At 43.0% G+C, this 144179-nt stretch overlaps 2 protein-coding genes across 2 annotated transcripts; both read right to left on the reverse strand.

The window, feature by feature from the left end:
• Positions 1 to 1017: 1017 nt before the first annotated feature.
• LOC146347904 (uncharacterized) lies at positions 1018 to 22739 on the reverse strand. The gene is made up of 18 exons (XM_084851773.1): positions 22710 to 22739; positions 20635 to 20667; positions 18946 to 18990; positions 17491 to 17529; positions 17173 to 17211; positions 17017 to 17052; positions 16743 to 16787; positions 16519 to 16566; positions 16231 to 16302; positions 13943 to 13981; positions 13774 to 13812; positions 11415 to 11453; positions 10483 to 10512; positions 9100 to 9267; positions 7941 to 8000; positions 6642 to 6680; positions 5868 to 5897; positions 1018 to 3929 (listed from the first exon to the last, which is right to left on the reverse strand). The coding sequence occupies exons 1-18, from the start codon at positions 22733 to 22735 to the stop codon at positions 3896 to 3898; spliced, it is 861 nt and encodes a 286-aa protein (XP_084707899.1). The 5' UTR covers positions 22736 to 22739; the 3' UTR covers positions 1018 to 3895.
• A 3457-nt stretch (positions 22740 to 26196) lies between these two features.
• Positions 26197 to 117724, reverse strand: LOC146347905 (uncharacterized). Its single transcript, XM_084851628.1, has 47 exons — positions 117658 to 117724; positions 102566 to 102762; positions 100959 to 101095; positions 98578 to 98666; positions 96691 to 96838; positions 96085 to 96120; positions 94927 to 94968; positions 93714 to 93755; positions 89311 to 89358; positions 87713 to 87754; positions 85611 to 85646; positions 85396 to 85425; positions 84895 to 84933; positions 84675 to 84692; positions 82295 to 82327; positions 81018 to 81044; positions 79985 to 80023; positions 77564 to 77593; positions 76122 to 76157; positions 74919 to 74966; positions 73123 to 73485; positions 70981 to 71013; positions 67987 to 68037; positions 67736 to 67780; positions 64181 to 64225; positions 63840 to 63884; positions 63491 to 63535; positions 63150 to 63194; positions 62809 to 62853; positions 61770 to 61814; positions 61429 to 61473; positions 58769 to 58804; positions 58192 to 58236; positions 57611 to 57655; positions 56297 to 56341; positions 53990 to 54022; positions 51948 to 51989; positions 51784 to 51825; positions 48842 to 48883; positions 44700 to 44735; positions 42998 to 43039; positions 41779 to 41817; positions 31299 to 31331; positions 28828 to 28854; positions 26972 to 27016; positions 26499 to 26543; positions 26197 to 26325 (listed from the first exon to the last, which is right to left on the reverse strand). The coding sequence occupies exons 2-47, from the start codon at positions 102759 to 102761 to the stop codon at positions 26197 to 26199; spliced, it is 2649 nt and encodes an 882-aa protein (XP_084707754.1). The 5' UTR covers position 102762; positions 117658 to 117724.
• Positions 117725 to 144179: the final 26455 nt, after the last annotated feature.

The following is a 144179-nucleotide window of genomic DNA, read 5'->3' on the forward strand; positions in this document are numbered from 1 at the left end:
ATACAGGGTGGGTAGAACAGGCTGAAAAATTTACATTAACCTTCTAAATAATATATCTCAGAAGCATATATCCAAACCATGCTGGCTAGCAAGGTATTACTCCAGCACGTGAGCACATAACTTTATATACAATATTGCAATCCCACTAGAGAGAAGCCAGGGAGAATAACTGGATCAAGGTGCCATTTGGGCTCTAAAACACCGTTTTAGTTATTTCATATTCCTTTTCTAAATTGATATATTTTGATATATATTGATAGCTGGAAAAACAGCTATTTGGAAGTGCCATTACAAATACTACTATTACATCCCCTCTAGTAAACTTTTTGGAATTCCTGTTTCAACATATATCCAAGATGTCTAGTTTATTTTCCCGAGCAGAAACATTATAAAATTGATATGAGAGTTTTCATCTTGTGAACATCTGCCAAATCTGCTGTTTCCTGACCCTCAAGACAGAAGAGCTTCTTGTTCATGCCCTGGTTGTTTCCCGCCTGGATTACTGTAATAGTCTCTGGTGGGTCTTCCTTCTTCTTCGCACTGTCCTCTTATTCTAGTACAGAACAGCGCTGTACATGCTGTATTAGATTTGCCCTGTTATTCCCATGTTTCCCACTATAGCAGGGCATTGCATTGGTTGCCTGTCAGGGCAAGGGCACATTTTAAACTCCTTGTCTTGACTTTTTAGGCCCTGCATCTTTCCCTTCCCAGTTATTTGGTGGAGTTGGTTGTGTGGCATTAGGAGAATTTGGTTTGCAGATTCCAAACCCTTGGTGGTTCCTTGGACTAAAGTGGCAAACTCTAGGCTCCCAGCAATTTCTCATCTTGCCCCACGATTGTGAAATTTTCTCCCTTTACGTGTCTGTATGGAACCAGAGTTGGACAAATTTAAGCGAGGCTTGAAAAAGTATTTGTTCAAGTCAGAGCTGTAGGCACGGGTGTATGGAGTGAGGAACAATTGGTTTGCATTGGGTTTCAAATTGGTTGGTTGTTGTAACTGATTGGTTATAAGTAGATAAATTTTTAATTAGTAGTTTATTTAATGTGTAATTCTTGACTTTGTTTATATTATTGTGTCTTTGGGGGGTAATTGGAAGGTACTCTGGTATACAGCACAATATAAATTTGTATTAAAATTTTAAAATATGTATATAAAGGGGCTTTGCTGCTATTGTCTCAAAAATGGATAGTGAAAATACAAGAACAAATGACATACAGTACACATGGAAATTTGTATGAAACCAATAATAAATGTGTTAGAACAAATTAATGCCTATTCAAATACAATACAAAGTTTATTATATCCTAAAGTCTTTTTAAATCTGTATTTATATGTCTGTTTGAATATAAACCTGATGGATGGTCTTCTAAAATTCCAATTCTAGCATAAAGGCAGAGTTTTGCCACAAACTGTTTCCTATCATAGGTCATGCATGCCACCATAAAACAGTGATGAGAGTTCAACCTGGTAAATGTTAGTTACAGCAGAAGAACAACAAATTAATGGCAATTACTTTTGAATAAACATGCTTAGGATTTGACTATTGATGCTCCATTGAATTTCTATGGCATTTAGGCTCAACTTGGATTGTACTTTTTAGCTTCCAGTGTATCATGGCATTTTCTGCTTTATGAACATCACAATAAAGATTTTAGGATCCATTTAGGGAGCAATCTTATGGCCGCTAGACAGCGGCTAGACGGCCATAGGATATGCTGTTTTCCAGGAACCGACCTCAGAGCCCGTACTCCGAGGTCGGTTTCTGGAAAACCGACCTCCCCCCATGTCCGTGCTGCCTCCGAGGCAGCACGGAGAAGCCCCGTCCTCCACACTCGGAAAAGGAGCATGGAGCAGCTGAAAAGCGGCGGTGCTGGGGGGCATTCCGGGGCGGGGAGAATGGATCTGCGTGTACAAAACATCCTAGCACTCTCCTCTCCTGCTCGGCCCCCCCCACGGCTAGACTGCAGAAATTGGCTGTCTAGCAGAAAAAGCAGGGCAGGAGAGGTGTGGAGGGAATGATCCCCCTGTGCTTCTCCTGCCTTGCTTTGGATAGGCGGCTGCCTATCTAGATAGGATTGCACCCTTAGTGTTCTTTAGTATCTCTTGTGTTATGAGTATTTGTGTGCTATGAATTAACACTGACATTTTGCCATACTTTTATGGTCTTGACAGCCAGTGCCTAATCCTATACAAACAATGGCTCATTAAAACCAACATGCCTATACTGTTTGTAAGTATATGGGACATAACTATATTATGTACTGATCATGACCAGAATTTGGATGCCCTTGAATTTTGAAATATTTAAAAGATTTTTATGTAGACACAAAGCATGCCACGCTGCTACACAAAAGCTATTATATTAGTGGGTACATGTCAGAGGCAACAGAATGAATTTTCCCAAGAACAATATATTGTTCCCTGTTATAATGCAAAGTATTTTGGGGGTGGTTTGGTCTTGAATGGGCAGTTGAGACCCATTAGCTTTACAAAAGACCTGCTCTGGGTGGAGAGAACACTGCTAGAACTCGTTTGTTGATATGGATCAATGCAGTTGCCTGCATTTTTGGACTCCGCTTGGGGGCGTGGCTATGAATGCACCAATTTAAAATTTACCACTACACCTCTCATTTTTAGGACAGGCTGTCTCAAGACCTGCGTGCTTTCATTCCTGCAGAGGCCTCAAAAAAGGCAAGACTCTTGAGAATGGAAGAGACTGCTTTAACTAAAAACAACAGTTAAATCAGTTCTTAGGGTAGCTGGCAGCTGGTAACTTAGGAGCCAGATTCAGCTCACTGAAACTGGCTGGAGAGCAGAGGGAAGCTAAGACATAGGGGAGCCTGAACAGTCTCCTGACCTCTTTACCTGGGGGTGGTGTTATGGCCTTAAATTCAAGGGCTGTCTGTAGTACTAGCCAATGAGAGTGCTCTGCTGAAAGGATGGAAAAGGGTTGCTAGCTCTGAGCAGGGACAGAATATATTAATGTACACTCTTTGTCACTGTGGCCATTTCTCTTTGCCTGCAGAGGGTAAATGGGGCAGGAGATGATTCACATGCATACTGTGAAATTTTATTCCTGCATCCAGTACTAGCTCAGAGATGTCAGTAAAAGTCTTGAAGTTATACGGACTGATATGACTGTAGGGATGCTCCAATATCTGACATCGAAATTCATGTATTTATTTGGAATTGTATATAGTTGGTCTTTATTTCTTTATAATTATCATAGGGTCTAACACGATTGTGCTTCTTTTGATGAAAAGGGAATGCCCAGATATTGCCTTGAGGAATTTCTCTTTTGTAATCACTGCGTCCAGCTCTAGCCTGGTTACGATAAATGCACTGAGGATAATAATTCCTGATATTCTAGGTCACTGTCTGAAAATTAAAGTGTGTTGCCAAAGGTATGGATCGTTACCATTATATACAATCACTGAGGGCTCTCAGCATGTTGAGCCTTCACTAAACTGGGACCACAATCCAACACAGTTTTAAAATGTGGCTAATCCCATTGACACCAACAATCTTGAGTGGATTGCAGCCTATATCTAGATCAAAACACAGATGCTGAATTAATTACATCTCAAGAAGCAAATATAATGTCATATTTCTAGCAATTAAATACCGACTTCATATGAAACATAGCATTATAAGATAAAAGCACAGTGTACTAAAAGAAAGAGATAACTAAGTCAGTTACGTGGCATATTGTGGTGTTAACAATGTGTGTTATGGTTTATCAATCCATAAATTTGACTCAAACGTTTGGTACAGAAAATAGTATTATGTTGAAGAAGGCAATCCACTTCCTTGGAATAAAATCGTAAGTTTATATCATCCATCTAGATATGACTGAAGAAGAGACAGCAAATGCACTCAGAACACTGAAAAGTATCAGGGTAAAGATGGGCTGTTTCCCAACGGCATTCTACAAACAAAAAAGAAAAAAAAGTTTTATCACTCCAGTATTACATTTTAATGTGAGAAGGGGTGAAACAGTCTGTGTCCCCTGCCCCTGCTACACTGTTCATAATTTCATAAACTGCTTTAATTTCCTTGCCACAAATTCCAGCCATTTTTTACCTAAACTAAAAAGGCCCCAAATGCATTAACTCTTCCTCGTAGGAATGAACATGCTTCAACCCCTCGTTCATTTTAACAATTTCAAGATGGCAGCTGTGTTAGTTTACTGCAGTAAAAACAACAAAGAGTCTTGTGGCACCTTAAAGACTAACACATTTATTTTGGTTTAAACTTTCATGGACTATAATCCACAGAAACTTATGCCAGAATAAATTTGTTAATCTTTAAGGTGCCACAAGTATGGTTGTTGTTTTTGATCATATCAGTTGCCCTTTTTGGTGCCTTTTCCAGCTCTGGGATATCCTTTTTGACATAGAACAACCGTCATAGCACACGGTATTCCTAACGCAGCTAGACTATAGGTTTGTATAATGGCATTATGATATTTGATGTTTTATTTTCAATCTCTTTCCCAATAATTCCTAACAGAACATTTGTGTTTTTCACTACTGCTGCACAGTGAATTGAGGTTTTCAGCACACTATCCACTACAACCCCAACATCTCTTTTCTGGGTAGTGACAGCCAGTTCAGATCCTATCAGTGTGTTATATTTGCCCCAGTGTGTATCCCTTTGCACTTAGTTACACTGAATCTCATTTGCCATTTTGTTCCCCATTCCCCAGTTTGACGAGTTCCTTTTGGAGCTTTTTACAGTCGCTTGAATTTCCATCATCCTGAATAATTTGGTGTCACCTGCAAATTTGGCTACCTCATTTTTCACCTGGACTGAGGGAAAGTGAGGTGAGCAGGAGGAAGATGTATTCCCCTCTCCTGTCCACACTCATTTTATTGTTAAAGTTCTTCCATACCCTGCCCCCATCCATACTTTATGGGCTTCTTCACATGGAGCTTTTATCCTGCTATTGAGATTGCTTACTCACAGAAGTTTGTGGGCGCTTGTGAACCTTCATGGCATCTCCCACAACTAAATTACCTTTATTCTGTTTTTAAATAGAGCAGAGATAATGAGCTATCAAATTACAGCACTTGAGTTCCACTTGAGTTCCCTCGTGAAGAGGAGCTAGACCACAGCACCATCTAGTGGCTGTATAATGAAACATATGGAAGACTCAGATAAGGGGGAGAAGGAGGGGGAAAGGGGAGGAGGAAAAGGAAGCTTGTGTAAAGGGAGTCTGTTGTGAAAATGGAAGAAAGCCTTTACAAAAAAGTAAGTGCACATTCTGTGTCACTGATTCATTGTCAGCAGGGATGTCTGCACTGGGTGCTGTCAGTGCTATCCTGCGATCGCTTATGCAAAGCGAAGGCGTTTTTATTTTTGTCTGTGCATGCCATCATTTTTATCCGGTGTTTTCCACCTGGGTTCATCCTGACATGTGCTGTTTACCCTTCTGGCGGAGAATAGTGCAATGCTGGAAACTGCAATGCAAAACGCATGGTGGATAGCTTGTACTGCAGTGCAGAGCAACAGGAAGCAGGGGCGTGGTGTTAGAACACTCCCAAAAAACATAGTTGGCCATGTGAATGCAGCACTGCCCACCAAGAAGGAGAAGTACCTTCTTCTTTGGGCCACAGCGGTATTGTTCCAGGACGTCACCAAACCCCTAGATTTTCCCCACTTAGAAGAAAGATGGGATGAACACTTGAAATCTGTGGAAAGGCTGGCAACCAACCACAATGACCACACAACGATAAAAGCCTCATGAGGAAATGCCCAGGGTGGGAAATTCTAATATGGTTCGCAGTTTAATTTGTGGAACTGACCATTGTTATTTAGTAGGAAGAAGGATGGGTGGAGAACGCTTTGGAAATAGTTTACTTACATTGTAATGAGACTGGTGAGACTGCTGGCCCTGGGAGTGAAAAAGAAATGCAGATTATTTCAGCAACTCAGCTTCTGCACATTCATGGCAAAGCCTCACGTTGCCTGGGGCTGTTGCCATATTAAGATGGAGCATTCCCGTGGTGAGATCTAGCATTGCCTCTGGATCAAGAAGGGAACATACTGGAAACCAGCATTTTCTCATACTTGTTAAGAAATAATTTTTCCTCTAACCAGAATTCCAAAATGTGGGCCAAATCCTTGATAGGGAGGAATGTGGCAGCATTCCTACACAAAAACAGGGCGCTTAATTCCAAGTAAGCATGTACAGAACTGCAACCATGCAGTTTGCTCAACAGGACTTACTTTGAAGTAAGCATGTGCAGGATTGTAGACTTAGTATAATCATACTAATGGGAAGTAAGACCTACTGAGTTCAGTAGCATCAAGTCCTGCATAAGGGTGTCCAGTTGGCAATCTTAAGCAAACTTACTAGGAAGCAAATCCCGTTCAATTCAGTGGAACCTTCTATTGAGTAGACATATATAGGAACGGGCTGTTAAGTGTTATTTGTAAAACGACTGAACGCTAAGGTTATAAACCAGCTTTAGTGCAAATACCTTATGATTGGTACTATTAGGCTACAGACCTGTAACTATTTGCAAGCTGCTGCTGCTTTTAAATTCAGCTGGTCCCATTGACTCATATATACTTTTATAGAACTGCAGCCCATGCCAATAAGAAGATTAAATGTTAACAGAGAAAGGCTGCTTACTTTGGAACCAGATTGTCTGCTTCCTGTAAAAGATGAACCCTATAAAAAGAAGAAACCTATTATTTCTATGTCAAACTTGCACTATATCACTGGGGGGCAGGGGATCACACACTCATTTTGTTTGTTCTTGTGAGCAATGGCCACTGATTTCAATGGAGCTTACAGCACAATTCTGTTTTCATAGGGTGCTGGCCAGGCCTGTTGAGTCTCACTGTGCCCCTGCATGAACTTAGCCTGAGCCTTAGAACACACCCAACCATACTCTGGCCCGGTTTGCACAGCACAACTACCCATGGACTGTTTAATCCATGGGTAGTTGTGAATGAGCAGGAATGAGTGAGCATGATGCCTCCTGCCTGTTGCCACTGAGGTAAACAAGCTAGGGATGCTCTGTCCCTGGCTTGTTTAGCATGATGTCTGAACACAGAATTGTGGGTTGGTGGGGGAGGAACAACGCAGACTTGTAACCCAAGACCAAACCTTGGGTTACAAGTCTGGGTTGTTCCTCCCCCAAACAACCCACAATTCTGCATTTGGATGTCATGCTAAATATGCTCCATCCCTGGACTGTTTAGTTCAGTGGGAGCGGTCGGTCGGCTGGGAGCATGCTCACTCGCTCCCACTTGTTCACGACTATCACCTGGATAGCCAGGATGTTTGGTGTCTGTAGCTGTATATTACAGGAGATATTTAAAAGCAACTGGCAGCATATCCACCTTTAGTTATTTTCTCATTGAAAAGCCCCTGACAAGCTTCTGAGTATCGCAGGACTCCTTGGTTTTCAGTTTGAAAACAACTGAATTAAGTAACTAAAAAAATTATGCATGTGAAATGGCAGTACAAAGTATAATGTGTTACTCTTTGCATTATCATGCTGATATGTTAAAACTGTTACAGCACAGCCATATGCATATTTACTTGGAAGTAAGTCCCACTGAGTTCAGGTATGTGTAAAACAGCAGAAGGCTGGGGGAAGCTGGTGTATAAGATTACAGCCACAGGGCAATCCACTGGAGTCAACTGCACAGCAACTACGGATTGCATCAAAATTTGACAATGGTTTAAAATATTGATGAAAGTACATTAATATAAGTTTTTTTCCTTTACACTGGCTATTTAGTATGTTAAAATCTTGACTTTAAAATGTAAGCAAGCATTTTTCTTTCCTTGTGGGATTTGGGGGTGAGGAACTGGTTAACCATCAAAAAGGCTCATGGAAACCTCATTCCTGGTTATAGCAATTCATGAATCAACTAAATGTTGCAGGCCTAATAAATACATTTGATAAACAGTCCTTACCTGACCGCCATACTGACTGCCTCGTCCACCACCATACTGGCTACTTCCATAGTAGGAACCCTGTAGAATCAAAAAGGAATTGGGAAACGATAATTATTTTTAAGGTAAATGCTAATACTTTTGTGAACTGTTGTTAATGCTCTAGAGAAAATGTCTAACTTGGGGTAGGCAACCTTTTTGAGTCATGGACATTTGGCAATTTGAAAAATTGTCCTAGGCACCTCCACAAAATGGCTGCCATAGGAGGCGCAAAAGGCACAGTAAGGTGCGCAAAAGACTGAGTATAAAGCAGAGATGGGCCCCAACACACTAAACAATTCCTATGAACCCACAGTTCTCAGCACCCACAGAAGCTTATTTCACAGCAAAATGCATTAATTAAAAAGTGGGAGGGGTAGGGCACCTTGGTGAGTGCCAAGAAAGGTGTCCGGGGATGCATTGGTGCCCATGGGGACCACGTTGTCTATCCCTAATCTAACTTGTCCCCTCCTATACTAGCTGCCTTGGCTGCCACCATATTGGCTATAACCCTTTAAAGAAAACGTTGTAATTTTTTTCTCCCCGCCCATGTAAAACATACTCCATGTTATGGCCAAACTAGACATGACATTGGAGTTCTGCGACTCGAGATTCTGACATTTTTATTTTTTCTAAAAGTAGCTACAGGACCCAGGTTCAGATTGGGACTGTAGCATAGGAAGTCACAAGGGACAAAACATACAGATGCAATATATGTTTTCCTCTCTATGGCTTCTAGCAGCTTAGTGGGGATGGGATTTGCTTCAGAAAACTGGCAGAGAGGCCAGTGTTTACCCTGTCCCACACAGAAAGGTCCTGATCCAAACCATGGCTACTTTTTGACAATAGAAAAGATATCAGGAGTTCTAATCACAGAACTCCCAATCATATCTAGTTTTGGCCCTTACAGAGTCATCTATCCATATAAACATTCCTGAGAAATATGCTTAACTTCCCCATCAGCATATTTGCTTCCTTTGCTTCCACTATATTAGCTACTCTGACTGTCACTATATTGGCCACTGCCTGAATAGGAACTCTATTACTAAAACAACAGACAACCATTATTTTTATTTTTTAGTTTCATTCTAAGACTAGACAGTACATTGAAATATACGTTCTGCTGAAAAATGTTCCTTACTTGTCCACTATATTTGCTGCCTCGTCCACCACCATACTGGTTGCTGCTACCATACTGGCTGCCTTGTCCACCACCATACTGGCTGCCTTGTCCACCACCATACTGGCTGCCTTGTCCATCACCATATTGGCTGCTGCCACCATATTGGCTACTTGTTGACTGAGAGCCCTGTGAAAACACAAACCAGGTATTTTTTATGCACATACTCCTTCTTGGTCTCAAGAAGCAATTCATGCCAAATCAACAAGGCTGTTGAACAGTGGAGGCTGGTGGCTCCGATTTCAGTGGGGCTCTGAATCTGCTCTATGCTTCAGCAAGAACTGTAAAGGAGCTATCCAAGGTGCTGAACCCAATCTGCAAAATGGCTTCAGCACCTTGGATAGCTCCCTTAGAGTTCTGACTGGTCCTGGCTGAAACCCAGAGTGGATTCACAGCCCCTCTGAAATCGGAGGCACCAGCCTCCACTGCTGTTGAAGGGGATTCCTTACTTGTCTACCACCATACTGGCTGTCTTGTCCACCATAAGGGGAACGCTGTTAAGAAAAAATGTTTCTGTAATCTTTTTTCTAGTCAGAAGGACAACTACATAGAAATAATAATTGGAGATGAAGTGAATATTCAAAGGTCTTTAAAAAGAAATGTTCCAGACTCAATGGCTTGAATGTGAGCAGAGAGGAGAAAAGAAAGGAAAAGAAAAGAAAAGAAAAGGAGTGATTATAACATCCTCAGGATGGAACATGGTCAAACAGTCACACTTTTCCAATTCCCCTGTGACTACAAACTGTGCACCACTGGTGGGCGCAACTGGAGGTATGATGTGAGGATTGAAATGAGGTCCTCACAGGTCACATTGCTCCTTTACGCCAGGAACAATGCTCCTTATTGATCCTCCATTTTTCCACTCCCCTCAGGGGTGGGCAACTTATGGCCCTCCAGATGTTTTGGCTAACAACTCCCATCAGCCCTAACCAGCAGAGCCAATGGTCAGGGATGATGGGCATTCTAGGCCCAAACATCTGGAGGGCCCCAAGTTGCCCATCCCTGCTCTACTTCCTTTCAATATGGCTGTGGTGTTAAGGGGCAGTCCCATATGCCAAAACACTGATGCCTCCTATAGTATATAAGACACAGCAACTTATAACATCCTGTGGGACAGAGCTTCAGCTTTATTGGCCATTATTTTAGTGCCCAGCAACACCAGGCTACCTTCAAGCATTTAATAACAAGCATGATGCTCCAAGACGTTAGGTGGCGGATCACAAAACATAGCCTTTGCTACACCATTGTTGCAGGGAACAGCTATTTCAGAAGGAGGCACATTCATAAACCCAAATGGATCATACATCCACAAACAAATTAATAGAGCAGGCAATATGTACTTACAGAAACCCCGCCTGGGCAAAAACATCCACTCTGTCAAGGAAACAGAAACATGTTATACTTCCTTATTAAAAGGAGATCTGTCATCTTACGGGAATGCCATTTTTAGGGAAGAATTTTGTTCGGATGAAGATTCATGAGCACTTCCTTATGGATTAAGAATTATGAAATGTCCTGCATTTTGGGGACCTAAATATTCAGTTCTTGATTTTTCAAAATGCATTTCCCCAACTTTGCTGTCCCCTTCCCTTCCTCCATTTTTTAAATAAATATTTTGTATTTTAGATTGCAAGCCCATCTGGGTAGGCTTGCTACAGAACAAACATGCTCTGTACAGTACCTAGCTTTATATGGCAATACAATTATTAAGTTTATATTTTTTCTTCCAGAAAGGGCTATATGTAACTAACAAACATGGTAGGGAGACAATGCTTCCCTGTCCACCAAAATATGATGAGCTCTAAATGTACAAAACAAACAGGGATTAATTAATAATTAGATTTGCATACTGCCCAACTGGCAAATGCCTTCAGGGTGGTTTCCAATCATAAAACCAAACAACAACAACAACAAAATAACCAACCAACCAACCAAAAAAAATGCAACAATAAAGGTATCAAAATAATACAATATAAACATTAAAAACATTAAAATATTAAAAACATTACAGTAGTAAAAACATTAAGGAACTGCCAGTAAAATGTAATAATCAGAGCAACAGATTAAATAGTAAATGTCTGCTGGAAGCAGAAGTTCTTAACCTGGCATCTAACAGTGAAGATGCCAGAGGGATCTCCCAGAGAAAGGCATTCCTCAGATATTGTGGGGCGGGCACTACAGAGAAGGTTCTTTAGATTGTAAATCACAACTCCATGAGGGTTCACTAATAACATTTAGTAATTACAATATCAACAGTGTGAGGAAAGAGAGCTTACAGGACCACTCTGCTGACTGCCTGAAGGGGATGTGGAGCCCTGTAATTAAAAAGTGAAACCACTGGTTATTTATATGCCCATGGGCTTTCTGATTCATACACTGTTTGAATAATAGGTTCACATTAACATGTATTCTTATGAAGTGAACAAAGACAAAATGCAAATATTTATACTGGGGTGGGGGTGTCTCCATGATCAATTTGCTGTGAGCTGCCTCCGTTTCGAGGTCATTCGGGGCAAATTACATCGTGGTCATCCTGCAGCCACTCTGAAGCCTTTCACGGAAAAAAAAGATTTCCTGAGACTAATTTAAGTCCGATTCTTTTCCTTAACTTGAGTCCTCTGCGGTATAGCTGCTGCGTGCCCCAACCCCTGCATTTACCTCGGGTATGCTAGCCCTGCCGAGGGATGTGCCTTTCACAGTGAGCCCAGTCAAGGGGTGTTTCCTGTCCCTGTGTTTCCCAGGACAAATCAGTTAGTGTCTCCTCAGAAGTAACTCCCTTTGTGGTCAATGAGGTCCCCTGAATGCGCACTTCAGAATTTACAGAAACCCCCCTCAATTGAAATAGCACATTTTAAAGCACTAATTCCTTAAAGGCTGTAAAGTGCTATCTTGAAGCTGCAATTCTCCCTTGTTTGGTTTATTGCTGTTCGGAAGTAACTAATACGCACCTTCGACCCTGTGCAGCATCGGGTTAGAAAGGGGGCTAGTTTCCTGACCCTGTGTTTCCCGTCCCTGTCTTCCCCAACACAAACATATGTGTGTCTACTCAGAAGTAACTCCTATTGGGTCAATGAGGCTTGTTCCCAAACTGCACACTCCAGAAATTACCGAGATTCCTATGCATCAAAATAATGCATTTAGGAGCCTTAATGTTGAAGCTGTGTGTCTTTGATGTTTGCTTCCTTGCTTTTTGGAAGTAATTAATTTGCAGCTTCGATCCTTTGCAGCATTGGGAGCTTCAGTGGAAAGGAGAAAGGGGATTAGAGAGGTGGCTGGTTGGAGCCATGATGTTTCAAAGTATTCAGAGGGTTAACTCTCTTAAAGGCTGTGAAGTGCTATGTTGAAGCTGCTTTTTCAGCTGTAAGGGAGTAAATAACGAGAAGCTTCGAAGCTTCGATTGTTTGCAGCATTGGGTGCTTCAGGGAGAAAGAAGGCTGCACCTGTGTATCTTTAATGTTTGCTTTGGAGTAATTAATGCGAAGCTTCAATTGTTCACAGCTTTGTCAGCTGTAAGGAAGGACAGGGGAAGCCTCTCACATTGGTTGATCAGCCCCTCCCAGTCTGATGACATTCACTCCAGTCCCCCCCACCCCACCCAGAAATAAGTTCCTGTGAAGGGATTTAGAATGGTGTGGTGCACTCATTTGTGGAGCCCTGCACAGACCAAAGCTGATTCCTTGAAAAATCCGGGTAAGCCACCATTGGCTTCTCCTTCCATTGTTATAGAGACACATCCTCAGATTGCTATTACAAAAAGTCAGGCTGGATTGAAAACAATATCCTGTAAGTATTCATGTGAATTCACCCTAAGCTTCCTCAATATTTCAGCTTTGCCCACCAACTCAAAAAAGTTGGGGGGCCCTGCCCTAATGCAGAAAAAGTGGGAAAGGTTAGGTAAAGGAACTGGCATGATTAGGGGAGAACCATGATAGCATGCATTCCAGTGACCCATTATTAAGCAGCTTCAGTTCCTGTTATGAACACAGGTTAAATGGGAAAGCTGATTAGCCTTAAGCATGGTTAATAATGCCAACATAAACCTTAATCATGGTTAAGGGAGAACAAGATTTGTTCTGAGGGTTGAAGGGAAGGAGCTCACAGTCCCATAGCCCCTATCCAGTCCCTTAACTATGTTTAACAGGAGTCCTTCCCAATTTGGTACTCTCCAGATGAGCTGGACCGCAACTCCCATCATCCCAGCCAGCATGGCCACCGAGTTCATAGAACATTGAGTTCTATAATGGAAGAAAGTCGGGATATTTATGTAATAAACAAAGAAACACTAAAAGGCTGAGAGATGCAACTCAGAAAGAGCCATAATGTTCTTTCTAATGAGTTGCTTTATCAGTGAAACAAGTGACAAATTGCTCCTCTGCTCTAAAGTAGTATAACAAATTTTATTTATTTGCTTTATTACATTTCTATACTGCCTAATAGCCAAAGCTCTCTTGGTACAAAGGTTAACATTTTGAAGACACATTGCCTGGCCACCAGATTGGCTTCCTCCTGAGAACCACTGAACACCAATACACAAACAATCTATTTCTGTGCTAACAACATCTTTACCTTCTACCTTGAAAATAGATACCTATTTGTGTGCGGTATTTTTTTCCTTTCCGCATGTTAATTTCTTACCTGTCCACTAGACTGACTGCCTCCTGAAGAGGTCGAGTTCTGTAAAAGATAAGAAATTGTTTGCTTCTGTTGCAGGTGCTTTTTACTAAACAATCTTTTAGTGGTATAAATTTATTTTGGAAATAATAAGATGTTTATGCCTTGATCCATCTTGGGAGCATATTCTTACCTGTCCACCAGACTGACTGCCTCCTGAGGAAGAGGAGTTCTGTAAAAGATTAGGTATTCATTGTTTCTGTTCCATATGGTTTAGGATATGACTCTTCTTTGGAAATAAGAAAATTCCTGTACCTCAACCCAGCTAGAGAGCATTTGTATGCAGAAGAAGGCTTCTGCACATGTGTCTCTAGCTGGATGAAGATGTGTGTGCAAACAGGTGCTGCATGCATGGTTCTTTTCCTGATCAAGCTGCTACGCATAACGCTGATCAGAAAATCGGCAATCACACCAATCAGTCTTCAGGAGAGGGACACTGACTGGATTTAGTGCACCTCCAATTCCCCCTCCTCATTGAATAACCGATCAACATGATGGCTGATAGTTCTGACAGTGCAACGCATGTCCAGGCTTGGCCCCCGTGCATGGGGCATAGCCACATTCAAAGGCGGTACTATGATATGGGCAGGAGGGTAGCAAGCCCCTCAACTGTCCCCCACATATTAGGGCATTACACTACACCTTTAAACCAGTTTGAAACCAGTTTAACAGTGACAGCCAAATAATCATGCAAACTGCAGTCTTGTGAGGATGCAGTCTTGTGAACTCCTTGTTACAGTACCTCGTTTCTTTGGGAAAAACCCTACAGTTCCAAGTGTTCCTTTGTTGGGAGCCATGATAGGTAAACGGCCTTGAAAGTGGTTTACATTCATAATGTGTACACAGAAGGTGGGTTTAAATGGCAAACTGTTATTTTTGTGGAAGACAAATTGGGAATGATATGTATTTATTTTATTTGAATAAAGATTTTCACCCCACCCTCCTAGCGTCCAGGCACTACACAAATGTCACAAACAATACTACTATTACTAGCCACAACACTTCCAGCAATCTTCTATTTCCTCAGGACTTCTGCGTCTGGCCAGGGAGGGTATATCTGGCTCCCTAGCCAAGCTCCCTTCTTCAAGCAAACAAAAAGGCTGAAGTGAGGAACAAAGGACACAGAATTATGAGCCTTCTTTGTGCAAGGTAAGACTTATCTCTAGAAAAATTGCAAGAGTGTATTTTCCACAGGACTTCTATAATAATTCTATAATTAATAGGGAAGTCTGTTCTATGGAAAATAAATGTTCTGACACAAGACATTTCCCCTCAAAATTGTGCATTACACAATGATAGGATAGCTTTAGGGATATATGGTTGTCATAAGCCCTGGTTGTCCAGGTTTTGACCAGATTTAATCTGAGCACACCACCCAGCGTCCCTTTGGGCCATTACTTGGCCTTGATTTCCAGCTTCAGATTTTCACTGTAAGTCACTAGCCCTTGTAGTTCCATAGATATGAAACAAATGTTCTATGCATAATAATAAGTTTTAACATGGATTGTTTTACTCTAATTTGTGATGATGGGTGTTTCCAAATGGAGGGCTCCTAGTGCTAGCAATCAAAAGACGTTGTGCTGCTATTTCACCTTTTCTTTCTTAATTGATTTTTTTTCTGTTAAGCAAAATAGATGGAAGAAGCAGTGGAAAAACATGGAAAGGCTACAAATTGAAGATAATGTTGCCTGGGCCTCCTGTAAAATTCCATCAATGAGGTTGTTTAATTGCACAATAAAAGCCTTGTCTGGAAGCACCTTATGTATATAACACATAATCTGTATGATGGTTTATTTACCTGTTTATATGATTGTTGTTCTTTCAGTGTCCCTGAAGAAGGTCTTCACCAAAATGCATTGGGCATTTTACTATTTTATTACATTTCATACTTTTTCAGGTTCATTTTGAGGCCTTACCTCTGTTTTGTTTGTTTGTTTGTTTTCTTGTGTTTAGCACTGCCCCCTCGTCCTTTTGGTTTGTATAACCAACAAATCTGCATAATATGCAGATTAGACTGACTAGATTTCAGGAACTAGCATTTTGTTGCTAATTTGTGGATACCAGAATGCTTTTTAACAGCTGTTAAAGTGAACAGCAAGCACATCTGATAAACAGGAAGACACAGATTTTCAAAATCTCCTATGAAGGTTTCTCTAAGGCCACATAAGATTTTTCCATCCATTAAAAGATTCTCACATATCATCTTAGATCTATATTTTAAAAATTATATTTAGGTTGTGAAAACCCATAAATAGAGGGCAGGGATCCAGTTAAAAAAGAACATTCATTTTCAATGGTAAAAATACACTACCTGAATGCTGCAATCTTATACATACTTACTTGTGAGTACGTCCCATTGAAATGAATGGGACTTATATCTGAGCAGACATGCATAGGATTGCACTGTGAAAGAGTTTTTACCTTTTCATATTGGCTGTTGCTGCCATATGATCCACCCTGTCCATATTGGCTACTGCCAACATATGATCCACCCTGTACAGAAAACAACTATTTTTAAAATGATGGTTTATTGCTGAAATACCATAAACTTTAATATAATTGCCACTTTCTATATTCAAGCCACTTTCTATGCTCAAAAGCAGAAATAAGAAGAAAAACAACACATTTTATTTTATTTTTTTATCTCTGTGTATTATATATTACCATGATATATATTACATATATACTGTTCTGTAAAATAGCTTTTACCTCGCCATATTGGCTACTGCTGCTGCTGTATGATCCACTTTGTCCACCCTGTAGAGAAAACATTTATTAATTACAAAAAGATTACCTTAATATATCTGCACAAAGCTAATTCCCATATTCTGGAATGGAAATAAACATAACAACGTATTAACTTTATTTATATACATCTCTTTATACTAAGGCATATATTACAAGATATATATTACAGTTAAAAAGGTTTTCACCTGTCCATATTGGCTGCTGCTGCCATATGATCCACTCGGTCCACCCTGTGCAGAAATCACTTGTTACTTCAAGAATTTACATAAATGAATTACATGAGTGAATGTATGAATGAATGAACTAAATTACATGAATGAATCTACTTTAAGCTACTTTCTGTATTTTAGAAGAGAATAAGTGAAACACTTATTTTTATTTTATACATCTCTATGTATATTACCTGTTACTGTGGTATAACTTACATACATATACAATATAGATTTTAATATTTGTTACCTGTCCATATCGGCTGCCACCCCCATATGTTCCACCCTGCAGAGAAAAAAGTTACTATTTCAAAAAGGTTTGTTGCTGAAATACCATATTACCTTAGTATAACTGTATTAATCTACTTTCAATACTGAAGAACAGAAATAAGCATAAAGGTTTTACCTGTCCTCCGTATTGGCTGCCACCCCCATATGCTCCACCCTGCACAGAAAAAAGTTACTATTTCAAAAAGGTTTGTTGCTGAAATACCATATTACCTTAGTATAACTGTATTAATCTACTTTCAATATTGAAAAACAGAAATAAGCATAAAGGTTTTATCTGTCCTCCGTATTGGCTGCCACCCCCATATGCTCCACCCTGCACAGAAAACAGTTACTATTTCAAAAAGGTTTGTTGCTGAAATACCATATTACCTTAGTATAACTGTATTAATCTACTTTCAGTATTGAAGAACAGAAATAAGCATAAAGGTTTTACCTGTCCTCCGTATTGGCTGCTGCCCCCATATGATTCACCCTGAACAGAAAACAGTTACTATTTCAAAAGAGCTTGTTGATGAAATACCATATTACCTTACTCAGCTTGGGACTGCAATACCTAATGAAGTGCCTCTCCTGATATGACCCTACCTATACACTACAACCAACATTTGAGGCCCTCCTCCGAGTGCCATCTCTGAGGAAGGCTTAGAGGATGGCAACAAGGGAGAGGGCCTTCTTAGTGGTAGCCTCCTGATTATGGAATACTTTCCCCACTGAGGTCCGCCCGGCTCTATTCGACCTTGTCCTAGTCTGGGGGGAGCTAAAGCCTGTGACACCGATTCTGAGTTAGAGGTGGTTGCTGTGGAGCCAGGCCCAGCCATGGGAAGCCAGACGCCTGAGAATTCAGTTCTTCCAGGCTTTCCACCTCGTTACGAGCTGGGAGGGGGTGAAACTCAGGACCCTGATATGGCTTACTTTTTACAGCTAGGAGACCTAAGTTTGACAGAAGCCTCAGCTTCTCGACCAGGGTCGTTTTTATGGGAACAGAGCAGCAGGGGGAGGACTCTGCAGGAGAGGTGGTTTCTGGGGTGTGTTCTGAGATGCATTGTTAGCTAAAGCGGGTGGAATAGAGGCGTTCGGAGAGGTGGAGCACACCCTTGCAAGCTAGGTTTCCCTGCCTGGATCAAATGTCTGACAGTGATCTTTTAACGGCTACTTCTCCGTATTTAAATGAGTCTAAGAGACAGTAGAGTTTGCTGGAAGCAACTTCGCTTTAACCTGGAAAGCTTCCTTTTCTTGTCTTGCTTCTTGAATGGAACTATAAACTTGTTTGGACTTATTCTGTATGCTCAGCCCAAGGCTATTTGGGTCTTTTGTTCAGATACCTATAAACTGATACTGGTCAAGGAACTACGTGGTAATCTGTTATCTGCTGATCTTTATTGGGACTGAAAAGGCTTAAAGGTAATTACTGAAATTACTGTAATAAAAGTGTTACGGGAGTTTGAGTCTCAGTATCAGGAAGTCAGGTTCCAATAGGCACTAACATTGTTTATCTTTCTGGTGCCATGTTAAGACTTTCCTCTACTCCATGGCATTTGATGGCATATGATGGGGCTTTTAATGTCAGTTGTTCTAATATTTTTTTGTTAATTTGTTAAGCTCCTTAAATTTTTGTATTAAATTAAATTTTTAAGATTTTATATTATGTTTTTATTATGTTGTATTTTGCGTTTTAATTTTGTGAACCACCCAGGGAGCTTTGGCTATTGGGTGGTATAGAAATTAAACAAATGAATGAACCTTAGCATAACTGCATTAAGTTACTCTCTATATTGAATAACAGAAATAAACATAAAATTTAATTTTTTTATTTTATATATCTCCATGTACATAATTTACTACGATAGTATATTTTACACACACACACACACACACTTATTTATTTTACCTGTCCATATTGGCTTCCACCACCATATGATCCACTCTGTCCACCCTGAACAGGAAACAATTATTACTTCAAAAAGAGTAGTTTCTGGCTGAAATACCATACTACCTTAGTGTATGCTTAATACAGTACAACTCCAGGCACTCTTGGCTGAGGCTGATTCTCCGGATCCATTTCAATCTGGTTTCAGGCCTGGTTTTGGCAAAGAAACGGCCTTGGTTGGCCTGATTGGTGACTTATGTTGGGGGAAGGACAGGGGGATTGAGGCTATGCAAATTCCTTTTGGATATCTATCTGGGTTGGGATTTGGGGGCACTTTGTTTTATTGATGCTTCTTTTATGTGGAGGGCCAATTTCAGTAGCAGCGCCAGACGACTTCTGCTTGACCATGTGGCATTGATGCTTTGATGTTCTGCAAGCTTGTATCTTACCTCTCTTGTTTTTAAATATCTACATGAAGCTGCTGTTTATGGTCATTTGAGGGTTTAGTATTTTGAACTAAATGATTTCAATCTGAACAGTCTTCTGAAGCAGCTCCATGTGTAACACACTCTTTTTCTTCTTTAAATCTGAGTCAGGTGAGGCACTGGAAGTGCTAAATTGGTGTCTGGGATTGGATGAGAGGAAAAACACTGAAACTCCATCTTGACAAGGCAGAAGTAGCATTGGTGGATGTGTTTGGCTACTCAGGGAATTCAGTCTGTCCTGGGTGGACATGGATTCTCCCTGAAAGATCAGAATATGGCTTGTGGATGCTGAATAAGCATAAAGCCTATCTTTGTGAGCTACCCAGGGAACTATGTTATTGGGTGGCTGATAAAAAATAATGTAAACAAACAAACAAATCAAGCTTAGTTGCTGGTGTCATATGTGGCACTGAGTGCAGTTCACCAGCTGTGGACCCTCCTGGATGGAAACAGCCTGGCTAAAGTTGTTCATACTCTGGTAACATCACATTAGATTATTGCAATGCATTACACATGGAGCTGCTTCAGAAGACTGTTCAGTCTGAAACTTCAGTTAGTTCAAAATACTGTGGTTCAGCTACTCACTGGGACCAGCCAGTGGGAACATCTCTCACTGGTTCTTAAACAACTGCATTGGTTCCTCTTCCATTTCCGAGCACAACTCAAAGTGCTGATGCTTATATATAAAACTATTAAGGCTTGGGACATGCACATCTGAAAAACTGCCTCCTTCCACATGTACCTGCTTGCACACTAAAGTGATCTTTGGCAGCACTCTTCCAGGTATCCCTGCAATTTGAAATGTGGCAGGTGGCAACTGGGAATAGGGCTTCTTTTGTTACGGAGTCCCACTTCTGGGATGTTTGCTCCAGAGAAGCTTGCCTGCTGCTCACTCTGACATCTTTCTGGTGACAGTAAAAAAAAGTTGTATTTTCCCAGGCCTTTTAAATTAACATTAAAGTGGTTTTAGGCTGCACTGTGATTCTAGGATACCATTATTTTATCTGCTGCTTTTTGTTGTTATTTTATCCATTTATACAATGGTTAGCCACCCTGGAAATAGCAATGCTGAAGGTCAGGATAGAAATTTTACAGTAAATATTTATCAACAGTAAGTTATTTTCTATACCCATGAGCTGAATAGCATTAAAACATTTCAATTATATATACTATATACTACATATAACCACAGTACATATTACATATGTATTAGAAGAGTTTTTACCTGGCCATATCGGGAGCCACCATATAATCCATCCTGTACAGAAAACAATATTACTTCAAAATAAATTGTTGATAAAATACCTTATTAATTTTACATATCTTCACCAAGTTACTTTCTTCCAGACCAGAAGTAAGCCTAAAACTGATCTTTATTTTATTTTTTGTATCTTATATTATTTATTTAAAGTGTATGTTTGCTGTTTTTCCACCTTAAAAGTATTCAAAGCAACTGACAAACCAATGATATAGCAACTCTAATTAGCACATTAACATCTAACTATAAAATAAAACAAGAGATTAAAGAAAGTCTAAAAAAACAAAAGCAAGTAGCACTCAGTAATGCAGCTGGCAACCAGTAAAACTGAACAAACAATAATGTAACCATTAATAGCATTCAAGAATAAAATCATCTTAGGGGGCAATCCTATGGCTGCTAGGCAGTGGCTAAATGGCCATAGGATATCTTGTTATCCAGGAACTGACCTCAGAGCCTGTGCTCCGAGGTCAGTTCCCAGAGAACTGACTTCGCCCGACTTCCGCACTGCCGAACAGCCCTGTCCTCCGCACTCACAAGAGGAGCACGGAGGGGCCAGAACAAGGTGTGGCTGGGGGCGTCCCAGGACGGGGCAGGCGGAAATGCCTGTACGACACATCATATGTGTTGTACAGCAGCCTCCTCCCCCGCTCCTTCCTCCCACGGCTAGACAGCTGCAATTGGCTGTCTAGCTGAAAATGCAGGGCAGGAGAAGCGCAGAGGGAACGATTCCCTCCGTGCTTCTCCTGCCCTGCTTTGGATAGGCGGTCGCCTCCGGGTTCGGAGGCGGCTGCCTATCTGGATAGGATTGCACCCTTTATGTTCTGTCTTTTAGGTTTCAAGTTAATACTTCATGGATTTGTCTGGGGAGGCTGGTCCATAAACCACTAAAAAGACCATGCTTGCCACCCAGCTAATCTCTGAAGGTAGAGGCAGCCAAATAGGAAAAGGTGCTCCTTCAAATATCCTAATCTCAAGCCATTTAGGGCTTTATAAATTAAAAGCAAAAGCTTGAATAGTGCCCAGAAATGAATCAATAGCTAGTGCAGATGTTTGTATTTTTTTTAACACTGACAAATATGTTCAGACTGATGTACCCCCATTAATAATCTTAGTGCCATATTATTTATTTATTTCCATGTTTATGTACGGCTCCACATTTAAACAGATTCCGGAGCAGTGAACAATAAATGATAAATTGATAAAAAGATAAAAGAAATAAAACACCATAATTAATTGTTATTTTTAAAAGATGTTTTAAAACATCTTTTTAAAATGTTAAAATGATAACATTTTAAAATTTAAAAATGTTAAAAATGATATCTGAATATAAGTTTCAGATATCACATTACAGTAGTTCAGCCTGAATGTTACTAAAGTTGCGTGCGCGTGCGCGCGCACGCGCACGCACACACTATCTATGGATCTATATTATTGGATCCATATTGGATCCATAGATACTTCTCTATCTGTGTATGTGTGTGTGTGTGACTATAATGTCTTACATATTCATTATGGCTTTTTATTTTTTTATTTAAAAAAACAAAAACAAAACACAACACAACAACAACATAAACACACAATACACATACACTAAAATATCTCTTAAAATTGTAAGATATCTACCTTTGGCTCCCCTTACACAACAAATGTTATTATTATTCTCTAGTTCTTATCTTAGTTGTATATCATACATTGAGATCACAGACTTTATCTCATTTCTCTCCTAATTTTAACAACAACAAAAAAAGAGCATTAACCATCTCAAAGTTCAAAATCCACATACATAGATATCATTTTTCTCTATTTCTTGTACAAATTCTATAAAAGGTTTCCAATCTAACATAAATTTAGTTGTTGATCCTCTTTTAATTATAATAGTAAGTTTTGCCATCTCTGCCAGCTCCATCATTTTCATGATCCACTCACTCACAGTTGGTATTGTTTCATTCTTCCACTTTTGTGCATACAATAACCTTGCAGCCGTTGTCATGTAGAGAAAGAGGGTTAATATCTTACATATTCATTAAAAGAGTTTTTACCTGTCCATATTGACTGCTGCCACCATATGATCCACCCTGTACAAAAAAACACTTATTACTGAAAAAAGTACTGTGGCGGAAATATCATGCTACATTAAGCTACTTTCCGTACTCAGGAGCAGAGTAAACATATTTTTTTTTCTATTTTCTATATCTCCCACTATAATTTATATTATTATTGTCTCTCCTAATATCAAATTTAGTGGCCCCAGGCCTCTCAGATCTGCAGTAAAATGGGGCCACTTGCAGAGAAGGTAGGGAGTTCTGCATCCTCAAGATACTCCCTGGGATATATCCAACATTAGTCCTACTTAGAATAGACCCAAATGAATTGGACTAAGTCAGTCTAACATTGGATACAACCCCCTGTGTTTGCAGAAAAATATTCAATTGTAAATTAACTGGGGGTGAGGGGGAACCAAAAATGGCCCCACAAGAACTTAGCATTCCCACCGGTCTCCCAGAATCATGGAACATTGATGGCAGCTGAGCATCATTTATAAAAACGAAAAGGAAATCTGTTGGATGGGGAGAGAAAGAGCTTTTCTAGGTGAGGCTTTTTAACTCGCTGCTTCTGGATTCTTTGTGGGATTAAAACTGGATCTCCACACACCTGTTTTTTGTTTGTTTTTCCTTTCCTGTCTTTTGTATGTCCCCTTACATAACCTTTACACTGGTGGATGGAGCCTGCTGGGATGCATCGGATATCAACATTATTTTCTACCTGCTTCAAATTTCCTCAGTGCAAAAGTTCCTCCACATGCAGAAATACCTGCCCTGGCTCCCTAAATGTCCCCCCCCCCTTACAATACCTATTAAAGTTTTTACCTGTGAAAAGGGGTGGCGGAGTATTTATGCAAGCTTATTCCTAGGAGATCAAATTGCATCGCCATTTGGTTTTCTGCACTATTACTTGAAGGCCTCTCTAAGTGATGCTATGGCACAGCGGAACAAAGCGGAATGTCACAACTAGTGGAGGGTGATGGTTTCATTTTACTATTCCAAAAAATACCACGTTTGCCCTGCTCTTCTTTTTTTTTTTTAATGGGGAAAATGGTTGGAAAGTACAGGAGAGACACGACAGGATGACGTCAGACTTCTCTACACCAGGGTTTTATCTTGCCCGTTTACCGGGGCTTCTGCTTATGGATTATTTGAGGGATTAAAATCGGCTCCTTTACACAGGCTTTTTTCCAAGGATTTCCTTTCTCTGCAAGTTCTATATGTTTCATTATACATCCACAAGAGGGCACCATGATAGAACGGAATTGTGCAATTACATACAGCCGTTGTCATGCTAAAAAGTGCCAGACTTACCCTGATCTTAAAATAAACCAGGATAAAGGTTAGAAAGCATGGGAAAGGCCCTGGAGGTTGATGACGTCGTGTAAGGACCTGCAAACTTCTGTGAGTGACCAATCACGAGCGCACGATAACAGCCTCGTGTAGACATGCCTGCTGTTATCTAAAGCAACCAAAAACTACTGCAAGCAAAGAATGGACAAGCTCACAATAAAAGCCTTGTCTAGAAAAGCTCAGAAAGTCAAGGTAGTCAAGGGAATAGAAAACAAGCAAAAAAGAAAAAAAAGGGCACCCTTTTCCTTTCCCACTCTCTAGAAACCTAGCTGGTAGCTATATAGTGATATGGTGTTCCAGTTCAGGATTGGTAGTGAGCCCCAAATGTGAGCCCTTTATAGTGATATATAGCGGACAGAGAGAGAAGGTTTGAGGAAGCTATAAAAGGAAAAAAGTGTCCACCCCCTGCTAACTCCTGAATCCTCCCTTCCTCTATGAGCCCCAAACAGTACTACAAGGATCCTGTTCAAGGCTGGATGGAGCCCTGGACAGAAGCATTCCTGTTAGGGACTGGGTCCCTACTTCTAGTTTATTTTACATATATACTATATATTAAAACAGATTTTTACCTGTCCATATTGGCTGCCACCCCCATATGATCCACCCTGTGCAGAAAACAGTTATTATTCCCCAAAAAAGCGGTTGTTGCTGAAATACTGTATTATTGTAATATAACTGCAAGAAGCTACTTTCTATATTTAGGAGCTGAAATACGTTTATGTTTATTTTAGTCTATAATTGACATCTCTGTGTGTACTGTATATCATCACAGAATATATTAAATATATGCTATATTATGAAAGTTTTACCTGTCCATATTGGTTGCCACCACCATATGATCCACCCTGTACAGAAAACCATTATTAATTGCAATCTTCACTAAATGACTGTCTATATTCAAGAGCAGAAAAAGGCCCAGCGTGTGTGTATCTATATCTATATCTCCTAGTATACTGTAAATTATTACAGATATATTACAGGGATCCTATATATTCAAAGACTAACTGTCCATATGGACTGCTACCATCTGATCCATTCTATCCACCTTGTACAGAAAACAATTACTAATTCAAGCAATATTACCTTCATATAGATACACTAACAATGCAAGCCTACGCATGTCTACTCAGAAATAAATCCCACTAAGTGCAATGGGATTTACTCCCAGGTAAGTGTGTATAGGATTGCAGCCTTAGCTACTTTCTATGTTCAAAGATAAAGAAGAATAAAACATATTTTTATATCTCTATGAACACTGTATATTACTATGATATATTTTACGTATATAATATATATTAAGAGTACTTACCTGTCCATATTGGTTACGGCCATATGATCCACCCTATGCAGAAAACACTTATTAACTATTGTTGTTTTTAAAAATACATGAATAAATCTGCCGTAAGCTACTTTCTATATTTAAGTGCAGAATAAGCATTAAAATGTGTCTTTTTAAATTTTCTATGTCTCTACATACTATATATTAACTATGATATATATTATCATCCTGCCCGTGTCTTAGGATCTTCCATAAAGGCCCTTCTCCAAGTACCCTCTTTAGCAGAGTTGTATTAGGAACTTACAAAAGAGAGGGCCTTTTCTGTGGTGGCACCCTGACTCTGGAGTGCTCTCCCCAAAGAATCTCAACTGCTGCTAACACAGCACTTTTTTTCTGCTGCAAGTTAGGACCATCCTATTTGTCCAGGCATTTTAGAAGAAATTTTGCTCTGTTTGTTTTTATATTTCAGTCAGTTTTAATTTTGTTTAATTGGTTGCTGTATTCTGTTATGCTTATTATTTGTTTTTAGTATATTGAATGTATTATTATCATCATCATCATCATAAATTCTATACTACCCAATAGCTGAAGCTCTCTGGCCGGCTCACAACAATTCACAGATAATTGTTGTTTGTGTGAATTGTTTTATTCACAATTTTGTTTACCACCATGGAATCCTTTCAATCAAGGACGGTTAAGCAATATTTTCAATAATAAAACAAACATAGTGGAAGTGTTTTTACCTGGCCATATTGGCTACTGCTGCCGTATGATCCATCCCATCCACCCTGTACAGAAAAGTTATTACTTGCTTCAAAAAACAATTTGTTGCTGAAAAACCACGCTGTTACACTATATCTGCAGTAAGTAAGTTTTTTTACATTCAGAAGCAGAAATAAGCCCCAAACCATTTATTTTTACTCTCTCCATATTAAAATGTTTTACCTGTCCGTATTGGCTGCCACCACTGTATGATCCACCCTGTACAGAAAACACTTGTTACTTCAAAACAATGTTTTTTTGCTGTAATACTATTTCGCCTTAATATATGTGTACTTAAGGTAATTTTATATTTAGAAACAGAAGTGTGTGTGTGTGTGTGTGTATTCGGTATATATTACTATAGTACATATTTTATTAAAAAGAATTTTCACCTGTCCATATTGGCTACTGCCGCCATATGATCCTCTCTGACCTCCCTGTGGAAAAAACACTTATGACTTTAAAACACACACAAGTAGATCTGCCCTAATCTACTTTATGTATTTAAGAACAGAATAAGCATTAAACGTATGTCTCTTTTAATTGTCTATTTCTCTGTATACAGTATAAATTACTATGTTATATACATTGAGTTGGATCCAGATTTAAATATGTGCTACTGGGCTGGTTGAAGCAAGCATCCCCATCCTCCTCCCCACTGCAGCACCTCCAGCCTACTAAAAGTATTTACAGAGAGGGTTGGGGGAACCTACTAAATGGTGTAAGCCATGGTGTAGGGGAGAGAGGGAAACCCCTGCAATCAGGCACAGGTGCCATGGATGGATGTAAAAGCACCCAACCATCTACAGAACACAGATCCTGGATCCAGCTCTCCATATGTACGATGTAATAGAAGTGATTTTACCTGTATGTATGGGCTGCTGCCACCATATAATCCACCCTGTCTCCCCTGTACAGAAAACAGTTATTACTTCAAAAAAGATTGTTGCTGAATACTTTACTACTTTAAAATCATACTAATAACTTTAAATATGTAAACAAAGAGCTTTTCTACATGAAGTATTTATTGTGTGCTCATGACTCCTTATGATTGTTTATGGGTTCTTTAGATGACATCGTGATCTTCCAGGTTCACTTCTGTTTTTTCAGAGCACTTCCCTGTTTTTTTTAGAACAGGGAAAACAGGGTATTATTTCTGAAAGCACTGTTTCTACTGATGTATTTGTGCTATTCTGCTACAGCACAGCTCCACTTAGAGGTTATGTAGCAGAAAAGCAGGAAAGGAAAAGCTCTTTGTGTAGAGCTCGGATCTCAATTCTATGACAAAACTGAAAGTAGATACAGTGATTAACAGCCTCATATAGAAAAGCTATAGTAGTAATGTATGGCTGTGAGAGCTGGACTATAAGGAAGGCTGAGCGCCGAAGAATTGATGCTTTCGAACTGTGGTGCTGGAGAAGACTCTTACGAGTCCCCTGGACTGCAAGGAGGTCAAATCAGTCCATCCTAAAGGAAATCAACCCTGAGTGCTCATTGGAAGGACAGATACTGAAGCTGAAGCTCAAATATTTTGGCCACCTAATGCGAAGAGAAAACTCTCTGGAAAAGACCCTGATGCTGGGAAAGACTGAAGGCAAAAGAAGGGGACGGCAGAGGATGAGATGGCTAGATAGCATCACCGATGCAATGAATATGATCTTGAGCACACTCCGGGAGAGAGCGTAGGACAGGAAGGCCTGGCGTGCTATGGTCCATGGGGTCATGAAGAGTCGGACATGACTGAACGACTGAACAACAACAACAACAACAACATAGAAAAGCTCTAAGATACTTTCTATATTCAGGAGCAGAGATAAGCATGGAACTTCTTTTCTGTATAGTGGTTTTGCTTCCACACTAGAGCTCTTCAACCCTGCTGAGGCATTGGTTTTAAGGCATTAATGGGGAGCAGAATTACTTAGGGCACAATCCTATGCTTATTTAGACTGAAAAAAGTCCTACAACCCATGCTGTCCGGGGAATGCTGGGAGCTGTAGGACTTTTTTCTGTCTAAGCATTCATAGGATTGTGCCCTTAATGTAGCACTATATTGACCAGCAATACCATTAGGTTTCCTTTGATCTCACCAATGAGATGATGGGAATGGTAAGAGATGATGGGAATTTTAATCCAAAACATCTGTCTGGCCACATATTCCTCACCCTTGACCTATAACAACAATCCTAAGGTTCAAACATGAATGAGATACTTGGTTCTCACATAATGACAATCCATATTATGGATTGTTGACTTGTGGGTTGTCATTATGTGCGAACCGAGAACTATGGGTTAACTATGGGTTGTTAGCCATGAACAACCCATGAAGAGAACCCATGGTGTGTTGTTGGGTTGTGAATTCTGGGTTGTTTAAACCATGGATTGTTGTTATATGCAAACCCAGAACTGTGGGTTGTTTCATCAGGCTACAGAAGTGGCAGGCAAGAGTGGTAAAAAAAAACCCAGCTGCTCTACATGCCAATACTACAGTGCCACAAAGGCATTTGGGATACAGGGAGGGAGCGGACGAAGGAGGTGGGAACAAAAAACAACCCAGGAATTGATCAAACAACCCATGGTTTGCTCGATTGTCTGGCAACCAAAGCATGGGTCAACTCTGGGTAGGGCAACAACCCATGGGTTAATTAAATGATGGGTTGTCATTATATGCAAACCAGATCACAGAACACAGCCAACACATGAATAATAAAGAATGATAGTTACTTGTGCACCAGAGCAAATACATTCTCCCTGTAAAAGCATAAAAGGTCAGTTTCATCTTTGTTGTAGAAAGTCAGATGAAATTCAATATATTTTCCATTAAACTTTATATTCTTAAAATTTTAGATTATGTGGCAAGATCTGCTTGCATTACTGTGAAAAAGTGCTGCAGAAAAACAACAACTTGAATTCCTGTTTCCTTCTAGACAGTTGCAATTAGCGAATCCCATTGCAGGGCATCAGAAATGTCAGTTGCCTTATTTCTATTTGTAGTTTTGACATTGTTCTGCCTAACCTATAGTGTTTTGGCAGTGCGGGGCAGGGGTCCCAATGTTTAGCTTCTTATCAAATCATGAAAAAATGTGTGGATTTCAATTCTGAGATAGTTTTACTGATAATTCATAGATTTAGGGATACAAATGTTTTTGTTAAACAGATGTGCCTTTAGCAGGTTCTTATACCAGAAATGATCCATGATATAGACAAAGCAGAAATCAATTCAGCTTCTGAAATTAAGTAAGTAAAACTTTTCTCCAGCGTGGAGATGGAGTAGTGGGAGAGGATTTACACACAGGATTTCTACATGTCAAGCAGCTGTTAAAAGCATATTAGCCCTACAAGAAAGAATGGTAATTCTGTATGTATGTTTGAATATATTTCACTTTTAATATGCAAGTACTTTATTATGTCATAGGACTTCATAATAATAAGAGCTTCATTTTACAGAGGGCAGCCCATTTTACAGAAGATAATTTGTGAAAAGTATCATATTGCAAATGTTTGGGAAGCCTTCAGAATAATAAATGGGCATCAACATAATTGATTTATATTAATGGTATTAAGAACAGATCCAGGTTCCTTCCATACAATAATGTTGCTGAGGCATTGCATTTCTGCAATCAGCTGGAAGTGGAATCTACAGAGCACGTAATACAGCACTATATTAGCCTACAATGCATCTCCCCATGGGCTTTCTATAATGTTTACTCAGAAGCAAGTTCCATTAGGTAAAAATTTCCTGAATGGTTATTTAGTAGTTTCCTTCCTGCAGCTTCTTCCTTTGTTGTTATTTCCTGTTCAGAGCAGCTAGCACTGCTGGTGAGTAACTGATTAATTGTTCCTTAACTGCCCTGTTATTAGTTGAATCAGTTCCTGTTCCCAACTGGGGAAGAGCTTTAATTTCTGGTTTCTTTTCATTATTTTTCTTTTATTGTGAAATCATGCTATTTTTCTACAAAAGAAAGAAAAGAAAAAAATAAAGAAAGAACATTTCTCATTATAGTCACTCTCCCTCCAGTAAGGAACAGGAACTTATTAATCACAGGGCAATTAAGGGGCAGTCCATCAATTATTCTCCAGTAATGCCAGCTGGGTGAAACACAAAGTAATTAGTGAGAGAAGTTATTACTTCTAGAGGAAGAAGCTTCTGATTAAAAGCACAATAGTCCTGAAAAGTTAGTTCAACAGTCTACAATGGCCAGGCAGCTCCCAGCAATCATATTTTACATAGAAAAAAAAATCAACACAAATTAGGTTGAAAAAAAGATAGGACAATGCAGAAAATAACAGAATGCAAGGGTCTTGCAGAGACATCTAGATTCTGCATAAAAAGTAAGTGAACAAAGGATGGCAATTCCTGCTTCTACATGAACGCTCTCACAAACGGCTCAGCGACAAAACTTCTGCAGATAATAATGAACCTTTATTGGGGGAATCAGCATTGGATAGCTGTATAATTGCAAGAGTTTTTTTTTTTTTTTTACTGAATGGCTGCAGTAACCTTGAGGCTTAATTTCCGTGTATCAATAAATTAAATCTTGAATAACTTCAGGTTCCATATGAACTTGTCAATTTCATCCACCACTTTGGCCTCTTCCGGCTCCCCTTCACTCAGGAAGCAGAAGCGGAAGACAAAATAGACATGTTATTTGACAATTACAGACTATGGCTCTGCTGAGCTAAAGGAAGTAGTGTGTGGAGAGGATGAAACTGACAAGGAATTTTACAACAGGAATACATAGTGGATAGGCAGATTTGTGGAAGACCATCAATAAAAACAATATTTAAAAAAAACGTATGACCCCATTTGCACAAATTTAAAGACCTGGGCAAAAAAACCCAGGATCCCATTTGAGCAAATCATAGGACCCCGATTAAAAAAATAACAAACACGATCCCATTTGCGCAAGCTGCTGCCAACATTAAAAAAAATCCAAAATCCACTCATTGGATTGACTCGCTACCGACAGAGTTGACACCAGGAGGGAGGAAACGGAATGAAATCTGCCAGGACAAGGCGGTAAAATCCATCGAGATTTCACCGCCCAAACAGAATTCTCATACATCCCTAATTTAATATGGGAGGCTGAGCATTTGAAAGAAGGAATAGAAACTGAAGCATCTTTGCTCCTGCTTTAATGCTTGGATAATAGAAACAGTGGAAGAAGATTCAATAAAATGGACAATTAGCTTACCTGGCTATTGGGATTTGCCATAAATGATCCATCCTATAAAGAGCAAAGGAAGTTAAAAAAAGCAATCAGCTTCTCAACATGAGCTTATTAAAAATTGGGAAGAATTTCCTCAGGAAAAGGATCCCAATCTGTACCTGTTGGAGGAACTGCTTACATGTGTGTGTTTTAATTATTCCATCTCACCAAGCATGCCGGAGCAGTTTTTAATTAGACATACTTTAAATTTAGCAACATCTAAGTGGATGTCGATATCTCATCAATTGTCAGGGTGGAAACTGAGCCGACAGAACCCCAGAGCAGTTCTGATTCTGAGGAGAATCAGCAATCCGTGGGAGAGGAGCCAGCTCATCCCTCTGTCAGGGTAGAAACTGAGCCCATAGAGCCCCAGAGCAGTTCTGATTCTGAGGAGGAACAGCAATCCGTGGGAGAGGAGGCAGCTCATCCCTCACAGGCACAGCAGCTGGCAGACATTCCTCCTGCCGGCATTCCTGAGATAGTAATCCTAGCAGTGAGAAAGTGCAGGAACGAGGCTTGCTAGATGCTCGACGCAGACGCAGAGAGCGACGAGCAATGGAGGGCGCGGAAAGGAGGCATAGCGCCCGTTTGGTGTGCAAGCAACGGCCACCTCCCATGGACCCAAGGGAGAGAGGGAGGATCTCTCCCTAGCCCATAAGTTCTGGGTCTTCAAGTAACTCTCTTTCAAATGGGGATCAACTGCCTATTTGACGCTTAGGCCACTCTGCTGTTCCTTGCTTTAGTCACTAGTGATTAGAATCTGAAAGAGTCATTAAGTTGTAAAAGGATTAAAGCTTTGAAAAGAATCCTTTTGTCTGTGTCTTGAGTTGGCTATTGGAGTCTACTGAAAGAGGCCGCCAGGGCGCTCCTGACACCCTCAGAGGCACAGCAGCTGGCAGAGATTCCTCCTGCCAGCATTCCTGAGATAGATAGTGACCCTGGCAGTGAGAAAGTGCAGGAACGAGGCTTGCTAGATGCTCGACGCAGACTCAGGGAGCGACGAGCGATGGAGGGCGTGGAAAGGAGGCATAGTGCCCGTTTGGTGCGCAAGCAACGGCTGTGTCCCGTGGACACAAGAGAAACAGGGAGGATCTCTCCCTAGCCCATAAGTTCAGGGTCTTCAAGTGATTCTCCTTCAAATGGGGACCAACTGCCTACCTGAAGCATAGGCTACTCTGCTGTTCATTGCTTAGTCGCTGGTGATTAGCATCTGAAAGAGTCATTAAGTTGTAAAAGAATTAAAGCCTTGAAAAGAATCCTTTCGTCTGTGTCTTGAGTTGGCTACTGAAGTCATAGAATCATAGAATAGTAGGGTTGGAAGGGGCCTACAAGGCCATCCAGTCCAACCCCCTGCTCAATGCAGGAATCCAAGTCAGAGCATCCCTGACAGATGGCTGTCCAGCCTCGTCTTGAACGCCTCCAGTGTGGGAGAGCCCACCACCTCCCTAGGCAATTGGTTCCATTGTCGTATTGCTCTAACAGTCAGGACGTTTTTCCTGATGTTCAGCCGGAATCTGGCTTCCTGTCACTTGAGCCCATTATTCCATGTCCTGCACTCTGGGATGATCAAGAAGAGATCCTGGCCTTCCTCTCTGTGACAACCTTTCAAGTACTTGAAGAGCACTATCATATCTCCCCTCAGCCTTCTCTTCTCAAGGCTAAACATGCCCAGTTCTTTCAGTCTCTCTTCATAGGGCTTTGTTTCCAGTCGCCTGATCTTCTTTGTTGCCCTCCTCTGAATCCTCTCCAGTTTGTCTGTATCCTTCTTCAAGTGTGGTGCCCAGAACTGGACACAGTACTCCTGTAGCAGCCATATCGGGGGTCAGACTAAGTAGCCTCATGCAGTCTCATGCTTCATGTTCTTGCTGAGCTCTTGCTCTCTGAAATATATGTTTGTAAGCTGACGAGACACAAGAATTTCTTATCTTGTCAACAAAGGCTAAGGTCATAGTGATATGTATATCATGTTCTCTGCTGTTCTCTGCTTATCATGGCTACCCTATAACCCATTTCTTGTATTATAAACAATGGTGCTAGGAGAAGATATGTTGAGAACTGCAACCCCACACGGGAGGGAAAGGAGGAGCCGTTTCATATGTGTCATAATGTCTATAAAAGCAATGTGTTAATGTGCCTCGGGGCTTTTGGCTCTTTGAAAGTGATTCCAGCCTTAAGCCCGCACGTTAAATAAAGAAAAACTCTTTTTCCTTCACTCCGTGGTCTCTCTGACTCTGAGTTCTGCAACATAAATGGTGCCGTGACTCGGATGTGGCAGGCGCTGAGACAGAGAGGTGGCAGTTGCCTGCTCTTAATCGCCGCACCGGGAGGGAGGGCTCAGTGCACGCCTCCCTTTCTTGGCGCCACCGAGTTTTTTGTCGGGTGAACGGGAGAAAGCCTGCGCCGAGCCTGCCCGAACGGCTGTGAGTGGCAAGAGAACCTTGGGAAGCGGAGGAAGGAACTTGAGCCCTGCCCATACTGCAGCTGCAATTGAGTTGAAACCCACATTGGAAGCCTTCAGGAGAAAGGCAAGTATATGGAGTAAAAAGAGGGCCCCGCCTTTAGGAGAAAGGCCACTGGGCAGAAAAAAGAGGGCCCCGCCTTATGAAAAAGGCTAGTGTTAAAGAGGGCCCTGCCTTTAGGAGAAAGGCCACTGGGCAGAAAAAAAGAGGGCCCCGCCTTATGAAGAAGGTCAGTGTTAGTATATGTATACAAAAGGTGACCCACCCGATTGGGGGTGGAGGGGGGACTTGATCACTCCCCTGAGCAGGCACTAATACTCAGCAAGGCGCTGAGGAAACTGCTTCGCTCTAGTGGAAAAGTGGGAAAGTGGGTGGCAGGGACATATGAATGAAGTGGTGAAATTGATGAGTGTGTGAGTGGCTACTGCGGTTTCTGTTGCATACCATTGACCGTCCGGGTGGCAAAGTGCGTGGTGTAAAAATTCCTCTTGTGCTTGTCAGTGAGACCCCTTACTCGCTGACCAATCCCCTTCCCTCTTTGTGTCCGTCTTCATCTTAAGTGGGAGGCTATGGGAGGTGGGGGAAGCAAGACTTCCACCCCCTTGAGATGTATGTTAAAAAAAAAAAAAGGAAAAAGATTTTTTTTTAAAGGATTCAGAATAGAGAAAGGAAACAGCAAAAAGCTCAAGGTCGAGCTGAGAGAAAAAAAAGAACAAGATCTGAGGCTGTTAATTAGAGAAATGTTGCAGGACAGCCTAGCTTTTTAATGAAGCGTGGGAGTGTGAGGCCGAAGAAGTAGTCGTTAGCCTAGTGCGCCGAGAGGGGGGGCAGGAGAATTGCCCACAATGTTCTGAGTTGTGCAACATCATCACCTCGCCTAATTGAAATAAAATCCCTAAGAAATGGAAACTGAAAATGAAGACCCAGAAGATAAAGGCGCAAAATGGAATAAAGGTGAAGAATCAGCCCCCAGGGCACAGGCTAGACCCCTCTTCGAGTAGAAAGTGTGCCATAAGACTGTCCCAAGGCAGAATAAAGTGGAAAGACCACGATGAAGATCTCTGTCAAGGTAGCCATGTTTAGCTTTGAACTGTCCTAGAATTTCATAGAGCCTGTAGACCATCAGCTATATGATTTCTGAAGAGTGTAACCGTTAAGCTTTTGCCGTGGGATTCCCTGCAATGAAGAAATCTCATTAATTTAAGTGTCCAGTGTTAGACTGCCTGAGTGTGTGTGCTGAAGAGACCGAGAAACCAGACAGCATGTTCCTGGCCAAGCCCAAATCACGCTACTACCATGCTCCTGGAAGCTGCAATAAACTGTGTAAGCTGGGAGACCCAACCTGATTGAGAAGAAAAGAAGATATTGGAGTAACTGTCTTAAAAAAAACAGTGAAATCTGTGTAGCTGGCTGGCTGACGCTGTCAGTGATGTTACAACTTTAAATTAAGACTGTTTTCCTGTTTGAGACCCCAGCGAAGAAAGCTGACCTGAGTTATTTGTTGCTCATGCCAAAGCAAAGATTTGGCTGCCCTGTACCTCATCATGTCCTGTTTTAAGCTTGGGATTTACAAATACAAACAAACTGAAAAGCTTGCCTTTGAAGTCCTGCAAATCACCCCACCGCCTCCCCGAAGAAGATTAATGGCTGCCTGAAAAATGCTATAAGGCGATGCCCATCACCCCCCAGCGTCCTGAGTTTCGGCACTTTGCTTTCGTGTACCAAGTTGAAGGGGAAGAAAAGAAAAGAGAGGGGTGTGTGTGTGTGTGATATTGTAAATCCCTGGCTAGCTTGTCTAGTGATAGATAGCCCCAAGAGCCCTCCCCCCCTTTTCACAGTGCTGTGAGGCTTTTCAAAAACTTGAACTCTCATTGCTGTAGACTGTGTGTCTGTGTTGTAGTCAGCTCAGTGCACAACAGGCTAAGTTTGATCTATGACTTTTAGATTTCCTTCTGCTAGAACTCATGCAGCATAGAGTTGCCGATGCAAAAATGGTGACCTAGAACTCTTTGCGTGTGTGAGTATGCCCATCCCTTGATTTTGATGAGCCCTGAGCATGCAGCCAGAGGAGCAGTATAATTGCTGGATCTGCTCCATCATGCCTTACCATGCAAAAAGTGTTTTCCATTCATTGTGTTAAATTGAAAAAAGTTTGTTGTGTATATTTTATGATTTCTTAGATATCGTAAAATATATGTGATATTTGCAGATTAGTATTAGTTGCAACTCCAAATAATACTAAGTGTGGTTCCCAATGGATGACAAGAGAAAAGACAAAGACAAGTAGAGAAAGACAGAGACAAGTAGAAAAGACAGAGAAATAGAGAAGGGGGGGGGAGAAAAGAAAGAGGAGGCAAAAGGCAAAGAGAAAAAACATTTATAAAGAAGAAGCATGGCCATAGTTGCCCCCAGGGTTAATTAAAAGCAGCTGATTGTGCCTAGAGCTTATTACCTGGGAATAAAGTAGCCACAATAATGTAATAGTTCTTTAAGATAAGAAAAAGTAACTAGAAGGAGAAGAAAAGCCTAACCCAAATGTGCGTCATTGGGACTAGTGTAGGGCAGAAAGGTTTAAGTAAGTGAGTTTAACTTGAAAAAAACACATGAAGAGACAAGGCTAGTGCATAGAGAGGAAAGTTTTATGTAAAAAGTTTGAAACATGATCTGCAATACAGGCAGATCAGCAAGAAAAAGAAAGCAAAAGAAAGAGAGAGAGATTTCTCTTCCCATACTAATGAGTAAAAGTGTTATCAAGCACTTTGCCTGGGAAGCGAAGTTTGTTTACAGGAAGCTGTGCCTGAGAACCAAACACTTCTAGCCCATGCTGAACATGCTTGCTAGTGTTGTGCTGCCTCATGGGTAACATGTATGGTATAAAACCCATTTAGCCCAATAGCTCGTGGTTCAGAGAAGCTGTCTGATCCAACCATTAGGTACGCCTGTGTGCTGTAAGTTACCCAATAAAGTCTCCTTGTAAGTAGACCCGACCCCCCCGCTGGAATCCCAAAACACAAGCGGGGCTAGAGCGCCTCACCCAGTATCAAACCCTGCTGTTAGAAGCCATGAAGGCAGGTATGAAGAAGTCAGTTAATATGACCAAGGTGTCTAAAGTGCTGCAAGGTGCCACCGAGGCCCCAGAGCGTACTTGGAGCATCTTTTAGATGCCTATCGCCAGTATACTCCCCTCGACCCAGAGGCCCAAGAAGACGTGGACGAAAAAATAGAAGAAGACCCAGCAGAGGCAGAGGCACAGTGTGCCCAGTGTAGACAAGATGGACATTGGTGGCATGAATGCCCAAATAAAATAAGCCAAATACACAAATGAGAAAACCAAAGGAGCCAGAATGGGCGAGAAAGAAGACAGCTTGAGAGGGGCTGTGACATTGATTTCATAATTGACACTAGAGCGGCATCAAGAGCAAGCAAACGTTAAGCCTTAAACAAGAAGTCCAAACACTGGGCAAAGTTCTTCAAGCCCAGCATCGCTTTGTCTTAGAAAATAAGCCCCAATTCCCATCACAGAAGTTTATCCTTTCCAACCAGAAGATAAAGTATGGGTTAAAAAGTGGAAAAATGACCCTTTGACTCCCAGATGGAGAGGGCCAAAAACTGTTATACTTTCCACCCCCACAGCTGTGAAAGTAGCTGGAGTTAAACCCTGGATACATTAGACACGAGTCAAGAGAGCGAGAGGGGGGAAATGGACTGTGAACAGAAATCCTGAAAATCCTTTAAAAATTATTCTGAAAAAGCAGTAAGAAGACTCAGGCTAGACCTTACTGTGGGCACCCTGGGAGACTGTCCACCCCGCGAACGGTCAGACCTGCAACTGGGGAAAATTGAAGAAGGGGACTAGACCCTACTGCAGCTAGACAGGTGAATAGCTGCCCAGCGTATGGTCAGATCCCAAAGAAGATCAAATATGCATGTTGTAGTGTTAGTGGTGTTGTATTATAGTTCCTCAATAAAGTGTGAAAAAGGGGGGTCTGCCCCTGGAGGGGGAAGTCTGTCCCAGCGATTTGCTGATAATTACTGGCTTCACCTAGCTAACATCACTGGAGTAAAGCATTTTTGTTTACCAAGAGATATACCTGCAAACAGGCTTATTAGCTCTTGCCTAATACCTGTCTGTAAGCATCCTGAAAGAATTCAAAATGAGTCTATGTTAAGCAATTTTAATATAAACTTGACTTATTCCCAAAATGCTGACTGGGGCATAGTTACGAAAATCTTACCCCCTACAGAGTTCACTCTACGTACTCCCATCGTAGCTAGAACAAATGCCACCTCATGAGCATTGTCATTATTAAATAAAGAGTTGCGTAATCTAAGAGGTGCTGTTCTAAAAAAATCGAGCTGGTATAGATTACCTCTTCCTTCTTCATCATCTGGGTTGTGAGACGTACCAAAAGCTTTGCTGTTTTAATTTAACTGATAATAGTAATGCTGTAGATGAGCAGATCAACAAGCTGTACCATATAGTGGCTGACATCAAAATAGGACAACATGATTGACTCGATTGGTTGACCTCTTGGCTTCCAGATCTCAGCTGTCTCAAAGCATTATTTGTTCTGATCTTACCAGTGGCATTAGTAAGGGTACTGTTATGCTTCTGCACTCCCTGGTTTATGTGTTGCTTAAACAATCTGTTTACTGCCTCAGCCACAAAAACAATCGCCCGCTACGCTCTAATAGCTGAACAAGATATTAAGTAAGAGGGTTGCTATAAGAGTCCTGTGTTATGCTTCGCAAAGCAGAATGTCTATTTGCGTAATGAAATGCTATAATTGTAATGAAATTATGCATTTAAGGGGGGAATGTAGCAGCCATATTGGGGGTCAGACTAAGTAGCCTCATGCAGTCTCATGCTTCATGTTCTTGCTGAGCTCTTGCTCTCTGAAATATATGTTTGTAAGCTGACGAGACACAAGAATTTCTTATCTTGTCAACAAAGGCTAAGGTCATAGTGATATGTATATCATGTTCTCTGCTGTTCTCTGCTTATCATGGCTACCCTATAACCCATTTCTTGTATTATAAACAATGGTGCTAGGAGAAGAAATGTTGAGGACTGCAACCCCACACGGAAGGGAAAGGAGGAGCCGTTTCATATGTGTCATAATGTCTATAAAAGCAATGTGTTAATGTGCCTCGGGGCTTTTGGCTCTTTGGAAGTGATTCCAGCCTTAAGCCCGCGCGTTAAATAAAGAAAAACTCTTTTTCCTTCACTCCGTGGTCTCTCTGACTCTGAGTTCTGCAACACTCCAGATGAGGCCTAACAAGTGTGGAGTAGAGGGGAACTAGTACTTCCCTGGATTTGGAAGCTATGCTTCTATTAATGCAGCCCAAAAGAGCATTTGGCTTTTTTGCAGCCACATCCCATTGTTGGCTCATATTCAGCTTGTGATCGACAACAATTCCAAGATCCTTCTCGCTTGTAGTGTTGTTGAGCCACGTATCCCCCATCTTGTAACTGTGCACTTGGTTTCTTTTTCCTAGGTGCAGAACTTGGCATTTATCCCTATTAAATGTCATTCTGTTGTTTTCTGCCCAGCGCTCCAGTCTATCCAGATCACTTTGCATTTTGTTTCTGTCTTCCAAAGTATTAGCTATCCCGCCCAATTTTGTGTCATCTGCAAATTTGATCAGCATTCCCTGCACCTCCTCTTCCAAGTCATTCATAAAAATGTTGAAGAGCACTGGGCCCAGGACTGAGCCCTGTGGTACCCCACTCGTTACCTCTCCCCAGTTTGACAAGGTCCCATTGATAAGCACTCTTTGAGTCCGATTCTGTAGCCAACTGTGGATCCACCGGATCGTTGTTTCATCTAGCCCACTTTGAGCTAGTTTGCTCATCAGGATATCATGGGGCACTTTGTCGAAAGCTTTGCTGAAGTCGAGGTATATGATGTCTACAGCATTCCCACGGTCTACAAGGGAGGTTACTTGATCAAAAAATGAGATCAGATTCATCTGGCAGGACTTGTTTTTGACAAATCCATGTTGGCTTCGAGTAATCACAGCATTGTTTTCAAGGTGCTTCCAGATTGATTGCTTTATCATCTGCTCCAGAATTTTCCCAGTGTACTGAAAGAGGCCGCTAGGGTGCTCCCGACATCAATATGAACAGTAACACTGTAATTTTTGTTTATATGATCTTCATGGAATGGTGTCATTGCAGAATCAGGGGGAAGGCTAGGCTATAATCCTTCTCTCAGCAAGAAAGCTTTTTATGGGTGTAATCCTATGGCTGCTAGACAGTGGCTAGACAGCCATAGGATTTTGCATTTTCTCTGAGCTTGGTTCCCAGAAAACCGCTTAGCCACCCCTCCCCTGCCACCTCATAGTCAGCGTGGTTTGTCCCTGGTTCTGCGCTCGTAAGAGCAGCGCAGAGTGGGGGGGAAGAGGGCATCCCGGGGGGCGGGGAGGAGACGGCAGAAGCACTGTTATGAAGCTTCCTATGCACTGTCCAGCCTCCCCCATGCCCCAATCCGAGGCACCCTGGCTAGACAGCCGAAATCAGCTGTCTAGCTACAAATGCAGGGCAGCCAGGGCGCGGAGGAGAAGATCCCCTCCACATTCCGCACACCCTGCATTGGATAGTTGGTTGCCCCCCAGTTCGGAAGTGGCAGACTATCCCCATAGGATAGTACCCACTCAAAGAGGTGATTCCCCCCACCCTCAATATACTGTTCATGGATGATGATGTCATAAGTGCTATCCTGTATGAATAATAAGATATATCCAAATTGTATATGTAGTCCTTCCTCCTGAAGGCATCTTTGCATAATTCAACAGCTGGGTTACAATCCAGAAACTTTTCTTCTGAAGTTTCTAGTCCTCATGGCTGTAGAGATCATTTTGTCATGGCAATGTGTACTATTGCATGATGATATGTAACAGAAAAAGAGAGTGTATCCTCTACCCACAAGGCATGCCCGAATTTGCATTTCATATGTCAGAAATGTCTACCAGAAAATCAAACCCCGGCTCAGCTCTCAGTCTTGTATTACTTCAGTTGTGAAGCACAGAACTAACATTTACCTTCTTCCTCCCCTGACACCATCATTCCTGGTTTACAATTGCTTCTACATTTGTGATATATTAGACCCTCTCCCATTTGTTAACCTTTTTTAAAAAAATAATAATACTCTGAGTATGTGCAGTTATCCCTTTTAAACTCACTGAAATCATAAACTCACTGAAATCATGACTATAAGAATAAATCAGAGAACGTTTCTGCTGTCCTGGTGCTAAACACATTTACTTGGGAATAAGCACTATTTTGTAGAAAAGGATATTATACATTTAAAGTAAACATAATAAAATAAGCATCTGTAACCAGCCACCCTGACAACAAAATGTTTTTAAGAATAAGAAGAAAGGCTTCTACGGTGAGTAGAGTCACCCCCAGTGGGCCCCCGCATGCCACTGACAGCCCAGGTGCCAGCACCAGGCCTGTTTGTCACTGCCCCATCATGAATCTGGGTGGTCACTCAGGGGCCCACTGGATTCTGGGGCCCTGGATTTTGGCCCAAGATCTGACCCTAGATGCACAACTGCAACTTTGCAGGGCCATTTTTCCCCCGGAGTTCAATCCTAGAGAAGAATATTTTCATTTGGACTAGATGCAGGGAGGGCACTTCTTGCTGCTTCATATAGGTTACATCTATCTTGTCCCACAGATTCAAAAAATTAAAAAGAAGCCAAAATGGGGTATGTTTTCAGCGTCTCAAATTTTTGGAGATCATGTAATTGTTTTTCTCAAGGCCTGATGTAAGGAGTTTTATGCATGATAGTAACAATCTCATTAAAAATCCTGAGCTTACATGCCCTCATTTAATTTCAACCTCTGTTCTTTATACTTTTAACAGGAATATACTCCTTGGGGAGTAAATTGCCCTCAGCTGTTTTTGTATGAACATGAGACAGCTATAGCAAATAATTACTTTTGGATAACAGTTGGCCATCTGGTCAAAATCTGGCTACAACATGACAATTCTTACCTGTACATGATAGTTCCCATTATTAGAAAGCCTTTCACCCTGTACGAGGCAAAACACAAATCATTTCATTGCAAATAGGCAACACTGAAAGAAAATAAACTTCCTTGCATTGCAGAAAGGAGCCACCTTGCGGTGGAGTAAAATAATAATACACGCTACAAATCATTTTGAATCAGATAATCTCCTCCATTTCTTTGTATTTTGCTCCCCCTGGCTAACTTTGGCAGGCGTGTGAGTTGTGTACTGAAACAAGAATATCAGTAATATCTGGGAAATTAATTGAAAAGGGTAGTATAGCCAGGATCCAGGTAACTGTGGAAGCTGTTCTGATGGCTTGCTAATGTATTTTATTCCTAGCCCACCTTTTGATTCAGAAGAATCCCCAAGGCAGCTTACATGAAATAGTAAAATACTAGCACTTTTCAATCCTAGAGATGGGCTGTTTCAATCCCAGGGATGGTCAGTCTTCAGGCTTGGTGGATCTACTTTGTTTTTACTGGAACCTCGAGATCCACCAGCTAGCAGAGGGAGGACCTAGGTGCAGCAGTTAGGCCTTAGATGAGTTTCTGAGTAATGGCAATTGAATTGTCTGTTGCCTAGTTTGTGCTCCTTGATCCTTTCCCCCAGTCCTGCAGGTTTCTTTAAGTCTTCAGTTGGACTTCTTGGACAGCAGTCTGCCACGCTGCATGGCAAACCTCTTTTGAAACAGAGAGGGATTTCAAAAGCACTTTCTGACATGGCGTAGGATTTGCTATCCAAGGGCAGGAAGGTTTTTTTTTTTTTTTAAGGCAATGGTCAGTTCCAAGCCCTTGAGCATGCCTAAAACTGCAGTTGTGGACCTTAGACTTAACATAGTTAGTTTTCTTTTGGCAGCCACCCATTCTGCAAAACAAATGGTTCTGGCCTTCTTCAGCTCTGAACCCTGCTTATGAATCCTGGGCGATGTGGGATTCTAGTTAGCCTTAATGGCCATTTATAGAGGTGCCAACTTAAGTTACCTAAAGGGAATATGCACTGCTGATCTCTTACCTGGGATTAAGAGAGCTCCCCTTCATAACTTCTTCACTTGCCCTGCAATGAGCTGTTTGTGCATCGTGCCATATCCCACAGGTTGGATTAGGACAAGTGATGTAGATGGCCTAAATTTAAGTGCCCCAATCCTAGCAGGTATTTTGCAGTAAAACAAACACTTTAAACAGAATCAAATGGATGCCCTTACCTGGCCATAGGTATTGATACTTTCTGAATTAGAGGTTTCATTCTGTAACAAAGCCAAACATTTCAGAGGGCCTAATTATTTTCTTGCATAAGCAACAGGTTAAAGAAATAATGTGAAAGAGATAGGATTTCAAAGCAATAGAGAGACTAAAGCACAATCCTATTCATGTTTAGACAGAAAAAAGGCCTTAAACTCCCAGCATGCCCCAGCCAGCTATGGCTTGCATAGGATTGCGCCCTAAAACATTTTGAGTGCCTGGTTACAGGAAAGGTGGTATTGAAGTTTTAAAAGAAATAAAAATCACATTTTGCCAGAATCTTTAATAGAATCAGTATCTGTCATTGCTGCAAGAATACAGTTGCAGAAACAGATGTTGTATGAAATGGTTATGGCAATTACACCCTGTTCCTAAAACTCCCTCTTGGTTGATGCTTTTGGTAAATGCCATCATAGTTTTGTTCTGAAAGTTTGAGCAAAAGAAAGAGGGCCCTACCAATAGGAAGGGGGAAATATTTCCAGCATGCTTGTAGACATAGGGGATGCAATTTTAGTGCCTCTTTAACTGTTGAACAGTTTCCACCCAAAACAATATTTGCAACGTACAGGAAACTTATTAAATTACAGTGGCACCTCATTGGCTTTGCTTGTTGCATTGTTCTAAGAGTTCACCACATACAGAGATACATTATATAAACAACGCATAAACAGTCCTAGATATTTTTAGGAAACTTCTGGTTTAAGCTATTCCATGTGTTTTTAAAGATGTGTGTGCGTGCGTATGTTTTTTTTTTCTTGGCCATTAAGAACTATTTGGCTGACGAAAGAAGCTCCAGTTGGTGCCAATGGAAGCATTCTTCCTGCAACAAATAGCAGCTGTGGGGTGGGGATTTTCATTGGGACCCCATCAGGAAGGAACAGGTTAAACTCCATCTCCGTGTGCAGTGGTCACACACCAGCTATTTAGAGACATGGATCTTCCAATGATGCATTTAGTGCAGGAGTGGTCAGATGTTTTTATTCATTCATTCATTCATTCATTCATTCATTCATTCATTTCATTTCTATACCGCCCAATAGCTGAAGCTCTCTGGGCGGTTCACAAAAATGTTTTGGCCTACAAATCCCATCAGCCCTATCTAGCATAGCCAATGGTGAGGGTTGATGGGAGCTGTGGCCAAAACATCTGGAGGGCCACACGTTGCCCACCCCTGATTTATTGCCATATGTAGTTTGGCCCTAGGTGGTCCTAAGTAAAGAAGACTTGGCATAAGGTTTTGGTTGAGGAAGATCTGTCTGAAATCAGACCTCCTCCTACTTTTTGTCTGGTGTGTCATAGCCTTGCATTTAGGCCTACGTACTTATGTAGCCCAAACATCAGATTCTGGCTGAACATTAGGAAAAACCTCCTGACTGTTAGAGCAATACAGCAATGGAACCAATTACCTAGGGAGGTAGTGAGCTCTCCCACACTGGAGGCATTCAAGATGAAGCTGGACAGCCATCTGTCAGGGATGCTTTGACTTGGATTCCTTCACTGAGCAGGGGGTTGGACTAGATGGTCTTATAGGACCCTTCCAACCCTACTATTCTATGATTCTATGACCATGCCTCTGCATTTTAAACACCCCTTAGTTTGGCACTATTACGACACTAGCAAGACCACAGGATCAACATTAAGAAAAATGTTCTAGGTAGTGCTTACTTTTTCACTCCGAGCCGCTCTGATTAGAGCACGGGCCTGCAGGAAAGCAAAGGAAAATTTTTATCTCTTGCTTTGATTTGAACAAACAACAAATCCCATGTAAAATGCCAAAGAGCTCTTTGGCTGATTTGCAAAGTATGACGATATGGGCCACCCAATGCTCAAAAGATAACTGCAAAGAAGGACTCCAATTCCGAGTAAGCTCTCCCTGTTGTAAAATCATGGATGCTGTCTTCTTTGTCTCTTCATGGGCACTGGAGGACAAGGCAGATTGGGGGTGGAAGCAGGTGTAGGAAGAAATCAGTAATGGGATATATCTTTTGGCTATTTTTTCTGCATAGATCAGCATGGAGCAGGGGTAGACAACGTGTGGCCCTCCAGATCTTGTTGGACTACAACTCCTATCATTGCTCACTACTGGCTATGCTGGCTGGGGTTGATAGGAGTTGAGTCCAACAACATCTGGAGAGCCACAGCTTGCCCATCCCTGGCATAGAGGATTGAAGGGGAGAAGGCTTTTTAGGGCAAGCTCTATAATCTCCTTGAGCTGATCCTTAAACAAAAATGGCTGGACGGTCCCGAAGTGAAGGTAGCACAGGGAAATTTGCACCAGCCACCTTGGACAATTGGAATGATAATCCTAAAATGAAGCTTTGTGCCTGCAGTGGAAAAGGGGAACAGAAGGAAACCCAACACACACCATTGGGTTGAAAGCAAGCCACAGCTTTAGTGAGTTTAACCCCCCGCCAGAGGGTTTGGGAGCCAAGTGTGGTAGAGCTGGTGAGGGGGAGCTCAAGCTGAGTGCTTGCTGGCAAACCAAGGAGGACGACAGCATTAGATAAAGCAGGGGAGCATAACTTTAGGGGCCAAAACCAGCCTCCCGGTGGCCCCAGTCCTCTGAGATTCTCCAAGTGGCCCCAGCCCTTTCCCCCAACCATTGATAATTTGGTTTCCTGACTTTTGGGTAATCCCCATCCCCCCATTTTAAAAGGCTGAAATGCCTCTCCTGAGGCTTAGTTCCCAGCAGTAAGAGCTTGATGAAAAAATATGCTGGTATTTTGGCTTCATTCATTTTGCCTTCGGCCCAGCCCACCACTGGAATGTGCCACCCCTCCCCGACAGCTTCTCTGAAATGGAATTTGGACCATGAGGTTCTGCACCCCTGAGACAGAGGCTCGTACAGATCAAAAACTGCTGCTCTTTGCCAACCCCAGAGAAGGGGCAGGCTGCTTTTAAAGCTCCCTAGTTGTAGGGCCAGTCCCTCATTAGATTTCACAAGGCGCCTTCCTCCGCTACAGGATGACAGATGTCCCCCTTGCCACGGACCTCTAAAACAAAGTCCCTGTCTCATGCAAAAGCACTTCTGGAACTGGCCAGTCCTGGGCCTCGCCAGCTCTCCCATCATATTAAAGGGATACCTAGGTGACTTGTTTGCCAACAGGAGCAGGCAACACACGACTTATTTTTATTTATTTATTTACTCATTTATTTGTTTGATGCATTTCGTAGCTGCCTTTCAAGACAACAGTCTTCCCAAAGCTGCTTACAATATAAAACATGCAACTACATCGATATAATAATTTCACAAAACCACAAATTAATTTAAAAACCAATTTTGAAAGAGCCAGTAACAAAAGTAGCATATATAATAAAAAACTTATAATTGAAAGCTAAAAGAAAACAAATGTGTTTTTAAAACTCTCTTAAAAACAGCAGCAGATGGAGCCAGCCACATTCTTGAGAGGGAGTTCCATAGAGTAGGGGCTACCGCTGAGAAGGCCTTATCTCTAGTGCCTGCCAACTTCACAGATCTTAATGGTGGGCTAGCGAGTATGGCCTCCCGACAATGACCTTAACACACCGGCAGGTTCATAAGGGTGTAGGGCCAGGGGTTGGCAACATGGTGCCCACAGGCACACCTACACCTGCCAAGACCTCCTAATGTGTCCTCTAGACCCATTGTGACCCCCTCCAGTCACTACCAGTGTTCCAGCTTCTCCTCCAACTTTTCTGTTTGTTCATTAGTTGTTGCAGCTGCTGTGGTTCCTGCCTGCACCGCTCACTACCCAAGGTCACTTTCCCCCATCCCACATCTGCTTTGTTGGCTCCTTTTGCTCATTGCCTTCACCAGCCGCTGCAGCTGCCCTTTCTGGCATCTGGCAAACAACATCCCATTTCCTCTTGCTTCCTAGAGAAGCGTTGGTCGCAAAGCAAGCAGAGTGCATACTTAACCTTCCCAAACTTCTAACGAGATCTTGCTAGAAGACTGGAAGGAATATGACTGGCAACTTCGTTAGTACTGTCTGATGACCAGAAAAGTGGCAGCTCTTACTATTTTACTGTTGGTTCAGCAGCGGCAGCAAATCATGGGGTGAACCCAATGAGGTGAATGGAGAACTTTTAATGGCAGTTTACAAAATATACCGGAGGGGCAGGGAGAGGATTAAAATCAATGTATGGTCAGCTTTTACTGCAGTCCAGTAAGCAGTGGTGTAGTGGAACCAGGGTTTGCAGGAATGAAGTGCCAGCACTTTTTCATTAGCAGGAATGCTGGCATCATCAGCTACCCTCCCTGAGAGTTCCGTTTCCTCTGGGCTTAGCTGTAATCCTTACAGTATGAATTTTCCCAGAAATAATATATTGTTTCCTGCTGTCATGCAAAGCATTTTCGGGTGTTTTGATCTTGAATGGTCAATTAAGTCCCATAACTTTACAAAAGACCTGCTCCTGATGGAGCGAAAACTGCTAGAATGGGTTTGTTGATATGGATTTACACAACTGCCTGCCATTTTGCACTCTCCTTGGGGCTGTGGCTATTAGGACTGTCATGATGAGTGACTGAATTTCAAAATTTACCACTACACCACTGCCAGTAAGTGGGGCAAACCCTTTTTCATTGCTGTATGTCCATGTGTGGTGTGTGTGGAGTGACTGGTTCCCGTGGAGGCTGGTGGCTACGATGTCAGTGGGGCGGTGACTCCGCTCTGGGTTTCAACACCTTGGATAGGTCCTTTAGAGTTCTGACACCTGACTGAAACCCGGAGCGGATTCACCACCCCACTGATATCGGAGCCACCAGCCTCCACTGATTGATTCTGCAGCCCTCTGCCACCCCAATTAAAAGTTATCACTGTTTTTATTGCTGCTTTCATGTGTGAGTTTATATTTGTACCCGAGTTTAATGTTTTTTGAATAAAATCTTCCAGACTTTATCAACTCAAGTGTCCTGTTTTTCTTTTTTCTGTTCCACTCACTCAGTAAACAGCCCAACTCCCCATGGTAGCCAATTTTGTGGTGGTGCCCACAGGGCTTATTCACAACAGCAAGTGTGCCCATGAGCCCGCAAAGGCTGCTTATCCCCTGGTGTAGGCGGTTTTTCAAATGACATGGACCCAAACTGTTTAAGGCTTTAAAGGCCAAAACCAGCACTTTGATTTGGGTCTGGAAATGCACCAGCAATCAGTGCAGCTGGTACAGAACTGGTGTAATATGATCCAACCTTCTAGCCTACCCCAACAAAGCCTCAATTTCTGGGTTTTAGTTACAACCAGCCAGAAGTCCAAAGGAGCTATCCAAGGTGCTGAGCTCTATCCCCAAAATGAGTCCAGCACCTTGGATAGCTCATTTACACTTCTGGCTGGTTGCAGCCAAAAACCAGAATGGAATCTCCACCCCACCAAAACTGGATCCACCAGCCGCCCCTGCTCAAATGGCTGCATTCTGCACCAGCTGATGTTTCCTTGCCACTGCTCAAAACACAATGAGGACGTTTGCAGTGATAGGCGAAAATGTATCCTCTGCTCAAAGTAGAGTCAGATAAGAAATTTGCCACGCGCAGGTAACCACCGAGGGCGCAAGGAAAAATGGCCATCATAAGCAAAGTAATTTTATGATCTGAGCCTTAACAATAGCCACAATGTGTCCCCTCAATTATAAAACAAACAATAAGCAAACAGAAGTGGGCCAATTATAAATGCAACAATTCTCGATTTAAATAACACCATAGGATTTTGTTTTGTTTTTTGCTTTTAATTTTAATGTCAATTAATTTTTAGGAAAGATGCTGGGCTCTAATAAAACAGCAGCAATATGGCAGGCATTGATGCTCAAAAGCCATGGAAAGATACATCAGCAGTGCTCACTTTTTCACTCTGGGTCCTTCTGATTAGAGCACGAGGTGGAGCCTAGGAAAAAGAAAAGTAAGGTAATTTTAGATACATGGTTATGGTTTAAAGGAAGGCTTTTCAACATTTCTATGTTCATGGAACTTTTCCACATCAGCTCGTTTGCTGAGGAACCTAGAACGTTGCAAAAGATTTTGGAGAGTGTGCAAGGCCAGGGTACACACTAGCTGCATTCGGATGAACTATCTCAGCTTAATAAACCAAGATATGAATGAGCCTCATGGCCTTTCATGCAAGTGAGGGAACAAGCCAGGAAGTCTTCTGTTAACTAATATTTCCCATTATCCCTGAAGCAGGAACCTATGGTTAACATAACGGCATCTGTACAAGCCTAGATATGACACTACAGTTTAAAATTGGCTTAATATTCTGGGTTGTTTAGATGCCATTAACCCTAGTTTCCTGGTTCAGACAGAGCACAAAAACTATAGTTTTCCTGGCTTGTTTCCCAGCTCCCATGAAAATAAGAGCAAAGGGGTTGCATGTGGGGGCACAATCCTCATTTATATCTTGGCTGATTAAGCTGAGATATGATCATCTGAACACAGCCACTGTATTCATACATGGCTTTTGTAAGGCCTGTTGGGTCTCTTCATTAGTCTGTGTGAACTAAGAGAGTCCTCTGAAACACACTCAGCACTCTTCTGTGGCTGTCCATTGCAGGGAAAATCAGTAACACTAAGAAGCTTGTCCTCCTCTATTGATCTTCTTGTTGAGGAACTCCTGGTAAGCTTCCAAAGAAGCCCAGTGTTCCCCAGAACATATTTTGAAAACCTCTCATTTAGAGATGCTGGGGCCCTTGGGGTTAGTTGATTTAACATCACAAGAAGTAATAACATCAAGGAGTTCTGGCATTTAACTATGAGTGCAACTCTGCTCTACTAAAATCAGTGACAATTTTACTACTGACTTCATTGGAATTTAGAGGGTACTCAGACAGCACTCTTTAAGTAGAAGCTACGCAGAGCCAATAACTATAGGTCACCTATTTGTTGAGACTTTGACAAATTACTTAATAACTACTTTGGACGTAATATATCTTCAAGAAGAATTCCCAACTGTTTGATTTTCATGGAACATCCTTTTTTCTTTCCTTTTTTAATCATGCAGGGGGACAACAATTTCTTATGGAGCAAATTAAGCCATCCAGCCACCATCTTAGGTTCGGGAAGCCCAGTATTGGCTTGATCTGGGACTGATTATCTATTGTGAAAATGCACTCATTTGGCTCATTATCTCAAAGGGACTTATCGTAATTATCCTTGTAGTGCCGACTGTCATGATCCAGGTCTTATTACAAGGTGATGTAATGCAGTAGCTAGAATATTGTGTTTGGATGTGGGAGACCTGGGTTCAAATGCCTATGCAGCTATGAAGCTCGTGGAGTATCTCTCTCTTCAAGCTGAACCTACCTCACAGGGTTGTTGTGAGTATTCTGCTATACAAACTGGCCCATTCATGAGTGTTCAGGTTCCATAACAAAGTTGGTGCTATCTATTAATGACATCTTCCCAGTTATGGAGCGCATATGCTCAAGCATATCATATTATACACTTGAATAATAAAAATGAAACATGCACTATCCAAGAGAGAAATGAAATATAAAAGTATGGAATAAACATGTGTTCATTTCCATTTGAGTTAAACTGTGACTGAACGTTTTGCTCAAACTTTATTAAGGTTTGGTATGGCCTCGGGCAGACAGATCTGGTTCATGGACCACCAGTTCGTCGTTCCGAAATATTCCCTTGCAGGTCAACCAGAACTTCTTGAAAGGAGGGTGGATATATAGGTACAGCAAATAAATAAACCAAATGAAAATCGTTGTAATGTCACTTTAGGAACACTCCCTGAGTGAAGAACACATGGGTTGCTGGAACTGCACAGAGCTTATAAATAGCGCAATGACACCGTAACCAAGGGGTGTTGAATCTCTGAGGGCTGAATTCCATTCCAGAGGAGCCCTCCCAGGCTGAATTCCGGTAATGGGCAGGGCCAAAGCCAAAAGGGGTGATGGCAAAATACAAAAAATACCAGCACATTCTAATTAAAGCTCTTACTGCCAGTAGCAAAGCCTTAGGATTGGCATTTCTACCTTTGGAACGGGGGGAAAACGTGCAAAAGCTGGATAAGCACCAAATGAATGTTGGCCAGGGGAAAGGAGGCATGGCCATCTGGGGAACCGCAGAAGGCCAGATTTGGACTGTGGGCCTGAGGTTCCTTATGTCTGTCGTAAACCAACAGAAGGGGGCAAATGTGTTTGACTGAAACTGGAACTCCCAAACAAGGTAAGTGAATACAAAGTGTGTTTGTTTCTTCCCTGAAATAATGGAAAACCCTTTATTGCCTTAGAGCATCTCTACAGCAGCCTAAAATCCCACATTTAAAATCAGGCTTTCTGCTTCCATTTTAAAAGCAGGGTCACAACGGACTCCCTTTACCCGTGCTTCCTTCCCCCCTCCTTTTGCTCCTTATCTGAGTCTTCTATGTGTTTCATTGATCTATCTCCTCTTATGGCAGCTTTCCCCTTTTCACGGAGAGAACTCAAGTGGAATTGAAGTGTGGTAATTTAATACCTCATTATCTCCGATCTTTTTAACAATGGAATAAAGGTCATTTAGTGCAGGAGTTGCCCTGGAGGTTGATGACATTATCTAAAGGGCCCGCAAACTTCTGTGAGTGAGCAATCTCAATAGCAGGATAAAAGCTCCGTGTGAGGAAGCCCTTAATCTAAGGGTTGGCAAAGAGTTCTGTATCCTCCTGATATAGCTACAACTTTCTACATTTTAAAGACAGCATAAGAGTGGGGGGAGCGGGGGAGGTACTGCCAATTAAAAACAACAACAACACAATGGCACTGCCACTCAGGAAGCTATGGTGGGCAGGAGTGCAGCGCTCACCTTTTTTTCCCGAATCTTTCTGATGAAAGCTTTAAATGCATCCTGTAAGGGAAAGAAACATAAACACAAGTTAACAGATCCTGAATGAATCCTCTGTGTCGCTGACTGCGTAAAGAAGCATATTTGGAGAAAATCCAACATGTGGTAAAAGAGAGAGTACTTACTTGAGCTGCTACATCCCTTTTGCCTCTACAGTTTGCTGAGCTCTGTTAAAATTAACATATGTGGAATGAAATGAAATGAAAACAGAAAGCTTTCCTATATTTTAGGCTGCACTTGAACAATTTGGAACAGTTGAAACGGAATGTAGCCAACTATCCAGGTGTTTGACATTTCCCCCCTTCCCTGCCCCTTTTTTGGCAGTGCCTAGTAGACAACAAAACGCACACACACACACAGTACAGACATTTATCAAACCTCTACTGTGCCACCACCATATGCAGTAGATGGACTGCATTTGGCTTGGTGGCTCACAAGTCTCCTTTAGGTCCATGACTGTTAATTCTGAAGGCAGTTTAAAATATGCAGTGTAGTCCGAAAGCCAATGCAACAACAACTGTATAATAATGAGCAATTTTGCAGCAGTCTTGTGGTAGTATAACCAAGAATGCTAGTTGAGATCAGCTTATTACAAGTGACTCTGGGATAACACAGACATTACTTTAAATCTGTATCTAGCAGCTATGTTTTTGTTTTTACTCTACAGTAGGCATAGGGCCCCAAATCCAGATCATAGAATCATAGAATCATAGAATAGTAGGGCTGGAAGGGGCCCACAAGGCCATCGAGTCCAACCCCCTGCTCAATGCAGGAATCCAAGTCAGAGCATCCCTGACAAATGGCTGTCCAGCCTCATCTTAAAGGCCTCCAGTGTGGGAGAGCCCACCACCTCCCTAGGTAATTGGTTCCATTGTTGTATTGCTCTTACAGTCAGGAAGTTTTTCCTGATGTTCAGCCGGAATCTGGCTTCCTGTAACTTGAGCCCATTATTTTATTTATTTATTTATTTCATTTCTATACCGCCCAATAGCCGAAGCTCTCTGGGCGGTTCACAAAAACTAAAACCAAACAACACACAATAAAACAATTTAAAATATATAGAACATTAAAACCACAATATAACAATACAACCACAATAAAACCTAGCAGCAGCACTCTGGGATGATCAAGAAGATCAACACTCTAGTGTGAGGGGGTTAGGGAGGCTTTAACACTTTCCCCCTCCATGGGCCCAATCTAGATCAGGGCCCTTGTGACTACTCTAGAATAAAAATGAGAAAAAAGATGCAGCTGCTAGATACAAGAAATGTCTGTTTTGGCCCTTGGTTACTTTTCACTTTAACAGTATTGACTACCAGGCCATATAAGAATGACCTACCCTATCTCTCTCATCCCTTTCCCTCGTTCTTTTTCTCTTTCAATTAACATCTTATACCAGGAATACTACAGAAAGATTCTGGTGTAAGAAACTCTTAAGTGGTGCAACCATATCAGTATATGAACTACTACATTCTTCACCAGCTGCAGTCTGAGCAGTCTGTAATGGTGCCTACATAAGTTGCCCAAGTCTTGAGCTGCTGCATAGTGATTGCAGAGTTCAAATCTGAGAGACAGGGCTTCTCTACAGGAGGCTAAAATCCTACACCCTTACTGGGGCTTCTGCTTCCAGATTCCTTGCAGGATTAAGACTGGCTCCTTTACACGTGTTTTCTTCTGGGGGGGGGGTCGTTCTAGGCAAGTTCTATATGTTTCATTACATAGCCACTAGATGGTGCTGTGCTATAGCTGTAATGTAGTGGGATTCCGGAAATTACTCGGAAATTTATCACGCTTCAAAGTGCAGTAAAATTTCTTATTGCATTTTCCCTGTTGAGAATAAAGCCACAATAATGGCCAGAAAGCCCAGGAGGGTCTCTGGAGGTTGATGACATCGTGTAAAGGATCCACAAAAAAATGTGAGCAACCGAGCATGAGCACACGATCAAAGCCTCATGCAGAGAAGCCTATAGTCACACATGTCTGACTAAGAGCGCAATCCTATGCATGTTTAGCCATGCTGGCCAGGGAATGTTGGGAGTTGTAGAACTTCCTTCTGTCTAAACATGCATAGGATTACAGCCTAAAAGGATCATACTATGCACAATTTCAACTAACAAGCTTATACTTCATTTGATATTTTAAAATATTATGAATGAAGAGTATTTACCAGAGCTTTTGCACCATATGTAGAGACATCACCCTGGTGGGAAGAAATGGAAAACTGTTATTATCATTATTTTGTATAGCAGAGGCAAGAGGTCTATTTGTAGTACATAGGAAACGTAAGGTGTTTTTTTTTTTCTTCCAGAAGTGACACTAAGAATGTATCAATATTACTGACTGTAATTGGTTAACATTCCATTCTGCCAAAGAACCCTAGGAACTGTACTTCTGTGAGGGGACTAGGGATCCTTAACAAAAGTTGCTTCCAGACAAAGGGCTTCTAGTGCTACTGAACAGAAGGCATTGTGTAGCAATTCCACCTTTTCCTCTTGAAGAGATTTTCCATGGCAGGAAAAAGATGGGAAAATGTGGTGGGAAAACAAAGCAGGGTTATAACAGGAAGATGACATTGTCATCAGGACCCTTGTAAAATTCCATAAACGACGCATGGCTATTGCCTCATCTGGAAGCACCTGGAGAACTCTCAGCACTTTTACCAAACAATGATTCTCAGGATTCTTTGGGGGGAAGCCATGACACTTAAACTGGTATAAAACTGCTATAAGTTTATAGTGCGTGCTTCCAGATAGAGGGCTCCTAACACTGCCTATCAAAAGACATTGTTCAGCTATTCTCTCTTTTCTTCCTTAAGATACTTTTTCTAGTAAGAAAAAAAAATGGAAGAAGTGATGGGAAAACACAGGAGGACTACAAATGGAAAACAATGCCATATGGAGCTGCCCATAAAATTTAATGAATGAGGCAGTGCGATTGCACAATAAAAGCCTCATCTGGAAGCACCCAGTGGACAGGCTCCAGGACTGTTGGTTAATCTGAAATGTGTCATTTGTGAATAGTATTAAAATATGAGAAGGTAAGAAAAGAAAAAAGAAGCCAGCTAGTTTTACATCAAATGTAATTCTATCCAATGTAGGTTTTTTAATCTGAATTATAGACATGCAAAATGCAAAGACTTTTGAAAATGCCCTTTGTCTGCCATTAAAGGTCTTATTTTCCCCTTTTTTCCATCTTGCTGAGTGAATTATGTCAGGAAAAAACTCACATGAAATCTCTGATATTTTGCTCTTTTTAGTTTTTAACAACCTTTTGCTCAAATGCATTGCAATGTACAAGATTCTTATTAGCTCTTAAAATGCTAATAGTGCAATCCTATGCATGTCCACTCAGAAGTAAGTCCCACTGAGTTCAGTGGGCTCCCTCCAAAGTAAGTGGGTATAGGATTGCAACCTAATTTAGTTGCAACACCATACTATAATGAAAATACTGTTTGAGGAATGTTATGGGGAAGAATTCAACCTAGATTACCTTAGGAAGAAGAAGTTATTTGAGCAAGGTAACACTTAAAACAGACTGTCAATACATGCAAGCTGTACTGAGGGAGGTTAGAGGGGGAAACAGGTCCATTCTACCAGCTCTGCTGAAATACTTAATTTTTTCCCGCTTCCCTCCCTATTCCTTTTTCCTTGTGTGTCATGTCTTTTTAGATTGTAAGCCTGAAGACAGGGGCTGTCTTCTTTTACTGATTATTTGTAAGCCACTCTGGGAGCCTTTTTGGCTGAAGAGTAGGATAAAAATACTCTAAATAAATAAGTAAGCTTTCACTTCTGTTTTTTGATTAATTCCAGTTTTTCGTGTCATCCAAATCTGACTAATTGTAGTTAATCTTAACTATAGTTTGTTTGGAACAACCCACCTTCAAATCATGGGTTATGAATGGCTTGTTTCAACAAACTGTAGTTAAGATTAACCACAGTTTAGGGTTCAGATGACACGCTAAACTGTGGTTAACCTCAACAAAAGCAGACGCTTTCGGTCTCACTTCCATGCCAGAAGAGGACAGAAGAAAGTGAAGCACACAAGTTCACTGGGAGGCTAGGCTCATTCTTGTCATGATAAACTATGGTTTATCATGCTGTCCCAACACAGCTGTCCTTTCTCAAGGACATTACTACTATTGGAGAAGTTGGGTTGGATCCAGATTTAGACATGTGCAACTGGGCTGGCAGAAGCAGACTTCCTCCCCCCATCCTCCCCACAGCATACCCTCCAGCCCCCTGAAAATGCAACAAGAGGGTCAGGGGACCCTGCTGAATGGGATTAGCTGTGGTGCGGGGGGAGAGATAGAATCCCCAAAACTGAGCAGAGGCACCTTCTGTAAAGCAGAGCCCTTCCATCCACAAAAGGCAGAACTTGGATCCAACCCATTATATTTTGGAAATAAGTAAAAGACTAACATCTGATGTTAATCAGCACATCACATTCCAAAGACTATTACAGAAAGACCACTTACTTGATCGCAGTCGTTGCTGCTGTAACCTCCACCAATCTGAGAACCCTGCCAAGGAAAAGAATGAAAGGAACCAAATGATTTCTTCACATGATAAGGGTTGCTTAAATATTATGGGTGAGGAGTCTGGAATGGAAGGTCAAAAGGCTAGGGCAAGTTCAGAAAAGCAAGGGCTACTTCAACTGGGAGATAGATTATAGTGTTTCAGAGAGTTGAAAGTGTTATGTTAGAATTATTGCTGCTCACAGGGTATGCACTATTTCTTTTGTCCCATAGTCATCTCTTGACAAATAGAATGAGACAAAAGAAATAAGTACATACATGTATACCATGGGAATTATTTCTTCTGTCATACCAGCCTCAACACAGTATGAGATAGTATTTCTTTATTTGTATCTATTTACTATATTTACATAAAGCCACCCAAGAACATTGTTCTTTGGGAGGCAGAGTGTGGATTACCGTAGCCAGATTATCCACCTCCAAATAGGGTCATCCCAGCTATGACCCTAAGCTGGTGCAAGATGCTTTGTGCCGTGGAAGCCACTTGAGGCGCTAATGACCAAGATGGACCCAAGAAAACCTCAAATCTACATGCTGAGTCCATCATGGGGAGCACAACCCTGTCCAGGGCAGGTTGAATCCCACTCAACCTGACCGAAGAACCAGCTCGTAACAGTGCCTCTGTCTTGTCTCGATTCCACCTCAGCCTTCAGTCCATTACAGCAGCCAGGTACCACTCTAGCACCCCCGCCCCTGACTCCGAAGAGAAGGGAAAACAGAGCTGTATGTCACCAGCATACTGATGACAGCACACTCCAAACTTCCAAATGATGTCGCTCAGCTGTTTCACGTGCATGTTAAGCAGCCCTAGGGAATAAGATGGAACCTTGCAGGACCCTGGAGCAAATATGCCACAGGTTAAGGCAGAATTTCCCCAGCACCACATTTTGGAAATAGCTGTCGAGGTATGAGCAGAACCACCACAGAGCGGTCCCACCCCATCCAACTCAGCTGCTCCAAGAGGATGCCAAGCTCCATGGAATCAAAAGCCGCCAAAGGATTAAGGAGAACCAACAGGGTTATATGAATGACAGAGGCCATCCCACAAGGCAACTGAGGCCAAAGCCAGGCCAACCCCCTGATTCAAATACATACCAGAAATCAGCCTCATCCAAGATGAGGCTGGATCTGGTCAGCCACTGCACGCTTAAGCAACTTGTCCAAAAATGTAAGTATAGGATTCCTCGGCTTATCTCTCTGCGTACTATATATTACAATGGTATCTATTACGCTATATTATAAAAAGGATTTTACCTTTCCATATTGGCTGCTGCTGCCATATGATCCACCCTGTCCACCCTGTCCAGAAAACACATATTACAAAAGTATTAATATAGGGGTGGGAAACGTTTTTTGGCCCAAGGGCTGAATTGGCTTCCAGCAAGCATGTTGCAGCCCTGTCAGCATGCCTGCGCGCACACACACACACACACACACACACCATGGGCAGCTTGCTGCCTTTCCATGCTGTGCAATGACAAAGGGAGCCTCTTTCTCACCGTGCACAGAACTGAAAGGCAGTTATCTCTGATCAATAGAGCTCCTTTTGTTGCTGTGCAGCACAGAAAGGCAATGGGCGAAGGGGAAGAGGAGCGGGGCCTGAGGAAGAAGCTGGGAGGCTGCATGAGGAGGCTCTGAGTTCTGCTGTATCCGTCCCATGGGCCTGAGGTTCCCCACGCTTGCCAATGTATCTGCACAAAGCAGCTTTCTATATTTAGGAGCAGAAATACACATCAATCAATACTCATGTTTATTTTATTTTATATAGCTCTATATATGCTATCTATTACTAAGGCATATGCTACATATGTACTATGTTTCAGAAGAGTTTTTACCTGTCCATATTGGCTGCTGCTGCCATATGATCCACTCTGCGAACCCTGTGCAGAAAACATCTATTACTTCAAACATTTACATTCATACATCTATCCTAAGCTCCTCTCTATGTTTAGGAGCAGCATAAGCATAAAGCTGGTTATTTATATATTGCTGTGTAAGATAAATATGGGAGACCAATTCCCTCCTTTCCCCCTACTGGGGTGCGAACTCAACACTGTGCCCTCTGGAGTGAGCCATGGGGGGCAGCTGCTGCCAGTATATGTGACATGTGGTCATTGTTGCTGGCACAGCCTCTGGCTGGTGGGCACTAGTTGTATTTTTAGGGAAGTTGTGGGCTGCTATTTCCCCCAGGGATGATTTAAGGCTATTTTTGTATTGTTCAAGTGTGTGTTTTTGTCCCTTTCTTCCTGGGCTGAGCACGCACTGGATACAGTGGCCATACAGCTACCATGGTGGTAGCAAATCTTCAGTCTCGGCTTAAGGTAAGTAGAAGATCAATCTGCCCATCTCTGTGTGTACTACATAATACCATGGTATATATTACATATATGGGATACTATGAAATTGTTTTACCTGTCCATATTGGCTGCTGCCGCCATATGATCCACTCTGTAGAGGAAAACATTTATTAATTACAAAAAGACTGCCTTAATGTATATGCACAAAGCTACTTTCTATATACAGGAGTAGAAAAAGCTTAACAACATATTTTTATTTCATTTCTATACGAAGAGCCATGCTGGATGAGACCAAGGGTCCATCTAGTCCAGCATTCAATTCACACAGTGGCCAACCATCTGTCAACCAGGAACCCACAAGCAGGACACAAGCGCAACAGCACCAAGACTAGTAGCCACTGATAGCCTTTTCCTCCAGGAATTTGTCTAACCTTCTTTTAAAGCCATTCAAGTCGGTGGCCATCACTACATCCTGTGGTAGCGGATTCCATAGTTGAACTATGCTCTGTGTGAAGACGTCCTTCCTTTTATCTGTCCTGAATCTCCCACCAATCAGCTTCATGGGATGACCCCAAGTTCTAGTGTTTTGAGAGAGGGAGAAAAACGTCTCCCTATCTACATTCTCCACACCATTCATGATTTTGTAGGCCTCTATCATGTCTCCTCTTACCCTCCTTTTTTCCAAGCTAAACAATCCCAGCTGTTGTAACCTCTCATAGGGGAGATGCTCCAGCCTCTTCATCATTGTAGTTGCCCCTTTCTGCACTTTTTCTAGCTCTACAATATCCTTTTTTAGATGTGGTGACCAGAAATGTACACAGTATTCTAAGTGTGGTCACACCATAGCCTTGTATGAAGGCAGTACGATATTGTCAGTTTAATTCTCAATTCCTTTTCTAATTATGCCTAACATGGAGTTCACCTTTTTTACAGCAGCTGCGCACTGAGTTGACATTTTCATCGAGCTGTCCACCACAACCTCAAGATCTCTTTCCTGGTCGGACACCGCTAGCTCAGATCCCATCAGGCTATACTTGAGGTTGAGATTTTTTTACCCAACGTGCATCACTTTACACTTGCTTATATTGAACCTCATTTGGCATTTAGATGCCCCTTCTCCCAGTCTGAGGAGATTCTTTCGGAGCTCTTTACAATCCCTTTTTGTTTTAACCACCCTAGGTAATTTGGTGTCATTGGCAAACTTGGCCACTTCACTGCCCACTCCTAATTCCAGATGATTTATGAATAGGTTGAAAAACATTGGTCCTGATACAGATCCCTGTGGGGCCCCACTATTTACTTTGCTCCATTGGGAGAATTTACCATTTATTCCTACTCTCTGCTTTCTGTTCTTTAACCAGTTACTGATCTATAAGAGGACCTCTCCTCTTATTCCATGACTGCTAAGTTTGCTCAGGAGTCTTTGGTGAGGGACTTTGTCAAAAGCGTTTTGAATGTTCAAGAAAATAAAGTCTACCGCATCACCCCTGTCTACATGCTTACTGACACTCTCAAAAAACTCTAAAAGGTTAGTGAGACAGGACTTGCCTTTGCAGAAGCCGTGCTGATTCTTTTTCAGCATGGGTTGTCCTTCTATATGTTTACTAATTCTATCTTTAATAATGCCATATGTCTATAGCATATCTTTCTATATACAGAGATATATTCTGTATCTCTGTATATACTATTACTAAGGCATATATTATGGCTTCTGTATGTTACGTATATATTATATATTAAAAGAGCTCTTCCTGTCCATATTTGCTGCTGTTGCCATATGATCCACTCTGTCCACCCTGTGCGGAAAACTGCTATTAATTACAAAAGGACTACTTTAATGTTTCTCAGGGTATGAAGCACGGTAAGGCGCCCACATCAGGCCAGGGAGCGAGAGGAGTGGCAAACTGCACCGCTCTGCTGCCATCAGGAGGGCTCACCACTGCAGCCTCTAGTGGGTATTCTGGAGAGCCCTGCCAGCTGCTCTCCTGCTGTGGGATTTGCTGTAGCAACAGAGTGCCAAGCGGAGCCCTGTAAAGCAGCCGCCTGCCCTCTTCTTCCCATGTCCTGCATGGCCGGAAGAAACTGTTGCAGAGAGCTCTCCTGGGTCTTGCGACACTTTGCATGACCTCCTGTGAGAACCCCATGGCCACTTCTTCATAGAGCTGGTGGCACAGGCAATGGCAAAGGCAAGGGGGTGTGGGACGGGGGAAGCAGGTGGCGGGGTTGCGGGGGTGGTGGTGATGCAGTGGTACATCTTCTCTCTCGCCTCAGGCAGCAAGAGACATTGTGCCAGGCCTGATGAATCTGCACAAAGTTACTTTCTATATTCAAGAGCAAAAAAAGTGTAATAACTTAGTTTTAGTTTACTTCTATACCCCTGCATATAATATTATTAAGATATATTACATATATATTATACATTAAAAGCGTTTTTACTTGTCCATATTGGCTGCTGCCGCCGTATGATCCACTCTGTACAGAAAACATGTATTAATTACAAAAGGACTGCCTTAATGTATCTGCACAAAGCTACTTTCCATATTCAGGAGTAGAAATAAGTATAAAAATGTATTTTTATTTTATTTTTATATCTCTATGTATATTATTACTAAGGCATATATTACATATATATTATACATTAAGGGTGCAATCCTATGTATGTTTCGACAGAAAAAAGGTCCTACATCTCCCAGCATTCCCCAGCCAACCATGGGAGCTGTAGGACTTTTTTTCTGTCTAAACATCCATAGGATTGCACCCTAAAAGAGATTTTACCTGTCCATATTGGCTGCTGCTGCCGTATGATCCACTCTGTCCACCCTGTAGAGGAAAACATGTATTAATTACAAAAAGACTGCCTTAATGTATCTGCACAAAGCTACTTTCCATTTTCAGGAGCAGAAATAAGCATAAAAACTTATTTTTATTTTATTTTTATATCTCTATGTATATCATTACTAAGGCATATATTTCATATATATTATATATTAAGGGTGCAATCCTATGACATCTCCCAGCACTACCCAGCCAGCCATGCTGGGTGGGGAATGCTGGGAGCTGTAGGACTTTTCTTCTGTCTAAACATCCATAGGATTGCACCCTAAAAGAGATTTTACCTTTCCATATTGGCTGCTGCTGCCGTATGATCCACTCTGTCCACCCTGTTGAGGAAAACATTTATTAATTACAAAAAGACTGCCTTAATGTATCTGCATAAAGCTACTTTCCATTTTCAGGAGCAGAAATAAGTATAAAAATGTATTTTTATTTTATTTTTATATCTCTATGTATATTATTACTAAGGCATATATTACATATATATTATACATTAAGGGTGCAATCCTATGTATGTTTCGACAGAAAAAAGGTCCTACATCTCCCAGCATTCCCCAGCCAACCATGGGAGCTGTAGGACTTTTTTTCTGTCTAAACATCCATAGGATTGCACCCTAAAAGAGATTTTACCTGTCCATATTGGCTGCTGCTGCCATATGATCCACTCTGTCCACCCTGTAGAGGAAAACTTTTATTAATTACAAAAAGACTGCCTTAATGTATCTGCATAAAGCTACTTTCCATTTTCAGGAGCAGAAATAAGTATAAAAATGTATTTTTATTTTATTTTTATATCTCTATGTATATTATTACTAAGGCATATATTACGTATATATTATACATTAAGGGTGCAATCCTATGACATCTCCCAGCATTACCCAGCCAGCCATGCTGGGTGGGGAATGCTGGGAGCTGTAGGACTTTTCTTCTGTCTAAACATCCATAGGATTGCACCCTAAAAGAGATTTTACCTGTCCATATTGGCTGCTGCTGCCGTATGATCCACTCTGTCCACCCTGTTGAGGAAAACATGTATTAATTACAAAAAGACTGCCTTAATGTATCTGCATAAAGCTACTTTCCATTTTCAGGAGCAGAAATAAGTATAAAAATGTATTTTTATTTTATTTTTATATCTCTATGTATATTATTACTAAGGCATGTATTACATATATATTATACATTAAGGGTGCAATCCTATGTATGTTTCGACAGAAAAAAGGTCCTACATCTCCCAGCATTCCCCAGCCAACCATGGGAGCTGTAGGACTTTTTTTCTGTCTAAACATCCATAGGATTGCACCCTAAAAGAGATTTTACCTGTCCATATTGGCTGCTGCCGCCGTATGATCCACTCTGTCCACCCTGTTGAGGAAAACTTTTAGTAATTACAAAAAGACTGCCTTAATGTATCTGCATAAAGCTACTTTCCATTTTCAGGAGCAGAAATAAGTATAAAAATGTATTTTTATTTTATTTTTATATCTCTATGTATATTATTACTAAGGCATATATTACGTATATATTATACATTAAGGGTGCAATCCTATGACATCTCCCAGCACTACCCAGCCAGCCATGCTGGGTGGGGAATGCTGGGAGCTGTAGGACTTTTCTTCTGTCTAAACATCCATAGGATTGCACCCTAAAAAACATTTTACCTGTCCATATTGGCTGCTGCTGCCGTATGATCCACTCTGTCCACCCTGTAGAGGAAAACATTTATTAATTACAAAAAGACTGCCTTAATGTATCTGCACAAAGCTACTTTCCATTTTCAGGAGCAGAAATAAGCATAAAAACTTATTTTTATTTTATTTTTATATCTCTATGTATATCATTACTAAGGCATATATTACATATATATTATATATTAAGGGTGCAATCCTATGACATCTCCCAGCACTACCCAGCCAGCCATGCTGGGTGGGGAATGCTGGGAGCTGTAGGACTTTTCTTCTGTCTAAACATCCATAGGATTGCACCCTAAAAGAGATTTTACCTGTCCATATTGGCTGCTGCTGCCGTATGATCCACTCTGTCCACCCTGTAGAGGAAAACATTTATTAATTACAAAAAGACTGTCTTAATGTATCTGCATAAAGCTACTTTCCATTTTCAGGAGCAGAAATAAGTATAAAAATGTATTTTTATTTTATTTTTATATGTCTATGTATATTATTACTAAGGCATATATTACATATATATTATACATTAAGGGTGCAATCCTATGTATGTTTCGACAGAAAAAAGGTCCTACATCTCCCAGCATTCCCCAGCCAACCATGGGAGCTGTAGGACTTTTTTTCTGTCTAAACATCCATTGGATTGCACCCTAAAAGAGATTTTACCTGTCCATATTGGCTGCTGCCGCCGTATGATCCACTCTGTCCACCCTGTAGAGGAAAACTTTTATTAATTACAAAAAGACTGCCTTAATGTATCTGCATAAAGCTACTTTCCATTTTCAGGAGCAGAAATAAGTATAAAAATGTATTTTTATTTTATTTTTATATCTCTATGTATATTATAACTAAGGCATATATTACGTATATATTATACATTAAGGGTGCAATCCTATGACATCTCCCAGCACTACCCAGCCAGCTATGCTGGGTGGGGAATGCTGGGAGCTGTAGGACTTTTCTTCTGTCTAAACATCCATAGGATTGCACCCTAAAAGAGATTTTACCTGTCCATATTGGCTGCTGCTGCCGTATGATCCACTCTGTCCACCCTGTAGAGGAAAACATTTATTAATTACAAAAAGACTGCCTTAATGTATCTGCACAAAGCTACTTTCCATTTTCAGGAGCAGAAACTAGCATAAAAACTTTTTTCTATTTTTATTTTATTTTTATATCTCTATGAATATCATTACTAAGGCATATATTTGTTGTTGTTGTTCAGTCGTTCAGTCGTGTCTGATTCTTTGTGACCCCATGGACCATAGCACGCTAGGCCGCTCTCTCCTGGAGTGTGCTCAAGTTCATATTCATTGCATCGGTGATGCTATCTAGCCATTTCATCCTCTGCTGTCCCCTTCTCCTTTTGCCTTCAATCTTTCCCAGTATTCCAGGGAGTTTTCTCTTCGCATTTGGTGGCCAACATATTTGAGCTTCAGCTTCAGTATCTGTCCTTCCAATGAGCACTCAGGGTTGATTTCCTTTAGGATTGACTGATTTGTCCTCCTTGCAAACCAGGGACTTTTAAGAGTCTTCTCCAGCACCACAGTTCGAAAGCATCAATTCTTCGGCACTCAGCCTTCCTTATAGTCCAGCTCTCACAGCCATACATTGCTACTGGGAAAACCATAGCTTTGATTATGCGGACCTTTGTCGGCAAGGTGATGTCTCTGCTTCTTACTATGCTGTCTAGGTTTGCCATAGCTTTCCTCCCAAGGAGCAAGTGTCTTTTAATTTCATGGCTCCAGTCACCGTCTGCGGTGATCTTGGAGCCCAAGAAAATAAAATCTGTCACTGCTTCCATTTCTTCCCCTTCTGTATGCCAGGAAGTGTTGGGGCCAGATGCCATGATCTTAGTTTTTTTAATGTTGAGTTTCAAACCAGCTTTTGCACTCTCCTCTTTCACCCTCAACAAGAGGCTCTTTAGATCCTCTTCACTTTCTGCCATTGGTGTGGTATCGTCTGCGTATCTGATGTTGTTCATAATTCTCCCGGCAATCTGAATTCCGACCTGTGATTCATCCAACCCGGCGTTTCTCATGATGTACTCTGCATATAAATTAAATAAGCAGGGCGACAATATACAGCCTTGTCATACTCCTTTCCCAATTTTGAACCAATCGGTTGTTCCATGTCTGGTTCTTACTGTTGCTTCTTGACCCTCGTACAGGTTTCTCAGGAGACAGGTAAGGTGGTCTGGTACTCCCATCTCTTTAAGAATTTGCCACAGTTTGTTATAATCCACACAATAAAAGGCTTTCGCGTAGTCAATGAAGCAGAAATAGACGTTCTTCTGGAATTCTCTTGCTTTCTCCATGATCCAGCGAATGTGGGCGATTTGATCTCTAGTTCCTCTGCCTCTTCGAAACCCAGCTTGTACTTCCGGTAGTTCTCGGTTCGCATACTGCTGAAGTCTAGCTTGTAGGATTTTGAGCATAACCTTGCTGGCATGTGAAATGAGCGCAATTGTACGGTAGTTTGAACACTCTTTGGCGTTGCCCTTCTTTGGAACTGGAATGTAAACTGACCTTTTCCAGTCTTGTGGCCACTGTTGAGTGTTCCAAATTTGTTGGCATATTGAGTGTAGCACTTTAACAGCATCATCTTTTAGGATTTTAAATAGCTCAGCTGGAATACTGTCATCTCTGCTAGCTTTGTTGTTAGTAATGCTTCCTAAGGCCCTTGACTTCACTCTCTAGGATGTCCGGCTCAAGTTCAGTGACCGCACTATCATGGTTATCAGGGACATTAAGATCTTTCCTGTATAGTTCTTCTGTGTATTCTTGCCACCTCTTCTTAATCTCATCTGCTTCTGTTAGGTCCCTGCCTTCTTTGTCCTTTATCATGCCCATCTTTGCACAAAATGTTCCCTTGATATCTCCGATTTTCTTGAAAAGATCTCTAGTCTTTCCCATTCTATTGTTTTCCTCGATTTCTTTGCATTGTTCATTGAAGAAGGCCTTCTTGTCTCTCCTTGCTATTCTCTGGAACTCTGCTTTCAGCTGGATATATCGTCCCCTTTCTCCTTTGCTTTTCGCTTCCCTTCTTTCCTCAGCTACTTGTAAAGCCTCATCAGACAGCCACTTGGCTTTGTTGCATTTCTTTTTCTTTGGGATGGATTTCGTTGCTGCCTCCTAAACAATGTTACGGACCTCTGTCCAAAGTTCCTCAGGCACTCTGTCTATCGTGTCTAATTCCTTAAATCTATTCGTCACCTCCACTGTATATTCATAAAGGATATGATTTAGGTCATACCTGAATGGTTTAGTGGTTTTTCCTACGTTCTTCAATTTAAGCCGAAATTTTGCAAGAAGCAGCTCATGATCTGAGCCACAGTCAGCTCCAGGTCTTGTTTTTACTGACTGTATGGAGCTTCTCCATCTTTGGCTGCAAAGGACATAATCAATCTGATTCCAATATTGACCATCTGGTGATGTCCATGTGTAGAGTCGCCTCTTGTGCTGTTGGAAAAGAGTGTTTGCTATGATCAGCGTGTTCTCTTGACAAAACTCTATTAGCCTTTGTCCTGCTTCATTTTGTACACCAAGGCCATGCTTGCCTGTTATCCCGGTGAATTCTTGACTTCCTACTTTAGCATTCCAATCCCCTATGATGAAGAGGACATCTTTTTTTGGTGTTAGTTCTAGGAGGTGTGGTAGGTCTTCATAGAACCGATCAACCTCAGCTTCTTCGGCCTCAGTGGTTGGGGCATAGCCTTGAATTACTGTGATGTTGAATGGTTTGCCTTGGATTCGTACTGAGATCATTCTATCGTTTTTGAGATTGTACCCCAGTACTGCTTTTCCCACCCTTTTGTTGACTATGAGTGCTACTCCATTTCTTCTAAGGGATTCTTGCCCACAGTAGTAGATATGATGGTCACCTGAATTAAATTCGCCCATGCCTGTCCATTTTAGTTCGCTGATTCCCAAGATGTCGATGTTCAATCTTGCCACCTCATGTTTGACCACTTCCAGCTTACCTTGATTCATTGATCGTACATTCCAGGTTCCTAAACAATATTGTTCTTTACAGCATCGGATTTTCTTTTCACCACCAGACACATCCACAGCTGAGTGTCCTTTTGGCTTTGGCCCAGCCACTTCACTCTTTCTGGTGCTATTTGGAAATACCTTCTGCTCTTCCCCAGTAGTATATTGGACACCTTCCGACCTGAGGGGCTCATCTTCCGGCGTCATATCTTTTAGCCTTGTGATACATTCCATGGGGTTTTCTTGGCAAGAATACTGGAGTGGGTTGCCATTTCCTTCTCCAGTGGACCACATTTTGTCAGAACTCTCTGCCATGACCTGTCCGTCTTGGGTGGCCCTGCACAGCATAGCTTATGGCTTCACTGAGTTACGCAAGCCCCTTCGCCACAACAAGGCAGTGATCCATAAAGGGGAAGGCATATATTACGTATATATTATACATTAAGGGTGCATTCCTATGACATCTCCCAGCAATACCCAGCCAGCCATGCTGGGTGGGGAATGCTGGGAGCTGTAGGACTTTTCTTCTGTCTAAACATCCATAGGATTGCACCCTAAAAGAGATTTTACCTGTCCATATTGGCTGCTGCCGCCGTATGATCCACTCTGTCCACCCTGTAGAGGAAAACATTTATTAATTACAAAAAGACTGCCTTAATGTATCTGTACAAAGCTACTTTTCATTTTCAGGAGCAGAAATAAGCATAAAAAATTATTTTTATTTTATTTTATTTCAATTCCATTTTATTTCTATTTATTTCTGTGTAATATCTATTTCTAAGACAAATATTACACATATTATATATTAAAAGAGATTTTACCTGTCCATATTGGCTGCTGCTGCTGCTGCCAACTGATCCAGTCTGTGCACCCTGCACAGAAAACAGCATTTTTAAAATGATATTTTACTACTTAGATCTTCTAAGCACAATGTGTGTGCTTCTAAAAGCGTGCAGCCCTACTGTTGTCCCCTGGAACGGGTTGACAGCAGAGGGCAGTATTGTCTAACCTTTCTAAGCACCCCGGAGGATTTGGATTACATGGAGTGGAGGCAGTTGCTTCTGCCTTAAAAAAATAATCATTTATGGATTCTACTACAAAAAAATAGAGCTTTGATTAGAAAACGCTATGTTTAAAAGCTTTAAAAATCTTAAAGGTGACTGTTAAATATAAGAAATAGTTATTGTTAAATATAACGAATTGTTAATATAACAAGTAGTTGATTTTTTAATATAACAAATAGTAAAACATAATGCATATGTTACAGACAAAGGACAAAAATCAAGCATGCTGTAGAATACCTAACACCATCTTAGCCAAGGAATAGAATTCCTAGGTAAAAAACTGAACAAAGCCAAATGAAAATTGTATTACATGAACAACTTAGGCATTGTAGATCTTAATGATATAGGGTGGGATACAAATGTTTTAAATAAATAAAATAAATTGTATGAACGTCCTAGGAATTCTATAGATTTCCAAGTATGGCTTAGGAAAAGTGGGAACACATGAAATAGTATTATGTGCTTTCCCTGGGCAATAAATGTTGTTCATAAAAGACAAGGTTTAAAAAAACACAAAGCTCTGTATTATATGTGATTAAATATTAAATATAATTTTATCATAAATAAATTAACAATTTATTTGTAAGTAGAACTAACCAAACGCTAAGACCCTGATGCTGGGAAAGACTGAAGGCAAAAGGAGAAGGGGACGGCAGAGGATGAGATGGCTAGATAGCATCACGGATGCAATGAATATGAACTTGAGCATGCTCCGGGAGAGAGCGCAGGACAGGAAGGCCTGGCGTGCTATGGTCCATGGGGTCACGAAGAGTCGGACACGACTGAACGACTGAACAACAACAACAACAACAATGCATGACTACTCTCCTGAAGTTTGAAAATCATGAATTTAATGAGGTGATCTTGATACACCATTATGGATTTTTATTTCCAGCCTGCATGAGATTGGGGTCTAATAAATCAGCTTGACAACAGGAGTTAAAATTGGAGAAAACTTTATTTAACACTCTTTTGTTTTTGCTGACAAGGCTCAGTACAGAAGTCACAGGTTTCATCTTTTTATCTATTTCCAGTGTTCAGGCTGTGAGTGCCTTTTCTTGTGTAGCCAAAACAGTACCACCCGTGCACAAGAAGGGAGGTATTAGCAGGCTTGGGGGAACTCCAAGGTTTGCAGAAGTACCAAAAATATTTAGGAAAAAACCCTATGGGGGTGTTGGGGCCCCCCCAAAACCAGTGAGGATTGAGCATGCTCAGTGGCCATGGGGGTGGGAATCAAAACTGGGTGGAGCAAGAATAGACTAGAGTATCATGAAGAAGAACTGACTGGAACAGTGAACAGAAGCACTCCACACTGCAACACTGTGTTGCAGTTCAACTTGTTGCATAGAATACCCAGTATCTGCATTTTTCCTCTAATATACCTATTGTTCAACACATTGTTGACTCAACACCGGCTATTCTACCGAATGCCTAGTAAATATGTGAGAGAATATATATTTAGTGTTTCCCTGATGTTTTGGGGTGTGGTATCATTTTCCAAGGTATTCTTTAGATTACCTGAACTGAAATTTTGCCTGTAACATATTACACATATACAATTTCTATTCCGATTAACAGTGAATGGGACAATCTGAAACTCATCTTAAACTGGGGAGCAGGGTAAGTAATTTAGGATGGCACCAGTCCCACCACATCCTGCAAAAGAAAGAAGTACAGACCAATTCTGTCAGCCCTTTTCACACATTGCACTGAACGCAAAGAGGCATGGAGGAAGACTGCATGCACTGCCACTGCTTCTGACCTCAACACATTTCCTGGGGCTCCAAGTTTGTAGGGAGAAATCCTGGCCAAACAAGAAACATTTCTGGAGGAAGGTGATGATGAATAGGAGCGACACGCAGTGGTATCTATTTATGGAAAATCTCTTACCCTGCTATGAGCTTCATAGTACAGTTCCAGTGAGAAAAACGTCCCAGTAAGTAATTTTGCAAACACTCACCTATGTCACAACTGGAATTTTAGATGACAATTGCAGCGCAGAAATTGTAAATGCAAGCTTGCAACAAGGAAGGACAATGATCCAGAGATTCTCAAGCTCAGCCAAAGACAGAACTTGCTGCTGCATGCAACACCCTTCCTTGCCAAATAGTCAGCAAGCGCCTGACAGAGTGCATCACTTGCGAAGGTGGAAGTGGTGGGAGCTTGCATCCTCCTCCAGCAGGTGATCAACACGGTTAGAACACCCACCATCTTTTCAGTTGTGATCTTGCATTACGTCAGGGGTGCAGAACCTCAGGCTCGGGGCCAAATCCAGCCTTTTGGGGGTCCCAATCTGGCTGTCCGTGGTTCCACATATGGCCCTGCCCCCTTTTCCCTGATTGTTTTGTGGTTTCCTGGCTTTTGTGCAGCTTCTCCCCATTCTAAAAGGTTACCGGCAGTAAGAGCTTTAAGTGAAAATATTATGGTATTTCCGGTGTTTTGGCCCCGCCACTTTGCCTTTGACCCAGTCGCCACTTGAGTGCGGCCCGCAAGAGCGTCTCTGGAATGGCACTCCAGAGGCTGAAAGAGGTCCTGCACCCCTGCATTACATAGTGGGCCCCCAAAGTACTTGAGGCAGGCGTTCTCTTTGTAACACCCTTTTCATTACGGGGACCAAATTAATAAGAGTGAGACATGGACAGAACCTAAATCCACACACAAATTGCCACTGCCATCTCAGGACAAAAGATTTCAATTCTTAAGATCTCTGCTGGAAACAAGACTTCAGAGAAGTATAGAAAGAAAACTTACCGGTTTACAACGATTGCTATCATACGTATAGCCCTGTAGAAAAATAATCAAAATTATTACTTTTTTCTTTGGAAATCAGAAACATGCCTTTGCTTCTGGAGGACTTTTATTTTCTGCTTTGTTACCACTGGTGGAGAAGAGCTTCTGTCAACTAATTAAAATATGACTAATTGGACACTAGGTATCAAGCCGAGAAAATAGTATCTCCTAATGAAGGAAAGATGTAGTACACATAGCATTGCATTTAGATTGAGCTTGCTATGGATTCTTCAGCCAGCAGAAAGCTACGTTGCTAGTAACTGACTATTACCATATTGATTAATAATGCAAAATGTATTATAGAAATTTGCATTTTGAAGAATTCCCCAAAGTGCAATAATCAGAATGGATGCAAATAGGTTTGGTTTGTTGTTGTTGTTCAGTCGTTAAGTCGTGTCCGACTCTTCGTGACACCATGGACCATAGCATGCCAAGCTTTCCTGTGCTGCGCTCTCTCCCGGAGTGTGCTCAAGTCCATATTCATTGCATCGGTGATGCTATCTAGCCATCTCATCCTCTGCCATCCCCTTCTCCTTTTGCCTTCAATCTTTCCCAGCATCAGGGTCTTTTCCAGTGACTTTTCTCTTTGCATTAGGTGGCCAAAATATTTGAGCTTCAGCTTCAGTATTTGGTTAGACTCAAGTAAATAATGAGCTGGTTCACATGTAATAGTAAACTATAGTTTAGCATTTGTCAGGGATAAGTCTAAGTGCCTTGAGATGTCTGACAGCTCCGATTCTGAATCTGAGCTGGAGCAGCAGCTAGATCAGAGGACAGGGGAGGAACCAAGACTATTGAGCCAAAATGCTGGAAGAGAGTCCTCCCAAGACCCTGACCAACAGATGGCCCAGACTGAGTCCTTGCCCCCTCCCTCCGCGGTGAGAATGCAAGTTTCCGAGGAGGAAGAGGGGCGTGTGATTTGAAAGATGCTAAGGCACGATGCAAAGCGGGAAATGTTAGGGGCAGGGCGCAGATGCTCCGCCCGGATAGCCGCTCTTGGAAGCCAAAGTAAAAGGGAGCCACCCTAAGGGAGGGGCATCGCTGCGAAGCTAGCTTGGCCGGGAGGTTCATACCCCCAAACGGCCGGCAACTTTCTCTCCCTCTGGTTGGTCTCCTCTGCTTAGAGATTGTTGATTAGTTGTTTAGAACCCGAAGGCAGCCTGAGAATTTTCATTGAATCTGCATTTGTAGAGAGACTAGGCTCTAACAAAATAAAGTTGTATTAGCCTTGAGCATGCTCCGGGAGAGAGCGCAGGACAGGAAGGCCTGGCGTGCTATGGTCCATGGGGTCATGAAGAGTCGGACACGACTGAACGACTGAACAACAACAAAGCCTGAAACTTTGTCTATTGTGGTGTTGATTGTGAAGGGAAAGGATGATCCATATCTGACAGCATTACAAGAACAAGCTGTAGCGAGCTTCAGGCTAGTGCACTCCCCCCTCCCTTCTCCTCTTCTGACGCAACCAAGAAGAGGAGTTCAGAAGTTTTTGCTTCCATTTTTTTTTCTTATTAACTGCAGCTTGTTGTGTCGTTCAGACCTGGCAAACTGTGGTTAATCTTACCTATGGTTTCTTGAAGCAGGCCAACTTCAAACCTATGGGTTATGAAGCTGGCTTGTTTGAGCAAACCATAGTTAAGATTAAGCACAGTTTAGTATTCAATGATACACTAAACTATGATTAATCTAAAATGAAAGGGTAGAAGCTTCCAGTCTCCTCTTGCAGCCACACTGGAGGAAGAAGGGTGAGCACGGGAGCCCAAGGTTCACTTAGACTCTTCTCCATAATGCTAAACGATGGTGAACTCTCCTTATGTCAAACTGAACCAATATTTGTATTATACTATCACTTTGTGTACATACAATAGGGCAGCTTTCCCCAGTGTGATACCCTCCAGTTGTTTTGAACTGAACTTTCAGCATTTCTGACCATTGTACATGCTAGCTTGGGCTAATGGGAAATGAAGTCTAAAACATCTGGAGAGCGCCATGTCGGGGAAGGCTGCACTAGGGAAAACAAAATAAATCTCTCTCCATAACTGTGACGTATAGCGCAATTTCAGCAAATTGTTCTGTTAATGGTTTGTGAGAAAGCATTCTAACCTGACCACAAGAGCTGCTGCCGCTTGAAGTAGAGGATCCACTGCTGCCAAACGTAGTAGAGGATCCACTGCCGCCAAATGTGGTAGAGGATCCACTGCCACCAACTGAAGAAGGAGATCCGCTGCTGCCAAACGTAATAGAGGTTCCACTGCCACCGGCTGAAGTAGAGGATCCGCTGCTGCCAAACGTAATAGTGGTTCCACTGCCACTGGCTGAGGGAGATCCGCGGCTGCCAACTATAATAGAGGTTCCACTGCCACTAACCGAAGAAGGAGATCCGCTGCTGCCAAATGTAACAGAGGTTCCACTGCCACCAACTGAAGCAGGGGATCCGCTGCTGCCAACTATAACAGAGGTTCCACCCTGCTAACAAAACACAAAAGACTACTCACTTTTGTATCAACATGGAAGCTATTTTGGAAAAAAAGAGAACCCTATCTATAAATACTGGGCAGTATCCAATGGAGCACAACTGCTAATGTAACTAATGTTGTGTTAACAGAAACTACTTCTAGGGCGATGGAAATAGTGTTAGCTGGCGAGCTAAGTTACCTGGGGAAACGTGCTGCACCAGCTAACGCTATTGTCATTGTGCTAGAGGCGGTTTACAGTAGCAAAATGTAATTTACATTAGCTGTTATGCCCTGTTGGATACTGGTCATTGTTTTGAAAAAGGCATAGCTATAGAACTTAAAAGAAAAAGGGGGAAGAAAACTGACTTTCCAAATGCAGAAAATAATACTTATATGTTAAGACTACAGAAAAAGCTTTAGGAAAACACACAATGTTATAAAATCATTGAGTTCAGGAGGTACTATGAGTGTGTGCTTGCTTTGGCTGTCTCACCCCAATTCAGGTAGGGGCAATACAGACAATGGACTTCTGCATTCATATCCCCTTGTTAGATAAGGAGCATCTCTACACCAGCCTAAAATCCTGCATTTAAAACAGGGCTTTGTGCTTCCGTTTTAAATGCAGGATCACAACTGACACCCTTTACATGCGCTTCCTTCCCCTGCCCCTCCCCATATCTGAGTCTTCTGTTATCTTTCATTGATCTCACTCCTCTTCTTGCTGCTTTTCCTCTTTTCACGGAGGGAACTCAAGCGAAACACAACGGGGGTAATGCGCATTATCTGCGATCTATTTAAAAACGGAACAACGGGCATTTAGTGCAGGAGAAGCCCCGGGGGGTCATGGCAGGGTCACGGTGTCATGTAAAGCACCCACAAACTTCCGCGAAGGAGCAATCTCAATCGCAGGATAAAAGCTCTGTGTGAAGGAGGCTAAGGTGTGTGTGTGGTTCCTCTCGCGAACTTGCTACCGGAGCTGCATGGGTGAAGCCCTCTTCAGAAAGCGGTAATCACATATATCAGCTGTTTGAAGGGAGCAAGTGGTTAGATATGAGACCCCTACGCTATCCCTTCCTGCTGAGCACTTGATTAGTGCAATTCATGCTTTTTGGAACAGACTCTGTGGATGCAATCCCAGCACTTGTGCATGCCTGTATGGACTGAAATCTTTGTGCAAGAGAAGATTGCTACAGGAAGAAACTAGAACATGGGAGAATTCCACAAAGAGCTCCTTCCCATGCCTGCTTTGTCCCTCCCAGAAATTGGGATAATACTCCCTTGGGATGGAGCTGCATCACGAGGGTTTCATTCTGACATTGCCCAAAGAGCATAGGAAGGATATATCATGCAGTAGCTCCCGCACCACTAAAGTAACATCAGAAAGGGCTCTAAGAAGGGCTAGTGAAACCAGTAGGATGTATCTGCTACTGGTGGATCATTTACCTGAGAGCCATAAGAACCACTGCTCTGTGATGTAGAAGACTGTATACTCTGTAAAGAAAGCAGAAAATGGTTCATTTCAAGCTGCAAAAATCACAGCTTATACTATACTCTCTCTCTCTCTCCCTCTCTCTAGTGTATAGAATATAGGGAATACTATATAGTGAGTATCAGGGGCGGGCAACTTGTGACCCTCCAGATGTTTTGGCCTAGAACTCTCATCAGCTCTAGCTAGCATAGCCAATGGTGAAGGGCGATAGGAGTTGTAGGCCAAAACATCTGGAGGGCCACAAGTTGCCCAGCCCTGCTATATATTTAACATATTCAATATAGTAAATGCATAGTTTCTTTTTTGATGATGGTGTGGCCAAATATGGAAATGGAAATAGTTACTTCTGATTTTGTTTGTAGGAAACTGAACACATTTCTCCAGACAGATAGGAGAAAACTCTTCACTAATCTAACAAGAGTGGAAGAGACAGAAATTCCCACCCTAGCACTAGATTGCCATATAGTGACCTCTTGAAAGCATAAGTTCTCTACATGCCTCTAGTGCAGGGGTGGGCAACTTGTTTTGGCCTACAACTCCCATCATGCTAGCTAGGGCTGATGGAAGTTGTACAATTTCTGTAATCTCTGTAATGGATGGAGTATTCTGGATCCTTCCCTCCACCGAAACCCTGCTCATTCTGTGTGTATGTAAGCCTTTTTTTTTAACTCCCTACTTGTTCTGTGTGTCTTTTTTTTACTCCCCACCTACACATCCTACAAATTCTGCAGGCAAGTACTATAGGGTCTAGACAAGCAGATGATCCCTGACCCCTGCTTACCAGTACAGGATGCATCTGTGTCTGCAGAGCAATTCCCATTATTATGGGAAGAATTCTGTTTTCACATCTTGCGGTATGGACTACCTTACGGATTTCACATTTTGGTGTTGTACTCTTTTCACTGCTACATATGTTGCCCTAGAACTGGCCTTAAGGCTTTGGCAAAATGTTTTGCTACTTGCTAGTTTATCTTTGTGAGTACCAAATCTCTTGCTAGTATTTCCTAGAACCTTCCACCGAATTATTCTGAAAGCATCTAACTGAGTGATCAAGAAAGACATTCCACCCCAGGGTAAGCTCACGGAGCTGGCTGTGTATTAACTGACAGATCCCTTAAGGGAGGGAAAACAGAGCTTCAATCATGTAGAGCGTTTACCATTTTACAGGCCTGGACATTGTAGGAGGATGAGGTCTGTAAAGAAAGAAGAAAACCCCAAAGCAATTACTTTCTGAAGAAATAATTACTACATTAGCTTGCCACAGTAAATGTCAGCATTTATTAGCGGTTATCTGATTGGTGAAGGGAGAATCACCATAAGTTGCTTATAGATTCTCCTTCCTAGAATTACTCAGTCATTCTTATTCTTGTGGAATGTCCTCAGTACTGATATACAGCTGAAGAAATTAATTAGCTGGTGAGTATATACGTATGGTTGTGTCTAAGAAATGCTTTGTCCTAAAGTCAGTTCTTGGATATTCTGTCTATCCAATATTCATTGTTCAGACAGTCTGTCTTGAAATTTTATTTCTTTGAGGAACAGGTCAACATCAATGGTTGGTGTTTCCAGGCAGATGCCATGGTGCCAGTACCTCAGAATACCCAGAACTCCTTGGGGCTGCTCTTTGCTGCTGTCACCACTAATCTTCCCACCCACCCACTCAGCAAGCAACAATGGTGGCAAGGAGCAACAGCCACCACTGCTCACTCACCTGCCTTCTCCCTGTCCTAGAGCAGGCAGCAGCACTTACTTTCCCTTGCTCACCCACCTACTGCTGCCACACAAGGAAAGGAATCAAGGACCTCTTGCCCAAAGATGGCCCCAAACCTGGAGCTGGCAGTGCTTGGATGCCTTCAATTCTGCTCACAGAGGAAGCCTTTCACTCAGGGATCCAACATCTAACCAAGGAGCCATTTCCCTTTTGTTCTATACTAGGCATAGAATCTAGATTATCACCGTAGATCATCACATGCCTAGCATGCCTAGATGTCTTTTCACATGACCTTTTGAGCCCACTGCAGTGTGGGGAAAACATCAGCCTGATGCATACCCAGCTATACTGTTTGTGCTCAGTCTTAAAAGTACTTACTGAGAGTGGAACCAAGAGTTGATCTATTTGCTGAGCCCAATAGTGGCTGGGTTTCATATGACCTTTTGAGCTATGATAAAAAAGTCAGACCAGATGTACCAAAAATATTATGTATCATGAACTGAAAAAGCCAGGTGAATGAGCACTCCACTTGCTCTCTGTTGTGGATAATATTTTATAGATCACCCCTCCCCAACCTGTTGGCCCCTCCATACATTGGTGGACTACAACTCCCGCTACCCCCAGCTAGCATGATCAGCTGGCTGGGGATTATGGGAATTGTGGTCCACTGTTGCATGCAGAGGGCACCAAGTTGGGGAAGGCTGTTATAAATACTAAATAGGAAGCATTCATATCATCTTGATATTTCTATCGATTAGTCAGAGTTGTGTTATCGGTTGGCAAAAGCTGCTAGCTGGAAATGTTGACATTGTTTTGTGACATGGTAAAACTTTGTGGAAATCAAGTTTTATTAAGACCCAGCCAACTCACTGGTGAAACACCACTTACCTTATCACAAATCTGCCCAGGTTGCCCACTCTGATAGGGAAAAAATAATAGAAGCCATTGTAAGAAACCATGCTAATTGTAATATAGTGCTATGTTAGAAGAAAATCCTGTGCACAGTACAGTCAAGATGATTTTGGGTGCTTCCAGACGGCTCCGCCCTGTAAAATTCTTTGACTGAGGCAGGGCAATGGTGCGATAAAAGCCTTGTCTGGAAGCACTCTTTGAGGTTCATCACACAAGGCAGAAACCCTGCAACCCTACTGGGGCTTTTTGTTTCCGTTTTCTTCGCAGGATTACAATCAGCTCCATTACACAGGCGGACAGGGGTGACCACGGGGTTTGAATTGAAACCTCCTGTTTTGGCACTTTTCTGACATTTTCTTTTAGACAGCACCATCTAGTGGCTGACTTCACACACTACTGATTCTGCACATTTTAAAAAAAACCTGGTCATTCATGTCTGGTGATTTTTACAGCGGAATAAACCTGAAAAAGCACAGGAGGGACCCTGGATGTTGATGACGTCGTATAAAGAGCCTGCAAACTTCCATGAGTCACAAGCATGCAATAAATCGCTCGTGTAAAGAAGCCCCTTGGCTGCTAAGCAAATTTCTTGTCTTGAAGATAAGCATTGATGGGACTCGTTACGTGAGCGGAACTCATAATATGGATTTATAAACAGATCCTTATAATGAAGTGAAAGCCTCCAGAAATAGAAGAGAGAAGAATATCAAAAATGTGTTTGAGGGGTAAATAAAGGAATACCTAAAAATGTAATGCTGGCCTGGCAAATAAGGAGGTCCATGAGTAAGCTGAAGGCAGAGCCAAGAGGAGGAAAATTGTAGATGTCCCAGGCCAGAAGCTAGGAACCCTGGTGTCCTCCAGATGGTTTGGACTACAACTCCCATAACCCCTGACTAGTGGCCATGCTAGATAGAGCTTATGGGAGTTGTAGTCCAAAACATCTGGAGGACACCAGCTTGCCTGCCCTTGGCCTTTGTTTTCTTGGCACTTAAGAGAGTTAAGCAAATAGCTAATTCATTTTCTGAAGATGTTAAGAGATCAGTGGCATGGAGCACTTTTTATCAGTTTCGGCTGGTATACCAACTACGCCCTTGTCTGGACAGAGATAGCCTAGATACAGCTTTCCATGCTCTGATAACTTCTCGTCTGGATTACTGCAATGTGTTATCTGTGGGGCTGCCTTTGAAAACGGTCCGGAAACTTCAGCTGGTCCAAAATAGGGTAGCAAGATTGTTAACAGGGACTGGCCAGCGAGCTCATATTACGCCAGTACTTTTTCAGTTGCAGTGGCTGCCAGTCCATTTCCGGGCCTGATTCAAAGTGTGGGTATTAACATTTAAAGCCCTTAACGGCTTGGAGCCAGGTTATCTGAAGGATCGCCTCCTCCCATATGTGCCTGCCCAGACCTTAAGATCATCCTCAGCGGCCCTTCTCCGTGAGCCCCTGCCAAAGGAAGTGAGGCAGATGGCTACTAGAAGGAGGGCTTTTTCTGCTGTGGCACCCCGGCTGTGGAATGAGTTCCCTAGTGAGGTTCGCCTGGCACCTACATTGTATTCCTTCTGGCGTCAGGCGAAGGCCTTTTTATTTTCCCAGGCATTTTAGCATTTTAGCTTTCTAGACTTTTAGCTTTGCTGTTTTAAATCTGTATTTTAAATTCCTGCACTGCTGCTAGATTTTATTGTGGTTGTATTGTTATATTGTGGTTTTAATGTTCTATATATATTTATATTGTTTTATTGTGTGCTGTGTGGTTTTAATTTTTGTGAACCGCCCAGAGAGCTTTGGCTATTGGGCGGTATAGAAATGAAATCAGTCAATCAATCAGGGACTGGTAGCTACTGGGATAAATCCCGCCACATGAGGGGTACTATCAGACCCTCACAACACCCAAAGCAGAGGCAAGAGATGGGGATGGAGGAAAAAGTGACTAAGATCATGGGATTTGCCAGTAGTCAAATTTGGAGAACAGTGTTGGGACCCTGGACCACCACCTTCTTCACCCTTCATCAAAGTGTCCCTCGAGCAGGATTAGTTGCTGATAATTTTCTTTCCATCTACTGAAACAATCCGCACAGCTTCATGCATAGGCTGACTTGAGTCTTGGATTAAAACTGCTGACTCTTCTCACAAAGTTAATCTAGAGATAGGGACCCCACCATCAGCTCCAAGACACTGCCCATCTCCTGCCTGGTGTGGTCCAGAAGGATGGTGAACACATCCTATAAATGTTAGTATTATTCTTTTTCCTACCTTATGAAAAGAAATGAATTAAAATTAGTGAATCATTGTGACTTAAACATGGGGCATCCAGAGCAATGGTGGATGGCACATTATGAAGAAACATAATTGTTGTCATTTTTGTCCGTTAGAGGTTTAGTGCAACAAAACTATATTTACCTGAATGGTAATACGGACGCCACTTTGGGGGCTTGAACCCTGTAGGAAAAAGGAATAATTTCCCAATCAAAGCCAGGGCTATAGAATGTCCTGCAACCATTTACACAGAGATTTCCAACCCATGTGACAAACGGAATGGTGAAAATTCTCTTTGTCACAAGGCCAGACGTTATCAATGGCCATCCTCTCCCATGTGGTTGCATGTGCACCACAATGAGTCGCCATAGTTATCCATCTTGGAATAGAAATTAACCATTTGGTCAGAATTTTATTTGTATTTATTTATTTAAAATATTTCTTGGCCGCCTTTCAGGGCAGAAGCCCTCCCAAGGTGGCTTACAACAATAAAATACATAAAAACAGTTAAAATATTAAAAATGCTAAAAACATAAAAACAATAAAACCAACAATGATGTTAACAGCAGCAACAGTAGCAGTGATATCAAGAGAAGGCCAAGGCAAAATAATGTTTTCAAGGCCTTCTTAAAAGTCTGCAATGATGGAGCATGGTGGACCTGCAGTGGCAGCTTGTTCCAAAGGTGTGGGGCCACTGCAGAGAATGTAGCGACGTGGCTGCTTTGGGATCCTTACCAAAAATATTATTATTATTATGATTATGATTAATATGCCACCTTAACTGACAATGGCCTTTCTTTTAAAGGGGGAGGTATGTACCTCAGCTGTCAGGAGTGGAAGTTAACCCTCTGTAGCATATAGTTTATCTGGCTCTCTTCCATGAGAATATGGAGTCTTTAGCTGATATCCGTTCCGTGCCAAATTTATTAATTTTCAGACTTCTTTGCAGTCTGACAAATCACACAGCCACTATACAAAACACAGAGATGCACTGCAATGGCTCCTGAGCAGATGGAAGTTAGACTGATGCCCAAGTCGACTGACCCAGATTCCCAAAGTATTCTGTGAAAGAATCCTCAATAAGGCAGGATAATCTGCCAGTGCAAATGACGAATGGCATCTAGCTGTTAATTGTTACTTTGAAGGGTATAGATAGCAAAGAAAAATTTAATCATACCTGGATTTTGTCACTGTATTTAGTGCTCTGCAAAGGAACCAGAAAACTAGTTATTTCCATGTAGAGGAATTGTTGTCTTATTGAAGTACTTGCTACAGTTATGTAGACACAGTTCACAAAATAATTGCTTCTCGTGGTGCATCACTTCCAGCACCGACTGCTTCAAAAGCCTCCTGTGACCCACCTGTGGAATCTGGCCCACAAACTGCTTTGAGATTTTTAGGGTGCAATCTTTATGCATGTTTTTTATTGCATGCTAGCTGGGGAATGCTGGGAGTTGTAGGACTTTTTCTTTCTAAACATGCATAGGATTGCACCCTTACTCTCTTAAGAGGAATTACTAATAAATAAATACATTTGAGGATTGCTCATGTAATTTATTAGCCCTGAATAATTCCAAGCACCAGATTACTATTGGACCCAATTGTACATGATTCCATAGAACCAATTGTTCCTCAGAGATTTATAACAGCTAAAGAGCTTGGGTATTCCATGCACCTGTGGATTTGACAAGTGCAGAAATCTGGAATCTGGTACAGAATATGGCATCCTGAGAATCTTAACAGTCATTTTAAAAGGATTTATTTATTATTTAGTGGTATAGCTCACCTTTCACCTTATGTTCCCAGGGTGGGGTACATACATATTAATAAAATAATATCAACATAACTATCCTTACGGCTGCAGGAGAAAAGCCTGAGAAGAGGCAGAAACTCAAGAGTGGGGAAATTACTTCCCTGTGATTACTGTTTCACACTTCATGCCCTCTAACCCAATTATCTGCAGTCCCCAGTACATTTTCTTCTATCCCTGGATTTGCAACTGCATCGGTAATGTAATACATGAAAGGGTTGTCAAAGGTAGAGCAGTCACTTACGCGATCAGGACAGTCAGACAACAGTGTTCCAGTGAACAAAAGGGCTGCTCTGTCCTTGAACGATCACTTGCCTAGTTGTGTTTGTGCAACAGCACCCCAGTGGAGGACTGGGGCTGCTGGCGTGTAAAGCAACCTGCTTCCTATAAACCAGTCTGGACTTTAAAGCATTCCTATCTGCTGGAAGATACCACATAAGCTCTCCCATTTTTACATCCTGAACACTTTGCCATTATACTGAAGCAAAGTGTTCTGAGCATGTGCTTGCAAGTTAGCCATTCAACCCATAAACCTGACCATCTCCTCTCCCTCCATCCTTTGTTTTTTACATCTTACAGTGAGGGCTCCTGCAGTACCAGCAGCCCACAATGTGTGCTAAATAAAGCAGAGAAAGAATGCTTACCTGAATATGCTTGTATTTAGAGTTGGCAAGTTCCTATAAAGGAATCAAAACTGTATTTGTTTGTTTGTTTATTTGATTCATACCCTGCCTTTCCGCCAGAGGAATGGCGCACAAAGTGCAAAACAATAATAAGTACCAAAATTTAAAATACAAACTTAATTAAAAAGTCATAAAACGAATTCATTAAAATCACAATTAAAGCACAATAATAAATGAATAAAAGCAGCACCAAACCAAACAGACCAGTATTTACAGTACCATTTCATCTGTACTGTATATGCACACACTGGATCAATACTGTGATATTGTCAAAAAACTGGAAACTAGGTACAGCCTCTCTTCCCTATTAAATCAAGATCACTGCAAACTAGAGCTAACAGCAACAGTCACTCACAAATACATTTAGTGCAAAAACAGCGTTCTCTCCCTCAGGTCGTCTCTACGTTAAAGGAAAACCCGCAGTCCTCCTGTTGTGGAGCCTTTCCACGTTTACAGTGGGCTCCCAGACGGCAACCACATGATAGCTGAGAGGGGAAGTTTTTAATTTTCAATGTTCCATAGATCTCAATGAAACATCGCCATCTAGTGGCTGTTTTAACAGTGCAACAACAAATATGCACAGCAGGGAAAATCCAGGATATTTAAATAGCTCATTATCTCCAGATCTTTTTAACATGGAATAACCGGGAAACACAGTTGGATGTCCCCTGGAAGTTGACGACATTGTGAAAAGGACCCACAGACTCACGTCTGTGAGTGACCCATCACGAGTGCAGGATAAAAGCCTCATGTGATGGTGCCCTCAGACACCTGCCTCCTCCAACAGAGGAAGCTTTTGCCCCTGTTTGCATGCCCTCCAAATTGCAGGGTGCTTTAATGAAAAGTGCTCCTCCATTTTGGCTCTGTTCTGCTATATGCCTTTTTGTCGCCAATAGCAGAGATCTTTGAAGAGCCAAAAAAGATGTGGTATGGGAGTCCCATGACTTGAAATGCTGATGTTTTTTCCTTCTCTAAAAGACAGAAGTGGAGACATGGAATATCTTTTCCCCTCAGAGATTAATAGCAATTTCTGGGGGCAATATGCATCAGGGAACTGGCACAAAATCAAAGGATTAAGCCACTGCCCTCACATCACAGCCCTGATCCAAATTAATTTGCTCCCCCCAGCAGCTTTTTGGACAAGAAAAAGAAACTGAGAGTTCCAAACACAGAACCCCCACATCATGTGTAGCTTGGCCCTTGAACTGGATTTCTACCACATAAGTAGGTGATTTTATTTATTTTAAGTGTGAAAGATAGAATTTGGACCTTTAGTTTAATCTGCAGCACTTAAAAACACCCAGTCTGTGCCTACCAGTAGCAATCTAGCCTGAAAGAGAATTCATTCTAGCTGTGCTCCTCTTAGACTAGCCATGCCAAGGGCAACAGAATAGAATGTCAGCAGGAGGGGAGGAGGGGAAGCATGCAGGCAGAAAGTTTGCCACTGAAATAGAATGGTTTACACAGGCTGGTGTGCAGATTCTAACTGCAATGCAGTGCAAGAGTTAGTACATATGTGCGTCCTTATCCATGTATGTCTTCATCCATATTATCTGTCCACCCTTTTTTGTGGCAGATAGATTGTATGCATGGGCTTATATGCATGCAGATGTTCAATATGTATGTAGATGTTCAATATGCAGTGTGTGTGTGTGCGTAGTGTATGAACCACACTGGCTCACTCTCATCTACAGTAAGACTTATACAGCAGGAGGACTGTGAACCAATCTTTAGTTAAGGCTGATTCACACATTGCATTTTGCAGTCATAGGATAATATTGAGCGTTTCTACCCGAGGCTGTTAATTCCCTGCCTCTACTTTCGGTTTCATTAGAGAACTGATATACATACACTATACAAGGACCATTTCTGCTTTTCCACTACATAATCTCTAGGTGGCACTGTGGTATAGCAGAACAGCACAAAAACACAAAAGGAAATCTCACTTTCTTTCACTTTCATAACGGAAGACCACGTTTTCCCTGCTCTAAAAGTAATTGCCAGAAGTGCTGGTTAGACACAGAAGCGAAACTGCAGGGTCACAATGTCGTCCAACGAATCAGTAAACAACCATGCATAGGGGATGACGAGTGCATGATAAATGCCTCTTGTAGAAAAGCCCATTGTGTGTGAATAAGGTACACACATGGATTAATTCTGTGTACCGGAAAATGTAGTAGACAAGAAATGAATAAGTACAGTGTCCTTGTATGTTACAGTTCTGCAGTTACGCACGCATGACGATCACTTGCAGAAATAATTCCAAGACTAGTAAATCTCTTGTGCGAATTGGCTTAAGAGGTGGTTTAGGACAGAACAAGAAAAATGGAAGCATCCTTACCGATGTGTATGTTTTGCGCTGTAAAGAAAACAGAAATGTCTTATTAATCTGCCAGTTAATGTTTCTTGTAACAAAAGTGTATCTGTCTGATAAGACTGCAAAGAGCCACATAATAGGCAACTTCTATTTAGATGTTCATCACTGTGGTCTTTCACATTAATAAAAATTTCAATACACAAAGTTTGAACAAATGAACTAATGATTTTGAAAAAGGACTTACTTCAGGTGGGAACGGCTGGCTGGGAGCGTACACTATGACCTGCCAAAACAGGAATTAATTAAAAGTTAGATTGTATTGAAATCAAAAGACAGTATTTCTTATTGATTTGTTTTCTCCTCTACTTTTACCATCTTGTTTGGGAACATGTGGAATGTATGTAAGGAGAAATATGAGAGAGAGAGAGAGAGAGAGAGAGAGAGAAAGAAAGAAAGAAAGAAAGAAAGGAGAAAACCACAGTTTAACCCTTTACAATGTTCAACTAAGAAAAGAAAGCCTAGAAAATGGCCATGGCATTCAGAAACTCATATTTCCCCGCAAATGACTGATACCTAGATCACTGGAAAGTGAGAAGGAAAAGCAAACTTGAGACAAATGCATTGGGCAATGTCCGATGCAGGACTACCACTAATGTCAACTATCTCTAGGGAAACACCAATGGTGTTTGCTGGCGTGATGATTTTTCATTGGGCTTCAGTGTTTTAGTTCAGAAAGAGCACATACCTTCCCTTTATTTGAAACGGTTGAAACAGACTGTAAGGAAAACAAAAAGCAAGTATTTATATTTTGTTCACTTGTGAGGAAATGATTGGGCAGGAGGCATCAGAGAGTAGTTCTATCTCCCTTAGGACTACCCCCTGCCCCCCCGACCCCTTTCTTGGAGGCTTATTTAATATTTTAAAAACCTTTGGCATAGCAGTTGTGTACGAGTCCCTTACCTGTCCATATGTACTGCTGCTGCTATCTAATCCCGGCTGCAAAAAGAACAAACCCCCATTACTACTTTATAAAAGGCATGCACTTCAGCACATTTCTACATAATGAAATGAAGTCTGTCTGCAACTGCATGCTTAAGCAGAGCTCAAGAACTCTGTAAAGCTGCATTTATTAAGGAACGTTTTGAAGTCAATGAACATTTAATTTAAACATCTAGATCGGGGGTTGAGAGCCTGTGGCCCTCCTGGTGTTGTTGGACTACAACTCCCATCAACACTGACCACAGGCCATGCTGGTTCTGGCTGATGGGAGTTGGAGTCCAACAACATCTGGAAGGCCACAGGTGCCCCACCCCTGATCTAGACTGTGGAGAAATTCTTGGAGAACATCTAATTTAAATTTAGGGCTTCTCTACATGAGGTTTTGATCCCACACCTTTACTGGGGCTTCTGCTTCTGGATTCTCTCTGGAATAAAGATCAGGTCCTTTGTTGTTGTTCAGTCATTAAGTCGTGTCCGACTCTTCGTGACCCCATGGACCATAGCACACCAGGCCTTCCTGTCCTCCGCTCTCTCCCAGAGTGTGCTCAAGTTCATATTCATTGCATCGGTGATGCTATCTAGCCATCTCATCCTCTGCCGTCCCCTTCTTTTTGCCTTCAATCTTTCCCAGCATCAGGGTCTTTTCCAGTGAGTTTTCTCTTCGCAGAAAGAGAAGGTCCTTTACATGTGCTTATTTCTGAGGATTTTGTTTCTCAATTGTTCTATATGTTTTATTATACAGCCACTGGATGGCACTGTGAAAATACACGCAGCCGTTCAAATGGTTCATATTGCCATTGAGAGAAAATAGTAGACTTTCCCCATAAAGAAGAATACCGGGATAAAAGTCAGAAATCATGGGAGGGGCCCTGGAGGATGATGACGTCATGTAAAGGACATGTAAACTACTGTAAGTGAGCAGTCACGAGTGCACAATAAAAGCTTCGTGTAGAGAAGCCCTTACTCTAGGCCAATGGAGATTCAAATGAGTTAATACTGAAAATACAACGTAGACAGTATCACAGTGTCTTTTGTAAACCCGATGCAGTGGTTGTAAAAAAAAATATACACAAACATGTTTGTGGGGTATTTTACTATCCCAAACCATTTTCCAATGTATCCTGGGGTGACAAAATGCCCCCACAAACAAAGATGTGTCTGTGGTGTTGGAAGACGTATGTTAGAAACTCATACGTCTTCCAACACATATGAGTTGGAAGAAATAGAAAAATATCATGAACTGTCAAGGTAAAACTTTAGGTAAAACTTTTATTACTAAGAACTAACATTTTGTATGGGGTATTTTTCTTCCCCCATAACAAATCTGTGTTTGGTGAGGTAAAAGTTCCCCAATGAAATCCCATGGTTTGAGCCAACCTGCTGACACCCAGAGTACTTAAGTGCTTCCAGGGATCAGTTTTCTTTGGAAAATACATGGGACATTTTTATACCCCTGGTACGTTGCCTGATTTTGGGGACATAAAGACACCCCAATGGCAAAATCAATACATTTGGGGGATATTTTATATCCCACATTGGGGATATTTTCAGAAAGAACACTGTAAGTGGTAAGAGGCTGAAATTTGGGGACATCATTCAGGTGACAGAAAACAATGATATGTGAAGACTATGTTGTAGGTCTGCTTCTATGTACGCATCAAGCATATAGCTAGCTTTAAGAGCATAACTCTATACATGTGTATTCAGAAGTGAATCCCATTAGATTCAATGGGGCTTACTTCTAGGAAAGTGCGTAGGGGACTGCAGTTCAAATGTGCATTTGCAAATTAGACCCAGTGATTTGGATCTCAAAGGATCCTAAAGGAGTCCACAATTTCCACCTAGTCCTTATTCTATCTGAAATCCCCCCACACCTTATCCCAGACCATTCTTGAGGGACCCCCAACATTCAGGATCAGATTTGGGGGGGGGGCACAAGGAGCTGCATGGGAGAGGAGGGGGCAGGAAAACCACATTCTGCGAGCACACAGAATAACATTCCGCAGTTATTGGCTCCATCCAAAAATATCCCACAAGAAATAAAACCCCAGAAGAATGCTTACATCAGTGCAGCCATACTTGCTGTAGACACTAGCAGTTCCGCCCTGTATAGAAAACAGAGGACTAACTGGATATTTTGTTTGGTTTTCCTTATTAAAAAGAATTTATGGCACAGCAATATACCCATTAACTGAAAAGAAATATCAGAAATAACCAAGAAAGGGATAACATGTATTTTTATCTTATTTTTTTGTATTACATCTGGAAAATATTAGGTTGCAAGTTCAAATTTTGCTAATCAGTTATTAATTTCTAGAGAGCAAAAAACTAGGGCTCATCTTAGCCTTCCTGGGAGCTATCCCTGCTGACTTACATTGGAAGACCAATGAAGGATGTATGAGAGCAGTTCAAGAGCTCCACACACACACATACAACTCAAAATGTGTGCTTCTCTCCATGGAGAAATAACACAAGTTCCCTGTGGTTGGCCATTAGACAGGATGAAGAAGACACTTGGTGCCTTGGTGTAATGTCTGAAGTCACATTCTAATGCTTGATGTGCTGGCTTAGTGGTGGTGAAGGCACTCTGGCCAACATCAGAAGCGTTCTCCTTTAATAATACAGTAACTCTATATTTTAGGGCTGACCACAGTATAAATATAGACCTACTGTGAACATGACTGGAACACATGATATGAAAGATTATTTATTTGTATATGTACTTCAATTTATGTCCCTAGTACTCAAAACTAGATTACATTTCTGTGTGTTTTTAAAAATGCACAAAATTAACCAATGATACACAAACTAAAATCTCAACTCTTGCTAACACCAGTGAATAAAAGCCAATGAAGAAAATTTTAAAAGGATTTCGAGTGCTTCCAGATGAGCCTTTTACCCTGCATGGAATTTCACCCTCATTTTAAATTTCACTCATTTTAAAGGGTGAGGGTGGGGTCAGACATAATTGTCTTCCATTTGTACCCCCTCTATATTTTACCACTGCTTCTTCCATCGTTTTTCTTACCACAGAAAATCTATTAAGGAGGGAAAGATGGAATGGCTGCACAACCCCTTCTCACTGGTAGCACTAGCAGCCATCCATCTGGAAGCACCTTTTGTGGTAAGGACAGGAGTGGACAATTTGTGGCCCTCCAGATGTTTTGGCCTACAAATCCCATCATCTTTCACCACTGGCTATGCTGGCTAAGACTCTGAGGAATTGTAGGCCCAAACATCTGGAGGGCCACAAATTGTCCATCCCTGCCCTAGGGAAAAGGAACCCTGCAGTTATGGAGCCTCTATATAGAGAGGTTTTGGTACCTCTCTACATACCAAAACTTGGTATGGCACAGTTAGTGCTCTTGGAACATGGGGGAGAAGGAAATCTCAAAACTACATAGGCCCAAACTATTTAGGGTTTGATATGTCAATAATAGTCTTAATTAATAATCTTAATTATGTTCAGAAAGAACGTAAAGGGAAGTCAGTGCTGGTATTAAAACCCTGGTACAGCACTGGTTTCTGAATCCTGAGGCCAATATATCCAAGGATATTGTTGAAGTTACACACACACCAAAACTCTGTCATTGCTCCCTAATTTTAAAAATAATTGAAAGTAGACAAAGATCTAAAGGAATATGGAGAAGTGTATGCTTACACCAATGCATCCAGTCTTTCTGATACCTCCTTGGTACACAACACCTCCCTAGAAGAAAGTAAACACAGGTTATTTCTTTGTAAATTGCTTTCTTTAATACAGGCAAAACCCCACAACCCTGCAGTGTGTAGCACTAACAGCATTCACTGCAGCCCATCTACTTTGGAGAAAAAAGGCTTACTTGAGAGTAACTGTTGCTGTCCTTGGGAGCAACATGTACAATCTGCAAACCTCCCAGAAATTATTTGTTTTGGTGTAAAATGAGAGTGAAACCAAATGAATGCTTCAAGTGACATCTTTGCTTTGCACACAGATGAAGGAAGAGCTCGCCTTCCCCCCCTGTTCTGTCTTCCACCATCCTATTACCTTAAATGTGTGATTCACAAATGATTGGATTCTACTAAAATTCATCCATGGAAGCTTTGTGGGTAGGATGCCAAGGGGATGGCACCACCTGTTAGAGACAGCGTGACACTAAGAAGTCACAGGGAGAAGGAGGCCAAAGTGTTTTAATGAGTCCTACATGAGAGATGTTTGTATGACACTGTCCTAAGCTACCGAAGCTGACCTAAGCTACCACTAGAAGCTGTGTGTGAACATTTTATTTGTAAAGAAATGTAATTACACTCCAGAAACCACATATTGGAAAGATCTGCTCTTGGAGAGACAGCATGGTGTAGTGGATGACACTTAACTATGGAGATCAGAATTCAAATCCCCACCCGGACATGTAGCTCACTGGGTTTCGGTCTACTGAATTTCCTGAGGTAATAAAGGGAAGAGGCCTTGTATACTGTCCTGGTCTTTGTAGTAGGGACAGGATATACTGCAGATATGACAGGTGAACAGATTTCTCTGCCTAGTCCCCTCCAGAAGGGGACATTCAAGGAGAAAGAGAAAGAGTGAAGTGCCCCAGATGATAGCTATCATACAGAATAAATGGAGTAGCCTTCACAATTAATAATAAAGTGGCTAAAGCAGTGCTTGGATACAATCCAAAAAATGACAGAATGATCTCAATTTGAATTCAGGCCAAGCCATTCAACATATCAGTGATCCAAATATACGCCCCAACCACAACTGCGGAAGAAGCAGAAGCAGATCAGTTTTATGAGGATCTGCAGCAACTACTGGATAATACTCCAAAAAGAGATGTTATTTTCATTACAGGAGACTGGAATGCTAAGGTGGGTAGTCAAACGACACCTGGAATTACAGGCAAGCATGGTCTGGGAGAACAAAATGAAGCGGGACACAGGCTGATAGAATTTTGCCAAGACAACTCACTGTGCATAACAAACACTTTCTTCCAACAACCTAAAAGACGACTTTATACATGGACTTCATCAAATGGTCGATACCGAAATCAGATTGACTATATCCTTTGTAGCCAAAGGTGGCGGACATCTGTACAGTTGGTAAAAACAAGACCTGGAGCTGACTGTAGTTCAGATCATGAACTTCTTATTGCACAATTTAGAATCAGACTAAAGAGAATAGGGAAGACCCACAGATCAGTTAGATATGAGCTCACTAATATTCCTCATGAATATGCAGTGGAGGTGAAGAATAGATTGAAAGGACTAGATTTAGTAGATAGGGTCCCGGAAGAACTATGGACAGAAGTTCGCAACATTGTTCAGGAGGCAGCAACAAAAAACATCCCAAAGAATAAGAAAACCAAGAAGGCAAAATGGCTGTCTGCTGAGACACTGGAAGTAGCCCAAGAAAGAAGGAAAACAAAAGGCAAGAGTGATAGGGGGAGATATTTGCATTTGATTTTAAATGCAAAATTCCAGAGGTTAGCCAGAAGACATAAGGAATTATTTTTAAACAAGCAATGCACGCGGAAGTTGAAGAAGATAGTAAGATAGGAAGGACAAGAGACCTCTTCCAGAAAATTAGAAACATCGGAGGTAAATTCCAGGCAAAAATGGGTATGATCAAAAACAAAGATGGCAAGGACCTAACAGAAGCAGAAGAGATCAAGAAAAGGTGGCAAGAATATACAGAAGATCTGTATAGGAAGGATAATAATATCGGGGATAGATTTGATGGTGTGGTCAGTGAGTTAGAGTCAGACATCCTGAAGAGTGAGGTTGAATGGGCCTTAAGAAGCATTGCTAATAACAAGGCAGCACGAGATGACGGTATCCCAGCTGAATTGTTTAAAACCTTGCAAGATGATGCTGTCAAGGTGATGCATGCCATATGCCAGTAAATTTGGAAAACACAAGAATGGCCAACAGATTGGAAAAAAAATCAACTTATATCCCCTTAAAGAATGTTCAAACTATCGAACAGTGGCACTTATTTCACATGCCAGTAAGGTAATGCTCAAGATCTTGCAAGGTAGACTCCAGCAATTCATGGAACGAGAATTGCCAGATGTACAAGCTGGGTTTAGAAAAGGCAGAGGAACTAGAGACCAAATTGCCAATATCCGCTGGATGATGGAGAAAGCCAGGGAGTTTCAGAAAAACATCTATTTCTGTTTTATTGACTATTCTAAAGCCTTTGACTGTGTGGATCATAACAAATTGTGGCAAGTTCTTGGTGGTACGGGGATACCAAGTCATCTTGTCTGCCTCCTGAGGAATCTGTATAACGACCAAGTAGCAGCAGTAAGAACAGACCACGGAACAACGGATTGGTTTAAGATTGGGAAAGGAGTACGGCAGGGTTGTATACTCTCACCCTACCTATTCAACCTGTATGCAGAACACATCATGCGATGCGTCGGGCTTGACGAATCCAAGGCTGGAGTTAAAATCTCTGGAAGAAACATTAACAATCTCCGATACGCAGATGATACCACTTTGATGGCTGAAAATGAGGAGGAGCTGAGGAACCTCATGACGAAGGTGAAAGAAGAAAGTGCAAAAGCTGGGTTGCAGTTAAACCTCAAAAAAACCAAGATTATGGCAACCAGCTTGATTGATAACTGGCAAATAGAGGGAGAAAATGTGGAGGCAGTGACAGACTTTGTATTTCTAGGCGCAAAGATTACTGCAGACGCTGACTGCAGCCAGGAAATCAGAAGACATTTACTTCTTGGGAGGAGAGCAATGACAAATCTTGATAAAATAGTGAAGAGCAGAGACATCACACTGACAACAAAGGTCCGCATAGTTAAAGCAATGGTATTCCCCGTAGTAACCTATGGCTGCGAGAGCTGGACCATAAGGAAGGCTGAGCGAAGGAAGAGAGATGCTTCTGAACTGTGGTGTTGGAGGAAAATTCTGAGAGTGCCTTGGACTGCAAGAAGATCAAACCAGTCCATACTCCAGGAAATAAAGCCGGATTGCTCAATTGAGGGAAAGATATTAAAGGCAAAACTGAAGTACTTTGGCCACATAATGAGAAAACAGGATACCCTGGAGAAGATGCTGATGCTAGGGAAAGTGGAAGGCAAAAGGAAGAGGGGCCAACCAAGGGCAAGATGGATGGATCATATTCTGGAGGTGATGGACTTGACCTTGGGGGAGCTGGGGGTGGCGACGGCTGACAGGAAGCTCTGGCGTGGGCTGGTCCATGAAGCCACAAAGGGTCAGAAGCGACTGAACGAATAAACAACAACAACTGTGGAATCTAATGAAGCAAACGCCAATAGGATAAGAAATAGTTTTGCGTGCTGTTAAGATTGGTTCATAAATGTTACAATGTGAAAATATAGGGAGTTACCAAATAGTGTAAGAACATAAGAAGAGCCATGCTGGATCAGACCAAAGGCCCATCTACTTCAGCATTCTGTTCAAACAATGGCCAGCCAGCTGCCTGTGGAAAACCCACAAGCAGGACATGAGTGTGACAGCATCCTTCTGCTCATGTTCCCCAGCAACTGATGTACATAGGCACACTGCCTCTGATACTGGAGGTAGCATATAGCCATCAAGACCTAGTAGCCATTGATAGCCTTATCCTCCAAGAATTTGTCTCATTCCCTTTTAAAGCCATCCAAATTGGTGGCCATCACTACATTTTGTGGTAGCGAATTCCGTAGTTTCGCTATGTGTTGTATGAAGTAGCACTTCCTTTTATCTGTCCTGAATCTCCCACCAATCAGCTTCATGGGATGACCCTGGGTTCTAGTATTATGAGAGAGGGAGAAATATATATCTCTATCCTCTTTCTCCATACCATACATAATTTTGTACATCTCTGTCATGTCTCCTTGCTCTCGCCTTTTCTTTAAACTAAACAATCCCAGGAACTGTAACCTTTCCTCATAGGGAAGCTGCTTTCCTCATAGGGAGTGTGATCCAAGTTATAAGAATCATGGAACCTTGTGCCAATAAACCAATTATATCAAGGTGAATAAGGTTGAGATTACTGGGCGTTACTTAAAGGTATGTTGAAAGGGACTACTAAATTAGAAACATCTTGCGGCAAGTTGAGCTTACTTGGGCTTGGCTGCTACCACTCTGAGAGGAAAATGTTGGACTCTGCAAAGAAAACAAAATGAAAACTATTTGTTCATCAATGCTGATATTAAATAACAACATTTTGATAGTCTCAATGTCCGGACCCTTCTTGATGGAATACATTTTGTTTCACTTCATTCTGCTGCTCTACACCTCTACAGGCAAAACGTTGCACTAACCAGGTATTTACTTATAAAATACGTTGGTTTTTATGGGGTTGAGCATAATCTAACAGAAATGAAAGGCCACAATGAGGGCGTCTACAGATTCTCTTTTTTCATCCTAAGAGTTTGCAATCTAAAAAATTAATATTTGCTGCAGCAGAGCGTGTAGTAAGAAACAGAAAAGATAGGAACTGAATGGCAGATTAGTAAGCTTAGAGTGCTAAGGGAAACAATAATGGGTTGGATCCAGGTTTAGTCTGAACATGACTAAGTCTGGATGCAACCCAATATATGTATTTCATGGTAACATGAAATTGATTTCATGATAACAACAACAATTAGCAGTAGTAGTATTCCATACATGTTGAGGGGATCAAAGTTCACAAGAAAAGTAACGATACAGAGACTGGGTTTGGATGACCACATCAGGAGAAGAAGCCATTGTGGCTTCTCTCCCCGTCACTGTGCATGCTGCTGCCATTTGCATAATTCCCCACAATGCAGCACAGGTTGGCATGTTATCCGAACCCAGTGAACACCATGGCAGGGGTGCATGCTGCTGCCATTTGCATAATTCCCCACAATGCAGCACAGGTTGGCGTGTTATCCAAACCCAGTGAACACCATGGCAGGGGTGCATGCTGCTGCCATTTGCATAATTCCCCACAATGCAGCACAGGTTGGCGTGTTATCCGAACCCAGTGAACACCATGGCAGGGGTGCCTTCATACCCACCCTACAACCCATGACTTGCAATAGGGGTTGTTGGGTGGGTATGAAGCCACTTGCATCATGCCACACACTGGGGTCAGACGACATGCCAACCTGTGCTGCATTGTGGGGAATTGTGCAAATGGCGGTCACATGCACAGCACATGCAGAGGCAGTGTGTGAAGCCACGATGGCTTCTTTCCCTGACGTGACTGCACAAACACCCCCAGAAAGTAAGAAGGGACAAAGGAAATCATCTAAAGCAAATGTGCTAATGTTGTCACTTGTGTAGTATATTTTGTAAAATGAGTGCTTACCTTGGCACATTCACTGCTGCTTGCATAAGATCCAGAGCCACCCTGAAAGTAATGAAAGACTATTGATTTTTAAGAAATTGTGTAAATATGGTACAGTTTCAGTGAAGTGCCAGAAGATAGTGAGCAGTCTGATTTCTCCTCAGAGCAGCTCCAGACATTCGGAGATGCAGGTGGGTGGGCAACAAAGTCCAAATGCTTTTTGTTTCCTACCATTCATCATAATACTCCAGCTCACATGACATGGCAACCTACCCTGCGAAATAAGCCACACAGTGTGGGTTGTCATCGGAACAACCCATGGTGAGCCTGACAGACGATCAGGCTCGCTGTGGGTTGTTCTCCCCCTCCTTCCTTCTTGGTCCTCCTGTCAGCCCCAGTAGGTATCCCAGGGGACTTGACAGCAGGCCCCCTCTTGTCTGCCACTAAGTCCCCCTCTCTGTGGGACCTGCAACTCTGGTCATGGTTCCTGGGGGTTTTGGGAGGGAGGGACAAAATGGGGCCAAAGATTTTTATTATTATTTTTTCGGCCCTGATAATGTGCGCAAATGCCCCTGGATTATTTCCTTTTGTCAGATTTTCACAACTCCAACTGTCCAAAATAGATAGGCTTGCCTTGTCCAATATCTTGTATGTTTGAGCTGTCAAACATACCAGGTAGCTGACAAGAGGAGACTGTATACAGGCTGATTTTACAGCCTTTGACAGTTGACAGGTGGGAAAAAGGAGTGCAGATCACCCCCTTAGCAGGGTGATTCCCCAGGGTTTAAAATATTGCCCTGACCCTTGGGGGTGCCCTGCTTCGAATCCCCACTTTTAGCAGATTCCAGCAAGTGCTTTTCACACAGATCTACAAGCCACCCCCTTTTCACTCCCATTCACACTAAGCACAGCAACCGTTGTCAGCTCTTTTTGCAGATTCTTTCTCTCCTGTTGAATTATGAAAGACATAGGCAACAATGCCAGCACCATAAAAGGTGCAACTTGCACCAGTATCCTCAGCCAGCTCAGGAATCTATCTGGCAGAAGAGAGGAGCATTGTTCTTATTCTGGAGGATAAGAGCTGAACTCTCAGATTTAATTGCCACACAAATAATGGACTCAACACAATACAAAGCAGTTGTGTGAATAAGGGATATATTGGGAAACAGGGTTTCTTACCGGGCCACAGTTTATTTTGACGGTAATTCCTGAAGACTGTAAAGAAAACAAAATAGGTAATGTTTTATGACAAGGACTTGTATTACAGCTTACGTATGTTGGGTCATATTTTTGACGTAGAACCAGAGCACTTTATTAAACAGTCACTTGGGGGGAAAGTGTGAACCAGGGATACATGCAGTGAACTGTTCACCATTTCTATGACCACAGATGTTATGTTTACAATGGCTCATCCTGTGTACCACACAAGTCAGATTAACCTTCCTCTGTGTGATTGTGCACCTGTGTACACAAACACATGGGTTGTGTATCTCTGTACACAAATGAATGGAGAATTGTAGTATTTCTACATGTAAACTATTCATATATATGAACACTTCTAAGCTCATAGGAAATTATCCAGTCAAAATTAAACATCTTACAGTTCTATTATGTTCAATGCATAATATGCTTATGCATATTAATATGCTAAGCATATGCTTAACTCTCTTCTGTTTTAATCTGCAGGGCCTTCAAAATACTCAGTTGTAGTTGAATTCTCCCCATAAAATTAAAAAGGAAAGGTGATAATATATGAAATATTAAGTCCAAGCCATTTCAACAAACCTTCTTCCTACTTCTTGGTGAAGAATTGGCTTCTCTGGACACATTAGCAACTTCAGAATCTTTTGCTGTGTCATTGGAACCTCTAGGAAAGAGGGCTATGCCAGGAATCACAACCCAGTATGTTTCAGGATCTTGAAAAACTGTTGCCCTGGAAAGATAATGCAATTGTTAATAGGTCCTATTTTAGATTATAATGATTTTCTAGTGTGGTCTCAATGTTAATACTGATTTTGCCTGGTTGCCCTTGTGTACTATAGTATTTTTGTCAAAATTCCAAATGTATGCTGTTCCTTGTATTTGCAATTCATATTTATTTTTTATTCAACCACACTCATATCATATCACACGACATCAAGCAAACAATTATATAATACCCATGAACCTAAATGCCTGCTCCCTTCCCTTTTACTCCCTCTCTGTTTTTAGCACTTTCTCCTCCATATACCTGTTCCAGTATTACTGAATCCTGACATTATTCCACCTACGTATCTGATTATACTTCTCCATGTTATTCGTTCTTCTAATCAAGATCTGCTTACATGATGCCAAGGTCACTAGCCCTTGATGCCCTTATGCAGTATGCAGCAGCAACACGCAACCTTCACCACTAAGGCTGCATCTGTTCTTTCTCTGACATTCAGCCTTGTCCTTCATCAGTCCTAGATGCAGTTTATATGCTAGGAAAGATGTCCTCTACGTATCTGCTTCTGCTTGTCCTTTCTAAACTATTCACCAGTGCAGGGGTAGGCAGCAGCTAGCACAGCCAATGCTGAAGGATGATGGGAGCTGTAGGCCGAAACATATGGAGAGCCACAAGTTGCTCACACCTGTACTAGTGCTGCTCTGCTTCCAACACCTCTTTCAGCCAAAGATTTCAGGCTGCAAGCAAATGCGAAATGTGTAGAAGCTGCAGGAGAGCAGTTCAATGAACACATGAAATTGACTTATACTGACTCATATCATTGGCCCATCTAGTCCTGTATTATCTACTCTGATTGGCTGTGGCTCTCCCAAGTTCTAGCCAAAGGTATCTCCCATTCCTACTCCCCAAGACCAGCTACTCAGGGCCGGAGCCATGGCTCAGTGGTAGAGCACATCTTTTACATGCAGAAGGTTCCAGGCTCAGTCCCTGGAATCTCTAGAAAGAATCCTGCCTGGGACCCTGCAGAGCCACTGCCGGTCAGTGTCGAAAGTACCAGGCTAAATGGGCCAAGGTCTTATACTGATTCAGTATAAGACGGCTTCCTATGTTCCTATGGACTACAATCTCCGTATCTTACAAATGCGAAACTCCACACTTCATTTTACTATCAGAACAGAGGCCACCAAACATTAAAAAAGAGGCAGAAGAGGTGATTTCGCAAAGCAAGCCATCAAGTACATAAATAATGAATCACCACATCAATAAGACAGAAGGATCACTTTGTCAGAGGACTACCAAAAAGAGCAATTCATACTGTGGGAACCACACAGTAGGAATACAATATACCATCTAAAACAAAAATGCCTGGCTGGAGTGAAAAATAATCAGGATTGTTTATGGAAATCACAGAAATTTTAGGATTACATTGGGTAATATCTAGTGCTGTCACAGTGCTAGCGCTAAATATGTTCCGCTAGCATAAACCAATGCTAGTTCAACATCATTCACTTTTGCTAGGCAAAGGGGAAAAGCACCAAATTTCAGTGGTGCAATTTGCCTCTGAATTTTGGCAGCAAATTACTGCTTTTTCCCTTTGCCTAGCAAGTGCTTACATCATTGCACTACCATTGATTAATGCTATCATAAAAACATTTGAACTAGAGCTGTGACAGCATTGGATACTGCCCTTACCCTAAGGAAACAGAAAGTCAAAATCAAAATAAGCTTTTCTAATATGCACTTACATAAACTGAACCCTTTTGGCTTCAGGCGAAACCCAAAGAGATGTCACCTTGTGCTTCTCATCCGAGCCCTTGTGAATTAATGCTGAATTCTGAAAAATTAAAGATAGACATATGAATATGATATGTCATTTAGGGCACAACCCTACTGATTGCTCCCTCACTGCTCAGAAGCCTCTGAACTCAGAGGCTTCTGAGATTCCTGTGCCCTGCCAGACTGAAACCTGCAGGGCGGGAGTAGTGGCGGGGGCAATCTTTGCCTCCCTGTCCTCTACTCTATGCTGTTTTTGCTAGATGGGCTTTTCAGTCCATCTAGTGAGGGTGCTTCGGATGGGGAGGGATGGAAGCTGGAGAAGGCTCAGGATAAATCATATCCTGACCTCTCTGGTCTCCTCCCATCCCCACCCACCGGAATGCACCCCTTTCCCTCCTCTCCAAGGTTGAGTTTCTGACCTCAGAGAGGCAGCCAGTGCCGGCTGCGAGGGGGTGAGGGGGGCGGCAGATCTCTGACTCCCCTTTCTGAGGTCAAAGCATTGTCTCCGACCTTAGAGGAGGGAATCCAAACTATCCTATGGTCCCTGGGATGCTCGCCCAGGAACCATAGTATTACACTCTAAAGGAACAATCCTATTGAGGCAGTCAGCAGCCTCCAAACTCGGACGCTGCTGAGTATACTCACCTCCGTGCTCCAGCCACCCTGCATTTTTGGCTAGATGTCCAATTTCAGCTGACTAGCTGTGGCTTTGGGGAGAGGGAGGGAAGGAGGCCATGCAGCGCATAGGAAGCTATGTAAAGTGGCTTTCACAGTCTCTTCCCCTCCTCTCCCCAACCCCCAGACATCTCTGCACTCTGTTTTTGAGCACAGAGACACTGCTAGTGTGGACAGAACCGTGTCGAGGGGGAGGAGGAGGGGAATGTGGTTTCTGGGAACCGTATTTGGAGCCCTGACTCCAACCTTGGTTCCCAGAAACCAAAAAATCCTATGGCTCTCTAGACAGTGTCCAGTCACTGTAGGATTGCTCCCTTAGGCATTTACTCAAGTTGCTCCTTTAAATACAAACAACACTGGAGACAAAAACTCCATTCAGGCAGATATTGATAAAAGAAAGGCAGGGAGTTCAAGTGCACTGCAAAGCCCTCCCACATCCTCTTGAATAACTACTCAAACATGAGAGCCAGTGTGGTGTAGTGGCAAGAGTGTTGGACTGGGAGCTGGGAGATCTGGGTTCTAGTCCCCACTTGGCCATGAAAGCTCACTGGGTGACTTTGGGCCAGTCACAGACTCTCAGCCCAACCCACCTCACAGGGTTGTTGTTGTGAGGATAAAATGGAGAAGAGGAGGAGGATAATGTAAGCTGCCTTGGGTTCCTTGCGAGAGGAAGAAAGGCGGGGTATAAATGCAATAAATAAAATAAATAAATAACATTGTTTTCTGCATCACTAGCACCATGTTAAAAATATTCCAGTTGTATTTCCTGCAGAAGCTCAGGATATTGCTTTGCTTCTTTCTGTGTCAAAACATGTTTATTCCCTTGATGAGGACTAATTCTTTTTTCTATCCTAGGTAGGGCAAGGCAGAGATGCCCCATGTGAACTGAGACTATCCCCCCAGAACTTCTTATAATGTTGCAGTTAATTCTGGGGTACACTCTTGGTTCACATGGAGAGCTGGCTATGCCAGAAGCAGCCCAAGACACAAACCCATGCACTGTTTTTGCTCTAACTAATACACTTTAAAAGTGCCACTTCCATATAGAATCTGATTCCACTGTAGTCACTGTTCCCATGCGGTTCAGTAATATTAACATCTTTCACCAGATTCTGGGCACCAGGATTAAATCAAAGGCTGCCTCTCCTCAAGGCAGCTCTGACTGATGCCCAGCACCACCAGTTTGGTTTCACTATGGCGTGACAGAACTGACTGGGTTGTCTGAGGAGGCCAAAGGCATGATGGACTGTATGGTCACCATGTGTGTGTTTTTTACATGCATGCAATAAAAAATTGGTCTGCTGATGTTGTGATGACAGTGAGTCCATCTCATGTGGGACTTCTTCAAATAGCCTCATTCAACAGGGATTCTATGATGAGCTGACAGCAAAAGCTACCATGCAATGTGGGGCGGTGGGGGGTGGGGTGGGGGAACCAGCCCTGTCTGAATTCCTCTTATGCTAGAAATTACAATTTTGTTTGCATCCATTTTTTCCTGTTTGAGCAAAATCACAATTTCTAGGCTTAAGAGAATTCAGACAGGGTTTTCCCGTGCATGTTAAGAATCCTCTGTCGTCGTGCAGTTTCCCATCTAATGCATCAAAAAGATTTATTCAAGAAAGAATAAAAACATGCAACCATGTTAAATAACCAAACTGACTGGATAAACACATACCGACATGTTGTAACAGTCATGCGTCTGCGTATTTGGATCTGTGATTTGAAACGAACCAACAGGGACATTTTCATCAATGTCTCGGGCCTGTAGCATAAACCATTTAAATCCAGCATCTGACGGCCCTTCTATGCTCACTGGAGAAACAGAAATTATGAGAGTTGTAAGTGTTGTACTTTGTATGCTGTATTTCAATAGTGCTGGAGATAACATATTGCCTCACGCCTTGGTTCACCTCTAGTTCAGGATGCTACAATTTCAGTAACAGGGGCATTTTTAGGTGTTGCAGCAAAATCCTTGACATTCCTTTAAGTGTGGAAATATGGGATTATCCAATGTATTTTATGGTTTTGAAATTAGGCATATTGTGCCCAGCTTCATGTTCAAGAGCAAAAAAGACTGATGATGGCATGGAGAAAATCCCCTGATCCGGATGGTGAACATCAGCAGCTTGTCGTATGGATACAGGCATAATGGGGAGTCATTTAAAGGACAGGTGGGCAAAGTAGATCTGGACTTCAACTCCCAGAAGCCCCTGCCAGTGAGCCAATGGTCAGGGATACTGGGAGTGTCTTTATATTAATGGAAAATGCCACAGTCCTACCAGAGCATTTTGCTTCCGTTTTTGTGGAGCGATTAGGATTGGCTCTTTCAGACGATGAACATGACATGGAATTGAAAACACCCTTTCTTAGCAGCCTTACCGGGGCTTTCTGTATTTTTTTATGAAACAATGCCATCTAGTGGCAGAATTATTGCAGTACACCGGCACTATACACTGCAGAAATGGCGGGTTGTTTTTTTTAAAATATTCCAGCTTATCTCTAATCTTTTTTAAGGCGGAATAACTGGGAAAACCGCAGGAGGCGTCCTGGAGGTTGACAATGTTGTGTAAAGGACCCGCAAACTTCCGTGAGTGGCCAATCACAAGCGAACGATAAATGCTGTAGAAACGGCCTAGGAGTTGAATTCCGGAGCATCTGGAGAGCTACTTTCTCCCCACCCATTTTTTTGTATGCTCTGGTTGTAAGGTCAGATTGTGGTATATAAATATTGTAAATAAATAAATAAATCAGCATTGAAGGAGCCCTACAATGACTTCAAGTTATATGGTTGGGTCCAGATTGGCCAACCTGTGAACAGAAGAGCTCCTTCCATTCATAGAAGGCACCAGGATCCAGCGGAGATTTCTCACTGGAGGAAGTGGGTGGGGAGGCAATCTTTGAGGATTGCAGTACCTCTCATGGAGCTCTAGAGGGGCCCCAGAACAGCTTTTCAGGAGCCATGGGGAGGGAGGAATCACAAAGAGCACTTCCCCACCCCTTCCTCCAGCATGAGGGGAACGCCTTTGGCCAGTCTGGCAGGGGCTTCTTGGAGCTGGAGTCCATGCCACCATCAGTCTTTTTTTGCCAGAATGGAATCACTGTTTCCCCCACTAAGTACTACACTGGATTCCAACGTATAGTCTGCTTTGCTATAAGAAGTTGGTCTGATAATGCGAAAGTCACTAGCCCTTGATGCTCTTTTGAAGTATGCAAGTTATCTTAACCTGGACAGTGAGCTATGGAAAGATACATAGAGAAAGAGAGGAAATATACGTAATGTACCTTTTACTTGACTTCCTGGGTCATATTCCTCTGATGGTAAAGAAATTTGATAGGGTGATTCAGATTCTTGAGGATCAACCGGGTGGTCTGGCACCAAAGTTTCACAATCTATTGAAAAATTCCTGAACGGAAGGCTGAGGACTCTTGACATGAAGATCGCACAGAGCAGAAATGCAAAGAAATGATATCGCTTCATCCTGAGGGAAAACAGACAACAACAAAATGGGGGGATAGAACTTTAGTCAGCAAACTATTGATGCTGTAGCGAACAAAAGTGATACAACACTAACAGCAGTCAACCTTTTGCCCAAAGTATATGAGATGATGCCACTCTGGCTGGTGGGGGTGGGGAATGGGAAAAACAAAACAAAATTGAACACACCCCAATTTCCCCCCCAAGGAACTTCGGAAAATTTGGGTAAAACTGAGAAAAAAGTGTTTTCCCCATCTCCCCCCCCTCCCCCGCCCCCAAATCTCTAGGTACACTACAGCACACACAGTCTACCATGTGTTAAGGCCATCTGGCCTTTGTGCAGTTGAGAAACTGGCAGTAATAAAGGGCTGGTGCAAGATTCTTCAGGGACCCAGAAATTACAGAGAAATGGTCTAAGCAGAGTATGGCTTTATTACAACAACTTTGATGTCAAATGGTACTTAAATTGAGATATACCACTACCACCTTCCATGGCTGCCTGATCAGGTCTAGCTTGTATATATAGAGAGAGCTTGAATCCTAAATAAAATCTGGATCAGAAATGCTCCAGATTCTAGTATGCCAGAACTGCTAGGAAAACATGGAGTGATCTCCTAAACATTATTGCAGGTACGAATGAAATTTTAAGCCATAGCCAGGCCCACAGGTCCTTCCGCTTCTGTTCAGGAGTATCACAAACTCTCTCTGCCTGTGCCAGTTGATAATACAGTGATTATAACAATACAGTGACGATAACAAAACTTGGTTCTTTTTCATCATTTTTCAGGTGGCTCATCTATACGCAAACTCTAGTCCAAAATGCCACTCAGGCTTGACTGTCTAGATTTAAGGTGGTGTCCAAGGGCATTTTCACACATGATGTTCACATTGGTTTGTTCTGAAATCTGCCTATAATGCGACTGACAATGCCAGAACAGGCATTTGATTTCTCTTCCACATTCTATCCTGTGTTAACACATTTGACACAAATGGCATGCAAGGGTCTCAAAGGACCTTTTAGTTTCATGGGTGAAAACGGTCTTAGATTTTTACTCCAATGACACTAAACTATCTTAAATTCAAAATGGAGACTAACTGGCTATGTTATTCCTCATTTTGGGTTTTAGAGGAGGGTTCAGACGTTATGAAGGACTGGAAAGCATGAGTGATGAAGGCGTTGCACGAAAAGCCATTGGGTTGGAGCCAGGTTAGCCATTCTGTGAACAGAAGGGTTCATTTTGTTCATGGAATGCTGTGGGATCCAGCAGAGGCTCCCTGCTGGAGGGAGGAGAGGGAGAGGTGATTTTCACTGATTGCTCCTTTCCCCTGCAGCTCCCTATGTTGCCTCTCATGCAGCCCCAGAAGTTTCCCCACCTCACCAGAGCAGCTTTTCTGGAGGCACTGGGGCCTGCAGGGCGAAGTAGGAATTGCAAAGATCACCCCCCTGCGCCCTTCCTTCAATGCTACTCTGGATCCAACCTAGCGTCATTTTAGGTTTTATCATTGAAACCTTTGTATCTATGACTTGAGGGTGAAAGTGTTGCTATGCTAAGCAACAGTAAAATTTCATTGTGGGTTATGCTTTTGGTTCTGGAAGATGGAAATGAATGATTATTTTCTACCTAAATTTAAACATTTAAGTACAGAAACAGAGAGCATATCAGTTTTAGTATTTTAACAGGATCTCAGCTACAAAGGGAGAATGATTGGCTACAATAGCCAACAAGGAATGTACAAACAGAGGGCTAGTATGGTGTAATGGTTAGAGTATTGGATTTGGATTGGGGAGACCAAGTTCAAGTCCCTACTCGGCCATGAAACTCACTGGGTGACTTTGAGCCAGTCACTGGCTCTCTTCACACCTGGCATTTTATTCCACTACAAACCGTTCCTTTTGATTCCTGATCCTTTCCGTGATTTAGACTGGCCTTGTATATAGCATCTCTCATAGCATGTCCCTCTGCATTATACCTTTTCATGGCTGGATGGAGCTGCACGGAACAATCAGGACAGAAGGGGGCTGCTGGCTCTATGCCCCCTCCCCTCCCCTGATCATTGGTTCCTGTAACATGATTGATGGCTCCAACCCATCCCTCCACCCCTCCACAACAGGAAAAAAGTAGGAAGCAGTTCTAGTCGCCTGGATAGGGGGCTATGGGAGCTGGCCCCCTCCTTCCTCCGAGGCAGAGAGAGTCTTCTCGGTGGCTTACCCCGAGGTTGCTGGTATACCAATTTCTGGGTTCCCAACTACAGAAGTGAGAGATCCACAAACAGACTTGTATACAGTCAATGCACCAAGCCATCCCAAGCAACCCCCCCGCCCCAGGTGACTGCTTTACAGGGACACCTTCATTAGACCTGGCTTGTTTCCCCCCTCCTGCGCTGCTGTTGCTCTTCCCCCTTATTCTGGCTTCCCGATGACCCTGCGAGGTGGGCTAGGAGAAGAGATAGTGGCTGGATAGGTGGGAGGGAGTACTATGGAAAACTATCTCAGCATTACTGCCTTATCTAAAACAACTCCACACCCCAAAAGGAAACTATTAAAAATGACCATTCCAAGCTCTGCATGATGAATTTATTCAGGGGAGGCGAAAAGGCACTTTTAATACCCATTGAAATCCTAACTGTCAAGCCTTTCTCCTGCGTGGCTGAGAAGGGATACTCCCGCATCCTCACTGGGAGGAAAAAAAGCCCATCAATCTGGTGAGCAAAAGGGAGAAGAAGCAGTCAGTGAAGTCAATGGGAGGGGGAGGTTCAAAGTAAATGCATTGAAGGGGTGGGAGACCTTAAGACTGCTACTCTAAGACTTACAATGCCCTCCTATGCATGTCTACTCAGAAGCAAGCTACACAGATTTCAATGGCACTTACTCCAAGGAAAGGAAAGCCTTACAGCCAATGAGTTTACTCAGAAGTAAGCACTGCTGTGTTCAAGGGGATCTCGGAGCCCATAGTGGAATGGGAGAGAGGCAGAAATGTCACTGGAAGCCCTGTCAGTGACCGGCCCCCCTCCCACAAATTTGTTGTCATGACAATGTTATTCAACACCGCCCAGCAACACCCCCTAGCACATGCCCACACAAAGCAGGACAAAGCACCTAAGGGGAAATACACAGGGGGGAAATGACGATTTCAGTCGCAAGCACAGAAAATGCTGGGTTTTTCCCATTCTCAGATAACATGGGAAGAGGGAAGGAAAGTTGTGAGATAGCAGCAGGAGAGCAGCAGGGTGTCAGGGTTGTTTCTGAGTGCAGCAAGTGGGATAGCAGTTCAGATTCTGAAGGAGAACCACCAGACATAGGGGAAGTGTTTTCCCAGGCTAGTCCAGACATGACTGGGCCGGCTTCTCAGGTTACAAATGCCCAGCCGGCTGAGGATGAGGGTTCCTCTTCACATACCCCTGTGAGAGACAGCGAACAGAAGAAAGGGGGGGTTGGAGAGTCTGATCTAATAGACGCCAGGAGCAGGTGCAGAGCAAAGAGAGAGAAGGCAGGGACAGAACTTAGACAGTCTACCCGATTGGCCTTGTGTGAGAAGCTGCGCTCAGAAGCCTCACAAGAGAGAGGGTCCTCCCCTCCTTAAGTTAGACTAGAGAGAACACCTTCCTCTTCAAATGGTGGGCAACTCTCTTAACTTCCTTTTGAATTCCCCTGAAGGCATTCCTTTGTAGACTGAGTCACTGAGAATTTGCATCTGTATGACCCTGTGAAGTAATGGATTAAAAGCTGTAGACTGAAGCCTCTTGTCTGTGTTTTGTCTTCGGCGTTGAAATAAAGTGGGGGTGAAAGGAATCCTGACAGCTTGCCCACCGTCTCCTCTTTTTTCTCTCTCTCTTCCCTTCTTCGGTCTCTTCCACTGCCAGCGCTCTCAGGCGGCACCATGGAACAGGCTTTGAACACATTGATGCAGGAGAACCAGGTTCTTCGCAATCAGGTCAATCAATTGACGGGTGCTGTTCAAGCCTTACAAGTGGCTGCTCAACCCCCTCCACCCCCGATCCCTCCCTGTCAAAAATGCTCGGTAGCACTGCCGGATAAATTTGCTGGAGACAAAGGACTGTTTCAAATTTTCCGCGCCCAATCAGAACTGTATATGCGCCCCCAGCTGGAAGATTTCCAGACGGACCAGATTCGTGTGGGGTTTATCATTAACCTACTTTCCAGCATGGAATCCTGAAATGGGCCTCGGCACATCTCCTCACTAATGACCCCCTGTTGGCGGACTACCAGGGCTTCATGAATGCTATGGAGGGCGGGGTTTGGTGACCCCCTTCATGAGGAGACGGCGACTCAGGATATTTGCTGCTTCAAGCAAGGCAAGGACTCTGTTTCTGGTTATGCGACCAGTTTTCACTTGCTGATGCTGGATTCACAGTGGTGTGATGTGGCTCTGGTGGCCCAATTTTTGGATGGCTTGAATGACGAGATCTTAGATGAGCTAGCGCGGGCACCACGCCCATCAATGCTAGCTGAGCTCATCCAGTTGTGCCTGCAGATGGAAAGTTGGCTGGAAGGGCGTCGCCAAGCCAAGAAGAGCTCTGTTAGCTGGGATTTCCCTCCTCCCATTCCCCCGCAGCCACTGCCCCCTACCCCCTGCAGCCTTGCTGCAGGGGTGGAGGAGACCCCTGTGCAACTGGGAGCAACCCAATCCATGCTGTCGCCGGAAGAACTGGAACGGCAGCACGCTGAACATCGGTGCTTCAAGTGTGGAAAGAAAGGTCACTTTGCCAGATTCTGCTGGCCCCGACCGACAGCCCTGCCTCCCTCTCCACCTCCTGTCCCCCAAGCCTGAGTAGGCCACCCCCAAACTCTGTTGGGGGTCTCCTTTGAGGAGGGACCATCCACAACTGGGGTACGCCTCCCACACATCTTTCCCCCGTCCCATCTGCTGCTTCCTGTGCACCAATATTCTTCCGGGGCGGGGGGGGAGATGTCATGGCGCTGGTGGACTGTGAGGCTACTACCAGTTTTATGGATGAAACATTTGCTCGGCAACGCAACATTTCTGCTCTGCTCCTGCCTGCCCCATTGAAAGTGGAGACTATCGACGGGCGTCCTCTCTTCTGGAGCAGTCACTTGGATTACAACTCCAGTCACCCTACATTCCCAGGGGCACGTCAAGCAAATCCAATTTCACCTGGCGAAGGTGCCCCAATACCCAATTGTGCTGGGCATATCCTGGCTCTCTAAACACAATCCTCAGATTTCTTGGAAACTTCATCAAGTGCCGTTTTCATCCCTCTACTGTCAACAGCATTGTTTCCCGGGAGCTAAGATGGCCCTGACTCACACATTAACCCTTTCCTCTCCCTCTTCATCTTCCCCAAGCAATCTTTCTGCTCTGGTGAACCTACCGGAAAAATATACGGCCTTCCGGGATGTTTTCAACAAGAAAGAAGCTGACCGACTGCCCCACCACCGCCCCTATGATTGCGCCATTGACCTGATCCCAGGAGCTACCATCCCAGCTGGCCGACTAGACTCCATGTCAGAGCCAGAACTCCGAGCTCTCTGGGAGTTTTTGGACACTAACTTGCAGCATCGTTTCATTCACCCCTCCACCTCCCCTGCCAACGCTCTAACTATGTTTGTGAAGAAATCGGGGGAGCTCCATCCTGTCCATGACTACAGAAACCTCAATGCCATTACTATCCCAGACAAATACCCCCTCCCCCTTATCCCTGAGATGCTGGAGCGCTTGGGGCAAGCCAAGATATTCACTAAGTTGGACCTGCGTATCGCCTACAATCTGATTCGCATCAGGGAGGGGGGTGAGTGGAAGACCAGTTTCCCCTGCCGTTATAGATCCTATGTATACTTAGTCATGCTGTTTGGCTTGGCGTCAGCTCCCTCTATGTTTTCGCGTTTTATGAATGACATTTTCTGGGATTGTTTGGACACTTTTCTTATCATTTATCTCGATGCTTCACTTAGATTTTCTTCAGACCCTCACTCACATCAACATCATGTGAAAGCTGTCCTACAGCACCTCCGGGAGCAACGTCTCTTTGTTAAGCTGGAGAAATGTGCTTTTGATTTGACTTCCTTGGACGACCTGAATTATATTATTTCAGCCAAAGGCATCAAAATAGATCCTGCAAAGATCCAAGGGGTCCTCTCCTGGCAGGCTCCATCCACTAAAAAGAACTTACAGCGTTTCCTGGGCTTTGGCAATTTTTATAGAAAATTCCTGCCCAGCTATGCAAAGCTGACAACTCCTCTCACAGACCTCCTCAAAGGCAAGAAATCTTCCTTTCACTGGTCCACCCTTGCCCAACAGTCTTTTGAAGAGCTCAAGAGGCTATTTAGCTCTGAGCTGATCCTTTTACATCCTGACCCACGGAAGCCTTTTGCAGTGCAAACAGATGCCTCTGATTTTGCAGTGGGGGCCATGCTATTCCAGCCAGGAACAGCAGGGGGTGAGCTGCAGCCTTGTGCTTACCGCTCCAGGAAATTAAGCATATCCGAGAGGAACTATACCGTATGGCAGAAAGAACTGTTAGCCATAAAATCCGCCTTAGAGACGTGGCGACATCTTTTGGAGGGGGGAAAGTTGAGGGGAGAACTGACCATCACAACCTGGAATATCTCCGGACAGCCCGGGCCTTAAATCAGCATCAAATTAGGTGGTCTTTATTTTTTTCACTATTTAACCTCAAGATCCGCCACGTGAGAGCCACTGACAACCAACAGGTGGATGCACTCTCCTGCAAGCCGGAATTGCAGCCAGGGGGTGAGGAGAACGCTTCCCCCGCCCTGATCCTTGCCCCCCCCCCAAGTCTGGCAGCTGCTGTTGAACCTCACTCTTGGATAGAGCTCCTTCACACTGAACAAGCTCGGGATCCCTTTGTGTGCGATAAGGTGGCGGAATTGGGCCAAGCAGCTGGCGCCCCCAAGTCTACCCCTTTCTCCTTGCAAGGTGGGCTGCTTTACCACTCATGCAGGGTCTATGTGTCTTCCAAATGTCCCCAAGAAAAAGTCCTCCATCAGTGCCACGATTCCTCCACCGCTGGGCATTTTGGCTTCTCTAAGACCTTATATGGACTTTTGGTGGCCCTGAGTGTGTTGGGATGACAAAACCTATGTTGCCTCCTGTGATACCTGTCAAAAAGCGAAGGGCCCCACGGGCAAACCCGCTGGCTTGTTCCATCCCCTGCCTATACCCTCTGGTCCCTGGAAGCTGCTCTCCCTCAATTTCATCACTGACTTGCCCCGCTCACAAGGTAAGACCACCATTCTGGTGGTGGTAGACTTATTTTCTAAGATGGCCCAGTTTATCCCATGCTCAGGGCTGCCTACAGCCAGCGACACAGCAGAACTCTTTTTGATACAACATGCTTACTGGCTGCATGGCTGGCCTGAGGGGCTGGTGTCGGATCGGGGGTCCCAATTCACGGCTCGTTTCTGGCGGGAGTTGCTTGTGCTGCTAAATGTGACACTCTGGCTTTCCTCCGCTCACCACCCCAACAGATGGGCAGACTGAACACACCAATGCCACGCTGGAGCAGTACTTATGCTGTTATGGAAACTACCACCAGGACAACTGGGTCTCCCTGCTGCCTCTGGCGGAATTTGCTTATAACAATGCGTGCCATGCCTCCATGCACCAAACTCCTTTCTTTGCCAATTTTGGGTACCATCCCAAGGCTTTTCCCTCCTCACCCTGAAGGAGACCTGCCAGACATGGGGGAGGTGTTTTCCCAGGCTAGTCCAGACTTGACTGGGCCAGCTTTTCAGGTTACAAATGCCCAGCTGGCTGAGGATGAGGGTTCCTCTTCACACACCCCTGTGAGAGACAGCGAACAGAAGAAGGGGGGGTTGGAGTGTCTGATCTAATATATGCCAGGCGCAGAGCAAAGACAGAAAAGGCAGGGGCTGAACTTTCGACAGTCTACCCGATTGGCCTTGTGTGAGAAGCTGAGCTCAGAAGCCTCACAAGAGAGAGGGTCCTCCCCTCCTTAAGTTAGACTAGAGAGAACACCTTCCTCTTCAAACAGCAGGCGACTCTCTTAACTTCCTTTTGAATTCCCCTGAAGGCATTCCTTTGTAGACTGAGAGTCACTGAGAATTTGCATCTGTATGACCCTGAGAAGTAATGGATTAAAAGCTGTAGACTGAAGCCTCTTGTCTGTGTTGAAATAAATTGGGGGCTAAAAGAATCCTGACACAGCGTCATCTAAAGCTCTTGCAAAAACCAGTGATTAAAGAAGAACGATCCGGCTAAAGAAAACCTCAGGTGTGAAGAGAGCCACTGACTCTCAGCCTAACCTACCTCACAGGCTTGCTGTGAGGATAAAATGGAGCAGAGGAGGATCATGTATGCTGCCTCGGGCTCCTTGAAAGAAAAGGGAGATAGAAATGTAATACATAAATAATACAATACAGTTAAATATTAAGGGGGAATTGGCAAATATAAAGGCAATTTAACAGTGGGGATCTTTTTGTACTATGGAGGATTAAGAAAAGACTGGGCAGGAAATTTTCAAGAACACTGTAGTTTCAGGGTATACTATCTTATTTAAGTTGTGAATCACAGTCTTAGAAATTATGACTGCTATCATGTGTACTTTTAGATAATGGAGCAGTGAACCAACCAAACTACCTGTGGCATAAATTCTTAAGAGACCACCCCAATGTGATGTTTTACCTTAAGTGAATGACACTCTTTATTGTTTGTTTCTTGAAGATTGATCAGGACTCCCATCAACATATATCCTGCATTGACATGCTTAATTCAGATCTTATTCTATGCAGGGTATATTAATTTCCTTTCAAAGATTCCATAATGACAAATTCATAGGGTGCTTCCAGATGAGGTTTTTATTGTGCAAGCGCCCTGCCTCTTTCACGGAATTTTACAGGAAGACATCGTCTTCCATTTGTAACCCTCCTGTATTTTCCCGCTGCTTCCTTCTGTCCTTTTTCTTACCACAAAAAATCTAGGGAAAGACAGAATAGCTGTACAATGCATTTTGAGTGGTACCGCTAGGAGCTGACCATCTGGAGGCACCGCTAGTTAGCACAGTATAATCTTCCCCCATTCCTTTCAGTTTCACAGGCATCTTTGGAAAGCCACTGTTAAATCCGCAAATTAACTCTTCATTTAATGTGGTTCAAGGCATGGCAGGTGGTAGGGAAAGGACAGCTAGATTAAGATTTAAGAAAAAGATAAGGAGGCGAGTTCTGTAGACACAAGTTATAAAAGATAGAAGACCAGTGTAGAAAAAGGTTTGATTTTCTATAACCTATATGGTTACATTTGGTTACATTCACTTCTAGAAGGGAAAACATTGACTTGGATCTTCCGTTATTTCTATAACAAAAGATTTTATGGTCAATATATAAAAAAATATGCTCCACAAGAGTGTCACATGCTCCTTGACTGAAATCTAGGTCAATACCCTGGACTGCCTGCATGGCACAAAAAGGGCCCCCTTTTTTAGTTGGGTCCACTTAGGGAGTGCAGCCTGCTTAATCTCAGATGCAATGTCTGTGCAGAATTCCACCATTGCACTTTCACGGGGCAGGATGATTCCTGAAATGGAGTGGGAAGAATTTAAATGCAGATGGACCCGATGAAATCACAAAGCAGCATTTAATCCTTTTTGCACATAGCAGTCATTGGGGCCTTTCTACTGCTGTTATAATTTCTGGTGAAAGCAGATATACAAGTCATTCCTGTTTCTGCCCTTTTTGGTAATTTCTGAAATGGATGCTTTCCTGTTTTGTGAGAGATTTTGAGTTGCCATATTCATTTCAAGAGCAAGCAGGAGACATGTAGCATCTTAAAGACCAATGCATTCATTGTGGCATTAGTTTTCAAAGGCAGGAACGTACTTCATTAGATGCATGCCATGAACCGGGAAGGAAAGGATGGAACCGGGCACCCACACACAAAGGCCCAGTGAAGGAGAACGCTGTTTTCCAGCAAGAATGAATACTGAAAACAGAAATATCATATGCGAGTTAGTCAACAAAAAGAAGTCAGCCAGATTTGATCACAAGAAGTCAGCAAGCTCATAATCTAGATGGGATCAGGCACATCTTGTGAGCTCCATTCCTGATATTATAAGAAGTGTGAGACTTGGGCCTTGCTCCTGTCCCTGACCACCATCACACTCAGCAAGTTCAAAGTCCAAGGCCACTAGCAAACAAAATGCATGGATTGCTGAAGATGTCCCGAAGAGATTCCGATGCTGCGTTTGAGGTGCCCCAGCTTAACTGCCAACAGAAACCAACAGTGCCCTGTCAACAGCAAGTGACAACGTCAGCAGATAGATGAGGAGATTGTGACAGCTATGATGAAATAACTGACTTATGCCATGGGTACAGCCCAGGAGAGGTTTGCCGGTTTGCCGTTGTCACAATCAATACAAAGTAGTGAGCAATCAGATGCCTGTAGAAACAAAGGTTCATCCCAAAGGGATGGAGATTGTAGCACCTCAGGGAAATGTCACTCACGTGGGATCCTCTGCATGTGTTATATTCAGGTATCAGTGTGATAGGTGTGGTCGCTCACTTTCCTGTGGGTATATTGACTTGGCCCGCCCCTAATTAAAACTTAAGTATAGCATGTGGGTGCTGTTCTATTAAGTGGTGTGATAAACAGTGATTTCATAGGAGCTAGTCTCTGTGTTGCTGAGATCTTTCGCTCTGACTCATAACGTAAGTAATGAGCTGCTGTGTTCTGAAATGCAGCACTTAAACTGGACTGGTTTGGGAGATGCGAGCTTAAAAATAATTCTAAATCTGAACATCCTAACTGGGAGATGAAGGAGTATCCCCAAACCATCTGCTGAATGACCACTTCACACATTATTATTTTTTGAGGTGCGTATATCAAAGATATTTTAAATGTACACCTAAAAATATAATGTCTGAACATGGGCAAACATGTGTAACATACAGACACATGTTCATTAGAGAGCTGTTATTGTTAGAGCTCACTGCTGAGCATTCACTTGGGGGCAAATCTGAGTTTGCCTTTGCATAATGTGTGAAATGACCCTATTGTGGGCCAGATTGAATGATACCACTCCCATGATCCACCCCATTGCATGGAGAAAAATGAGAGCACACTCCCTCCCCACCCGCCCCAGCATACCATCCTGTTTTTGCTGTCCCTGCTTGCTCAAGTTGGGATGAGACGTGTAAACACAACCTAGATGCATCAAATCCAGCACGCTTAGACTAAAATTGTATGTTGATTTCCTTAATAAATTCTAGTAATCAATAGCATGATTTTAGCCTGTGTGTGTTGGATTTTACATGTACTTCACATTTTGTCCCCCTGTGTGAACATGCAGGGAAAGGCAGGCCAGATGAGTGGGAAGGGACTGACGTGACTCGCACAAGCACCGCAGCCCAACTCGGCTTATTAATCATGATGGCTTGTGGTGCCCATGGGCACATTTTTGCCAATTCCCGCCTTCTGTGGCTTCTCATGTCCATACCCAGAGAGGGTGGCTTGTTGGGGTGGTTAACAAAGCACCCCACAATCCTACAACAGGCCATGGGTTCTGTTTGTTAACCACCCCAAGAAGCCACCCTCTCTGAGCTCAGATGATATGAGAAGCAATACATGGGAAGGGTAATTATGCAAATCAGCTGGCATGCAACTGGCCCATGCAGAGTGGTTAACAAGCCACCATGGCTTGGTTACGACCCTGTGATCGTGTGAACTGAGCCATTGTGTACACTTGTGCTCCTCAATGCATTGGGTTGGATTGGGGGCAGGGATGGCCCAGGACATTTTGCTGCCTGAGGTGAAGGACAAAATGGCACTCCTCCCCCATTCTACATGAAGAAGCTGAGTGGAGTGAAGCTGAATCTTATTTCAACACTGGCAATGGGACAGCATCTTCCACTACACCTGAGGACAGCAAGGTAGGTTAGTGGGTGCAGTGTCGGCTACACAGCATCCATAGCTCTGTCCTCCAACACCTCACTGTTGCTCCCCGCCTTCCAGTCTCTGCCACCTGAGTCAGCTGCCTCACTTTGCCTAATGGTGGGGCCAACCCTGATTGCAGGAGCAGTAATTGTCTGTTGGCCTAATGTGATGCTAAAAAATGGAAGGGAGAGTCATGTACGTGAGTTCAGAGAGATGAATCAGTGACATGGCAATTTGGCCATATGGAATTCTATAGAACAAGGCCGTAACACCCTGTTATATTCCAAATCGGGAACAGAGTAGGGACGTACGAGAATTTCATTTGGCTTCATTTTTTACTTGAATTTGCCTTGTTCGTGCCTCCAAACACAGACACAAACACAAGCTCAGAAAAGCTCACAGGTTCCCGAACTTGCATTCGTGTTGGAAAAACACTCACTTTATAAAATTTATTTTTGCATGAAAAGAAAAACAGATGACAACTGAAAACTGGAACCAGGCAATCTGAGCTTCAAGGTGGAATTAGGAGGTTCTCAGCAATCTTGAACTTTGCTGATTCTCCCCATCCACAGAACAGAAGCTGCATATTAACAAAATTTCCCTATGCAAATTTGAACACTATACAAACCCACACACCTCATAACTTTCCAGACCACTGCATAAATCTGATGAAGAAGCCTGCAGATGCCAAAAGCATATGCCACAACAAGTTTGGTAGTCTTTAAGGTGCCACAGGCCTTTTGGTTGTCTTTGCTACAACAGAGGGAAGGGCTGTAGCTCAGTGGTAGAGCACCTGCTTTGCATGCAGAAGGTCCCAGGTTCGATCCCCAGCATCTCCAGGTAGGGCGAGGAAAGAATCCTGCCTGGATCCCTGGGGAACCACTGCCAGTCAGTGTCAACAATACTGGGCTAGATGGACCAATGATCTGACTTGGTATAATGCAGCTTCCTATATTCCTATGTAGCTAGTTTAGTCTCAGCTGGTGTAGCCACAGGTTATCAATTTGGAATTGATAATACCAGAGCCTCAACATTCTTGTGGGGCAGGGGTTCTTCCTTTCAGAACTCTTGTAGAGAAAAGAAAGCTTAGTTTCCTCCCTACTTTTTCCTCACAGCAGCACATAAGCCACTTCCCCTCAGAAAAATACTTAGAAGTAGCATGGCTGCCACATTCTGCGGCAATTTCAGCTTTTCGCCTCAGGCAGCAATGATGTAAGGAGAATTAGTTTCCTCCACAACTAGCCTTATTCAAAGCTATGTTGTGTTCCCCTTCCCCCACCTACTTCTGTATATTAAAAAGAAAACCCAACAGCCTTTTCCAGTGCGTGCTATTTCTCCAACAGCAGCAGCACTTGATGAGGCCTACCATTCACCTAGACAAATAGGGAAGGAAGAAAGAGGGAAGGAAAATTCCTCTCCCACATGCTGATGCTATAGGCACAATAACCAGGGAGAGGAAGAAATGTAAGGCCAGAACTCTCCTTTGTACATGAAACCACCTGTGGTTTGGGGGGCATCAACAACAGTAAAGGAAAGTAAACCTGTCCTCTCTCCAGCTGCCCAGCTCATTCTCCCACCCATGCTCTTGCATGAGAGTTGCTGGCCACAACTAGGAACCAGCAATGCTGCCAAAGTTAAGGCTGCGCTAAGGAATCCTGAATTGTCTTATTTATTTGCATATGAGAATATGACAGGAACCTATACAGAGCTCCTGTGTGAGCATTCTCATGTGTCTGGCAACACTGGTTCTCACAAATAGCAGGTAAGTGATAAAACTGTTCCTGGACTATACCACTTCAGATTGCAGGGGTGGGGTATGCACATGACTGAATATTCCTTCATATATAAAACAAACACTCTCATTGGACAAGTAGATATTAGGGAGCTATCTCCCTGATAATCTAGTTTGGCATGCTAGGATTCCCACTCACCCACCCATAGGGAAGTATTTAACCATGCAATTTCCCCACATGAATTTTGAGGTTTTCCCACCTCAGCTACTGATTGCACAGGTTAGGCCTTAACATAGCTGGAACAAATCCACAAATTATTGTGTTCTTCTCTTGTAAAAATAAGTTTTTTTCACAAAGAAACAAAGTATATCCCCTGCACACTATTACAAGGATGTTTCCAGGTAACAATATTTTTGAACTTTTGCTTTAGGCCTGAAAAGAATATTTGACAACAGGAGATGTGTGACATTCATATGGTAATAAATTTATCCAGTATCTCAGAGAAAGAATTGGGGGAGGAGAGAATACAGGCATTAATTTTGTGTACATTAAAGCAACATGAATGGGAAATACATACCACATTTTGACCACATCGCCTGTGAGGGTGCAATCCTATGCATGTTTAGACAGAGAAAAGGCCTATGCTGGCTGGGGAATGCTGGGAGTTGTAGGCCTTTTTTATGTCTAAACATGCATAGGATTGCACCCTAAGTTGCTTTAGGGGCCCTATTTGGGCAACTCATACATTTATAAATAATTTAAAACAAAAACCCCTTTGGATCTATGCACCTTCTTGCCCTCAGCCATGGACCTGTCAGAACATCTAGCCTAAATAATATCTACACACTTGTAATTTAGCATGACTTCATAACAATATACATGCTTAGAGATACAAAATAATTGATTGTCAGTTCTTCTAATTTGGGAGGCTCAGCTGTAGATACTGGATAATTTCATCACTATGGGAAATACCCAAATGAAATCATAATCAAGAAACCAAACGCCATATATCCTTTGAATTCAATTATGTCACCATGATTTAGTCCAAACTTCTTTTGATTTTCAACACTGTCCTAACTGGCTGTATATTTTAGGGTTCAGAAAGCAGCCAGATTTCCATCCACCTAGAGTCATTTCTAAGACACCACAGTCCTTCCCTTTGGAAATGAAATCACTGCAGAATATTCATTAAGCAAACTGCACTGTATAGGAAACCAAAGACAACAACTGAAACTGCATCTCCTCTACCTCTCATCCCACAAATTCCAGTCAACAAACCTTGTTTCTTGAGTCCTGATCAGCAGAGAGCAACTCCAGTGGTCAGGGTGCAGCAAGTATAGCCCTGGAGTGCAAGAGCTTGAGCAAAGAATGGCAGAGAAAGCAAAGTAGGGGTGGGAGGATCCACCAATCACAAGCAGGGCGGGGAAAGGGAATCAACCTATCGGTGACTCTGGCATCTCCTCCTCAAAAATTAGGACATAACAGCCTCCATCAAATGTGGCAATAGCCACTCACACACTGTTTGTGAGTCACACCTGTTCTGACCTTAAAATTACCTGGGTTGAAACTGGAAGGAGCCCAGGGAGAGATTTGTTTTAAGCCAAGAGAAAGCAAGGCACCCAAGAGTTGAAATATTTTGTTGGGATCTCAAATGGAAAAGCTGTTTGTGTTTTAAGCATCTAATTGTCACTGATGCATTACTGTGAAGTGAATGAACAACTAGAACAGTCAGAGTCCCCTAACCTGGTGCTCGCCAGATGTCTTGGAATACAACTCCCATCACCCTCATGCTGAATTATGTCTGCAAATGGGTGCTGCATACATAATTCTCTAGTCCAGCCTTCCTCAACCTCGTCTCCTCCAGATATTGTGGACTTCAAGTGCTATCAGCCCCAGCCAGCATGGCCAATGGTCAGAAATCCTGGGAGTTGTAGTCCAAAACATCTGGAGGGTACCAGCTGGGGAAGGCTGCTGGAGTCTAATTCAACAGCTGGGGCTGTGTTTGAGAGCAGGACTGCTTTAATTTTAGTCAAATTATATCTCCCCCCATGGCCTTCTAGAAACAATAGCAAAGGAGGCCATTATGGAGAGCAGGGGGCTGGGTCCTGTCTGTCTGTCTTGTAATTTGAGTGCTGGTGATGAGTCATGCTAACACATCTTGAGGGTGGTTTATCCTTCCAATAAATTGTTTGGGGGAATGTGAGGCTGGACAGAATGAGACAGCTGCCGCACACATCTGATTTGGGCTGTCATGAAAGGGCAGCACATGGTTATTTAATGTATTATTGTATTTTTGCTGCCAAGGAGAGAGAGTGAGTGTGCGCATTTGTGGGATTTTCTGCCTCTGGTGTCAAAATAACTTGATGATCACTCTGCACCTTGAGTGTGTGTGTGGGGGGGGGGGGCATCATTTAGTGCTCCATCTCAGGCAGCAAAATGTCTTGGGCTGGCCCTACAAACTGCTAATCAGTCTGGCTGGATCTATACTAGAGCTTTTTATCCGTGCTGAAGTGCACTGATAACAGCTGGAGCACATTACGCATTCTGTATACTGCTTTCCTAGAGTTATTTCTTGCTTTTTATTCCATGTTATCCAAAACACCATAACAGACGCCATCGTGTGTGCTACGAGGTATAAATGCGCAAAAGGGATATAGGATCGCTGTGATGGGACTCTATCGATACGACACAAAGTGTAGCTCTGGCCTAACAGAGTCTAGCTTCCTGCTGTGCACGCAACAGGTTATAGGGCCTAGATATTATTTAACACCATTGCCGTATATATTATTTTGGTATGCTCCTAGTTGTTTGCCAGTCATCAGATTGTATCCAATGTTAGATTAATTTAAGCCCCATTCATTTCAGTGGACTCACATTTCAGTGGCACCATCATTGGATGCATCATGCAATCCATTGTGGTGAACAGGGGTGGCCATGTGTCCTCGTTTACAAAATACATTCCCCTATTTGAAGGGCGCTCAGAGGACTGTCCTCTGTTTGAAAGTGTCCTCTGTTTGAAGTCCTGACCAGTTTCCAGTCTGAAGATAAAGAACCAAAGAACTGGTCCCCATCATCAGCTAGCACCTGAACTGAGAGGCACACAGGTCACCTGGTCACAGTCTTTGGCACTATGGTAAGACGTAATGACTTCCTATTTAAATTGTAATATATATAAATTTGCATCTATCTGTATGTCTATCTGTATTAGCATATACAAACGTTATGCAAATCACTGTCCTCTTTTTGGTGATGCATTTCCTCTATTTTGGAGAGTCAGAAGTGGCCACCCTAAGATCACACTGGGACAGATAACAGCTACCGACGCCTCTGTCGAAACTGCCTTCAACTCCCTGAAAAAGGTATCACGTGCCTCCAATACTGAGTTCATCCTTCTCCTTTTGGGAGGCTTTGATCAACGCCATTACGCTAAACATTTCTTAAATTAAAAATATGGCATCACTGACTGCACAATACCCTGTTGCATTGCTGGCAGTGTCATCACCATAGGTGGTGTTATAGAAAGGCGTTGGAGACTGACTGGTTGTGCATTCTTGTTTGCTTTTACTTTGGGGAGGAAGCTGGGTGGAGCTTTGGACAATTCAGTCTTATGCCTATGTCAGCACCAGTAGCTTGAATGCTTCAGTCACATTACAGCCTCTCTTCCACCATTCATTTGACTCGGAGAAACTTATTATTAACTGCTATTATGGATTTTGTAGCAGTAGCACTGAAGCCCAAATCCTTTTGCACCAGCTATTGTACACATCGAAAACAATTAGACAATCACTTCCCTGCCCAGCAGAACTTCCACCATGGTGTTTTATTTCTCTTAGGGCTCCTTCACACAAAGCTTTTATCCTGCAATTGAGATCGCTCCTTCATGGAAGTTTGCGGGCTCTTTACATGATGCAGTAATCATCCCAGCCATCTCCTGCACCAAATGCCCTTTGTTCTGTTTTTAAATAGATTGCAGATAATGAGCTATCAAATTACTCCATTGTGTTCTGCTTGAGTTCCCTCCCTCAAAAGAGTTAAAGTGGCAAGAAGAGGAGCAAGATCAATGAAAGATAATGGAAGACTCAGCTATTTTGGAGAAGGAGGGGGGAAGGGGAAGGGGGAGGGGGGAAGGGGGAGGGGGGAAAGGAAGGAACTGGGTGTAAAGGGAATCAGTTGTGTTCCTGCATCTAAAATGGAAGCAGAAAGCCTCGTTTTAAATGCAGGATTTTAGGATGGTGTAGAAATGCCCTTGGGGCTGTGGTGGCTTAGTGGTTAAGACGCTGAACTGCAGACTGGAAGGTCAGCAGGACAGCAGTTCGAGACCCAAGTGCTGCGTGACGGAGTGAGCTCCCATCTTCAGTCCCAGCTTCTGCCAACCTAGCAGTTCGAAAGCAAGAAATTGCAAGTAGATAAACAGGTACCGCCTCGGCGGGAAAGGTAACAGTGTTCCGTGCACCTCGGTGTTCAGTCATGCCGGCCACGTGACCACGGAAGGGTCTTCGGACAGCGCTGGCTCTTCGGCTTCGAAATGGGAATGAGCACCGCACCCTAGAGTCGGACACGACTGGTTGGGGACACCTTTACCTTTTTAGAAATGCCCTTAGAGGCAGGGCTTTTCCTTGAAATCTGATGCGGTGTCCTCAGTTACATGAAAGTGCTCTACAGGCTATTCTATGGCTGCAGTCCAGATAAAGCTAAGTACCATTTATTTTAATCAGGGGTGGGGAATGTGTGGCCCTCCAGATGTTGAGAGAGGGCATCTCACATCACCCCTCACCATTGGCTATGCTGGCTTGGACTGATGAGAGCTGCAGTCCAACAACATCTGGAGGGCCACAAGTTGCCCACCCCTGGATTACATGGATGAGACCTAAGCACATGCTTAACTCTTCAGCTGAAATCAATACCTAAAAGTGCTTTACTATTCAACTGCACTGATTATATTATTACAGCCAATAATTATTGTATTGATTGTGTTAGCCAATAAATCTGGAAGATGGACAGACAGATACATAGTTAGATCTAGACAGAATCTTAAGAGTGCAATCCTATGCATTTTAGACAGAAAAAGGTCCTACAACTCCCAGCATTCCCCAGCCAGATGGAACAGCTAGGGAATGCTGGGAGTTGTAGGACTTTTTTTCTGTCTAAACATGCATAGGATTGCGAAGTCTTGTTACTGATCCTTTTATTTTTCTCTTCCTGCTTTCCTGTTTCTTCCCTTCTGAAACTGGTCTTTGCACTACTTTACACTCTTCCTCCCCATTTCTCCCTCTACCTTAAACCAGACTTGAACAGGACAGCCTTCAAATAGAAGACTACTTCAAATAGAGGATGGTCCTCTGTAAAGGAGAACACATGGCCACCCTAATATTTGCACACATAATTCCTTGTCCACCTAGAGTTTCACATATGAATTTCTAGGTCAGTCCCTTAGCTGGATTAGGGCAATAAGGTTTTCCAAGAAGTAGCAGATAACTGGATAGAGAAAAAGTGAACTTCTGCTAAAAATGGTTTTGACCATTGCAAACAAGCTTTCCTCTCACTTCTTTTGTCAGTGTATGTAAATCAGTGTTATAGCTGATTAGAGTTAGGTTTAACCAGGGTTTTGAAAATCGGCTTCTATACTTGTTTTCAAACTCTGGTTAAAAGTGAACAATGAATGGTTAGCACTGGTGAAGACATAACATGGTTAAATGCTAACAAGGGAGTGGAGGAGAAATTGCACGGGATGGCAGAAACGAGGGGGGAGTGTACTCAAACTTGGTCAGGTGCCAATCCATCAGCAACATTAAGGGCACAATCCTATGCATGTTTAGACACCCCCCCCCCCAAGTCCTACAACTCTCAGCATCCCTCCAGCCAGCAATGCTGGCTGGGGCATGCTCGGAATTGTAGGAGTTTTTTCTGTCTAAACATGCAAAGGATTGTGCCCTAAAGTCTATACCAGCCTATGTACAACCACCTCCAAACTAGAAACCATCTGCCCCACCCCACAAAAAACCTCCAACATCCTCTTCCAGGTGCCTGGTGGCTCACTCAGGTTTGCTTGAGTGGCTGGATGATCCTGAGTGACTGTCTTGAAGTCACTGATAGAAGGATAATGTCACACCCATTATTCAGCCCAAGTCAAGAGATGTGGGCTGCAACAGTGCCGTCTTTCACACAGAATGGAGTCGTCACAGCATGACAGCACACTGTTGTTAACTGTCTGTGACTCTCTTGAAACTTAGCTACTGAGCATGTTCAATGTCCCCTTCATGGATCACTGCCTTGTTGTGGCGAAGGGGCTTGCGTAACTCAGTGAAGCCATAAGCTATGCCATGCAGGGCCACCTGATCTGCCATGCGGACAGGTCATGGTGGAGAGTTCTGACAAAATGTGGTCCACTGGAGAAGGAAATGGCAACCCACTCCCGTATTCTTGCCAAGAAAACCCCATGGAACGTATCACAGGGCTAAAAGATATGATGCCGGAAGATGAGCCCCTCAGGTCGGAAGGTGTCCAGTATACTACTGGGGAAGAGCAGAGGGAATTTCCAAGTTGCGCCAGAAAGAGTGAAGCAGCTGGGCCAAAGCCGAAAGGACACTCAGCTGTGGATGTGTCTGGTGGTGAAAAGAAAGTCCGATGCTGTAAAGAACAATATTGCTTAGGAACCTGGAATGTCAGATCAATGAATCAAGGTAAGCTGGAGGTGGTCAAACATGAGATGGCAAGACTGAACATCGACATCTTGGGAATCAGCGAACTAAAATGGACAAGCATGGGCGAATTTAATTCAGGTGACCATTATATCTACTACTGTGGGCAAGTATCCCTTAGAAGAAATGGAGGAGCACTCATAGACAACAAAAGGGTGGGAAAAGCAGTACTGGGGTACAATCTCAAAAACAATAGAATGATCTCAGTACGAATCCAAGGCAAACCATTCAACATCACAGTAATTCAAGTCTATGCCCCAACCACTGAGGCCGAAGAAGCTGAGGTTGATCAGTTCTATGAAGACCTACAACACCTTCTAGAACTAACACCAAAAAAAGATGTCCTTTTCATCATAGGGGATTGGAGTGCTAAAGTAGAAATACATACTAGAAGGCAAATCACAGAATTTAACTACTATTTATAGGTAATTTAGGGCACAATCCTATGGCTGCTAGACAGCGTCAAGACAGCCATAGGATTTTTCGGTTTCCTGGAACCAAACTCGGAGCCAGGGCTCCAAGCTCGGTTCCCAGAAATCCGAATCCCCACCCGCTCCCCCTCATAGGAGGCGCGATTCATCCCTGGCTCGGCACTCAGAGGAGCAGCATGGAGCTGCCAAAAAGAGGGCATTCCTGGGGGTAGGGATAATGGAAGCGCCATTACAACGCTTCCTATGTGCCATCCGGCCTTCCCCCCCACTCCGAGGCGACCCAGTTAGACAGCTAAAATTAGCCGTCTAGCCACAAATGCAGAGCGGCTGGAGCACGGAGGAGAGGATCCCCTCTGCTCTTTGCCCGCCCTGCATTGGATAGTTGGCTGCCTCCGAGTTCGGAGGTGACTCACTATCCCCATGGGCTCGCTCCCTTATTTATTTATTTGTGTGTGTGTGTGTGTGTGCGCGCGTGCGTGCGCATACACACACACACACACACACAAAGATATATATAATCATTTATACCCTCCCTTTCAGCACTTAAAAAGGCTCACATGGCAACTAACAACCATAAAAAGCACTAACACAATAAAAACAACAACGGAGAGCTATAAAAACAAGGACCATAAAAACACGAACAAGCAGAGAAGGACTCAAAACCAATCAAATTTCTCATGGTGGGGGGGAAATTGCAGTCCACCTAAAATCCGTAAGAGGTTTTAGGCCAATCAAGCCTGTTTAAAAAGGAAGTTCCACAGCCTGGGTGCCACAACCAAACAAGACCTGTCCTGGCTGTGTCCCAGCCATCCATATCTCTGAAGGAAAAGGGCATGGAGCAACGCCTCAGATGACAAGCACAGTGAGCAGGCAGGTTCATGTAAGAGAAAATGGTCCTCCAAGTATCCTCGTCCTGAACCATTTAGCGCAGTGGTTCTCAACCTTCCTAATTCCTCATGTTGTGGTGACCCCCAACCATAAAATTATTTTCGTTGCTACTTCATAACTGTAATTTTGCTACTGTTATGAATTGTAATGTAAATATCTGATATGCAGGATGTATTTTCATTGTTACAAAACCATACTGTAAAAAATCCTCACTATATTTTCTTTTCTTAACGTTCTTGTCTACACGATCCATTGTCATGGGATGGTTTGCTAATGAAAATAATATATAACAATAGCTTTAATAATACAAAAGATGATACATGGCATAATTCAGTCAATACAGTTCATTAAAGTTTCCTATGATTTACCATTCTCTGTGTTGTTGTTTTTACATACCTGTTACTATCACAAGGGGGCAGTATTCACATCAACCACAGCTGAATATAAAAAGACGGATCCGCATCCAGATTAAGTTCCCATGGTACAGATTTTTTTTTTTTGCAGTAGTTGATGATTTTACAGTACATGATTTTACATTTACCCAGTAATTATAATTCATGAAGTGTCGTTTTACCTCCAATACTGCTGCTTTCAACACAGTAGCTGCTTTTAACAGAGTAGCTGCTTTCAACATAGCAGCTGCTTTCTACACAGTAGCTGCTCTCTACATATGTGTGACTGGTCCACATAAGTACATTATGGTGCCAACCCTGTCACATACACCTGTATTTGTACGGGGTGTATGTGATGGGGTTGGCGCAATGATGTCATCACGCCGGGTACTCGTATGTGGGCGTATCTGCATGTGGGCGGACCCGCCTGGAGACGGATAGAGGAGCGGTGTCTCGGTTCCTAAGACCATCGGAAATATGTGTTTTCCGATGGTCTTAGGCGACCCCTGTGAAAGGGTCGTTCGACCCCCAAAGGGGTCGCGACCTACAGGTTAAGAACCGCTGATTTAGAGCTTTACAGGTTGGTTGGCCTAAAATATCCAGATTGAACCTAGAACTGAACTAGAAGCCAGTGCAGATTGAACAGAACTGGAGTGATATGCTCCGAAAATTGAGTTCCAGAAACCACTCTGGCTCCATTTTGCAACAGCTGAAATTTTCAAATTCTTTTCAAGGGCAGCCCTACATAGAGTGCACTGCAGTAAATTATTCAAGGCCTCTGTAACAGTGACCAAATCTGCTTTGTCCAGGAAAGGATGCAGATAGCACACTAGTCAAAGCTGTGCAAAGGCACTCCTAGCCAAGCCGCCACCTGAGCATCCAGGCGTACCCTCAAATTGTAGACCTGGTCCTTCAAGGGGAGTGCAAAACAGGCTGTAACCTAATCCCAAATTAGCTTTCTTACTGAAGAACAACACTGCAGTCTTGCTTGGATTAAGCCTAGTCTTGTTGGTCCACATCTAGTCCATTACCTCATTCAGAATCAGTTCAGAACATTCATAGCGTCCTTGGCGCTAGATGGAAAAGATCTGGGTGTCAGCATAGTAACCCAACCCCAACTCCACAGATGATCTCTCCTTCCAGTATCACATAGATACCAAACAGCATGAGAGACAAGATGATATCCTGAGGGACCCCATAGGGCAACCTTCCCTGTCCTGGTGCCGTCTAGATTTTTGGACTGCAATTCCCAGCCAGCATGGCCAAAGGCTACCATACAACAATGGCCAAGGTGTTGGACAGTAATCCCCAGCACATTCTAGAATTTACTCACCGAGTAAGACCGGAGCCACTGTAATGCAGTGCTCCCAAGTCCAATCCCAGCCATGTACCATACCTAGTCAACAATGGAAGCAAGATCTCTCTAGGACTATAACCCTGTGATAGCATGAAATTGGGATAGTACTGTGAAGAGTCATATGAAGAGGCATAGAATTGCATAGCTGGGTAGACTTCATCCCCTTGCAGAGAACGGTATCAGAGATGGGCAAACTTCAGGCTTGTGGAATCTACTTCTAGAAGATGGTGGAGCCAGATGCAAAATGGTAACTCATGGAGCAAGACCAATTTTCCTTTTGCATCCCATGAGCCATACACTGGGCTGACCTGCATATGCAAGTATAGAAATCATCTAATTTATTTAGATCAGAAGTTCTAGTACAAAAGTTCAAAAGCAGCTAGCAAAGCTGCATACAGACTTGGACAAAGGCAAACAATGAATATTCATATTTTACAGGTGAAGAACACCGGGGCTAAGAGATGAGCAATTAGCCCAAGACCAGCTATGGTAGGTTTTTTTTTTTGTAACTGGTAATTGTACTTGCTATTGTTAAACTACTAGCAATCAGCAGTGCTTACTGATCTACTGCAAATCACCCAGAGATCTACTGGTAGATCCCAATCTACCTTTTATATTATACTATGTATGTATGTATGTATGCAGTTTATTATGTGTTTTTCATTATAACATAATCTCAAAACAGGGTACAACCAATAAAAACAATTGAATCATATATCCCCCGCACGCACGCACACACACACACAGTAACAAACGGGAGAACAAACAAATGGCAACACTAGATAACTGAATGATACCATAGCCATCTGAGATAAACTTATCCAACCTACTCTGGAAAGAAGAATTCACAGGTTCCCTTTCTATTTCATTCAGCTGCTCCTCATAAGCAAAGCACAACTGTTTTTGGCATCCTGGCAAGTTATGTCACATATTGCCAGTGAAGCTCACTTTCAGACTAACTTACCTCACAGGGTTGTTATGACGATAAAACAGTGTACAGAAAACTATATATTCTGCCCTGAGCTCTATATTCACTAGTACAATGCCCATCGAATGGTAGGATTGTACATGGAAATCTTCTCTATTGCTCTTTTTCATTGGGTCATCTTTTCAGCACTCACAGCTGATAGCAGAGGATGGTTGATGAACATGAGACTGAGTCTGGAGAAATACTTATAAAACTGGAAGTCTACTTAAACAACATAACTTAAAACAATCATGGCTTCTACTAGTTACAAAAAGAGAAAACAAGGGGAGCTTCTCCTAGCTCCAAGGGAAGAAAAGGAATGGCTTCCTTCTAGGCAAGTAAAAAAAAGGTAAAGGTGTCCCCAACCAGTCGTGTCCGACTCTAGGGTGTGGTGCTCATCTCCATTTCTAAGCCAAAGAGCCAGCGCTGTCCGAAGACGCTTCCGTGGTCATGTGGCCAGCATGACTGAACACCGAGGTGCACGGAGTGCTGTTACCCTTCCCGCCGAAGCGGTATCTATTTATCTACTTGCAATTTCTTGCTTTCGAACTGCTAGGTTGGCAGAAGCTGGGACTGAAGACGGGAGCTCACTCCATCACACAGCACTCAGGTCTCGAACTGCTGTCCTGCCGACCTTCCAGTCTGCCTAGTAACCAATGGGTAATCCCTCCCGTGTGTGTGTGTGTGTGTGTGTGTGTGTGTATATATATATATATATATATGTAAAGGAACATATTAATACAAAGGGGGCGGATTACCCATTGGCTACTAGGCAATGCCTAGCTACTGCTGGAGTGGTTTATTCTATTAACCCCTGACCCCCAGAGTTATCCCAAAAGGCTTAGAGTGCAAAGTCAAGTTAACCCTTGCATGCACATGCATCTTCTCCCCAAAACTCCTCCCTCCAGAGTTACTCTTCTGTTGTCCAGCAACAGCTTCCTCCTCAAGTCTCTCTGCTGTTCAGCTTGAAGGCCAAACTAAACGTTCTTCAAATGACTTTTAGACAAATTCATGGAGGATAAGGCTATCAGTGGCTACTAGTCATGATGGCTATATATTATCTCCAAAATCAGAGGCAGTATGCCTATGTATACCAGTTGCTGGGGGACATGAACAGGAGGGTGCTATTACACTAATGTCCTACTTGTGGTCTTCCTAGAGGCATTTGCTTGGCTACTGTGTGAACACAATGCTGTCCATGGAATCACCTGTGATTCACAAATCATTGTTTCATTAGCAAAAGCCCTAAAGATAATAGTTGAGCCAGAGAGGATATGCTGGATTTATAAGCTTCAGAAAACATCATACCATCACTAGGTAACATCCAGTCAATGAGGCAAGTTTCAGGACATGACTGTTGAGGTGTCACTCTTTTTCTAATGGTAATATCACTGCCATGCCTTACTAATATCTCCAAACTTCTTACAAGCATTGATGCTTTAATCTGCATTTCTCATAACACCCTTGTGAAACCGGAAAGTGACTCTTACTTCCATTTTAGAGGTGTGGAACTGAGGCACAAAAGCTATTAGGTACTGTTGCTAAAGGCATATGCAGAAGAAAATTCTGACACAGCATGATTAGAAAATGTGAATGTTCATTTCCTAGGCCGGCATCCTGCCAATAGGATTCTTGCCCTTCCATGCATGACAAAAAGACTGGGTGCTGTTTGAGACATTATGATAAGCAAGGAAAATCAATGGAAGTGCCATTAGCTTGTGTTTCCTGTCCTCTTTGTTCCTCAGTTACACCTGAAGAAGAATGTTTGCATCTCATGTACACAGAGAGGCAAAAGCTAGCACTCCCCATGCCAAGGAAGGCTCCAGCACATCTCCCCGTTTAGGAAGAGTAGAATTACCCTTTTGAATGAGATGGAGAAGCACAGGAAATGGAAAACACAAGTCAACTGCACTTCCTGTTCTCTCTGCTTATCATCCTGTCTGAAGCATCTCTCAGGGAGAAATCATGTAAGCACTGAAGAAAAAGTTGGCTGTTGCTGCTATTTACTGAAGGTTGGGGATGCCAATAGATTGTTTGCGGTGAATGGGCTGTGACAGGACTCTTTCAATGGTGTAAACTGTGACTGACCAGACCACTCCTCAGGCCAGTTTGGAAGAGAAGCAGTGCAGTGCCCAATCACAATCATGGTCCATGGTTAAGCCCTTCCAAAACTTGTCAACCATGGGCAATCTCACTCTTGGCATCCTCACATACCAGATCTATCCAAGGGCAATTTGAGATATTTCGCCTTCTACTACCATCGCTGCAATACCTGATGGAGCGCCTCTCCTGTAATCTGTGCTCAGCATCTAAGGTCTCCTCTGAGGGAGGCTCAGAAGGTGGCAACGAGGGAGGGGGCCTTCTCATTGGTGGCCCCCAACTGTGGAATGATCTCCCTGATTAGGTCTGCCTGGTGCCAACATTGTTATCTTTTTGGCGCCACATTAAGAACTTATCTCTTTTCTCAGGCATTTGGCAGCATATGATGTGTTTTTAATCAGTCCTGGATCTGTCTTATGGTTATGGTTGACTGATCAAAGTTGTTTTTAGATATATGTTGTTTCCGTGTATACTGTGTGTGTGTGTGTTTTACCTAAATGGTTTCTAAACTTTGTATACAGTATTTTAATGTTTTTTAATCTTTGTAAACTGCCCAGAGAGTGTCACCTATGGGACGGTATAGAAATGCAATAATAATAATAACAATAATAATAAAGTACAGTCCACCATGCCCATAGCATTTCTGTGAACTGGATGTAATTCTCACAGTAGAGTAGTGTTTCATTTACAACAGCTATTCCTATGCTACATTAGATTAACATAACCTCATTAATACGAAGTAAGATTAAAAGAATGCAAATGGCATAGGAAACTGCCTTATACTGAGTCAGACCATTGGCCCAGTATTGTCAACACTAGCAGCAGCTCTCTCAGACAGGAGTCCTTCCTAGCCCTACCTGGAGATGCTGGGGATTGAACCTGGGACCTTCTCCATGCAAAGCATATGCTCCACCACAGGGCTACACGGTTGCTTTGGGGAAATGCGCCTGTTTTACAATTATAATGTTTAAAATTTTGTGAATAACACAATATCAGGTGGGCAGGCAGGCCTTTCATACCAGCTTCAGGTTTCTGAGTGCCACTGAGCATGACACCTTCAATGGGCCCTCTCCCCCAGTGAGTCTACCTTCCCACTGCCGCTGTTACCAGCTGCTATTGCTCCTCATCCCCTTTCTCTTCATTGCTATCCCTTGCTTGGTGGACAGGCAGACAGCCAGTGAACAAGTAGGCAGTGGCATCTTCTGCTCCTCCTTCTCACAACCACCATTTTCTGGGTTAGAGCAAGAGGCAGGTGAACAAGCAGGTTGCAATGGTGAGGAGGAGCAACTCCAGGGGACTCTTGTCAGTGGGCCCCTGCTAGGGTGTGTGGGGCCCAACCATGCCTAACCTTGATGGCCGTTGGCTGCTTAAATAGCTTGAAGCCAATTAATGTGCATCCTTTTTGTTATGCAAAAACTACTAACTGAGGGTTATGAGAGGGTTGTTTAACCCTCAAAGAACCCACGATAGTTGGGTTTGGATGACACAGAGCAACTTCTGATCGCCCCGACTGCATATTCAAAATGGCAGTCACACATGCCTGGCACACACCACAGCTCTTTGTGGGTTAAACAACCCTCGATAAGCCAGCTGTGTCATGAGAACAGGGCCAAAGAGTGAAACTACCCCTCCCCACCCCTATGGTCCTGAAACTACTCAGGACTCCCCACAGTTGCTATTTACATAATTTTAAAAATATGTACATTAATTACACTCATGCAACTAATGTTTCTCTAGTTTGCTCCTTAGGGTGCTTCCAGAAAGACAGCTCCTAGTGCTAACAATAAAAAAAGACATCATGGAGCTATTTTGTCTTTTTGAGGAAAGGAAAAAATGGAAGAAGCCATGGGAAAACATGGGAGGGCTACAAATGGAAGATGTCATCTGGACTTTGCATAGAATTATGTGAATGAGGCAGGGCAATTGCATGATAAAAGCCCCAACTGGAGGCACTTTTGGAAGTGACTAACAAATGAGCAATTCGGAGGAAAAATGTAAGTGCAGATGGATGCTGCCAACACCTGGAAGGTAAAACAGGTTTAGAGAGCAATCCTATGTCCCCTAGACAGCGTCTGGGGGACATTGGTTATTTTGGTTTCCTGGATCCAAGCTCAGAGACAGGGCTCTGAGTTCGGAGCCAGGAAACTGCACTCCCTGCCCTCTCCCCCTCACAGCCAGCATGGAGAGAACCGCACTGGCTGCTGTTAGGAACTTGCAAATGCAATTCATAGGAGGGGAAAGGGGGCGTTCCCAGGGGTGAGGAGGGGAGGAAACTGGAAATGTGGGAATACGACGTATCCCCAGCTGTCCCCAGCCTCCCCCCCGCCAAGCCTCCGCTAGATGGCAACATTGCCCATCTAGCTAAAATGCAGAGCGGGAGGCGCAAGTCATATTTGTAAGCCCCCAAGCCTGGAGGCTTACAAATAGCCAGGGCAGATCACACAGAACTGCGCCCTTAACTGCTGATTTAGAATAAATGAACCAAAAGGAAAATCACCATCTAGACATGGATATGCATTTATGTATATATTTACCACATATGCACAAGTATGGTTAGTTGTAGTAAAGTGCAATGACTTTACTACAACTTTATTACCAGACAGTCAGAATTGTACTGGAACAAGATTTCATTCTACTGGCTGTTGCTTGAATAGGAGGAGACCGAGGCAGAAGGGAAAAATATATATCTGTGTTTGATGTTTCTGTTATTTCCCTACTTTCTGTGAGATGTGCTGTAAAAATATAGATATCTAAAAATATAGATGTGCATTTCAGAAGAGCATGTTCAGAGTGCCCCCTCTTCTGGAATGTACACCTCTCTGTACACTGTCTTTATAAAGTGACTTCCTATCAACTGGGAAAGGCACTTTACATACGAACATTCACAGAACGAATGTTTCCCATCCCCCCTGCAGCCTCTCCAGGGGGTTGACGGGGCCTCCTGAACAATGTGGGATGAGGTGTAGGAACTTGCTGGGTGGGGAGGTGGGGGGAGGAGATGGGGTTTTCCCTGTGTCCCTGCTTTGTTCAGGAGGGGCCACTAACATTCCAGAGAGTATTTTAGGGGGTGCAGATGGCTGCAAGCACAGTGGGGGGAGGTATGGATGGGAAACTTTCCTTCCATTAACCACTTTAAGGGCACAATCTTATGCATGTTTAATTAGAAAAAAAAGCCCAACAGCTCCTAGCATGCTCCAGCCTGCCATGCAGCTGGGGCATGCTGGGAGTTGTAGAACGTTTTTCTTTTTGCATAGGATTGCACCCTAGGTCAACTTATCTTAGAATCCAAGCCTTTGAGTTTAGTGAAGAAAGGCATCTAAGGGCGCAATCCTGTGGCTGGTTGGGGAATGCTGGGAGTTGTAGGATGTTTTTCTGTCTAAACCTGCATAGGATTGTGCCCTAAAATATGAGAGGTTATGTAAGATGACAGGAATTTCCTCTCCTGTAAACTGAGAATAGACATTTAAATATATTAAGGAGTGTTGAGGACGCCTCATTGACACCTGGGAAATGGGTTGCAGACAGGGATGCACAGTCACAGCATGATTATTATTTTGGATATGAAGGTTGCTGTGGCAACATCATGACATCACCATCACAACAGTGCTAAACTCGACCAATTAGCACTGGAAGGAATTTTTTAAATATCAGTTATTTAGGAGGCAGGTGTGCACAGACATTGAGGAGGAGGTGATAATGTATTGCTATTTCCTTCTTTAGTCTGATGATAAGATTTTCATTGTCTTCCCTCAAGTGCTACATTTTCCATTCTTCTGCAAAGTCAACTCTTGTCAGGCAAACTTGCAAATAAAAAATCAGAGGATGGTCACATATCCACTCACTTTCTAGCCTAATACTATGCATATCTACTCAGAGGTAAGCCCAACTATGTTCCACGGTACAATGCTGGCAGAAGACAGTGAGTGAGCTATTAGAGGCCACTTGTGCCTCCAGTGACAAAGATGGATCAATGAGCACCCAAACTATGAACCTGGTCTTTTAGGGGGAGCACAAACCCATCCTGAAAATGTTGAACACTTTTCACCTGGCAGACAAACCATCCACTAACGATACCTCTGTCTTGACGGGATTCAATTTCGATTTACCGGCCTTCATCTCAGGGCTGGCTAAGATACGTTGTGCTGGGGCAAACCAAAAGATGGTCCCCCACTCCATTCCATTTACAAAAGCTGATCAGACTGGCAGCTGAATCTTATGTTGACTCTGGTGATGGCACAGCATTCTCCTTAGGGCTTTAGGCTACCTTTGGGGCTGCAGGGCAGGCTGAACTATACAGTTCTGTCCTCTAACACCTCACCACCACCTTAACAGCATCTGCTGCCTGAGGTGGCTGCCTTACCCTGCCTAGTGGTAGGACCAGCCTCACCTCCTCCAGTCCATTATCATGGCAAGTCACTGATTTATTATTTCCACTAGCTTTGTTCTGGCATTCTACTTCTGTGTAGAATCAGCACACAGAACCCAAACGTCATGGAGTCAAGCAGAACTCCCCCAGCTCTACCTTCTGGAAACAGCTATCCAGTTGTAAGCAGAACCACTGCAAAGCAGTGCCTCTAGCAACCAACTCCAGAAGGATACCATGGTCAATGGTATCAAAAACCACTGAGAGGTCCAGGAGAATCAACAAGGTTGTACTCCTTCTGTCACTCACCCTACAAAGCTCATCCCACAGGGTAACCAAGGCAGTTTCAGTACTAAAACCAGTCCTAAACCACAACTGAAATGTATCTAGAAAATCAGATCCATCCAAGAGTGCCTGGATTTGGTCAGCAAGTACTATACTGAAGAACACGGCTGGCCCTCCCATGAGGTGAGATGAACCCCCACCTCAGGCAGCATTGTGAGAGGAGCAGTGAATTCCATGCTTTCCCACCTCAGGCTGCAGGAGAGCTTGCATCACTCCTGTTGAAGAAACAGCCGCTCCTGAGAGATTTGTGATATACAGTATTCTTATTTGGTTGTTGTAACACTGGTACATCAGTTCCCTTCCATATGAGGACCGTCCTCTGTAAAGTAGAACAAATGGCCACTCTACATACTGCTATGCATTCCAGCTCTCCCTGTTCACCAGGGCCAGGTCCTATTTTCTAATCCTGTCCCTGGTAAATCACTATCCTTATTCTGTATATGTTTTGCCTTTGGGGATTCCTTTTACTAATATTTAGTGTAAATTGTCAGTCTTCAGGGTTCGGCTTCTTCTCCAGAGTCTCTAAAAGTTAAATCTCAGAGTGCAGAGTGGTTAGATTGTCTTTAGTGTCAGTGTGCGTGCTAAGCAGTGGAGGTTCCTTTATAAGGCCAAATGGAGCTTGGTCCCCCCAAGAAAAAAATAAAAATAAAAAAATGCATTGAAGAATTTAATTGCATTGAATTAATTAATTAAAGATTTCTGTGTGACCTAGGCTAAATCACTGCCAAATTAATCCTGGTTTTCTTTTGATTGTCCAGTCCCATTGCTTCTCTCTTGTGTCTGAGTCTGTAGTCTCAAGCTGGCTTTTCATTCAGGCCCCTGTGCTGCTGTCCTGGCTGCAGACTAGAGACCCACATGAAAAGACACCCTCCAGGCTTCTCAGTATAGGGAGAGTCCAATTACTCGTTTCACTTTTGGGGCCCTCTTCTCAGGGAATTATCAAAGCTTTCAGCAGAGGTTGCCAGCAGTTGTAAGGCAATTTTCAGTCAATCATATAAATTCAGTGAGCCATGAGTAGGGCCTGCCCCTCGCATACCTCTTGGATACCACTATCCTCCAACTGGCTGATTTTCCAGTATTATGGCAGGGCTACATAGGAACCAATGGCCATATTAGGAACAGAAGGCACAATTCTTGATACTTGGCTCAACAATACTATAAGCAAGAAGGATCTTGGAATTGTTGTAGATCATAAGCTGAATATGAGCCAACAATGTGATGTGGCTGCAAAAAAGGCAAATGCTATTAGTTAATAGAAGCATAGCTTCCAAATACCGGGAAGTACTAGTTCCCCTCTACTCAGCACTGGTTAGGCCTCATCAGGAGTACTGTGCCCAGTTCTGGGTACCACACTTTAAGAAGGATGCAGACAAACTGGAAAAGGTTCAGAGGAGGACAACGAAGATGATCAGGAGACTGGAAACAAAGCCCTATGAAGAGAGACTGAAAGAACTGGGCATGTTTAGCCTTGAGAAGAATGAGGGGAGACATGATAGCGGTCTTCAAGTACTTGAAAGGCTGTCACAGAGAGGAAGGCCAGGATCTCTTCTCAATCATCCCAGAGTGCAGGACACGGAATAATGGGCTCAAGTTATAGGAAGCCAGATTCCAGCTGAACATCAGGAAAAACTTCCTGACTGTTAGAGGAATACGACAATGGAACCAATTACCTAGGGAGGTGGTGGGCTCTCCCACACTGGAGGCATTCAAGACAAGGCTGGACAGCCATCTGTCAGGGATGCTCTGACTTAGATTCCTGCATTGAGCAGGGGGTTGGACTCGATGGTCTTATAGGCCCCTTCCAACCCTACTATTCTATGATTCTATGATTGTGATCCTGCATTTAAAATGGAATCAGAAAGCCCTGTCTTAAATGCAGGATTTTAGGCTGGTGTAGAGATGCCCAATGACTGCCCAGCAATTTAACTACATGGCTGTGTAGGATCTGAAATGTTTAATACGAATTTGTTCATGACAGATGAAAGAAAGCATGGATGTTCTTAAAGTATAAAAAGGTAAAGGTGTCCCCAACCAGTCATGTCCGACTCTAGGGTGCAGTGCTCATCCCCGTTTCTAAGCCGAAGAGCCAGCGCTGTCCGAAGACGCTTCCGTGGTCATGTGGCCGGCATGACTGAACACCGAGGTGCACGGAACGCTGTTACCTTTCCCGCCAAGGCGGTACCTATTTATCTACTTGCAATTTCTTGCTTTCGAACTGCTAGGTTGGCAGGAGCTGGGACTGAAGACGGGAGCCCACTCCGTCACGCGGCACTCGGGTCTCGAACTGCTGACCTGCCGACCTTCCAGTCTGCAGTTCAGCGTCTTAACCACTAAGCCACCGCGGTCCCTTAATCTTAAATCTTAAAGTATAGATTTGTGGTATTCTGCACTAGGGTTGTCACCCTTCCAGGATGGAAGGCAAAAGGGGTGTTGGCCAAAATACCAAAAATGCCTGCATATTTCAGCATAAAGCTCTTACTGCCCATAATTAAGCATTAGGAGAGGCATTTCCGTTTAGAAAGGGGGGAAACTGCACAAAATCTGAGAAATCACCAATCGGTGGTTGGGTGAGGAACCCCAGAGGGCCAGATTGGGACCCCTGGTCTGCACCTCTGGAGTAAACAATACTGAAGTACATAAACCAATGGTCTGATTCAGTATATAGTGTGACTCGGCTGTTGTCAGGAGCTGCCCCTTTTCAGCATGTAACTCCTTTGCTGAGGGAACTGCACTGGCTGCCTATTTGCTGCTGGACCAGGTTAAAGGTATTAGTACTAGTATACAAAGCCCTAAACAACTTGGGACCAGGATACCTGAGAGAGCACCTTCTTCTTTACCAACCTGCCCAGTCACTGAGGTCATCGGAGGGCTTGCTCCTGGTGGTTCTACATGGACCTATGGCCCAGTTGGAGTCCACCAGGAAAAGAGACTTCAGCATGGTGGCACCCTTCCTGTGGAATTCTATGCCTTTGGAGGTCAGGCAGGTAGGTACGGCGGAGAATTTCTCCCCGAAACTTCGGGGGGCCGAGCGCCAACGTGTTCGGCCCCCCCGAACAAGTTTTGGGGAGAAATTCTCCGCCCCCCCTGCCCCCGCCCCCCCCGGGACAGGACTTACCTTTGCCGAATGTCCCTCCCGGTGGCGGGTCCGGCCGGCGGTTCGGCGGGTGTTCGTGCGGGGCGGGAGCGGCAGCCGGTCTTTCGACCGGCTGCCGCCGCCGCCATTGCAATAAAAGAAAAAAAAAAAAAAACGCCCCCGTGATAGGCTACGTGACGATTAACGTAGCCTATCACGGCTAGATCTGCAAAGTCAGCAGTGATAGGCTACGTAAATCGTCACGTAGCCTATCACGGGTGACTTAAAAAAAAAAAAAGCGCATACGGATAATGGCGGCCCCCATAGGGAGCCGCCATTCCCATTCCTGATTTGGTCGCTGTATTCTACGTAAAGATTTATGTAGACTACGGCGAAAATAAGGGCAACGCTATTTGCATTGCCCTTATTTTCGCCGTAGTCTACGTAAAGATTTACGTAGACTACAGCGACCAAATAAGGAACGCGAATGGCGGCTCCCTATGGGGGCCGCCATTTGCGTACGTGCTTTTTTTTTTTAAAGTCACCCATGATCGGCTATGTGACGATTAACGTAGCCTATCACGGCTGACTTTGCAGATCTAGCCGTGATAGGCTTCGTTAATCGTCACGTAGCCTATCACGGGGGCGTTTTTTTTTTTTTTAAACTTTGGAGTTCGCGGCTGGGCGAGGCGAGGCGCCTCCTCCCCGGCCTGAATTTCGGCTGGGCGAGGCGGGAAGCCTCCCCCCCCGGCCTGAACTTCACGGGGGGAGCAGCGAAGCGCCTCCCCCCCACCGCGAACAAGCTTCAAGGACAGGTAAGTGACTTTCGTCCACCCCTACAGGCAGGTACCAATATTGCATTGCTTTCGGCGCCCCCTGAAGACATTGTTATTTCGAGACGCCTTGCCTGAGTGGCCAGCTGCTATTTATTAAGTTCCGAATCTGTTCTCTTAAAATGTTTTGATTGTTTTAAGTATGAAGTTTTATTCTTTTATCTTGTTGTTCACGCTCCGAAATCTTTGATGTGGAATGGTATATAAATATTGTAAATAAATAAATAATATATTTCCTGTGTCGCTTGCTTGTGTGTCCTGTGTCGCTCACTCACTGTGCTTGAACAAAGAATGAGGTAGCTCCTTGCCCCCAGATCATGAGGTGGCTCATTCAAGCTCTGGATTCCCTAACAATGATATTCTGCAGCAGCATATGTTTCTTGGACTCTTTTCCATTAAGCAGTTCATCCAACTGCTTGCATACTTCTACAACTTGGGGAATCTTCTGTGACAATCTTAAGTTGTTGAGTCTGCCCCCACAGTACATGATGATAATTCACTGTTTCCTGACATGGCGTAACAATTTACTTTTGCAGACAAATTGTAACAAACATTAAACACTGTGGTTTGGGTCATGCACTCATTATAAACAAAGGAGACTAACATTTCAATTATCAGACAAGTCACACCTTAACAAGAGCCTGACCCAGATTTGCTGTTGATTGATACATGACTAAATGGCATCCTTCCCAAAGCAAAACAAAGCAGCACCACTAGGAATGAAAGCCATGATTTTGAAATTGTGTTCTTCTGGAGAACCCTTCTTGGAAGCTTCTCAGGGGTTCCTCCGTGAGAATATCAGTAATGGTGCACAAGCTTCCCTAAAAGAGATTTTTCATACTGCTGCCATGCATTCTTTTTGATATGTCACAGAGAAAAATGGGGACATTCTTGCATACTACCAGGACATTTTGCTGCCTGAGGCAAAGGACAAGATGGCACCCCCCTCCAACACACACACAAACACACTCCACATACAGAATCTGACTGGATTGAATCTTACTTCAACACAGGTGATGAGACAATATCCTTCATTGTACCTGTGGTAACAGGGTAGATTAAGGGGGGCAGAGCAGGCTAACATAGGCAATTCAGGAGAAACAGTGGGAGGCTACCACCACTCCCAGCATCTGCTGTCTGAGGCAGCCACCTCACTCTGCCTAATGGTAGGGCCAGCCCTGCTTCTAACATCTCTGTCTCCACATCAAGTGTTTCTGCTTGAGCCACCACCCCCACCTTGATTACTCATTGCTAAAGGCTCTCCTCTCCTTGCTGCATTCATTTACTCTGATACAGCCTGTCCTGAAATGGTTTAGGGGGCTGAAGCAAATGAGGGAAGGGAAGCAAGGGAAATGATAGAGGTTTATAAGATTATAAACTCAGGGTCATCCAATGAAGCTGAATGTGGAGGGATTTAGGACAGGTAAAAGGAAGTATTTCTTCACACAGCACATAGAAACTGTGGCTATCACAAGATATGGTGATGGCTGCCAACTTGGACAGCTTTAAAGGGGGATTAGAAAAAACCCTGGAGGAGAAGGCTATCAGTGGCTACTAGTGATGATGTCCGTGGTGGTTCCACATGGACCCATGGCCTGGCTGGAGTCCACCAAGAAAAGAACCTTCAGTGTGGTGGCCCCCTTCCTGTGGTACTCCCTGCCTTCGGAGGTCAGGCAGGTGCCAAGGTAGTGTTGTTTCTGGCACCTCCTGAAGACATTGTTTTTTCGAGAGGCCTTCCTTGAGTGACCAGCTGTGGTTTATTAAATTCAGAATTTGTTTATTTTAAAATGTTTTAATTGTTTTAACATGGTGCTTTATTCTTTCATCTTTGTTGTTCACTGCTCCGAAATCTTTTGATGTGGAGCAGTATATAAATATTGTAAACGAACGAACGAATGAATGAATGAATGAATGAATAAATAAATAAATGATGGCTATATACAACCTCCTGAATCAGAGACAGCATGGAAACCAGTTGCTAGGGAACAACACTGGGAGTGGGCCATTTCACTCATATCCTGCTTGTGGGCTTGCCATGGACATCTGGTTGACCACTGTAGGAACAGGATACAGGGCTAGATAAGCCTTTGGTCTGACCCAGTAGGGCTCATCTTAGGTATTTATGATATCAGAAGCATGTTGTGTTGGTAAACCGACCATAACATTAAAAAAAACACACCTAAGAATATTTAATCAAATGAATGCTTGCAGCCTAATTCACTGCATAGTTGCTCCGAAGTGTGCGGAGGACTGGAGCCATTAATAACACAGGATGCGTAATTTTACCACTTCATTCATCCCAGAATATGTAATTATGGTTGTTGTAGTCCAACACATCTCGAGGACATCAGGTTGGGAAAGCTGTACTAGTACTTTAGCAATCCTTGAGCTTCAGCTGAATTGTCTTGAACCAACTGTATTCACACACGGTGTTTGTCCTAGAACCATTCTGAGTACATTTCTATTTTGCCACATCTGGCGAGTGACTAGCTTCTACTTATTTCATAACTGAGATTGTGCTTGATGGCTTTTTAGGAAAGCTTGAGATGTTACTTTTCATCTTTTCCACCTTGATATTTTATAATGTATTTTTAAACTTTTAATCTTTGTAAAGCACTCAGAAAGCTTCGGCTCTTGAGCGGTATAGAAATGTAATAAATGAAATAAAATGAAATTATCTAAAAACCCAGACCAATGCCCCTTCTGAATCCCTAAATGCACCCTCACACAATCAACTCCAAACAATGTTACGCTCACCAGTGCAGTCATCATGGTGTACTTACGACAGGGATAGGAAACCTGGTGCCCTCCATTTTTGTTAGACCACAATTCCCATCACCCCCAGCCAGCATGGTCAATGCCCATGGATTATGGGACTCATGGTCCAATACATCTGGAGCACACTGGATTGCCTACCCCTGACTTAAGGTATACCCTCAGTGATCTTACTATTGTATATCAAATGGAGTTAAAACTCCACTTGATATACTTGATTTATTTTATGAGAATACCATATTTTAATGTATTTGGAGTTTCTATATTTGATAACAGTATTTATAATTTTTATTTTTGGATATAAATCTGTGTGTATAAACAACAGACCAATTAATTTAATGTATTAATTTGCTATTTGTTGTTAGGAGGCGCCACCATTCTTTTCTTCTACCATTTTAATTCCACCAGCACTTAGAGAGAATCAGAATGTTCAGTTGGCTCTGTTAAACAGAGGCATCTAGACTGCTATAATCCACTCTAGCTATGCTAATTTACACATAAATAAGGAGGTGTAATCCAAACAGAAAGGGAAATTTGTTGGCTCATTTCCAGTCATTGATATGGCAACATGCACCTCAGCAATGCTAAGAAAAATAAACAATAGTATTGTTTCCTCCTTCTGCCACAGGTGAGAACCAGAATGCAAGCCAAAGTTCAAATCCAGTTTAGTGGGAGACAAGAACCGGAGTGCCTTTTTTAAATGGAACATACTGAAATTCTCATTCTGCAAAGGAAGTTATGTTTCGCTCCTTTGGAAGGAAGCTGCGCTGAACTATTATTGCCAGCCTACAAGGTTTCCTTAGGGAGTTGGAAATTCCAATGAGAAATGTTGAACTGGGTGTGTGACTTGAAAATGATTGTGCGATATGGAGAGGCCATTGTCGCTAAAGAAAATGACATCATTGATACTGGAAGCACATAACAACAAGGTAGGTTATCGCGGGCTAATTAACCCGCAGTTAGCCTCAGCATATGCGGGACACATGTGGCCACCGTCTTGAATATGCAACCCCCATGTTGTCCAAACCCGGTCATCATGGGTTATTCGAGGATTAAAACAACCTTCACTTAAGCCCTACTACAAATAATGGGAATGGTTTTTAAAGCATTCTTAAGTCTTTAGTGTAGATCAGGAGTAGACAATGTTTTCGGACCCATGGGCACATTTGGCCGTTTGAGCAAGTGTTGTGGGCACCACCACAAAATGGCTGCCATGGGAGGCATAGCTAGTCACAAAGGACAAGTAACCTGCCCAAATGACTGTGTACAAGGCAGAGCTGAGGTCTAATCCACAACACACTAAACAACTCTTTTGAACCCACAGTTTTCAGCATCTGTTTTTTTTTTACCCTTTTTTCCATGGTGGAAACAACCACCCACCATCTTCATTTCCTAAAAATGTCTCCGAGCCCCATCATGTAGCCCATTCATGGGAAATGAAGATGGCAGCAGCTGAGGGCCCTCACTTTGCTTAGAAGTGATCCACCTGCCAGTAAGGAAATGTGTTAATTTTTTTTTTAAGTGGGAGGGATAGAGCACCTTGGCAGGTGCCTGCCTGGTACAGAGGCAGCCTAAGAAGCAAGCAATTAAGCAACAATTTCTTAAATCAACAATTCTTGAATGTTTTAAGTCCTATTATCCTATCACCTCAATTGACAAAGCAGAGGAGAAACCAGGGGAGCAGGCATGATCATGGGTAAGCTATTAAGTTACCAGTGGGGAGAAAATGGTCTCTATAGAGCAGGAGTTCAGTCATCGAGGAGTTAAACTGAGCCTGGGCTCAGATGTGGAACCTCTGTTTTTCTCAACAAAAGCTCCTTTTGGCATTACCATGATGCCTGGGAATAGTATTGCCACAAGATATTTATTTATTTATTTATTTATTTATTGCATTTATATCCCGCCTTTTTTCCTGTTGCAAGGAACCCAAGGCGGCTTACATGATCCTCCTCCTCTCCATTTTATCCTCACAACAACCCTGTGAGGTAGGTTGGGCTGAGAGTCTGTGACTGGCCCAAAGTCACGCAGTGAGCTTCCATGGCTGAGTGGGGACTAGAACCCAGATCGCTGGGCTCCCAGTCCAACACTCTAGCCACTACACCACACTGGGGCTGTTCGCACAACCCAGCAACCCACCATGGGTTATTTAACCCAAGGTGAGGCTGCAGTGTGTGCAGGGTGTGTGTGGCCGCCATTTTGAATATGCAACCCCCTTTGGGGGTTGTTTTGTCATGCAAACCTGGTGAGCATGGGTTATATGAGGGTTGAACAACCCTCACATAACCCATGGTCTATTTTAGGGTTATGCAAGGGTCAACCCAGCATAAACCATGCTTGCTGGGTTCACACAACACAGCAACCCCTAAGCGGAGGTTAAATATGCAATTTGGTGCCCAGAGGTGCCGCGGCTCATCCAAACCAGCTCATAGTAATGGGTTACACAAAGTCATGGAGAACAGTTCTAGCAATGGTTATTATTTATTCTATTTAAAAAGTTATAGTGTTTTTCAAATAATTTCTTTTCAAATATCAGCCAGGATAGCTAAATAGAAGCTCCTGGTTCAGGGCAGGGCCAGCCCTACCATTAGGCAGAGTGAGGTGGCCACCTCAGGCAACTGAGGCTGGGGTCAGTGAGGTTTTGGAGGACAAGAGCTGTATATGCTATTCAGACTGCCCTGCACCCACCAAAGCTAACTTGTTGCCCTCAGATATGGTACAGGAGACTGTCCTATCATATCACCAGTGTTGGAGTAAAATTCAACTGCCAGGTTGACTTGTGTATGTGGAATGGGGGGAAGGTACCATTTTGCCCTTTGTCTCAGGCAGCAAAATGTATTAGGTCAACCCTGGTTCGGAGGCAGTATATCTCCAAATACTCAGTGCTGCGGAGAAACAACTGATGGGAACTGTTGTCCTCATGCCCTGTTCCTGGGCATCTGGCTTGGAAATGGAATGCAGAACTAGATGGGGTCTTGATCTGATCCATCATGACTTTTTAATGTTCATATGTGCCAGTTCCTTGCACTTCCTAGTCCTCCAGAAAAGTGTTGAGTGTCGGCAGACAGAGGCACCAGGACATGAGGTCTTTCCCCCACTTTGAGACCTCACTGGTGAAAGACTGTGTCCTACCATCATAGTGGTTTGGTGATTGGCAGCTCTCCCCAATAAAGGGAAGGTGATGGGGGTCTGGTTTTGTACTGAACAGATTTAAATACGTAGCGTGAAGATGATCCCAACTTTCTTTTTTTTACTTTCAAGTCCGCACATGAGGTTCTGATCCAGATTGGGATGAAGATATATGGGTAGGGGAGGTTTAGACCTCTGCTCCCCACCACTCCCCCACCCCTAAGTTCACTCACCCACCCCCTGCATGCATGGGGACTAAAAAGAGGGGAAACCCCTCCACTGGTGCAACGTATTTAATGTAGTATGTAGTTTAGCCCGAGGTGGTGCCAGGAGTTCAAAGAAACAAAGGACTAGATCCAGAGCGTGTCTTCCATAGACAGAAGGAATCCTACCATTTGTGGAAGGGACTGAGATCCAGCAGAAGCTCCTGCTAGAGAAAGCAGTGGGGGGGA

Source organism: Heloderma suspectum, chromosome 4 (assembly GCF_057233095.1).
Source record: "Heloderma suspectum isolate Gila_16-S chromosome 4, 16-S_ref, whole genome shotgun sequence".
Taxonomy (NCBI): domain Eukaryota; kingdom Metazoa; phylum Chordata; class Lepidosauria; order Squamata; family Helodermatidae; genus Heloderma; species Heloderma suspectum.

What these genes read in the sequence shown, in the direction of transcription:
- LOC146347904 (XM_084851773.1), bottom strand. Translation starts at nt 22,735, where the DNA reads ATGGTGGCAGCAGTCAATATGGACAG. An exon ending in GTGGAAGCCAATATGGACAG is followed by an intron (nt 17,530 to 18,945) that starts GTAAAATAAATA and finishes TTTTCTGTTCAG; the next exon opens with GGTGAATCATATGGGGGCAG. An exon ending in GCAGCCAATACGGAGGACAG is followed by an intron (nt 17,212 to 17,490) that starts GTAAAACCTTTA and finishes TTTTCTGTGCAG; the next exon opens with GGTGGAGCATATGGGGGTGG.
- LOC146347905 (XM_084851628.1), bottom strand. Translation starts at nt 102,761, where the DNA reads ATGAAGCGATATCATTTCTTTGCATTTCTGCTCTGTGCGATCTTCATG. An exon ending in GCAGCAGTGAATGTGCCAAG is followed by an intron (nt 93,756 to 94,926) that starts GTAAGCACTCAT and finishes TTTTCTTTGCAG; the next exon opens with AGTCCAACATTTTCCTCTCA. An exon ending in GCAGCAGCCAATATGGACAG is followed by an intron (nt 63,195 to 63,490) that starts GTAAAATCTCTT and finishes TTTCCTCTACAG; the next exon opens with GGTGGACAGAGTGGATCATA.